This window comes from Anoplopoma fimbria, chromosome 22 (assembly GCF_027596085.1).
Source record: "Anoplopoma fimbria isolate UVic2021 breed Golden Eagle Sablefish chromosome 22, Afim_UVic_2022, whole genome shotgun sequence".
Classification (NCBI taxonomy): domain Eukaryota; kingdom Metazoa; phylum Chordata; class Actinopteri; order Perciformes; family Anoplopomatidae; genus Anoplopoma; species Anoplopoma fimbria.
Window position 1 is genome coordinate 8,748,707 of NC_072470.1, and position 144,179 is coordinate 8,892,885.

A 144,179-nucleotide genomic window follows, 5' to 3' on the forward strand; every position below is an offset into this window, starting at 1 on the left:
TCAAAGTACAAAGCCTGACCGTATTTGCTTATTTTCCGAGACACAGCATCAGATTGAATAATGACTTAACCTTTAGCCACACAACGGGAGAAGCCGGTCTCCCATGGCAACCGATTAAAGTTTTCTAATCGCAGTTAGAGCCAATAATGATCTCACAAACACCCAATCTAGACTCGGTTTACTAGAATATATTGTGCACACCTTTGTTTGCCTCTAACATACGATATTTGCTGACATTCAACATCAGACACACAAGATAACGTGTGTTTAGTCTGAGATTAAGGTTCTTTCAGCAGCTCTCCCGTCTACTGGTGAGCGGCACGGAGCAGTGCAGAGAAAGATCAAACATGCCAAGGAAAGAATCCTTTGAATAAATACGGAGCTAATCAATGGTTACTCACTATCGGCTTTTAAAAAATGCACTGCAATGTCCGAGAGTGTTCCTATGCCCAGCGTGCCCTGATTTATGGCCTCTTCAAAGTCACTTTAGTCACATGAGCATTTTTCATGGTGGTTGTAAATTATCCATTAACATAATGGAAGCCTTTATCAGACACGATAAAGGCTTAGCGACTGAAGCTTTTCTTTTTCTTTTTTTTTTTGTAAAATGCACAGATGTCAGTCCGTCCTCCACTTTGGCCCCGACTGACATATCTCGGCCTTCTCATCATGTGAAAAGTTCCCTCTGTCCATTACTTTGATTTATGACCAAATACCAGGAAAATAAACGACACACCCATTAGTGGTTTCACTTTCTGTTTAGTGCCAATCAGCAAATGTTTGAGACATGTTCTCTGTCATATTTCTTATACTTCTCCACTTTAATACATGACTCACTTACTTGGATGATGCGTGATCTTTCGACAGGGTAGTGTCTTCAATTTAGCACGGCTGTTTTGCACTCAACAGAAACGACGATCGAAAGAATTTGAGCGCTTCATCTTTCTTTTTCAATTTTGCCATCATTTGACGCTGGTTTTGTTTGATGTTAGCACCTTTTGAGTGCTGATTTTCTCTAAACGTTTAAAACAAAGCCAAGTCAAAAGAACCAGTCATAGATGAGTCAGGTGATGACAAGAACAAGGTGCATAAAAGAAATATGATGCTGATTAATACTTCAAAATGTTTGAGAGGAGTGCAAAAACATGCCAATGCCTATTGATTCTGATCTAGAAATAATGTGTGAGGAGAACATTTTGAGTAATATCTATAGTGGCGTGGTTTGACTCAATGGTGCCTGGTCCTGGCATCCATAATTCCAGGTTGGCTGGTCCACAGTGACAGTTGGTGGCAGCTTCTGTCAGGAGAACCGCATGGTCAACCACGAAAGTGTCAGAGAGAGAGAGAGTGAGAGAGAGAGAGAGAGAGAGTGAACAACAGACAGACATGATATCCGAAAGGAATCGGTAAAGGTGAACAGGCAATTCATTGCACAATGAAGCAAGAACAGGGGAAGATGAAAGGCTCTGACTTGAGTAAAATTAAGGGTGATGGGTAGAAAGGGAAGAGGAAACACAAAAGTGTGCTCGAGTGGGAGGATGTTGAAAGTTGAAAAGTGAATAATACAGGTTGAGCCTTTGAACCACTCATCTTCAGATCAGAGAAGAGAATGACTTCAGCTCAGACAGACAGGTTTTTTTCGTCTTTCAAGCCTAATGAAAAGATTAACCTCATTACTCTCTTTAAAGGCATTTGACTCATTATTAGTGGATTCATGAATGTAGGACACGATTATTTCATATTAATTTACTATACACGCCATGCCATACATTGTTTTCCATGGCTGCACTTAGCTCCTCTATTCAAAAGCCGCATACCTCATTGTGCAGACACGTCGAATCCTGACTCATTCTTGGTCCGTATTCATTTCCAGCTCAATGTGATCGGGAATTAGAATCCGATCCAATTCATACTTAAATTGAGAGCCCAGCGGTTTCCCCATTCTGCAGCAGAATTCAGAAAATGAGTGCAATTCGGCTTACAATGCAGTGAATTCCATTTAGCAGCTTTAATGGTCTGCAGCGGTTTTGTCGTGGGACGTGCCCTCGCAATTAGGGAGGCTGTTGACCTTAAACCTTTTGAATTTCATTGTAGAGGGGCCGGAAGAAGACGTTTATGCCCTGTCTGAATCCCCCTCGCACAATCCCCAGAGCCTCCTCACTGCGGCCTGGCAGGAGCCGGTGACCTCTCCTTTGTGACCGAATTAATCCGCCGGCCTGAGATAATGGCCTTGTCACAGCCACGGGCAGGATGTGGTGGAGGAATTATCAGCTCACCAAACGTGCCGTTTCAATCCCAGCGGCAAAGATCGCTTCGCCGCAGAGAAAGACAAAACAAACATGTTTCTTCTCATTTGCCAGCATGCATGAAATGAGAATTAAGATTACAGGCGTGACAGGCGTAGCAGACATGCACACCTCAGTGATCAGATCTGATGCATCGCTCTGGGTTTTTTTTTTGGCACAAGAGGGTTTTTTCTGTGAATCTGCAATCCACATAAAGAAATGTTTTAGACGTTTAGTCTGAGTAAATGGTTAAATTGTATGTACATTGCACATATCTAAAAGAGATGTCTCTACAACCTCTCTGTGGTTGTTGGGGAATCTTTTTGTAGTCGAATGTGGTAAATTGTTTTTCAGAGAATGTACAATTGTACTTTTCGGGCGGTCTGACTGGCAGAATTGCATATTGTCAAAGTGAGTCTGACTAGCCAGCTGAGACCAAATAATAGTCTCTGCTCAAAGAACAGGGAGTAGCTCCCAGCTGGGGATGAAACACAAGTGTTTATATCTTGTCCTAGGAGACTGCAGAATTGTAAATCTTTACTTTGTGTGTTGAGGCCTTCTGCTTGAGCTGTTGTTTGAGTGGTGCGAACATTTGAGTCTGAGCTGCAGAAAAACCAAGAGTTTCATGTTAGTGCAAGAGGGAAAGAAATGCTCTTGTGAAACACCACGCTCCGGTCCTCTGCTCCTAACCCTTTGTCCCATAACGATGAGTCTGAATTCAGTAGTCTTCCTCAGCGGGAACCCTTTTAGGTCGCCAGTGCAGATTCACTCGTAGTCTCTGGAGAGGAGGAAGCTTTACATCATAAGAGAAAGTTGGTTTGCCCTCTTTATAAAAAACGCTCAATGGAGCATTGGTACATATTCCACAAACCAAATCTTCTGACGGCAAAAACAGTCGCTATAAATAAGCATGCAAAATGTTGTTTTAAGTGCCGTTTGCCATGTCTTTATCAGCTTTAGTCTGTTATTTGTGGGGTTTTTGGTGAAACTTCAACGCCTCCAACTTGGCCAGGAACCCCGTGTTAAATGGCGTTACATTGCCCTGGCTAAAATAAAGTACAATCGGATATCAAGCACCTTTGTCTAAATTGCAACCAAGACCTCTAATTACGCCACAAGCTGTGTTTGTGGCAGACAGGAAATACTATAGCTTCACTCACTTGATCATAATATCAACACGTTCTGCATGTGATTACTTGTCAGACTTCTAGATCACCCACTAAGCTACTTATTATGCCCCATGTGAATATTCAAATGTTGCGATAATGAGCAGTTGTTAAAGGCTTTGCTCCCAGTCTGCTCGCAACTGGTCCGCCACCCACAGTACTCGCTGTATTATTTTCTACCCAGTCATCTCATCTGCACCCCACACTGCTCCGTTCATGGACAAGCTAACATTAGTTAACTAGAATCCTAATTATTGTGATTTGTTTGCTCTAAAAACGTTCATAAGTGGCATTATTTCCACACAAACAGCTGTCGTAGGAGAACGGCTGTACAAAGACATGGATTACTTCTATTTTTATTTGCTGCCGCTGCTGCTTCTTTCTTGCAGGTTGAAGAGAAGGAGTGTAGAATGGTGGGAGTGAGGCGTCAAAAGCAAACCTTTTTCCTGCTTCATGTTTTAGTAAATCTGACGGCTATAACGCCTACATAGCTTCACTGGAAAGCTCGTCCTGCTGACAGTAGCCCACAGTACTTCTTGGTGTTTCGTCATGACACTCATCCTCTCTTTGCATTTTGCTTAGTTTGATTGTATGGCCTAAAACTGCCATTTATCTTCAAAGATGGCAAAATAACACACATTAGTATCCAGGATTTGACACAATAAGCTCCGTTTCATGTGGAAATAATGATTATTCATGTCTGCGAGTCGACTTCTGTGCACAAACACTTCATTGCTCATCTGTCTGCTGCTTACAAATGTTGGACCTTCATTCTCCCACAACCTACGAGACGTCCCTCAGCACCGCCTGGAAATCAGAAACTGCCTCCAAGGCCTTTAGCTTTTATTACTGAATCACTCTTCGCCCAACTCAATCGAGTCACCTCCTCCCCCATCACTTCTGTGTTTGCCCGTCTCAGTGTGCTTATAGAGGGGCAGTAAAATAATCAGCTGAGCTCAGCCGGCCCTTCCACGAGTTCAATATATTATGCTTGTTTGAAAGGCAGGAAATTTTGAATTTGACTGGGACCATCATCAGCAAACCTCCAGTCCATTCTCTTGTCTAAGAAATCTCCACCTCCGTCTGCTGCAGACTTTTACTTCTGCTGGGACTGATGCATTTCCACGCTATTTGCAGAAAAGAATTCCAGAAACAGCTGATGAGAGCTGAGGCCACGAGAATCTGTGGCAGCCTTTAAACTTTAAAACCAGCTCTCCCCTGCTGCTCGGAACAGCGTGTACCTGTTCATACTGTTAATGACGAGTCGCCTGACAAGATGCTACAGTGACACTGAAGTGAGATCAGCCTTTGAGGACACAAATGTTGATGATATCATTTCAAAATGTCCTTTTTCTGTCGACCTCCAGGACACTGTTTTGAATTTAAAGTCGACAGCGAAGCATTGCTTAGCGACAGTATAGTGGCAGGGGCAGCCTCTCATTAATACATATATATATATATATATATATATATATATAAGTATATATAAATTAAATGAGCTTTTCTGTATTCAGAAAAATGGCCGTCCATTTTAATTGGCTTTATTACCATAATCATTTGACGGGAACCTTTTCGTCTTGATGGATGACCTTATTAAGACGTAGAAGAATCTGACACATTGCTTGGAAAACGGAGCAGCTCAGGCGACTCATTAACACCGTCAGCGCTGCTCCATTTGTTCTATTCTACTCATGTTACAAGCTTACACCTGGTCAACACATCATTAGCATTCAAGGCCGACATATAGGCTGGCGTGTTGATGGAAAGACACCTTGATTTTGATCGCCTCGGCATTGTTCTGCAGTGTTGTAAACGTAGTTCTGTGTAAGTATTTGAAGATTAACGTGGAATAACTGCAACTCAAGTTGATGGAGGCAGATTCTGTTCTACTTAGTCCACATTGGTAAGGTTTGAGTATGATGCCCAGTCTTAAGAGAGAAAAGGCTGATGGGGAAGAATTGAAGTAAAATGTGGGGCGTTGGGAAGCAAATCATCCCGTCTGACTGACAGACCTGGATTTATTGTCGCCCCAGAGTTCTCTCAGCTGCTTGCTGATGTTGGCGTATGCAGAAAAGCACACTCGCTGATGTTGCCATATGCAGAAACAGGTTGGAGCCCGAGGACAGGGGGGGGAGAGGAGGGATAAAAAGGGAGGGAATCCAGACACAGTGTAAGAGATAAGAAAAAATAAAGATTAATAGATTAGACACAGGACTCAGAAGTGCACAGAGAAAAGGAAAGAATGGAAAAATAGCAAAGCAATGGTGAAAGTTTCTGCATAGGGCATCATCTATTTTGTATAAAGGAATAAGAATGAGTACATTATATTGCGCCTATGTTTACAGGCCCCATTTTTCTTATGTTTCCATAAATATGAACACGATATCCGAGCAAATGGGATTTATTCTATCACATTGTGAAGCTCCAGTTTGTGCGCAATCTTGGAAAGAAATCATCTCTGCGAAGGAGAATATGGAAGAAAGGGATTATGAGACAATACCCAGGTCATACTGGAGTCTATGTTTGTCTGAGTGGTGCTGTGCTCTATGAATATTTTTGACATATTGTACTCTACACATGTGAATTTGCATTTGTCAAGTCTGTTTGTGTGACACCTCAGTGTGCACAAGGAGCACACACACTTTTTGACATCAAGCAGCTCTGATTGCGATGTAGCAATTGAAAACCCAGAATTGGAACGCTGGCTATTAACCGTCCTTATTTCGATCATGGCTCATGATTGCTTTGCCACTTTTGAGCTCTGCTTTTTTCTCTTCGAGCAACTCTTGTAACCTCTGACACAGCCTCCATTATCTGACCTGCTTTCAACAGGTTCACTGTTCAATCTGCTGACAGATTGGTCCTCTAGGAATATTACAGTCATTGTCCTACAGCTTCTCAGATGGACTTGAATTGATCGGATTGATTGTAGAACAGACCTGACGATTTCACCTCGTAACTAACCTTGATATGTCGCAATGACGAATATTGAGGAATCACAACAAATGCATCAATGATCCCCATAGTTAATCTTAAAAATATATACTGTATGCGGGTTAACTTGAACAATCACACTACAGTTAAATGATATCCCCACAGTTGTGGTCTTTGACCGATCCTGAAATACAAGAGCCAAGGACAAGACTGGGAAAAATACAGTTGATTTCCAAGACGAGACCAAGACCTTCAAATAGTGGTCTCGAAATCAATACCGATGTCTATTATTACAAAACTGTAAATACAACAAAATGTGCATTTTAATTTTCAGTAGTACATAAAGAATAAAAGATTTTCTTCTTCAAACACCACATTTGGTTTTTTTTTTAATTAGGAGCTAATAACAGACCTTTAAAAGCATTTTGTTGAAGAATTTTCTTCTCGTACAATAACAAGGACTACCTCTACTAGTAATGATAACTTTGGTCTAAAATATGTGTTGGTCCAATAAAATGCAAGTAGCACAAAAAGTTCAGGAAGTCATGTGAAAGACATGTAGTGACCTTTTCAGAAAGATCCGATGGGACTTTGATGAACTTTCGTTCAGTCATAATTAGAAATGTGCCTTTCCCTACAGCTAATTTTATTAATCTACTGAGTGGCCCAAGGGCTGCCTGCATAATTTTTCCAATCTCCTGATATGATGAGCCACAAATGACAAAAAAAAATCCATATCAAGCCTGCAAAATTGCAACGAAGCCTGCAAAGTTTGTGTGCATATTTTGTTTCCTGTACTACTACTCGTCTTTTTAATCATTTTTTCTCTCTGTGCAAAGGGAGTGTGAGCAAAACATTGTCATTTTAGCCACCTGCTAGATAAGATCAAGATGCCTTTTCTTATTAATTAGCAAACAATTTCACTTCTGTGTGAAACCAAACATCTGGGTGTTGCCGTGTGTGTGTGTGTGTGTGTGTGTGTGTGTGTGTGTGTGTGTGCGTGTGCGTGTGCGTGCATGACTGGAGTTTTATGGTATGGGTATATTCGTAGAGAGAGGTCCATCACGACCACCGCAGCCTGAAGCACAAGAGAGGCTTAAGGAAGGAGACATAAATCGCAAAGCAGTTGGTGAGCGAAAAGCAGAGATACAGAGAAGGTTTGCGGGAGAGAGAGAGAGAGAGAGAGAGAGAGAGAGAGAGGGAAGATAATAGGTAGCTGTGGGTTGTGCCTGAGACTCTAACACGTGGTCTGATGCTGTATGTCTGCACGATTGGATATGGTTGGCTGAGTAAAGCCAGCACTCTCCTCTTCCCTCTTCTCCTCCCCGGCATGGAAACAGGCTGGTTCTGCAGACAGATATAGAGGACTCACAGGTAGGCTTTGACTGAAGCGTAGGAAAAGTTGGCCGTAACTGATTCACAAGAGCTTCCTTTACTATGCAAAGTCAATCATCCTGATACTGTAAGCACTGGCCTTCTACTCACAGCTCTCTGCCTGCACCGGAGAAATAAATATGTAAAGAACTTTTCAATATCATGTCAGATGTACTCCTCACTTCACTAAGAAAACATATCACTGATTAAGTTTGTTGCCTCACAGGCTTGGGTCATCTCTGGAGATGCCTCACCGAACATACTATCTCTTCTTCTCTTTCTGGTTTAAAAACACAATGCACTACATTTCCCAGCCTTCAATGCTCCCTGCAAAAGCCTGATGTGTTATTATGTTACTTTGGAGGGACACTGGCTGTTTTTTTTTTTTAATCTTGTTTATTTCAAGAAAAATGGAACTGGGATTTACATTAGTAATCTAATAAACGTATCATTTATATAAATGTGTATTCGACATTTGTACTGTAAATGAAGGATGTCAGTGTAAATGATGGCGTGTCCTGTAAAAATTCAAAACACATTTCAGGAGGTGAGAAATAGCAACTAACATAAAAAGAAACATCTAATGTCATGGGTATTAATTCAGGTAGTAATGATTTTGGACTACAGAAATTGAAAAAAAACTTAATTGGACTTAAGTGTAATGTTATCATAAGCAAGAGAAATAATAACCATAACGACGAAACTAAAACCCAGCTTTGTGTAAATTTCCTTTAACAAAGAAAATCCCTGACATCTGCACTTTTCCCTCCGTCCCTTGTGCCACTGCTCACCTGAGCAGCTTCAAAGATTGTTTAGTGTTTTTGAAGCTGATTTCTTACTGGAAATCATCTTTCTCTCTACCTTCACTAACACCTTTGAAGAAAGCACAAGACCCAGAGGTTCGGGTGAATACAAAACGTAGTAATTAGTATTTTATCTCCTTGCTCCTTTTGCTCCTGCTCTACCCACTCCTTTACTCTTCGCCTTTGTCTCACTCTCCCTCTGTCTCTGTGGTTCAAGGGAAGAATTCCCTTCAACTCCTCCACAGAATCACAGACAATTAAAGCAGAGCATTGTACGCCTGAGGGCCTATCTGCTCTGTGTGCTTAATACATTTACACACATACACACATACACACAGACCCCCACCCCCCCCCACACACACACACACACACACTTATACATGTACAAACATCTATACAAACACTCAAAGGCACGTTCTCTGTGGTGCATTTTATTTAGCCATGGCTTTTTATGGAGTACAGGATTATAGAATCTCTCTGCCAGCTGATTGGACACTCTACCCTCCGTCATTCAAACACTGGATTCATCCTGCTGCTAAATTCAAACGCTACGTTTAGCCCGCTTTAGTCTGCTTTAGTCTGCTTTAGATTTAGTCACACTGACTTACACACTCTGTCGCACTGGGTCCAGATGTCGCCGAGTCATGTCATGAGGTCGGCTCCGTCAGAACATCCTCCGCTATTGACCTTGATGACCTCTATTTGAGGAAAAGAATGATTTGGCATCATGACAAGATATTTCAAACTGGTGGTAACGTAAAAATGTTTGTTATCCAAAAGTGATGGGAGTAAATTGCACCTTGCGGTTCCTTTCCTCACCTCCTCTCCTCACGTCTTCGTCCCTCCCACCTGAGATGCAAGCGTAGGAGGTGATGGAAGCGACGCTAGGACAGAGGAGCCGTGGCGACAGGCGTTTAACAAAATAAGACATCCTCGCTTTGCAGCTCCGCTTTTTAAAGTGACTACAATGAAATATGACGTGTGGCACAGCTGCATCATCTGTCCGTTGTTTTTGGTTTATGATCGCTGTCAGATGGGCATAACAGTGTTCATGACAACTTCTATTCACAAGGTTCCAAAATATGAGAGGAATGTGTCACTTTTACACGTCAAGGTATCCTTTCTGGGCAAAGAGAGATAATAATTGATGCTGGAATTATTATTTTTATTACGTTAGTCTCATGGTTAGGCGAGCTGGTGAGTCATGTATGGCATCGACCATCTCGGACACATAACAAATGGAAATCAATGGTTTTAGTCTGTTGTCTTATTTTTCTTTTCTCCATCCCTTCTCAGTGGAGCTAATAATTGGAGCTGATAATTGCTACCAGGCTCATAACGTATTGACCCAGGCTCTGTAATAAGCAGGTGAACGCAGCTGAACACATTCCATTTCTGAAAATGGATGTAATTAGTATGTCTCTTTGTGTCCCTGCCAGGCGAGACAGTGTTGAATAAACAAATTCTCCAATTTCTAATCCAGTCAGCATTCTCATTAAAATGCCAATGTATATATTCGCTGGAGGGACAGTCGTGTATTTCATCTTAAAAAAGGCAAAAGAACTGTTCTATTTTCTAGGTTGAACTTAATTACACTATGTGATTCACAACAATGACTCAGGCAGCAGAGAAATACAAAAAAAAAAATGTTTTTCTTTTGCCTGCTGGGTTTTGTGAGGAACTTATTACGTGATCAATCACATACAGCATGGTCAGACCGGGATCAATTAATAATTGAAAACCGTTAAACTACTTGAAGCGCTGATAGGAATCTGCCTTAAGTCAGAGGCAAGGCTGTGTGGAAGGGCAGCGGGTTAAATAGACATGATTAATCAACCCCAGAGCAGTATTTGCATTCATCTGAAGCACTACATGTGTATGTAGACAGCAGCTGTATCTCAGTGCCATACTACAAACCAACTCTAAGCAGCTTCGGAGTGTATAGTGTGTTTACTCTCCCACAATGCAATGCACAAAGAGCTGCCCACTGATTACAGATGGTGGCGAAGAGGTTCAAAGAAGTGTAACTTGTGTATTTTTCCATTTTTTCTTTTGCATCTAAATGACTAATGTTGACAACCGTTTTTGAAATTGGTCCAGTATTGAGGGAAAACGCTGCAGACTACAGTCACTAAACGGGCTGTAATGTAATTGTAATATACGTCCACTAGGAGTGCTTGTTTTCTATATGTTATTATATACGTCTTGTCAGTCTGTCTGTTCGCTCTAATCAGCTACATGTTCAGCCACGACCCTGGAAATCGTTTGCTTTCTGTTCTCCAACACAACAAACTCTGACAACATCTGCAATCCTCTCTCCAACTGTCACGCACGTTTCCACCGTAGTATTCTGCCTACATGTCACATGGCACAAACAGAAAATGAAAGGGGAAGAAAGACGTTTTATTTCTCCGTCGGGTTCTTTCCATAATGTTTTCAGACACTTAATAATAAAAAGCTGAGCCTGTCATGGCAACAACACGTACATTGACGGTGAGGAGTTTCCCCAAGAGATTACACCGCAGACCATTTAGCGGCTGCCGTCTGCAGCATTTTCCCCGCAATACTGGACTGAAAAGTCACTGTCCCCATTAGTCATGGCAAAATATTTGGGAAAAGAGTATAAAAAAAACATTTAAATTATTCCCAAATAGCAGTGCTTTTCCAAATTCACATTTTAATTGATGCAGAGGCTTTTCTCGTATCATTTCCTGTTAACACAAGATGGAAAAGTACACTTATTTCAAGCATAAAAACGTCATACCGTGAAACTTGGTGTGCAACACTGTGTACAATTAGTACAGCAGCTGTGTGCTTCCATGCCGTTTGTAATAAGGAAACGTTTGTGGCTATAAGTGTCTCGACCTCTGCTCTTTAGGGCAAGAAGAGTGGAGTCACACAGCAGAAATGATCGAATACATTGATAAGGCAGCTCCTCAACCTCATCATGTCGCCTCCTCAGGCGACGGCGGCAGTGCCCCTCTACTGCCCCCTATGGGCAGCCTACAGTCACGACAGGTGGCTCTTATTGAGAACAGCTGGAGAGCAGCTTCAGTGTGAGGACGCTGCAGCCACCTTCGCCTCGAGAAGCCGCGGATAATCATTTAATCATTTCCTCCATTATTGACAGGCGCCCTGAGCTCTGCCATCGAGTTCCCAGCGTTGTAGATAGAATTAACATCCATTAGCGTGTGTGTGTGTGTGTGTGTGTGTGTGTGTGGGGGGGGTTACAGTTTGATCCTAACTAGACTTGCAGCTTTTGAGGGCAACGAATGAGGAGCACAGATATGGCAGGCTCATCAAATATCTCTCTTCACTCAGCGCCGGGGCGAGACTACCGCTGCGTCGAGAGGCTCCGGCCTAAAAATGACCCTCTCCCCGCTGAGTTGCCAATCATTGCTCATCACATTAGACATCTAGACACACTCTCTGCTCGACACACTCTCTGCTCCAGCTTGCTGGGCTGCCAGTGAAGCACTCCCTCTCTTTGTCTGATTCTCATCTTTGGTACAATCCTCTTTCTCCCTTTTGAGAAATTCATGTCAGCTAAGATCGAGCCAGCTTACTTCCTTTTTCAGCCCCTATTGTGTGGCTTTATACAGTAGTAGCCCACAAGAGCATATACATACAACCTTTGATTGTAGCTTGCACATTTTTGTGGCAATGCAGCCGTTTGCAAGTATGTTTTTTTTCATTTTTAGTGTCATTAAGGTGGATTTCTTCCAGTGACATTTCCAGTTCTCAGACTCTGTTATTGAGGATGTGAAAAAAAAAAAAATACAAGCAGTTATTCACTGATATCTGCCATTTCTCAGCCTCTTAAAAGCCCGACCCCACTGTTGTTCACTGCATACACCCATTGTCAAGAGCAACAGCTGCAAATAGCATTACCTCCAGCTGAAAGGATCCCCATTCATTGTGAAACGAACTGACAAGCTTGTCACAAACAGCCATGTGCCTAATAGAAGGTATCAAGCAAATCTGTCTCTTTGTGAGGAGAACAGGAACTTTGAAAAGCATTTCAAGTTTGGATAAAATGTAGAAATTGTTCTTTTCGTCAGGGACAATCTTGTCCTCGCAACAGCTGTAATTGTGGGTTATTTCTAAGAGGCTTCTTATTTATATAGGGGGGGTATTTGCATGTAAACTGCACACTGCTTTTCACGTAAATGCAGTATATCGTGACTTTGAAAGGGAAAAACGGCCTCAGATAGTTTGAAAATCTGGCACAAAGATGGAAATGAGCCACAATGCTGTAAAGAAGCTGACACTTTTTGAAAGTGATTTTGTGTTATGTCTCTTCAGCAGACTTCAACAGCTAATCCATTTCCCCCCCCCCCGTTCTCTCTCTGTCCTTCTCTGTCCCTCTTTCTTTATCTATTACAGCTGCACTGCAGGTGTCCATATCCTTGAACAAAGTGGAGTTAAGTGTCGGAGAATCCAAGTTCTTCATCTGCACAGGTACGACAGCCACACACACTGTTTTTTATGTGCATGTACTGTGTGTGTGTGTGTGTGTGTGTGTGTGTGTGTGTGTGTGTGTGTGTGTGTGTGTGTGTGTGTGTGTGTGTGTGTGTGTGTGTGTGTGTGTGTGTGTGTGTGTGTGTTTGGAGGCAGGTCAGGGGAGCAGCAGGGGGTTTTACATCGCCGCCTCTGAAGTCTGTTTGTGGTATGTATGACAGTGAACGCAACACAATCCATGCTGTCCATATGGTGAGTGACTCTTTGACTCGATGGGCACTGGACCCGCACCTCGCCCCTCCTCTTCATTGTCCTCTCAGAACGGTATAGCAACACTCGGCTATAACAGAGAACCTGAGGCCGGTGCCAGTGGCTCTGTAGGGTGGCAACACACTCTGGCAGGCCCAGCCCGCCTCCTGCTGGCTGCCTCTTCTCTCCTGCCAGCCCACTCAGCGTGGAGCTAACAGCCAAGGGAGCAGAGACACACACCGGGAGGAGCATCGAGGGGGTGTGGAGGTCCAACGTGTGCTGGGAAGGACAGAATGGAGGGGTGTGTGAATGGAGTTGAATGGAACCAAACTGGCAGGAATTGAAAGGCAAAGGTAGACGCTTTTATTGTGAAAGAGCTAAAGCGACAGAACTGAGAAGAATGGAAAAGGCTTTGAAGCAAAAGAGTGTTGGAGGTGGGAGATAAATAGTCACCTTCCAATGGCAAAAGTGCATGAGAGGAAGTGTCTATGTCACGGTTTCTTTTGCCCTTTTCAGCCTGTTTTTAAATATTTTTTTTACCACATTCACATGCAGTCCTGCCAACTGGAGTGGAGCTGAAAAAGCAGGGCAGAACAGTCAGAGGCAAAAAGCTAAATCCCAGTGAAACCAGAGTGAACCTGCAAACCAACGGAGAATTTAAAAGTGACTTTTTAGTTTTAAGTCGGTGAGTCCCTCTGTATGAATTAGGCCCACATGAATATGGATTGGAGAAAAGAAAGGAGCAGACGGCACAGAAAGGCAATTATGTTGTATGTTGATTCACGGGTTCGGGCAATTTGTGAAGAAAGGCAGAACGGAGAGGTGAATGTGTTGCTCTTGAGAGAAAAGAACCTGGGTGAAATCAATTCACTTGTTCGATACAAATCTGTCTTGTTTCAGAAATTGCCAGAAGAATTGGCAGCAGTGTTAAAATGATTGAACACCTCATTTCACACACTTTTTTTTTTGAAAATTCTTCAAACATGCTGTTTCAGGTCAAAACGTACGTCAATGTCTTGCCTTGGACTAAGTTACTTTTTTCTTGTATCATCCGTACTCCCATCGTTCTACTTTAAACTTTTCAACTGAAAAGGCCCTTTCACTTTTATTTAAAGCCCCACAGTTTTCTTCTATACCCATCCATGATTAAATATAAAACATCTCAGTTGAAGTTTTGGGGGAACAAAGCTCATTTGATCAGACAAAAACACAAATACAGAAATCTCTCATTTGAAATAACAAAACGTTGGTTTTCATGTAGGATCACATTAAGAATCGCACAATAAGAAGCTGATCGAGAAAATATGTTTTCTAAGTCAGAACAAGTTTTTATTAGTTAACGATTAATAGATAATAACTGATTTGGTCATGAATAATTAAAGTTTCCAAACAAAGTTTCTCTCTGCTTTAAAATGAACAGAGTAGGGATTTCTGGCTATCACATAGAGCTTCAATGCAGGTATCTATCATTTCATTTGAATGGTTTGATATTCAATGTCCAGATGTGAACATTTGATGAACAGACGAACACAAAAGCGTACAATTTTTGCTGTAGACTACAAATAAAATGAATTGATAAATGTCAATCGAATAACCTCTATTCTCCTCGGTATTCATTTTAGAAACCCTTTTATCTTCCGTCCTCAGAGCGACTGATGTGGCTTCTATTCATGAGTTCTTGCTTTTAGGAGAAAACACGACACACGTCTCTACAGCAGAATTAGTTTTTATTCATTACCTCGCTCTACAGAATGTCTTTTTTTTCCATCCAAACGCTCTAAAAAATATGTTTTGCTGCGCCGATTCTGAATTGAGGCTATGGCATGGTATGAGAGAAAGAAACAGCAGAAGGTATATGGGGTCAGAAAGAGAAAAAGGAAAACAGTGAGTGAGAGGCGGAGAGAAAAAAACAGGTGAGCTGAGCTGCAGAGCGGACGGCTGCAGAGATTGTCTTTAGAAAACCGTCGTCTCTAAGTGGGCTGCGAGAGAGGAAGAGGAACACTGCATTTGTGCTGGTGTCACCGTGCACCTGGAGTGAATTTATTCCTGGTTTGTTTGTTTCCATCATAGTTGAGGGAAAGGCCAGAGGTGTCTCTATGGTAAATGCATGAAATGAGAGATATGAGCACTTCACAATGTACCAGTCCAAACATCATTATGGCACATCTTGTACAATCCGACATTGTTATTTTATGAAGCTACATTTAGCTGTTTTTCGTGGATGCATTTGAAGCAGTTGACAGTTTTTAAATGTACTGATATGTTTTAATGTACGAGTCAGCCTTGTCATAATACTACAATATATAACCACGTACAGATACAGAATACAACATTTTCTTGTGGTGATGGACCTGCAGCTCTCTGGATAAACACCATTATTCTAAAAACATTCCCTGTCCATTGGATCTTGGTTGCAAAAGGTCAAGGTCACTACGACCTTATGTCTGTCCCATTCTCGTGCACAACGTCCACTTGGACTAAAGGATGAACTAATTGGATTTCGGTGGTCAAAACTCACTGTGACCTCACATAAAATGTTTTTTAACATTATGTAGTGCTAATATTTTTGACGGACATGAATCGAAACTGCAACTTGACCCTTGATAATGATGAAAAGCCCTCAAACCTACAGATGTTTTACACAAACTGGAATTCCTGGATGGTTTCTGACACAATATATATCTCCACCAACACAGACCCTTGGATTTTGACATGAACCCAATAACACATTTGTCTTAAGTCTCCAATTGGCGCTCACCTGGGTTGAGATTCAACATTATTTTGCACTAATCAAACCATTTGCTCACTGTGTAGAAGCCGCTCCTTTCTTAGGTTTCTCCACTAATTCTAAGTGTGTTGCTGTCTGTATATTACTGTATATTACTGAATAAACATAATGCAGTATATAGAAATCTAAAGTCATAACGGTAGATTAATGGAATTGTATTTCCTTCAAGACTTATGGAAATACTCAATACCTAGAGATAGAGATAGAACCACTCTAGGTGTTAGCAATAGAACAAATGAGACCGACCACTGAAAACCTGTGCATTGTTACAAAAGTAGTTATGTAAGTACTCATTTTTGCATTCAGTTTTAAATGCTCTGTTAGACCTTTGTGAGGAAACAAACAAACCACGGAGAGAATGGGTCTCCTGTCAGGGTTAAATGAAGCTGAGCTCCTGGCGTGACAAATAAGGAGCCGGATAAACTGGTGTTTAGGTGTGTGTTTAACCTCCCCTATGACTGCAGTGGCAGGAAGCCAGAACAAGTGTTGGCTGCGAAATAAAACAAAAGGCAGCTACAAAGGCAGCCTCACTGGTCAAATGAGAACCAACAGTTCTTATGTTTCCATGTGGTTTCCTTCAGATGCGTCTAACTAGAGCAGGGGAGGTCACACCCCTCAGACATTACAGCGCAGACGGAGATGGAGAGGCAGAGATGAATATGTAACCGATAATTCTGACATCATGTCAAGCTGCACCCGTGTACATGCTGACCAGCGTGATTCCTCCCCTGCTCGGCTCTTGTTTCCGCCCTGCTATCTGCCTCCCCGGAGACCTGAATCAATTACGACCGCGGCTCCAATGCCAGCCACCGCGGGGACGTGGGAGTGTTTCGGCTTGCGCGCGGCTAATTCTGGCGCCAAGGGGCACGTCTAGTCAATAATCTGCCCTGTGCAGGAGGCTTAGATCGCTTCAATATTTCAGTTTCTTTATATTGCTCCCTCACTGCCACGGAGGATCATAAACATTTTTTTGAAAACACCTTGCTTTTTTAAAGTTTTATTACCATGTGCGGTTCAAAATTCAACCCGAAACAGAGTGGAGCTGTCGCTTTTCACGAGCGGTTAACAGAAGCCGGCGATCAATCAGCCTGCTGCTGTTTAGACATTTTGCAAGCACCTAAAAAAGAATAAATTCATTGTCTTTCCACTCTACCTTCAGAGGAGTCCGTCATTGCGCGTTCCCTCTTGTCAAGAATCCTTAATAATGCCAGAGCTTATGCAGATTTTAAGAGCGGTTTGACAAAATATCCAGCAGCCATTCATTCAGTTGTGAGAACACACACAGGGAGGCAGGACCGAGCGTGAAAAGCAGGGCATCGTGCTACACACTCCTGTCTTCTGTGAAGCAAATGGCCTGTCGCCGCGCCGGCTACATCAACTTCTAACATATTACGCTGTCTCTGCTGTCAACAGACTGTGAAATGGTGAAGGGGTGATAACGCTGTAATGCTAACAGGTATAAAGAGACGCCTGTAGCGATGCTAGACGCTTATCTGTTCCCCACAAGTACCCGCATGCGGCACACGGCTCCAGTGGGAAGCCACGTGTGAAGGAAAGCAGAATGGCTCCTACTGTAATATGGTTTCGGTCATGCTTCGTGTTTTGATTGCCTCATCGGATTTGTTGGCGTTGAAACTAACGAGCAGCAGACATGCGTGCCAAAGACGTGACGCTGATGGTTGGTGAAAACATTTACGATGGGTGATAGCATGCTGGGTTGAGAGTGGGAGACTGTTTATCTGTGATGCAAAGTGTAGGCATCAAGAGGCAAATCAGCTCATCCCGGTTCGCTATCAAACTGAGAGATTATTATTGATGTTATACCCGACTTATATAACCATGCATGCTGGACAAATATGTTTCCAGCTTAATCCGACCCCTACAACAAGACTTCTCCTCACAGTAACACCTGGGAGCTCTTGAGATGAACCGGCACACAGCATCACTCCAGCTGAGAAGCTGGAGGTTAAAAGCTTTGCTCAAGGGCATCTTGCTGATAGTTACTGAAGGGAATAGAGAGCATTCAATCCGCCTGCTTCCTGCTCTCTCGCTCTCTTGCTCTGGGGTTATCTCTTTGCCACTGGCTTTTCCCATTTCACCCATTCACGAACTTGTATTACGTCTATTATCTGCTCTTGTTTCTCTTGATTCCTCATTTAAATCCAGCGACATGTCTCTGAGAGACTGGACAAGCATCAGTCCATCTCCTCTTCAAGGCTCTGGCTGATTGATGGGCCGGGTGAAGGCCCTCCACACTGTCACTTTTATCTGCAGAATTTACAGGCAAAGGGCACCAGCTGCTTGCCGATGGCCACATCACCTCCTGCAGTAGCCCGCAGATGAGTCCATGTTCCACAGCGCCATTTTTAATCAGGGATGAAGTTAGCGTTTATCAGGCCTGCCGTTTGTTTCTGTGTTTAGTGTCAGTGTTTGTGTGAAATCTTGGAAACGAGAATACGATTTACAGCCTACATATGTCGCTGTTCCTTTACAGATTTATAAACTATGTAAATCCAAAGATTATGACATAATCATATAATTTCAGGCCATCTGTTCACTCGACAAGTTCCAACAACAACAACAACGTTGGATGGTCTTCAGCTGTTCAGCGGACCAAAGCCAGCAGCAATGCTATTTTAGTGACATATAAAACCTTAACAGCACTGTATGAAAACAAAACCTAAACAATACGTTACTTGTGATTTATGACTTTCATCAAATCAAACAATTAACATAATTATATAAGATGTTCCACAATGTAAATCAGATTAAATCGTAAATAGTCAATTAAACTATAGTGAAATCAGTCCCAATTGGGCAACTAAATGATTTGCCTCCGTTCTCTTTCAGTCCTTGTTGTCTCTGTAGTTTGATCAGTTTGAAAAGGACACAAATGCCAAAACATTTAGATTAAAACTAGACGTGCATCCTCTGCAACCAGCTTTTCTCAAACTGTGTAGTCTTTCCAGAACTACTGCAGGCGGACTCACTTTCCTGCACAGAGATGCCAAGTTAATGTCACTCATGGGCAATTCAATATTCTCACAAATAATCTTGGGACTTAATGGTCACAGGTTCAATTTATTAAAAAATGAATGGAAGTCAAAAAAAGGCAAGTTGCTGCAAATAAAATGATAAAGGCCTTTAGGCATTTAAATGTTGTGAATAGATCTCAGGGGTGAGTGGGAGTTATCATAGGCAGTGAATGTAAACATGAAAGGAAAACTGAATATCGATATGATCCTTGGCTGCTAAAAAAATAAAAAGAGTAAAATGTTCTTATCATAATCACTGTATTTTCCCTCTTTCTCTGACTTTGCTCCTAGCTATTGGCGAGCCAGTGAGGCTGGAGTGGTACAACCCCCAGGGAGAGCGCATCCTGCCCTCCAAGCGGATGGCGCTCCACACAGAGACGTCCCGATCCAGGCTCATCATCTACAACGCCATCATCGAGGACGCCGGTATCTACCGCTGCCAGGCCACCGACGGCAGCGGCCACACCGAGGAGGCCTCGGTGGTGCTGGAGATCTACCGTAAGCCTGACAGATAATGTGCACTCACATACACGTTCACCTGCAGATGCTCTCTGTTTGCCTCCTGAGGAGATTCAGAAATGAAGACATGAAGAGAATAAAACTCTCACATTAGTGTTTGATCACAGAGGTAGGAGGCCTATTCATATTCTCAGCCTCAGCACAGCCACAAGCTGGCAGAAATGTCAGCTCTATCTGTGTGCATGTGCATTTTAGGTCCTCTTGTAACTTTGTGTGTGAGAGCATGTGTTGCACTCATTCTTGTGATTAAAGTGTAATGACAGCTCGTAATGCCATGGGACTCGGATCCTGCCAGGCATAATGAGAGATGTGGCGTGAGGCTAACCGGCCTTGCTGACCCATCACTATTTCCTCGAAAAAACGTAATGTTACGAGGCGGGGGGTGTCTCTGTGGTTACATCCCGGTCCCATCGCAGGTTCCATCCTCACGGCGAGCAGAGAATGAATTGCCATTTGTCCTGTTGAAGCGTCCTTGAGCAAGACATCCAACTTAACCCCTAACAGCTCATTTGCTACGGATAAAAATCAGATCTAGGACCAGATTTAATGCCACTATTGGGGACACTGACATCTAATTTTTTGGGTGGGGGGAATGTACGGCTGTTAGCAACATAGGGGGAGTTAGACAACACAAGTAAATTAACTAACTATTTTTAAAGGATGATTTATTCTATGGAGAACATTTTTATCAGGTGAAAAGACGTCTAGCTGCACAAAATGTTGCTGGAAAGTTTAAGTTTATAAAATCCTAAAATCCTTGGTAGGGCCCCATTTCGATACAAATGATACATTTCCCCAAACTTACAAAACCTTCTGTTCACAGGAAGCACAGTGACAGGAAATGTATTAATGTTACAATGCATGCAGAAGGCACAAACGCAAAAAAGATGACATAAAGAACCGTGTGAGAAGTGAATAACCTAAATACCCAGATACACCGGGACTTTGATCAGGAGTTTTCCTCGACTTTAATTGGAGAAAACGTCAAGGTTCTGGGATTTGATTCTTGCAGACGCACACACACACACACACACATGCAAACAGACACATACCTGTACATGCGCACACTCTTGGAGTCATCCCCTGCTGTGTGGTTTCCTTTCCACATCCTCTCTCAGCGAACCATTAGGGGAGACATCGCAGCCTCACTCACACCTGCCACCGCTCAGCCCTCGCCTGATTCCCCACATAACCAGTTCCGCTAAAACCATTGTTTCCATGGTAACAGGGCGTCACTCGCTCTGGAACCCCCCTCGGTATAGATTGCATGAGCATCATGCGGATGAAAAACCTGCCTGAAGCTCCAGCCCGCCATTCTGCCAGCGCACAGCCGGAGCAGGCGAGGACTCCTCAGGCGGTGCGCGAGGCCAGCGGAGCTACAACATGTTGTACACGAAAACCATGACCTGTGGGGGAGAAAGTGTCGACATCCTCTCAGTAGTTGATCACATCTCCATGATGACCTGTTATAATCACGTGTCATGGAGTGGGAGATCAGTTTGGAATCCAAAACAAGATTCAAAACTGTTTGTTATTGCTCATACAAACATATAAAAGCCTTTTTCTGGCGTTCTTGGTGCAGAGTCGTGCACCGACATTGATGATCTCAAGAGGATGAATCCTACTGACTTGTAGTGAAAATATCTCGAGAACTACTTGATGGATTTCCATGAAATTTTAATTAGGAAATGTATGGTCACCAGAGGCTTAGGCCTTAAGACTTAGGATATCCACTGACTGTTGCTGTTGTGCCACCATTTGGCCCACATTTCTGGTTTTCTGAGTAAAATGTCTCCGTAACCAATGGATGAATTTGCATGAAATTCTGCACAGACATTCATGTTCCCCTCAGGATGATTTGTAATAAGTTTGGTGGCATTTAACTCTTCATCTAGCTCCATTATCCAGTCACTTTGTCTGATACTTTTGTTATTGTTTTAATACTTTCAAAACTAATGACATCAGCCTCGACTGCACTTTGTGTTTAGTGATATTTAGCAAATGTTGGCCTGCCAACATCATTATCATTATTGATTTAACTCAAGTCACTGCTGTGCCTCAGAGCAGCCTCACAGAGCCGCTAGCATGGATGCCGACTCTTGTTCGAAGATAAACTCTCGCTGAAAATTTAAATAGTTTCCCCTGAAAGTTCACTGATAGCGGAATTCTGAAATTGCTTTGAAGTAACTGCAGCAGTTTGGTGCCTTTGCGGCCGTACAAGGTGACAGGAAACTCATAATAAAGTAAGCCAGTACGGTGCCGGAGCCAGCTCCTTTCATTTCCTCTTAGTTTATTAATGGACGAAGCAATAATGCTCCACAGCTCATTCTCCTCAACCAGCAAAATTGGCCAGTAAAGACAGGAACAAACCTGCCTCCCAGTTGAAAAAGGTCCAGGGAAATTGGCTCGTCAACATGTTAGACACTTATCCTCGCAATGATGTGTAGGCGAACGGTGAAAGAGAACCCCCGAGTACTGAGTATATTTTCAATTCGCCAGTGTCAAGTGTGCAGTAGAGTGTTACTCTGGAGAGGATGTTTCCCTTACTGATTCTCTTGTAGAGCAGCGTGACAACAAAAAGGAAAGGAAATGGATACAAGTGACATCAGAAGTGTTCAAACCTGAGAGAGAGAGAGAGAGAGAGACGGAGGGAGTGAGAGAGCGGTTAGATTTGGGAAATGAAAGGGACACAAGGGGGAAATTGGTAAGAAACCAACAGAGTGAATGACAAAAACATGCGATGGCATCCTTGAAGTTAATGAAGACACTGAGATGCCACGCACGTTCGCAGGCGGAGGGTGCAGTCGAGGAGAGAAAGCTCATTTTGGGGAGCAGCCTGGCATAAATCACACGGCAAAATGCTAATGCTGAAGCCTCGCTAACGGAAGGGACTGATAGGGGAGCTGTCGTTGATTTATTCACACCTTCACAATACAGCACCGCAGATGATGGCAAGTGGTTGCAACGCTAACGGCATCAAAGCAGACTACCCGAACGAGAGCGGGGTTCGAGGGAGGATCAGGTGCTGTTTGTGGAGAAGTGCTGGTCCAAGAACAGTGTCCCCCATAAAAGCAATTTGTCAAAACACCAAATGTTTGTCAAGAGGGAGGACACAGCTTCAAACCGCCACAGAGAGGAATGTATTATTGAAGCGTTCCTGAAACCAAGAAAGAGTGAATCAAAGGCCGCCTGTGTTCTTGTCTAATTATGCAAACACAGAGGCTGCAGAATAGCTCAGCTCATTGATTTTTCTTCTTTTTTTTTTTTTTTTTTTTTGTTGCCGTTGTTGTGATTGGCAGCGAGTATAACAGCCACCCTTCTGTCTCCTGTTCTGTTTCATCTGAATCGACTTATCTGCGTCCCAGAAAACAGTCAAAGCCGGATTTTCATTTTGTTTTATTTGATTTTTGTGAGTGAATCCATCCGTCCGTTTCCAAGGCACACATTGTTTCCCATGTGCCCGTTTCCAAATACTTTACCAGTGGATTGCGAGGCATTAAGTCACATGACAGCTGAGCTCATGTACTTTTTGGCGACTCTACCTGCACGCTTCTATGGAAGGCGAGTTGGATCCAGACAGAAATTTCTTAAAACTTTTGCATGCATTACTATAAAATCTGGTAAAGACAATAATGTCCCTGAATTACTTTAACTTACTTTCAATGCCATCATCAGGCCAACATTTAAATCTGTTTACTTTGGTTGACCGCAGTGCAGCCTCATAGAGCTGCTAACATGGCTGACATGATAATTCACAGACAAGCTAAAACCAATAAAAAAACAGTAAATACCGAGAATTATCACAGTAAAGTTTTATTTTTAGGTGGAAAAATATATATTTATATAGCACAAAACATAAAAGCCTTTAAGAAAAGGGAGATTTAAAAAGTCTGAGGGCAAAAAATGTGATATCTTTCTTAGTATCTTTTCTTTTGCAGCCACTATTCTTTGGCTTTTCAGGACAGCCATGCAGGCGTTTGAATAGAGGCCATCCCAACACTTACACCTGCATCTTCAATAAAAAAATACCCAAAAAAGCCAGACATTCAACTTAGAGGACTCAACCCAGACAGAAAATTGGAAGGACATATCTTTTAAAGTAACTTTTCCAAACCCCTAACCCCAAATTTTGTCTCACAACCATCATAGTTAACAGGACGGCAAAAGCACAGCAGTCTTTATCTTATTTTACCTTTTGATGTTCAGACCTAAAATAAATTGCTCTGAATGGGAAAAAAAAAAGACATCTCCATCTTCTTTGATCCCTCAGAGAGGCTGACGTTTCGGGATGTTCAGTCACCGCAGGAGTTCCGCCACGGTGAGACGGCGGAAGTGGTCTGTGATGTCATTAGCTCCCCGGTGCCCGTGGTGGTGTGGTACTACCAGGACCGAGAGATCACAGAGGAGCACCACAGTAAGTTTAAGTGACCTTCTTTCATTGCACTGCTATTATTTTTCTTCTTCTCACTTTATATAAAAGGGATCACTTGTTCACCCTGAAGTGGTTTCGTGGTTAAGAAACATGTTTTTAATAGCCTGTATTGTGCATATCTCGTGCACGAAGACGCACTACATGTCTGTGTGCACGCATGTGACATGAAACGCAGTCCTGCAGAAGGTTTTGTGTTGTGGTAACATGCCAGGAAATCTCGTGAAGAAGAAGACTGTTCGTAAGCAAACATGAATATAAAATATGTAGGTTTCAAAGACTTCTAAAAACCGGCTGTGTAAATGTTTTATGAGGAAGGAAATGCATTCAGCTTGTCTATGGGGCCCTTAAGGATACAAAGAATGCGTTTTTAACATAATATTGTTTGTTTACTCCGCGTGGTACCTTTAAAGCAAAAGGCCTGAATGGGAACAATAGTTTACAGAATGGATGGAAAGATGGAGTTTGGGGGAATTGGATTTTTTAATTAGTTTATTTTAATGAAGTCATTGAAAACATAATTTTTATGGCTTCTTATTCAACAAACTAGTTTGCCAAAGTTCAAGTAGTTTCGTTTATTTCACATCAGAGATTTGTTCTGTTTTTTGTCCTTAGCCGATGAATCAGATTAGCTTCGTGTTTAGTGCTTGAATCTAAATAAATAATAAGGTACAATGTTGTTTATTTAGTAATACATATTCATGTTGTAGAAAAAAAGTTAATGCTTTAAAGAGTCCCTTTTGTGATAGAATAAGTCAGGTAAGTATCAAGTATTGCAATATCAGACTGTGTTACTTATTATTCCAATAGGAGATTATGAAGTAAGCAGCAATCTCAACAGAATTACATTTGAATGTAAACCTGCCAAATCCATGATTATTAAGAGGAGAAATGCTAACCAGTCCCGCTGTGCCCGTTTGTGTCTCTCAATGAAAAGACGAGCTAACGTGCCAAAAATACTGTTCTCTAGGAAATGCTATTTCCTTCTTTTGTGTGGCTTCATAATAAGACAAGGATATCAAATTCTATAAATAGAAATCCCATCAGCCCTGGAGGAGGCGTATAACTTGGACAGAAACCATGTTAACAAGCTACTGAGAGAATGGATTATAGAGCGGTTGGACGGTGACATTCCACGATGCGGCTTCCCGTGAGACGCAAAGCAAACCAGCAGCCTGCATGGTTTTGAAAAGAGCTATTTCTAGCAAAAGGGCGAATTTGAACTCAATCCACAATAATTCACAATCGTCCTGTCAATCATGTTGTGCCCCATTTGATCCAGAGCTATATCATTGTTAAAGCCCTACCCCTTTAATCCCACACTGGCTAAAAAAAGACGGATAGAAGTAGAGAATTACTCTGAGGACAGATTAACTGTCGGCTGTATTATTTTCTGATAGAGGCAGGTGCAATAAAAAGGAACCAGTCGACTAGGATTCTTTATGTCCTCGTCTCCTCCGCCCTGATTTACAACTCTCTCCACCTCTTCCCCACCCTCCATCTAGACAAAATGCACGCCTGAACACTGATTAGAAAGAGTGACCCCTTGAATCTGTCACGTTTTTTTAATTGAAAATCAAATCTTCAGTGCCACAGTGATGATGAAACATGCAGAAGAAGTTTTTATTTTTTTATTTGATCATTTCACTCTAATTACGATGCATGGTTATAAATATCTTTGCTTGAGAGGGATGAGATAGAAGCGTCATCACTCCTGAGCAATCTCACAGTGGCCACAATGGGAGGGAGTGGAGACTGTAATTGCGTGAGTGTTTATCTGTGTGGACTTTATCAGGTAAATGTGCTCGAGTGAAGATTGACAGTCTACTGGAGAGAGGAGATGGCAATTTTCTCTGCTGTTTTCCTAACTTTCTTATCTCCCCTCTCTCTCTCTCTCTCTCTCTTGATCATACGCTGTTGTTCCTCTGTCTTTTCCTCCTCCCGCTCTCTCTCTCTCCTCCTGTCCGACCTCCTCCTCCTCCTCCTCCTCTTCGCCCCGTGCTGTGAAGGCAGGTTCCAGGTGCTGACAAACAACAACCTACAGATCCATCAGGTGACCAAGGCTGACGAGGGCGTGTACCGCTGCGAGGCCAGCGTGGAGGCCCGTGGCGAGATCGACTTTGTGGACATCGCTGTGGTCGTCAACGGTGAGCTGCATTTTGACTCGTTGACTGCACTTAAAGATTTGTAATGAAACCAGTAAAACCAGCCAATGTCTGAAAGGTAGACTCCCAACCATTAAGGAGTGTAGAGGTCCCTGCGGCCGATCCACCCGGTCACAGCTTTTTTCTGTCCTGGCCCCTCAGTGGTGGAATGAACTCCCCACCGACGTCAGGACAGCAGAGTCGCTGCCCATCTTTAAACTCACCTCTTCAAGAAGCACTACCCCGAGCCTTCCTCGTAGCACTTATTGCATTCGTATTAATTGTTGCACTTATTGTATTCATATTAGTTGTTGCACTTACTGTATTCGTATCAGTTCGCTGCACTTGTTGAATTCGTATTCGTTTACTGCACTTATCCTATTCGTAGTAGTTTGTAGCACTTATTGTATTCGTATTAGTCTGTTGCAATTATTGTTTTCGTAGTAATTTGCCTCTGCACTATACTTTTGCTCTGGTTTATGCTTTAAGATGCTTGTTTAAGAAAGGAGATGCACTTATGACTTCTGGTGACTAGTAGTTCTCTTGAATACCTATGTTGAATACACTTCCTGTAAGTCGCTTTGGATAAAAGCGTCTGCTAAATGACTGTAATGTAATGTAATGTGTATGTCCTCGAAAGCAGATTTTTAAAAAGAGATAGATTAAAGCAAATTCAAGTTTAAGTTCATCCGGTTGGACTTTGAGTCTCCCAGCCCTTCATAAACTATAAATATCCAGGAAGATTGCAGGAACACAGAAGATAAATGCAAAAATACCAAATCAATCTCAATTTGGAAACTTGTGTACTTCCCCTTAAGAGGCCAGTAATTAACTGTTTGCAAGAAAATGTGTACTTTGCCTGCGACCATTAGAGCACCAAAATCCTAAAGTCAATGTGTTCCGACAAGAAACATTTACAGTCTCAGCCTAAGCCCTTTCTCAAACTTTTGCTTTTCTGGCTACAAATCTGATGTTCACAAAGATGCATCCTTGCATCTCTACAGTCTTAGTTCATCTTGTAGGTCTGATAATGTGCAGGACTGATGTTCCAAAGAGTCTTGAACTGCTTCAAATCGTAAAACCAGCTGTAGGATAGTTTTAGTTGTAAAGCATAATCCTCTTAGAGTGACAATCTTGTTTCTCTTATTGAATGCAAACCTAAACCTCTGAACCTATAGCTGAGAGTTGAAGCTCCTCAGTACGGAGCTTTAACCCTCTGAAGTTGTATTCAGTTGTTCTGGAACGCAATGTGAAATTTAGTACAAATATTTTCTCAGGAATTACAGCCGCTCATCTGTGCAGAACACAGACACATGCTCGTCTTCACAGTGTCAACAGATTAGCATGCACTAGGGATGGAGTTTCCTCTGCAGACGCAAGTTTTCTTCTCGCTGTGCTTATTATTAACACAGCGAGAAAATGCTTTTCATTCTGAAGCCTACAAGGCATTCAAGTCTGCAGATGCTCAAGGTTAAGAGTATAATAACAGAGCTTGGATAGATCACACAGGAGCAGAAATCATTGTGAAGATTTTCTTAAGAAGTGATAATTTGTTATGGAATGTATATTTTCTTGGAACCACTATTTCTGTTGTTACTAAATATGAAGGCGTGTGATGTTAGAAGTTTGTTGAGTGACTACTACAACATGAAGATGACTCATTTCATGGCTTGTTTACAGTGTTTTGTTCGTTTGCAGAGTAAAGCCAATGACTCTGACTTGCAGGAACTGATCCGTAAACGCAGGGTTAATGTGTTGCCCCTCCGCCGTCGTATCAGAACAGAGTTGTCAGCTCTGACAGATTCAGCCGCACTCATTCCGATATCTTTTAAATCCTCTATATTCTTTAGTGTGATTTAAAAAATTAAATTGGTGCTGTCTTTGGGGCTCGGTGGGCCAAAAATCGAAGGATGTCATTTTAATTTTCTCATTTGTCCTCATTTACAGCGAGTCACCTGAGACCGCCGAGGTGATTGAAATGTGATTTCACTCAGGCCACGAGCGTCGCGTAACGGTTGAACAGCTGCAATATTGTCTCTGCCTATGTAATTCTCTCCCACCTAATGTAATAGCAGAGCGGCCCTCCGCCCAAAAACTATGAATTGCATTCAATTTAGCACACCACTTACCTCACTTCTGAGGAAGATCCAATAAGCCTGCTCAATGAGGCACGACCTATTATTGCAGCGGCACGACACTCGCCATGTGGAGCTCAGACGGGACAGTCTGCAGAGCGCTGTGCTGAGCGTCCAGAGGAAAGCACAGTCTCTGAGGGAGACACGTTGAAGTGGACTTCCCTCTGCCTCAAGGAGCCTCAATCAGCTGATCCCTAAAGACTCTCACGTTTAGTGGGTTGAGCCTGAAGTCGAAATCTGATTTGTAGGAGCGCCATTTGGTCTGGATTAACTAAATTAAGTGTTTAGAGAAAACTTAATGTAACTAATGAGTTTGTCCAATATGTTACCACCAGGCTAAGGCTCATCTGTTACAGCAGTTCATCTTAAAGATGTACCAGTATTTATTTTTCCTTTTATTATCGATTTAAACTTTGAGCTAGCTAGAGCTGGACTGAAGGTGACAGAGATGGAAAGGATGCTTCCTTAAATGCTTAATATTATGAGCTTGCATCCAGGTTTGTGCTTGTTGTACAACAGCAGCCCCAAGGAGTTATTTTCAATACACCGAGGCTTGTGCGTGATGTTCAATCCTGTTTCCTTCCCTGGAGCTGGACGTTTAAATCTCTTCCTTACTCTGAAGAACTATTTTTGTGGGTCTAGAAACAGAGAAGAATCTTGTTCTCTCTCTATACCACTGCCTTTATATTTATGGGGCATGTCACTCGGAGAATTCACTGGGGTTATTCCCTTTCTGTGGGTTGGAGTCGTGAACGAAAGGTGGAGCAAGAATATCTGTCTTAGTAGAGGATTTCCAAAGGAGCAGGAGGCCAGCAGGTTTACCAGAGAATATACTTTATCGACAACAACCTGGACTGGTCGAACAACACAGAGGCCCTGAACACAAGCAGATAGAGTAGATTGCTAGGAGGCTCAGTTATATCAATGAGTGCTGCAGACTGCACTACATGTTTTATCAATCAGCTGCGGATGGTGAACTGTTATTCTGTTGTGGTGCCTGGGGATGTACCAGTGAGGTAGGATAAACACACTGATAAAAAATAAACAGGTCCATGTCTGAAGACCCCCGGAGGAAGATGAAAGGGTGAGGTCAGGCTGCACCTCATCTCCGGAGGTCCAACATCGAGCACTTACAGCGCTCTTTTGAGCCAAAGTCAGGATGGACATTGGTTCTGGTCCATACGGAAACAGGGATAGCCAACGGAGAGGGAGCTGAATGTGCACAAATCCACCTGGACTGCTTTTGGAACTGGCACAATCCAACCACAGAGTATGCATCCTCTCGTTGATCGTTAAGAAAACAGAAATCAGATCAGATGTGCCAGATCCGAACTCTGTAAAACAGTGGACAAACACGTTTCATTTCCTATAAATGAGTCCTCTTTCTCCTTGCAGTAGCAGTAGACATGTTTTATTAAAGAAAAGCCGCTAGTAAAGCTCTTTAAGATTGCCACTTGAATAATTTGTCAAACAGCAGTCAATCCATATTTTTCCAAAATCCCTGCATTTATTTGTGAATTGTCGTTGTCACTTTGTCACTGCACAGCTAACTACCAGCTGAGTTGATTGTCCGATTGAATGCTGCAGGGCCTCCGTGGTTCATTGTTATTGTTAACTACGATTGAACTTGATCGCCACCTCCGAGTCGTGTGTCACACAGAGTTATGTTCAGCTCGTAGCAGCGATATGTCCTGCTGTTCTTCAGACACGGCATGAAGAACGTCAGCTCCGACTACCTCAGCAATGTGTTAACAGACGTTGCTTTAACCGGTCATGCAGAACAATATATTGCCTGAAAGCAGGGCTGGAATGGTAAACTTTTGTTGCCCTCCCCCCCATGTGATGTCGTAAATATTCATGGGTCAGTTGATGAAAGCGAGGTTTTCTTGCCTGTAAGCATGCAGCGAATGAAGCCCGGCTGACCGGCTGCTGCTCCCAGCCTCCAGTGTATCATCAAAGAGGACCGCAGATGAGGATGATGGTGTATCGAGGATGAGGGCCACCCACTGAATGGCTAATCAACCAGAGGCCAAAACAGGCTCAGTGTCTGGAGGCATGCAGAATATTTCAGGAAGTGACCTCAGAGGTTGTCTAAGAGGAGTTGTGTAGACCATTTGACCACAGTACATGAACACAATGTAGAGATATAAGTGTATTAATTGCTTCTAATTATTCTAACTAATAAAACGTTGACATAATTAGGAAATTCACACAGGTAATTTTGCTCTCTATATGCAATATTATTTTTAAAATGACAGGGCAGTATCACAGCAGCCAGGTTCCCTGCTCTCCCTCTCTGTGACAGTTTGCTCAGTTTATCATGGACATATTTGTCCTTCCTTTCTTGACATGCAGCCATTTTTCATCCCTGGACGTTGAGCGGAATCTCATGAAATGAGACATATTATCGGGAGACAAACACATTTTTCATTCCCTGTGTGGTATCCACATCAGATAGAGTTATACATGGCCCACTGGCAAACATAAATGCCATAATCTGGCTTTTTTATGAACAAACTTGCCTGTTTATTCACTTGAATTTACATTTTTGGAAATAAGAGCACTTTCTTTCTTGTCAAGAGTATCAGTTTGCCCTTGTATCAAAACCTAAATAAAAACTGACTTTAAAACTTAATGTGAAAACAACAAGTTGTGTTTCTAAAGGAGGTTAAGTGCCGGACTACTTCTGGACCGGGACCAAGAAACAGTTGGCTCATTAGCCGCCAAAAATTATGCCGTGTTAATTGACTTTTGACAGAGTCAGGACTGCTGTGGTCCCCCGTTAATAGTCTTTATGCTAAGCTAAGCTAAACGGCTTCTGGCACCACCTACATAGTTGCAGTACAGACATAGGAGTGGTATTGATCTCATCTAACTCTCTGCAAGAAAAACAAGTAAGCAATTTAAAAAAAAAATCAAAAACTGCTGCTGTAATGCAAATCAGTTTGGATTGATTATTAAACAAGCCAAGATTGTAACTCATATCTGAGGCCAGCATCTGCCAACAGCTCCCTTCAATAGAGCCAAATGTTTTCCCATAATCAGCATCAAACATCTCTCCACACTCGATTCTGATGACCCCGATAGCCCACAGTAGTTGCAGTTCGTTTCTATGGCAACTGATGGTGATCCAAGATGCAAATAACTTCCTGATTTCCCCTTGTACCCTTCCAAGACACTCTCACTTAATTGTGGGTTCACTTAATTACACACTAGACCGGCTATTTTCCCCTTTTCCAGCCGTCAGTTGAAACTACCGTCTGTGTCCTTCAAGATCATTTTGCGGTGACATCACTCATAACCGCTGGGTGTTCAGGAGGAGAATAAGAGTTATGTTCCTTTCTGAATTATGAATCAGAGCTGGTTTGACTCCAGCCTGTGTGCTAATGTAGAAGGCAAAACAAATCCCTGATAAGCACTCCAGCAAAGGTCTTGGCTCCAAACATTCGCTTGCTGAATTTCTAGCAGGTGCAATACGGTTATGACATTTACCCTGAACATTTCACAACTTCTAAACATGCCTGATCCTCAGTTCACTGAATCCCGTTAGCGCCTCACAGAAAACAAGTCCTCTAGCTCCTCGCAAATGCATTTTAATCGCTCCTAGGCCGAGTTTGAATCTAGAAATGTGTTTTCCGTGTACGCTCATGCTGGTGGAGATGTCTGTGAACCTCACATTCCTCTCCACCGTGCCTCTGAAGTTTAAGAATATGACTAATACATGAAGAATGTGTAAAGCTCGCCCAGATTCTTTTTTGGACGCTTAAACCCTGTTGCTGATTTGCTCTTTTGAAGTCTTTCTGCCTGGCAGAGTGTCTCATTAACGGGGCTGTTTCAACAAGCCTCACTGATGTGGGAGTGTGTTGCATAGGAAGAGAGAGACACTGGAGAATGGAGATCTATTGGCGGGGAAATCAATGGTTATCATGTCAGGCAGATGCTTGCTCCTCTCACTCGCCGAGTCAGGACTATTGGAAAGGACTCATGGTGTTTGATTATTGCTTAGGCCATTTTTATCCCTAAAAAGCTTCCTGCACCTTGATGTGTGTCTCTGTGCGTGTGTGTGTGTGTGTGTGTGTATGTGTGCGCTTGCTCAGGCATGTACTTCCTGTTGTGTGTAGATTTGAGACACAAAAATGGGAACAATGACTTTTTTTAGTACATGGGAATAAGTAAACGATAAATAGACACCGTGAGACAGCAGATAGATCAGACACTGTGGAATTTAGATGTACCGTGAAGAGTTTTTCATTTGCACAGTAATACACTCCGGTGTCGTTAGTGTAATTGATCTTTTAAGAAAGACCACAGTACACTGCAGTGTTTGGTTCATTAGGTATCTCGGATGATGGTTTGTTTTGATTAGAATTCCCCATTCATTATCCAAAGTATGTAAAAAATGTTTTATTTTTTCTTTCACCAACTTCACAACTGTGCTTCATGTGTTTTCATCATTTTAATGAGATTTGAAGCCATATTTTTCGCCGTTCTCAGATCTACTTGGAATTAAGTGTCCTCCAGATGACATCACTTGTCAAATGAAATCAAATGCAGTTCATTAACCTTCACTAACTCCCACATCAAATCACAGTATGGGAATATAAAACAATTCAGCTTTGTTTTCCCACAAAGTGACATCTTTAATGTCTTTTTCAACCCCTTTTTTTTTTTGATCAGAGGAAAACAAATGGTGCTGAAATGCTATCGCTGTGCAGATGCCAGTTACAATAACACATATTTAACACAAGTGCAAACATCTGTTAAGTAGGTTTTTATTTGTAGAATGAGAACAGTCACAGACTCAAGAATTCAAGATGTTTTTAGGAAATGATTACCCTTCTTTTTCACGGTAAGGACAGGTGCATGTGGTGTTGTTTTTCTAGTTGTTTTACAAAAAACAAGACAGAGATTTGATTGCACCAACAGGTCTTTGGTTAAACCAACAGTACAGTACTTTGCTTTTGGTTACCTGCTTTCTTGTGACATTAGATGAAATGAGCAAAATGTAATTGCACTATCCCTTAGTTTAGAACTCATTTACTCTTGGTGTGATCTGTATCTAGATATATTATCTGGATAATAACATCTGATCACAGGCTCTTGCAGTTATGCCTGGCATTAATAATCGTTGTCATTATCTGGATTCTGCTCTCATAGTAATCAGATCCCAACATGCAAATGATCCAGATCTATGCGCTTACTTATTTTTCAGTGCCATGGCGGTGGTCTTCTCTCGCTTTTTGCAGGACTTTTGCAGCCCAACAGTACAGATTGCATTTACACATCCAGTCCAGATGTGGTGTGCTCCATCCATTAGCATTCCAGTTGCAAAGTATTCAGTGTACATTTACATGTGCTTTTATCTTATCCAGAAAAGATGTCCAGATACAGGATTTAACTTTTATACATTTTTTAATAGAGATTTTGATAAGTGAGATGACAGGAAATGAGAGGAGCAAGATGGGGAATGACATAATCCATGGTCCAGAACCAGGGACCTTGAACTTCATGGTCCTTGCATTAAACCCCATGCCTGTGGGCACCCTTATGTAGATAACATTGCAATTTTTTTCATTGGACTTTTGCATCATTGAGATTAATATCACAATATATTTTCATGCAGCTCAATTTAAAATGGGTAATACCTTCTTAGAGGATTTTAAGCATCTGTTTTCTTCACCCCTGCATACGAATTGTAGCTCGATGAGCTTTATTTTTGTTGCATTTTGTGTCACTGTCTTAACATGAGTTGTTGCTGGCACGCATGTTCAGTCACCTCAGCTGTTCAGGTGGTGCATTCATTTGAGGGTCATTGCTCTCACCTGCCCAACGGAAGCAAACCGAGCGAACACGCCGCTTCCAACGTGCTTAATCGAGCCCTGAGATTGGACGGAGCCGCAGTCGTAGTGGGAGTAGAAGTACAGCATAAGTGCAGGCTTGAGAAATGGACTGAGATGCCTGATAAAAAATGCTTTTGCCGTAAAGCTGTCATTCCCTTGTCACTGAAAAGGCAACCGGAATAAAAGGCCTGGCCTGCTCTCCTTTCACTGAATGACAAGATGACAGCCCTCAACTGATTGGATGGCAGGGACACGCTGCGTTCTCCTGCCAGCGCTCAACATATACTGTTGATAAAGACCTCTGCTGTATATCAATACTGCTGTTTTTAAGCCATCACCAAGACACTCTGTATTTATACGTGTACACTGGATGTGTGCTGAATGGAAATGTTAAGACCATCTCCTCTAAGCACAAAAATACATCATAACTAAAAAAATTCAAGGCTCAAAAACATGATATGTGACAAAATATTGTGTCCTGGAACAAATATGGAGAAAGATTTGTTTTGAAGGTGCAGGTTTTTTTAATCACATTATTTGTAGTCATAACAAAAGAGACCATTTAGACATCACATGCCCGAGCCAGCACAAGCTTTTCCAGTTTGTATTCCCATGTATCTCAAACCAGCAACCTTAAACACCACAGCCATGAAGCACTTCTAATTTTGACTCAGAAGAAATTTGCCCGACAAGACAAACAATAGCTTGAGCTCGAGCACTTGACGGGGACTGAATAGTTTATTCACAAAAAGGAAAATCGCTGTTATTCAGTTGTACAGTTGTTATTGATGTCGGAACACATTTTCTGTCTTGCCATTGTTTATATGGATTTAGCCAAGCATTTCTGAATCAGACAATATGTATTATGGTTTCACATCGCTGTGTTCAGCTGCTTTGTGTTTTTACCAAAGCTGGGTCAAAATGTTATTTGAAATCCCCGTGGGATTACCAACAAGAGTAGCGTTTTCACTGAGTGCTTACAGGCCACTCGCAAAGGCCAATTTAATCCGTTTGAAAATGTTAGCCTTCATCGTCTGGCGCAATATATACACTGGAGGTTATATTCAAATAAAGTCAGATGTTGTGTTTTAAATGATTTATCCTATTAGCTGTCAGGCTCTAATGCACCTCTCTGTTTTTGTGTCTGCAGTCCCTCCGGTGTTGTCAGTGTTCCAGCAGTCCTTCAATGCCACAGCGGACTACCAGGAGTCTGTCACCTTTACCTGCATGACCTCCGGATCTCCTGACCCTGTGGTCACATGGCACAGGTACCTTCATCTTTCTTAACATCTAGCCTTGGTCTCTGAAAAAGGAAAAATGTCTGGCCCTTTACACCCATATAAACGATTCCGTTCCAAAAAGAAAATGAGCATGAACCGGGTCCTTTAACAGCCTTTTTTCTCCTCTGGGAATATTTTGGAACCTGGCTGCAGGGATTTGCTCCCATTCAGCCACAAGAGCATTAGATGAGGTTGGGTGCTGATGTCGGCCGATAAGCTCTGCCTCGCATTAGGCCTCCCATTCATCCCTCCCATTCATCCCTAAAGAGTCGGTTCAGGTCTGAGCTCAGGCCGGTCAAGTTCTTTCCACAATAAAGGAAAAGCCATTCCTTTATTGACCTGGCTCTGTGCACAGGGGGGACTGTTGTGATGAAACAATAGAAGGCCTTTCAAAGCCACCACAACATTGAAAGCATACTAATCCATGGGTCCAACCCAAACCACGTGAAACAGCTCCATACAATGTCCACATACTATTGTCATTTATAGTCTTATCCATTTAATTCAAGCTAACCTAGCCTCCTCCAGATAACCTATGTGCTACTACACATCTGTATCTGTGCCAATGTTTGTGTTAATATTAATGGAACCTACACATACACAGCCTTTTGGTTTCAGAATAATATTCTTTCACAACGGAGGGATTTATAGTCCGCCCTCGCACATTGCCCTAAGCATCCACACAATAGTATCACACGCCGCGCGAGCATTTGACTCCTCACTATCCACTCCAGAGCTCGACATCCAGTAATTAGCTTGCACCCACTCAGCATGCTATCGTGACGAGCCTTTTGCACCTTTATTGTCATTCCAGTGAAGGTCATACGTTTTTTTTCCCCCATAAATGAACTTGTTTTTTTCTTCTCGTTAATTCATTTTAATGGACCATAGCTGTGTTGCTGTATGTTTGAGCCCATTTAGTACAAATCAATTATGCCTTGCATGGTTGCTGACATAGTGTAGTGTTGTCGATTTTTTGATTGTGCACTTCCTTCCTTCTAGGCAGCTATTCATTTTACGACAGCGCAAAAATGCATGGAACGTTCTTTTCGTAATCCATCACAGTAAAGATCAGAGTTTTTTTCAAAGTTACATTATCATTGCATAAAAATACAGGAGGGACATTTCAAATACTTTTGAAATGATGTGACATTGACAAGAAACATCCAACATCATTTAAACTGTGATGTATTAGCGGCCTCAGGCAGGTGTCTGTAAGTTGTTTTTCATGCTGTACTGAATTGAATGGAAATCAATGGCTGCCCTGTAGGAACCATAGGAACAAATATTCAAAAAGCTACTTTGAAAAATGTTTGTAGGTAAATGGGATTTGCCCTGATGGGGCTAAGGCATCCAAAATAAATGGCATAATTGTCCTTAAAATATCAATATTTTCAACTTCATTCTGTAGAAGGAGTACAAGTGTGTTTTTCTATAACTTCAGCTCCAATAATGACGGAGGCAAGAGAAAGTAAAAATGGTGGCTGGTAAAAATAACACTTACACTTGAATCGAACATAATGACGCGCAACAACATTTAAGTGGGAAGTCTTAAACACCCACACTTAGCTTTCATTCTTAGCAATTTGAAGTGATTATGTTCTGTCTTTAATTACCATGCTCTGTAGGCTTTATTGCAGAGAAGAGGAGTTTGATTGTGCCGTGGCTGATTTGTGGAGGTTGAAGTGTAAAGCCTGTGACCAGCAGGTATAAAAAAGTGACATAACTGAAAAAAATGGAAGGAGGCAGCTGAATTACTGTCATTTCCATTGAAAAAGTTGTTTAATTTCTCTCAGTCTTTTGTTACTCGAATACTTCTTTCCTCGTTGAAACATCATTAGCATGCAAACTATTGTCAATGCTACAAATATAGCAGTTTATTTTGGGCACACAAGGAAAGAATAATCAGTGATGTTGAAGGAGTCAGATGTTCATCACGAGGTAAACAAGCAGATATCTTCTTAACATAGTCATCAACTTAACCATGAGGTCACATGTTCCATCATCAGTGACTAAAATATCCTGTTAAATCCATCCTGTAATCCGTCCCGTACATTTGAACCAATACTGGGACCAAAACCTGGAATTCTGTATCCAACCGTAGATTTGTTCTGTTGTAAGCAATTTATATACTATTGGTTTTGGACATATAAAGAAATCGTGTATGCAGTTTAAGATCACTAAATAACATGTTGGTAAGGAATTGAGTGTTGAATTAAGTAAAAATGCAAAGCTAATGTCAACCAAGGCTTATTCTCAACAACAACTCATCCAACTAAATATTTAATTTCCTGAAGATGAAGTTGTCGATGCTTCACTTAAAGTTTCATCCCACATGTTCAGCTCCTGTGGCTCTGGCTGCAAGTGTGCTAAGGTCTTGGCTTTCATGCTTTCAAATACAAAACACTCTTCAACTTTTAGATATATTTTGTTTTTGACCAGGCATTGCATTTTGCATTACACATATTACTGTCTACTCTCAGGTACTGAAATATGGCACCGATTGATTTAACGTGACTTGGTACTCTGTAGTACCGACATAATTTGGTCATTACCCTGAAAAGTACAGAATTCTGGTACCGAACCCTATTTTTTATGTGACATTATCTCCAGGACTGATACAATCAGTAATGAGAGCTGAAGTCTCTTGTGCATCGTTCTGAAAGAGAAGTTAATCATTGCAGAAAAAAAACGAGGCACGTGCATCACTTTGCGAAGTACAAACAAAATTTGAAGACGGCACACAGCTGGGAACGACCTCAGCTTTGTAAGTCTCATTCATCTTGCTCTCTGGTTATCAGCCCCAACAGCAGATATACTAGGTCTACTAGTAACAGAGCAAACCAGGGTAATGTGATATTAATGATATAACAGCTTGCATAATACAACGCTGAAAATTCCACAGTGATGACGGGTGAGAGGTGATGTATTGATTCATTGTTACTTTCATATTGAGACTAAATCTATGTGGCAGTTTTGTGAATACATAATTATTCCATTCACTGTCACATTTTTTTTATCAGGGATATATTTTTGTGATGTTTTGAGAGGTGATTGCAAAAAAATGAAGACCCTGTCTACCTGAAGGAGATGACTTTATTCTTATTTTTAGTAAAATCTCATTTTTTTTATATTAATGGTATTAATGTATACCATTCCTCAAGCTTTAAGGCTTATGAAATATAAAGTACTCGTCAAGGGCAGACTGCCGCCTCTCACTTTAGAGACGACTTCACCACTGATGTTAAATTCTGCAGCGTCCACTGGCTGTCAAACATTTCATTGTGTGCTCCTTCATTTCCCAGGTCAGTAAGTCCTGCGTGTCAATCCGAGGCTACCGAATTAAAATGTGCACATCACAACAAAGGAATCGAGCTAAGGCGTGAACAACAATCACAACCCAATTTGATTTTGCTTTTGATGTCCCCCCCCCCTCCACCAGCGTCCTCCAGCCTCCCAGTTGCATTTCCTGTCAGTGCGAGGTTTTTTTCACCTCGTCCTCTGTGCGTCTTGGGTAATGGACTACCTGTCAGCAGTCAGTCAGTATAATGACATTCAGGGCTGCAGCCCGTCCTGCACTGTCCGTTCCAAAGATGAGGCTTCTCTTCATTTCCTCTTTGGCTCGCCAGAGTTATTATTACTTGGCTTTGGTGTTTCCTCCGTCGACTTTCAATTATCCTCCCTCTCGCTTAACCCTACAGTACACTGAGGCAGGGGCCCCGTCCTCCCTACACTGCATCACTGAGAGGCTAGAAATCTGCACAGCCAAAATAATAAGATTGTTTTTATTTTTTATTCACAGAGTAGACTATACGGGCTGAAACCCTATAGAGGAGTCTATAAATATATTTAGAGTTATTCGTTGTTCTAAGCTCTGTGCTTCTAAGCTTTGGAATTCAATTTACACACTAGCTTATGAGGTTAAAAAACAGGGTGCCAGATTCAGATTGAGGGCATTATGATCCATATTGAATGAACAGGTAAAAATACGAATGTGTTTTCATACCTATTCTTTATGCTTGTCGGTTGAAATAGCTTTTGGGTGGATTAGGAATAAAGTGCAACTGATGATATTGTAAGCTGATTTCTTGGTGTTCTTTTATCCTGCGCCATAATGATTTTAATCTCCCTCATGCAGCAAAGCACTGCTTCAAATTCACACAGCTACGCACACGCAGCTGGGAGCTGGCCAGTACAACCGGCACTGGTCATTGAAGCAGCTGGAGGTTAAGTGCCTTGCTCAAGGACACATAGATTATAGTTGTTAAGGGAGAGGGGAACATTACTTATTCATTTTGCCTTTTGGATTTTCTGATTTGATCCGTGGGTTCAAGCCACTTATCTTCCAGACACAACACACGTCTGAATGTCTGACCTCCAGACTATCAACTTTCTGTTTCCACTGGATCACATTCTTCTCTAACCTCTTATTCTGTCTTAAAAGGATTGTTTACTTTGTTTTGTACCTTTTTTCTTCTTATACAGATGAGACTAACTCATTAACAATTATTTTGAGCCACTGAATCTCAATATAAATACAATATTCACATGTCTTTTTGCTTTCTCTTTGGAGATCTGTCATTTGGTGCTTGGCACGGTGTGCACAGTGGATTTATCTGAGCTATTTCGCTAAAACAAGCTGCCAACATGGTTGATGAGAGCAGAGAGACTGAACCAAGTTGCGGGCCATGAAACCAAAACATATAGAAAGATGCTAAAGGTGAGACGAACTGTGGAGTCAGGGGATGATTCTCTGCTGATGTGGCACTCTTGCACATTTGACACATTGTTAATATAAAAATATCGATCCGTGCAGCTTTAAGAAATTAAATCAATAGGATTTGTTCCACATGACGTCGCTGCAGGTAATGATACTTTAATGAAATGAGTGACTTTGCTTATTTGTTAATAACCAACCATGAATCTTTTGAGGATGTTTCGTTTTTTGGAGCCTTTGCTGATCCCATAGACATCCAGTCATTGAGCTAATCTCATACTTTTATAGCTTGCATGCAAATGGCATTAAAAAGCACCCATGAGTTTGTTTAAATCTGTGTTCAAAAAGGTGGAAAAAAAGTCACATTCCCCCCCAACTGGCGATCCGTTTAACATTGGCGATTACACGGCTGGTTAAGCCGCGGTAAATAAAGAAGCGGGGGAGGCTCCAAACCTGCTTCACAACATTATGGTTCTGCTATGAAGCTTAAATATAGACATGGATCAATTTAGCTGTGGATTTTTTCTTCTGACTAATTTCCCAACAGAGTCCAATAAGAAAAGACATTTAGTCAGCACTGTGTTCCACACAACACCGGAGTCATTAAGCGAGCGCTGCAGTCCTGAACTGAATGTACACAACAACACAAGTGAGACTGAGAATACGAAGATGGTTTGAGAAGTCGTAAAGTGTGAAGTATTCTGAGGACATACTACAAATGATTCATTGAACTATTGTATTTCAATTATAGTACAAAATGTCCACTCAAAACATAGCTTTTTATCACTCTTGAAAAGGTTTCTATAAAAAGTGCTGTCATGTTTTCGCCTGTTTATGTGCTATAGAGATAGAAATAGCTTCAAAGTCAATCTGTCTGCACTTAGCCTCTCTTTTATGGCATCGGTTGACACCCAAAGTGCTAAGATTATACATCTGTAACATCAAACATGTGCTGCAGAGTGAATTTTGCTGAGGTCACTGTCAGGTTGGAGTTGGCTGCCATATTTTCTTGTCGTCGTTGCTCATCTGCGGAGGGTGCTTCTGCCTTTTTGTCTGTGCAGGAAAGGGCAGCTGCTGGAGCCATCAGAGCAGTACATTATCATGAGGATGGAAGGAGGCCGGAGCATGTTAACCATCCGGAACATCCGACAGGGCGACGGGGGCTCCTACACCTGCAAGGCCACCAACAAGGCCGGGTCTCAGGAGAGGGAGATCTTCCTCAAAGTGTTTGGTAAGCATGTTAAAGATGATTATTCCTCGTTCATCAGTATTTTGGGAGTTTCGGTTTCGAAACAAAGTGTGTTTTGTCATCTGATAAACCTTTAAACACATTACTCTGATCCTCAGTTTTAACGCAGGAGCGTCTTTCCCGGGGATTTTAAACCTTTTAAAATACTGTCGTTTTTTTCTTTTTTCTTTTTATGATCATAACCAGCCCAGTCTCATCCTAGTGCGTCCATTAATGACGTTTTGTCATGCCGTTTGTAGTCTTACACCATCTGTAGGAGATGCACCAGGCTTTCAAATAACTCTTATGTAAACCTATCCACAGCAATATTAGACATCAGGTGACGTAGTAGAAAGAGCGACAAAGGACAGATGAGCAGATTAAACAAACACAGGACTTTCACTAGTGAGACCTCTGTCTGTGTCCTGTGTGAAACCAAAAGTCAATGTTGACTTAGTTTACCTTACATGAGTACATCAGGTAAAGTATTTAAAGTAGACTTTCTAACTGAAGGGACGTGACAAACACTGATATAAACTCAAACCACCCTCTTTTACTAAACACAATTTTTTGTTGCCCCAACCTGTATGACTGACCCATAGCGAAGGCTACGTTGCTATGCTATTATTGAAACTATAAATCCCCCTTAAGACTGTTGACCTAAAGGTTGGTTCACTGAAATGTAATATTAAAATAAATAAATCTCTCTCTGGTAGAATTCTAGCCATGAAAATAGTTTTAGAAGTACATTTAAAAAATTGAACAGACATCTCTTTGCAGAAATATATTCCCTTTAATGGAAGATAATCCAAAAACAGCTGTTAACCATTCATAGGGACTATTTCTTTTATATGAAGTAGTTGGACAGATTAAACCAAAACTATCTTCAAGGAAAGATATTTCTCAATGTAAGTGGAAAACATTCATTTTTTCTTGTTTGGCTGAACTGACCTCAAACTACACAAAGTAACATAAATGCCTCCTATCATTTTAATAAGTTTGTTTTCATTTTACATTATCTGTCATGCAGTGCTCCTCCAAAGCTTTAAAGTATAATAGCACTGTCCATGACAGTGAACAGTGTTTTATGTTGATCCGTAAAGCTATATTGTAAGGACCTCCACACATTCCAGTTCATAAAATAAAAAAAATGATTTTTTTTTTCCAAAGCACATATGTCCAAATGGCCCTCAGCCCACAACAATAACAACTGCATCAATATGAAATATCTCTGCTGAAAGAAAATATCTCATCTATTGCTTCATATTTCATTTACGGCTATCCTATTAAAAAAAAAGAATTCCATTTATATTCTCATAAACCTGCTGGCTATTTCCTCACAGATCACTCTGATAGTGCATATTCGGCTCATGGAAATGTATGGAGATTTGTGCTCTTGTCATCAACATCCTCTCGAGATGTGAGAAGCGCTTGTTCTTTAAAATGCACATTTAAATGAAGAAGTTAAGAGGCGGGGAGGAGTTGTAAGTTAGTTTTATTACCCTTGACAGCACAGGCGGGTATTGAAGGGTATTAAAGTTGAGAAAAGGTGTGTGTGCAGATGTGTTCTTCACTCAGGGCTTCATATTTGATGTCAGCCACATTTTTATTAGCCTTTTTTTAATATATATATATATATATTATATATATATCCCCAAAATGATAATAAAATGTGATAAAATGAGCAAAGGCATTATGATGAGATGAAAGACACGACAAAATTGTGGCAACTAATAGTCAATGTTGAGTAGTTCTCCGTTTCCATAGAGATCTACACAACATTGAACAACGCAGTTTGAGAGCACATAACTTCTCGGCAATCTGAAGCATCAGAGGTAAATGTCAGGTTTTGGTGAAAGAGCAAGGTGCTTCTTTTCTAAACTCTCCGTTTGTCAGCAGCCATATTGGGAGGAATGCGTCATATAAAGGAGCAGAGATACACATCTCTCTGCAGACAGAAGCCTTAGCCTCCTCTGCAGTCGGCCTCAGATGCATCTTCCCGACCTGTTGTCTGTGAAATACAGCATCCTGTTTAAAGGCTGTTCAGTTATTTAAGTCGGTTGAACACCTCATGACATCGTTTTTTCTTTCTGTTGATGAGGAACACATAATACGCTGCTCAGAACGAGAAAGAAACTGAAAATAAACTGCAAAGCATGGGCTGACATACAGTTTCTAATCGAGGAGTCTGAAGGTGGATTTTTCTGTTAAACCCACTAAGCTTTGAGGAGTTAAAAGAGGCATCAGGGATGACAGGAGAGAATCTATGCTGACATTTACTGTGTTTATCCGTGCAGCTGAAACAACAAAAACACCCATGGTTTCATTATCAGATACAGTCAGCACCATATTGCATTTTCTAATACTTTAAAGCTTTATGTAAAGTCAAATATCGCTTTAGGGGGGATGGAACTGCATTAATGGTCCACAAACAGCCAGAAAAGTTAAAATAAGCATCACTAATTATTTTCTTTATCCAGTCATATGCCAACAATAAGTCAAACTATCCACAACAGTATTTATGAATATAATTCCAGTGTCAAAAAGCTCCATCAGTTGTCACTTGTCCTTTCTGCTCAACACTGACAACATTAATGGCCTTGTTACAGGGTGAGGGCATGACTGAGAAGTTGTCAGTACTGATAACATTTGCGGTTTAATTATTATAATTAATATAATAAAGTGTAATTATAGTTGTTAACAAATGCTGGAATAAAATACTCTTGTTTTTAATAAGACTGGGTTTTACAGAAAACTCATTTAAATGTATGCATCAAGCTGAAAAGAATAAACTCAGTAAAATACCTCAAACCTGGAAGGTCAAATTAATTCTGGATTTTTATCTTCTCAGCACACGAATGCTGCTCAGTTCTTCCCCATTTAGAGTTGAAATGTTTTTAGATAATGCGTTATTAATAATGTTCCCTGCAGAGTGGTTTTGCACCATGCTTGATAAATGAGACGTTTTCCATTTAATATTTGCATGATGAAGGGCATCTGGGGCAAAACGGCTGCAGATAAGGCGCTGATGAAGAACTGGTTCAGACCGCTCTCCGAAATATTTAGAGTTTCATCCGTGCACGTGTGTGTGGGTCGGCTTTAAATGCGCTTTACGAGGGAAAGTGCCTACATGGGTGTTTATTTCTAATATAAAAAGCTCTGAAAGGTTTAATAGATGTAGACGATCAACTTAAGTGCTCCTCACGTCTTCCTCTCTGCAGAAATCATCTTAACAAGTCGTTTAATCTCATTAGGAAGCTTTAAAGCTTCTTTTTCTTACAACAAGCAACACTTCTGCTTCAGATAAGTTCAGGCGTTCTCACTGCAGCTTCCTTTTCTCTCCACACAAAACAGAATCAGGCAGATTGCTGCACGATACGTCTCCAGATTTTTTAATTGGGCTGATTTGTTTTATAAACAAGTGAAATTATCCATTTGTACTGGCAAATCTGTTTGACTTGCTTTTGGAAAACCAGATTTAACAACTCAGTTATAGACAAAGGAACTTTTAAGGGTCATTGTTTTTGTTGGAGACACTATTTTTGTAATAATTCATATTTATTTTCATGTATTCAGTCATCATTCCTATTGGGTATGAAAACATTTTAGATCTCAGAATGCAATTGCGGCTAAAACACTGTCTAACTATGTAAAACGATTAGAGTAGGGAATAGGTTTATTTAATTAACACAGCTGTGTATATAGTGGAAAGGTAAGGCTGTATTCTGACTACATTGATCTATTCACTGAAGGTCCCTGCAGGTATAGTCATATGTGTGTGTGTTTGTGTGACCCTATGTCTATACAAGCTCCCAAACCCCCCCAGAGACGGCTCGTCCACCTTCAGCTTGAAGCTATGTGAAATTGCCAAACATTCTGCAGATCCCTCCGGGGTGGTGTTAAAAGCCTCCACTACAGTAGTCACTATTTTCCATTCACTACTCTTTTCCTTTCCGATTTTATGCCATGCTACTTTGCAAGCACCCTGTTAAGGATTTAAGTGCAGTGTGTGTGTGTGTGTATTTGTGTGTGTGTGTGGGGAAAAAGTAGCAATCCATGATTCATGTGACATGCTCTGTGGCCTTGCCATGCATGGGGGTTTCAGGGCTGGCTTTATCAGGAGGCGGCGTGCAGGGAGCGGCCCCCGGCGGCACGCTTTGCAGCACTTATCGTGGTGCTCGCTCTGCGGCAAATTCACGCAGTGCCGGAGAGGCATCCTTCCAGACAAAAATCTATAACTATTTAAAACAAAAAAAGGTGGAATGCACACAGAAGGAGAGGGGATTTTTATGGGGTTTTTTTCGCTTAAAAACTTTCGCAAAGTCAGTTTTTGTGTTGTCATCTAGGCCAGGGAATGTGCACAGAGTAGGCCAGAGGGCATGCTACCCCGCTACGACAAACGGTGGAGTGCGACTGCAGTGTATAAATGATCTTGGCCTAGACTGTCAGCACCAAAGTCATGCATCAGCTCTGTGTTTAAACCCCCGTGGTACAGCCTTCATCTCCCCTCCCTTATGAGTTAGATCTTTGACAGTTTTTCTACCGCTCGCCCTTTTACTTACAGTCCTCCCTCCTCCCTCACACCTCCTCCCCTCTGCCTTTCAATCTATTCTTCTTCACTTATCTCGTTTTTATTTCTCTTATTCACTTCCTTCTCCCCCTTTCGTCCTCTTGCGGCCTCCAGTGCAGCCCCATATCACCCAGCTGAAAAACGTGACAGCCGTAGAGGGCAGCGCCGCCATGATCTCCTGCGTGGCTGAGGGCGAGCCTCTGCCCGACATTTCCTGGAGGAGAGCCAGCGACGGCCAGACCTTCGTGGACGGAGACAAGGTAGAGACTGCCAGAAAGTCCATCTGGTTCTGTGTGGGGGTGGGCTTTAACTTTACATGCACACACATAATTATATATATGGGGCATATTCACCAAAGAAAAACAAATATATATATATATATAAATATTCTCCAACATGCATGTGCACATGTAGATGGCATCTTCTTGACATCACTCAGTACCAATCCAGTGCATCACTGAGAGAGAAGTGACCATAGAGTTGAGAAAACATCTCCCTGACATGGTGATTGTGTCAAGTTTTTTTATTTAGATGGATCCATTAAAAACATAAATACAATGCATAGAATGTTAAAGTAAGAACACTTGTTTCCAACAAGCTGTTTAAAAGTGCTGTGTGTAAGATCTGGGCAAAATATGAGTCTAAAACATAAAAAAATGTGTGTAAATATGTGAAGAGGTCACAGTGTTGACTTATTTCTGTATGTATTGAGTTTTAGAGATTTCTACTGAAATGAGCATGCTAACCAGCTAGCCGGTCACTGTAGCGCCCAGTTAGTCCTCAAAGTTTGTGTATTTGATTTAATCCAAACTGGGAGAAACAAAGAAAAAGGTTGCTCATCCTCCCTGCGACATCTACATGCTGTGATTACAATGTTTTTACATAGTTTAAAATGTGTCTTTGAATATTCCATTACTCTCTTGTGGAATCCTTGAATTTTTCCAAATGTCGACTTCAAATGACTTTGAAATGCAGCCCTATCTTCAGCCATCGTCACTAATGGGGTTTTGAAAGGTTTTGATGAAACAAAGGTGTCCTAAAACAACCTTAGAAGTTACAGGTTAATTAAAGAATAAAACAAAAGTTACAAAGTGTTCATGCAGCAAAAACAATATACAGCAGTACACGTGAGATGTTTTTCTTCTGTTTTCGTTCCCATGGTGACCATGATGAGTGCTAAAAGAAATAGCCGACATTAACAGTTAATTACTTGTATATATCATCATAAAAAACTAAAAGCAGATATAATCATTTCCATGTGCCATACATGAAATGTTACAAGAGCAGTCATTTGTTACTATCCGTTTTTCTCAAGGCTTGTCTAAAGGGAGATGTTTACATTCAAGACTAGTACAGTGCTTTTCTTTTTCCATAGCATTCAGTCCTTCAAAGCCTCTTTTAATATCAAAGCTTCACTCAAATAATACAGTCACCTTGGTCCGTGTTTTTTACAGGGCGTGTTTGAATCTCCCGTCTTTGCTGAGATTATTATCTCAAGGGAAATCAGCACATACATTTATTTTGATTAGCTCAGAGCACAAAGAAGCAGCAAGAACCTTGAAGTTTTCAGGGCAAACGTTAATACTTTCAATTTACTCTTTGGTTTCTACCTTGACGACATCCATGTAGTCCAACTAAAGAAATTGAAAAGACACTAAGCTGCTGTTGTGTATTTCTCTCTCAGAGGCCATCATTCACTTTATCCACGAGAACCGCCTCACAAATCAGGACTTGAATGAGCTGCAGCCACATTTTCTGGGAAACGTAATTATTCCTGAACGACCTGCCATCAATGTCAAAACCATATGCACCCCCGTCACAGCCTCCCTGGCAAAGGGACTGAAGCTTTCACAGAAGAAGAAAAAAAAGCAAAGATGGCAGCCGCTCTTTTTGCTCAGGAAAAAAGGTCACCGCCGAGATAAATGAATGTGTGCATTGGCTCGAATCGCTCGGGTTGATAAATCACAGCCGAAAATGAGAGTAAGTGCTTCTCTTCCCACAGCAAATGCAATTATGGAAATGCGTAGTGCAAACCAACACACCTAAACATAAGCAAAGACAAACACGGCTCGAGCAGCACGAGGCATGATGGATGGCCGCAGTCATTTAGGTTTAAGGCGGGATGTTCCTCTCTCAATTTGCTCTCCAATCTGCATATCCAGTCTGCACACACTCCCCTCTTGTTGAGAGACATTAAGCTTCAAAGAGCTTAGTTTTACTCACTGCATAATGTTGCTTCCATTCTTCTCATTCCTTGCCATCTAACACCTTGACCCCTCGGTAAGAGAACATAATGGGATGCCGTTCGCGGAATTTAATTATGAGCCGAGGAAGGGTTTGAGTCGGGGTATTGTTTTACTCCTCTGGTATTGTTTTGCTTATGAAAAAAGTTAGCAAACAACACTGTAGCCTCTGTTCATTTCATTCATAACATCAAAGCTGAAGAGCTACTTACATTAGACGTCTGTACTTTAGCTTATGCATGGACACAGTAAATGACATCAGTGGGAGAGTGCTCACTTCGACATCTGCTGAAGTTCAATGTTTGCTTAACATCTGGGGCAAAGAGAACATCCAGAATAATCAAAATAAAGTCAACGAAAATAACAACGTGTACAAAGATATTTGAGATAAACTGGAGAAGGGATCGATGCACAAAGTGGATCAGTGACGAGGCAAAGTGAAAAAACTTCAGCAGCAATATCTCAAAGTCTGAAATTCCCTGCATAGAGGTGGCAGCTCTCGAGACAAAAAAACATATATTTGCTCCTTTGCTTTAGAACATTTTTCATTTGCTCCTTTTCAGAAGTCAAGCTTAGAGTTGCATTTGTGTGGATTTGAGCTCCTCTGAAAAGACATTTTGATATAAAACCTTGAAAAAAGATGACTCATTCACCCGCTGAGATTATTGTTTTTTCTATTTGACACCTGGTCACAAAATCAGCAAACTGAAACCGCAGAGTCCAGTCAAAAATGGATAATAGTAATGTTTAGGAGAGGACTTGCTGTCTCTGCCCCTTGTTGGCCTCCATTTCCTTGAACCAGAAAGCTGTTATTAAATGTCATTCTGTTGTTGTCACGAGGATGAGGTGATGCCGTAATCACTGTCGTGCAAATATGAACACCCCGTGTTCAGCGCCGACGCAAAACTGTTTGAATAAGCAGTGCTCGCCAGAATTAGACTACAGTGTGTTTCCATCCTCGCTGACATTTATAGCTGACATTTTTAATATCTGAAAATTCTCCAGCATTTGGACTGAAATAACACAGGAGCAGTCTCCAGAATCCCACATTGCATTTGAGATTCAGCTTCACATGTTCATTGCACACACAGCTGCTCGTTTGTTGGGCTGGATCAGATAAGGACATGCTTTCATATCATAGCACTCTTTTTATGTTTCTGCCCTCCTTCTGCTCACCTTCTTCTCCTTTCATCTCCTCCAGTTCCTCTTCTCCCCTCAACTTCCACGTTTCTTTGCCTTTCATGACTTACTGTTTACAGTATGTGTGAGCGAGCACGCAGTTGCAGATACATGCATGTGGCTGTGTGTGTGTGTGTGTGTGTGTATGTGTGTGTGTGTCAACGGGTGTGCGTGTGACTCGCTGTTGTGTTCACGTCTGGCCGCCTGCCTTGTCGTTCGACTGAGCTGCATATCAAACAGGCTGTGCTTTAGGGGCTGAGTTTGTCTCTAGACAGACCCTGTCAGTAGGCAGAGGTGTGGGGGGGGGGGGGGGTTAGCGAGTAATTTCCTGACTCAGAAGCTCCCTCCTGGAAGATTTCCTCTCTCTCCTCCTCCCTCATCCCCCCATCCCTCAGCACATTCCTATTCAACACACACGCTCCCAATCCCATTGACCTCAGCTGGCGAGGCAAACAAGCAAGTGTGCAGTGGCAGCACAAAGAGACCAGAACCGAGCCTCTAAAAAGCTGCTTCACCTCATTGGTTGATAGTATTGCAGTGATAAGAGCAAAGATAAGCCATTCTGAACAGGATAATGCTGGAGCAGTCTACGAGCGACAACATAAAGAGAGCGTGATTCAGAAGAGGGCGCCTCACGGCCAAGGCTCATGAGGCTTAGACACATAATGAGTATTAGCAGAGGCAGGAGGGGCATTAGAAGGGTCTGATAGTACATTGATTTACTGTGGAAATCTATGGCAGAGGTCTGCAGAATGTGCACACACATTTATACCTTGCTTATAAATATGCAAATGCACATAAGTTGATGGGAGTACAGACACATATAAACATGCAAATGTGCAGACACAAAGCTCTGGAGGTCAGAAAGTAGCAGAAGGGCAACAACTTAGTCCTGGACAGAGCGTTGCTAGCGGTTTCCCCCCCGAGTATTTATGCTAAGCTAAGCTAACTGGCTCCTGCAAACATATTCAGCATGCAGGCATGGGTATCAAACCTTCTTGCTCACTCTCTTTCCGGGAGGGAGACAAGAAGGTTGATAGAGCAGGTGGAAACTGTAAATTACAGTATCTCCTGGAGGACATGAACGCAGCTTTACCCATCCTTCCTGGGGAGAAATAATAATTAGGAAGTTATATTACAGATTTTCTGCAGAAACTTGTCAAATATCCGTCGCGTACAGTACGATGCCACAAATCTTTCACCCCCCAAAGCATTGTGGGGGATCCCTTTGCTTAATAAGCCTACTGGGAGCCTAATTTGACTCTCAGCTCAGGCTTTTCTTTTATTTTCTTTTAGTTCTTATTTCATTATTAAGAACAAACAATACTAATTGTGATTGCAATCCCACATTAACTCCAAGGCCTTGAGCTAAATAACTTCCATTCTATTTTTACTCCATTTAAGCTGTTTATCCAAGTTGACTTAATTGACTAATTAGAAGACAACTTTGTGGGAAAAGCGGATGTTTTTAGTCACCAGTCGTCATCACGATAAACAAGTGTTCACACGCCTTCGTATGTACATTGTTTAATAGTCACAAAGACTCTGAGCAGTGTGTGTCCACTCCTTAAGTCATGTATACAAGACATGTCCATGTCAGCAGTAATAGGACCTGTATCTCAGATTATACAAACCGGTCCATTTCAGCGTCATTTAGCAGTGCAATCATGATATGTTGCTGCCAGCACTGATACCCATGATTTTTTTTGCTACAAAGGCTTCAAGAGCTCAGGATAGATTGCCGCCCTAATGTATGCCATGTCCCGTTTGGTCGGTACTTACATTGAAAATACCCCACGGCACTCTCAGACTCTATGAATAATAAGAAGAACTCAACTAAAACTGTGTTTCCTATTCATAGCGGTGCCTCGTCTGCAAAAAAAAGAATGTCAAGACAACTTCTTCATTACACACATATATTGAAGCAAAAACAGTGTCGCAAACAAAAGCCTTTGTGTTCATTATGCTCATCATCTGATTCACTGAAATAACACTGATGCAGGACTTTTGGGTTTGCAAAAGATACTCTTCATGAATATGAATTAAATGTAGATTTTTTTTTTAAAAAGTGGCATTGTTTGGAAGTAGTTTACCCAGTGAATCCAATCACAACTAAAACCATGCTGCAGCATTTAAATGCACCGTGGGCAGGACCTCTGAAAATCGGTTTCTTGGGGTGACAAAGGTTATCTGTTAGGTAACAGTCTGGGGGCTGCAGCCGAATAGTGTCTGCAACACGGATGCTCCTGGGCTGTTTTTTTTTTTTCTCATTAGAGTGAATGTCGATTACTGGAATGATAGCCTCGTCTGCTGTAATTGACCCGTTGCTTCAAATTGATACCATCTGTCTTCATACAGATGTAATGACCTTGTAATAAATCGACAGTTTATTGCATTAACCCCCGACTCTGTGTGACAAGTGAGGGTTTGCCTGCAAGGGGGGTCAGAATGGGTCAAGGCGCTGACATTCAGTCGCACAAAGTTGGACGGGGAACTTTCTGCAAATGACTTGGCGTCAGGGTCGGCCTTTCTGAAGTATTGGTGTGATGTTTGCTTTGTGTTCCCGCTTCATATCTCAATCCAGCTTTACACAATCACAAGTAGATATGTGGCAAATATATTATTGCAAATAAATTGCATTATTATACATAAGAACTATAATGGTTCTCTCCTGTTTCAGCACCCCAGGTATGTCTGATTAGCTTCTCTCCCTTCTGCTAGAAATGCTGTGTTTGGGTTATTATTCATCAACTAAACCACTTATTAAGGGCAATAACTGTGTGGAAATTATAGGGACGTAAATGCCAAATCTTTGTCACTCAAGATTTTCCAGCAATATACGACACAGCTAGAATTTCTGACCTTCTCTTGCTTGATAGCTTAACGGAGGAACATAACAATGAGTTGTAAATGGTTCTGTTTGTATCCGCAGAGTCAAGACGGACGTTTCGAAGTCCGTGGTCGTCACGGCAAATCGGTGTTGACCATCGGCGGCGTGAGACTTACTGACCTGGGTCGATTTGACTGCGAGGCACTGAGCAGGATCGGAGGTCATCAGAAGAGCATGTTCCTGGACATTGAGTGTGAGTATGTTTAACGGGAAACGTCAGTGTTTGGAGGTCCTGCACACTCGCACAGGTGTTTCCAATTATTCCCGCTCGTTAGCTGGTACACTCTCCTGAGCAGAGGTCTAATCAGGGAACTGAAGTGAAAACACCTGTGAGGCTGCTCATTACACAATCTGATGTTCCTGATATGAATTATCAGGAAACTGCAATTTTTCGGTAAAAGGTAAATAACTGAATTTGTAATGAACAACTTAAATACTTAGGTCGTAATGTGGCCTAATTATTTGAAAAAAGAAGAGGTAAGTCATTTTTTTCTTGTTAAAGAACCAAAAAAAATAAAATGTTTTGTTCATACATTTATTCTGGTAAATTTTCGACTTCAATCTTGGATATCCTTGATTTTTCAAGGATTATTACCCCTCTTCCCAGGCTTCATAATTGTATTTTATTATTTTACCTGCATTGGCAGTGTGCTACTGTAGGCATCCATATAGTTTACATAAATAAATAAAAAGGTTCACCTTCGATTACTCCTTAAGTGATTAAAATCTTAACATAACAGCATTGATTTACAGCACAGGAAACAACATTTCTGACTTCAGTGAGCAGATGTCAGTGCTTATTATTCATTGCAAGGTGAAATGTTCAAGCAATTAGATATGTAACATTGGCTTTGGGCAAAATAAATAAGACAGTTACTTATTGGGGCCCCGGTGGTCTGCCATAACCCCACCAACTCCTCCACACTCTGCATTTCCATTAGTGCTATCAGATCCCTAATGTGAAAATGAAACACGTACATGCATTTAAGCAGTCAAATCAGCAACCTGGAAAGAAACACGTGCACCCCTGCAGTCTTGTTGGGGGTTCAAAAGTTCAGCCGTGCTTAGTCCTAATAAATCTTTTCACGCTGTGGCTGTTTTTCTTTCTGAAGATCATTATATTATTATAAACAACTCACCCCCTCACCACACACAGCCTTCGGAAGGGGTTAATTAGTGAGAGGATATCATGCGTCGCCTTCCCCCCCCCCACCCGACAGCTCCCCTACTTCCCCGCGAGCGCACCCATTCCTCAGCGCTGGTTGTTTTGGGGTTATTTGGGGCCGGTTATCCCCCTGCCTAATGAGCTCTGAAGTAAAGATCTCCATTTTGGCCTCGGAATTATTAGGTTCATTATGAGAGCCGCTCTGTTGCCTGAAGGAGACCAATGGAAAGTGTTTTGTTTTTTTTTCCACCTTGAGGCTCAGAGGAACAACAATAGAGAGGGCAGACAAATAGATTCGGAGAGACCATGAGGTTAAAAAATAATACTGCATCTTTGTTGTCGTGTGGAAAACAATTTTCTCCTCCTCTGGCTGAGATGAGTTTTAAGTTCATGGATTCATCGTTTTGCATAGTTGTTGAAAAGTTGACATTTTCGAAAGAAAAGTTTAATGAAATCGTTGTGGAAAAAAACAAAATCTCGCATTCATGCACACCACGAAGCGAAGATGCTGTCATAGCTGACAACTTGCTCGCAGACTCGACTCCGTCTCTGCAGAAAGACAGGCTGTGTGTGTGAGCCAGCCGTTGCCACCGAACTAATGAACTCATTTACTAAGTCACTGCAGGCTGCAGGGGGATAACGTGTCCTCGGCTGTGACAGAGAGCCAGGCATCAATCTCTTTAATGGAATCCTGCAAGCGAGCATACAACAACCATAATGCCTCTCCGGCTGAGCTGGGCTGACTGGGCCCAAAGAAATCTGTACGATAGCCCGCCACCGCATCAGTCCATTACTGCCCTTCCTATTTGCTTGGGCAAATGAGCTTCTGTATGCATCCTTTATTTTTATTCTCTGGGAGATGATCATAACGGAGATGCACCGCTCCAGCATGCGGTGGCTTCTGTTAGGTTTAAGTCTTTCCTTTGACCATTGCAGAGGGAGTTTGGGAAGCGTACATGAAATGCTTTTTGTGGAATTTCTGGGTTAAGCCTCAGCAAGTCATTTTATTTCTTTGATCATGCAGCACAGCTTCACCTTTGATTTCAGTTTTTAATTGGCTGCCACAAATTCCTAGCACACCAGCAATTACTCTTGAAAGCAATTTATGTCTTGTTTTAGCACAAATAAAGCTGATTTACCGGATACATAAGACAAGTGTGAGAGATAATATCTTTGTGTTTTGGACAGATATACCAAAGTTCCTGACCAACCACACCATCTTCTACTCGTGGGAGGGGAACCCAGTGAACATAAGCTGTGATGTGATGTCCAACCCTCCTGCCACCATGCTGTGGAGGAGAGAGCGCTTCACCATCTCTCCTGAGGGAACGGCCAACATGCGGGTTCACAGCGCCGACGGCAAGTCTGTGCTGGAGGTGGGTACGAGTCCAGAACTGTATAAAACCTTTTAGTGCCGAGGTCGGGATTCTGTCATGGTGTTAGTTGGAGGAAAAACAAAGGAAAGACTGGAGACAAACTGTGATTTGAAGCTCTAGCGAGCTCCAGTATATGTGAAGCATTTCAGAGATGGAGAGAAAATGTCGATATTGTAGGACTTTCTTTTTGATATGTTCGCCTTCCCTTTTGTGGTTGACATGCACTGTAGGCAGACGTTACCAATGCTAGAGTAGCAACTTCTGCACGATAACGTCTGAAGATTTATACGCTCTCTTTACAATGCACGCCTCTAACTAGGCTCTGCCCACAAAAATATGTTATCTTGTTTACTAACAGAAAAGAGACCCATTTGTCACTTTACTAGCGATTACAGATAATGAGAAAGTTCACACACTGCTAACCATATGGAGCAACAGTAACATTCATTCCAAGTGTAATATACTCATGACTTTTCTCTCTGTTTTGGTCTCTACCAACTTTTTTTGGTGAAATATCCGGCTGCTCCACCGTGTTCACCTGCTAGCCGTTAGCTGTGTCTGTCTTGGTGCTCGACAGGAAGTCAACAGTGGGTTTATCAGAACTGATTTGCTAAAAAAACAAGTTGCTTGAGAGTGGTGGCAGTGAAGCAACAAAGTTACGTTGCAGCTGTAAAAAAGTGAAACAATGATCTCAAAGATGCTTTAACTTTATAGGTGATGTTTATCTCTGAGTTTGGCATTAACAAGCAAAACTTTACAGAATGCGTACAGTCATTTGATCCATCGCTATTGTGAAATATTGATATGTGCAGCTTTAAACGTGATTTTTCACTTCTGTGAGCGTCACAAAAGAAATCAATTCCCCTCCATTGTACAGGGATGGAAACAAATATATCAAAACCTGGACAATATATATACAAACAGTTTGCATGGCTAGATATTATCAATAGAGATGTGTAAGAGTAATGTTTTTTTCCCCTCTAGGTGACACCTATGTCCGACAGGGACTTTGGCCGCTACAACTGCACAGCCAGGAACAACATCGGAGTTCGATACCAGGAGTTCATTCTGGCCCAGGCAGGTGAGTGAGCAGGATTTCCACTATTGTGTGGCCCCTTTACCTGATCTAATGAGATTAGTGGCTTTATTTAAAGTCTGGTATGTGTGTGTGTGGCCAGGGATCCCACACCTTTTGAATCTCTGCTCTCACAATACCTCTAACTGTTCCACCGCTTTGTAACCCTCTACCTCTCTACTGATGGTAACAGCTTTATTTGCAATTCTCAGGAAGATAAATTCCAGGACTACTCTCAACCCCTATTCAGCCTAGCTTATCTCAAATAGTGCCAGCTGATTTACCATACCCCTCGCTATTTGCTGAAGTACCCCCTAATTTACGGTAGCGCAGGCTAATACACAGTAGTGCAGTCCAATTATCTTTAGTGCAGATTGAATTGCTCTAGCCAAGGAGAAAAGTAGTGAGCAAAAAGGCTGACCTAATATGTAGTCTTGCAGAAACCGATGTGTTTTGGAAGTTTTTCTGACACAATTTTGCAGAAATACGCACACACAGGGAAACACACACACTAAGGGAAACATTCACACATTAATTTAATTGTAAAAGTTTGAATTTGTCACCTCCAGTTGGAACTGCAAGGTCTCATCATTTCTTTTCAGTTAAACCTTGAGTAAAGAAACACAAAATAGCATGTTTTTAGTTTTGCTGCTAAAACAAGTCCTACAATTTCCCCTCACCTCAAACTGAAGTAAATTGTGTTCAAATGTTTTCATAGTTTACAGTTATTATATCAATAATGTCTATATAAAGTTGCAGCATCAAAAATGCCTTCATCTTCAGTTAGAAAATGAATTTATTGTTATTACTGTGCAAATGTCAAAGCGTGTGTACGGTTTGAAAATAAATCTCTCAAAGTATCAAAATATTTCAAAAGTGATATCTGAGATAATTCAAATCCTGTGATCCCATGCCATTATTTTTCCTTTTCAGATGTTCCATCAAATCCATACTCAGTGCGTCTCTCAGCCGTCTCCCAGCGCCTGGCCACCGTCACCTTCATGAAGCCGGACTCGCATGGCGGCGTACCGATCAGCTACTACCTGGTCCAGTACAAGGAGGTTGGCTCACAGGAATGGAGGGACGTCAAGTCCCACAGCATCCAGAGTGAGTGGGGATTATATTTGTTTTATGGCCTCAGGACCTTTGCACGTGAATATTTCTTATTCTCAGTGCACTTTCAACACAAACTTATTTTATCATAAGAGTTTGTACATGTTTTAAACTATTTAATAGAAGAGTCCATGCAAATGTTACATTACTACTATTTAGCCCCTGATGAAATGGAAGATTCTTGACACGAGCTTAAACTGTGCATTTTTTGCCAAAGTTACAAAATTGTTGAAAGGTAACAAAGTTCAGACTTTCCAAATCAATCTGCATGCACATTTACACTGTTATATAACAATATTTTTTATTTGAAAAATATTTCAATTTACTCATAATAATTTGCAAACCTTACTGTGGATAGTTTTCATTGTAACTACTTTCTTCTGAAGAAATAGTCCCTGTGAAATTATTATTCAAATATTGGTTAAAATGTTAAAATTATACCTGCTTTTGGACAGTTCAAAACTTCCACGTATACTTCCACTTCGCCTCCACCTACCAGCAAGGACTTCAGCTTGCCTCGACATTCCAGATCGAACGACAACCAATCACACACGAGTAGACGCCGTATCACATGATCTGCCATGCGACCCTTCAAAGCTTCAGCCATGAGATGTTGTTGGGTTCTGACGGACCTCGAACACCTTCGTGGGGAGAGTGCAAGAACCCAACGTAGCTGAAAGAGCAGGCGCCTCCTCTTCTTATGCTTTGCGACTCCAAATTGATTCCCGCGCCTGCTGGTGGAGAAAGCACCATGAGGTGACGGATGGAGGGATGGCTGGAAAATGGAAGCCAGAGGACTAACGGTCGGGTGATAAGCAGTACAGACAAGCCTGAAGGGCTTATCACTAATATTCCTCATTTCAGAGTCAATTACAATATGTTGATGCAGTGAGGCGAATACTAATCCACAGGTAGTGCTTTCACAGTGAAGAGGAAAAGAGGGATGAGACATCAGGAGCAGAACTGGATGAATAAAGTTGTTAATTTACTGCTTGTTTATTTAAATCTGGCTCTTTATTCACGATCTTATATGGAATATTAAAATTGTGACTAATTACAAAGCAGTAAGTGGCATCATATAATCACAGAAGCCACTTCAGATGTCCTCAGCAGAAGATCATTACACAATATAATGAGATGCCTGGACTTGTTTCATTTGAATGCTTTTGTCCAAATTGAAATGTCTGCTTATAGCCTGGTAAGTAACCTAGCACCGCTGGAAATCGCAGAATTTGTTTTCAGTTCCAGGACTAAAGAACTGCAAAAGCACCTATTACCGTTCAAGTATTTAATTTGTGCCGACTGACAAAAACAACAACTTTTACTCAAGCTCATTACACTGCCGGCTCTCTGCTGCTGTTCTGTGCAGTGAAGGTTATGTAAATAGACACTAGTGACTCCAGAAGTTAATATAAAACTGTAATGTGGTGCGATAATGAGAATTCCTGTTTTTTTTTCAATAATCAATGAGTCTCAGTATACGCTGACTAGAATACGCTATTTCACTGTCGCTATAGTTATATATAGTCTTTATGATAATGTGATGTCTAGCCATCCATCTATTATTTTAATACATTCTCTATTAGAACGTATTGTTAATATTACCACAGGTAATTCTTTTATTACCAATACCACTAAATGGAGTGTTTAGACTGTAAATGCTGTCTTGTAATGAAATATTGATAATAAACTCATCCTATTTATTACTAGACTTGTAATAAACACTTACTGGAGTGCAGCATCTTCTCTATTTCAGTTATATTTTAAGAACACAGCTGAAGTATATGAGAGACTTGCACCAGATTGGTAAATAACAAATGTTTTTTGTTTTTTTTTAACTCAAGACTAGATTAAATACTCCAATATGCATTTCTTGAAAAAAAAAAAGAAAAAAAGGACCTGTATGGATATACATTGAGCGTACTTTTGAAAGACAAAACTTGGTCAAAACTAAATGAGTAGCCCTTTAAAATGTGTTTTTCCACATGTAAGCCAATAAACAAATAAATAAATGAATAGACAGTAGCATATGACACATATTTAATAAAACACTGTTTATCGATCTCCTTCGCTCTGATTCAGCACCATGGACAGCGCCGTGCTGACATGGATGATGTGGGTTTACGTTTCCTTATTCCATGGGCTTTTGTATTTTGGGGGGTTTATATATATGTAGTTTTGGACGTCGATTATCATGGCAACGGTATGGGGATACTCAAACATTACATTCATGTGTGATGGTTGAACCTCTCATTCAAAAAAAAAGAGAATTTAGTTGTCAGTATCAGACAGAAGTTTTTGTCTAATGGTGGAACAACATTCCAGTTCATCCCATTGTGTTGGAGGTGGTTGAGGCTGGACCAGTTAAGTTCCTCCACTTTAAACTGAGAAACAATTTCTTTATCGACCTTCCTTTGTGGTGCATTGTGGGACATATTGGAGGTGCTAGTCCACACAAACTGCAGTGATAGATCATCATCTAACCTCTTCATTCTGGCTTTATATTCACGTTCATTTATTTTACTATCTACATGATTGATGGTCGCCACATTTCCAGGTGACATGAACTCTGGTCCTGTCTCTCTCCAGCGACCGTGGTGCTGACGGGCCTGGAGCCCAACACGACGTACGAGGTTCGAGTGGCAGCTGTCAACGGAAAGGGTCAGGGAGAGTTCAGCCACACGGAGAGCTTCCAGACGATTCCCATCCGTAAGTCCGCTTCCCCCGTCCTCTGTTGTTCCCCCACGCGCAGCTCATTTCCTGTCACATTCTTCATAATAAGAGCTTCTAAACTCACCCAAAAGGGATCCTCAGAACAATTCCCACAGACACTTACATGTTTTTCCAGTCGTAATCACTTTAAATCATCTCTACAATGGCTTTATAGCAATCAGACTGGGTCCATTGTTAATTATTAGCACATCCCAGCATTTCACAAATGCTGATGATCAGCAGGATGTCATGTGTTTTATGAAAAGGGGCAGTTTATGCCTCTTAAACGGCTATGAAAATTGATTTTGACTAATATTAGAAAGATATTTGTGTCCTGATTTCATAAAATGAAATACAGAATGTGGAAGAAATGCAAACACGCTGCGAAATATATTCAAAGTATCAGCACCTTAGTGAAATGAGTCCTATTTGCCATCTTGTGAAAGCTTATATTTGAAATGGTTACAACCGCCTCATATTTCATTGATATGAATCCAGATTATTGGAGGTCGGGAAAGATCCTGTCAAATTTGTGTCTTGATGTAAAAGTGCTGCCTTAAAAATTATATACTGCAGGGGTTTTATGATAAGCATTTTATTTATTCTGGCATTCTGGCACAGCGGGATGGCAGTAAATCTAGGCGAGGCCATAGGAAAAGATTTCCACCGTTAATATTATACAGCAACTACTGAGAATGAATGTTAGAAAGAAGACCCAATTAGCAAAATACAGTGAATAATAAGAACCTCCAGTCAACATTAATTATAGCCAGGCAGTGGGAGTTGCCTCGTAATATGAATTTAATTTAGCTTTAAACCTTCCCTCTCCTTGTACTGCATCCTTATCTCATATCTCACATTGCCACCTGCTTCTTGGAAACACACACACACACACACACACACCCACCCTCCCACAGAATAAACACACAAAGACATATTGTTTAGCATCTCCTCCTCGTGTCTCCCGCAGGAGAGCCGAGTCCGCCGGCGGTCCACGGGCAGAGAGGAATGGGCAAGGCCTACAGGCTCGGGCTGGTCAAGCAGGACGACGGAGGGATGCCCATCGTGGAGTATATAGTCAAGTACAAGACTGTGAGTATTTTGAACATGGCTACTACAACCTGGCCTGTTACCAGAATCCATCGAGTCTACATAACTCCCAAGATCAGTTTGAGTCGAAATGTCCGAGAAGTTCATATCTTTCTTCTCATTTTAATTATTCCCAACATTTACCATCGAGCTAAATGTTCCCCGACACAGTCTATAATGGCTGCCATTTACTTCATTATCAAAATGAGGACCATCAAACCTAGAGGAGGGTTTTTCATTAATTTCCAAATATGTCAAAACAGCTCCAAATTAGCCTTTTCTTTAGGTTTGACACAATAGCGACACAGACTATGACACTGGGAATGCACTGAGTTGAGCAGGTGCTTTGGTGGCAAAATGAAGAATGATTAAAATGAGAATTTTCAACATTCTGTCCTTGTGTCACTTTTAATCCATGTTTTAAAAGACTACACACAGGCTGTCAGGTTCACTCATCCGTTTCAGTATTTTGTGTGTAAAATGACAAAAAGCAGCTTAAACATGCAAGATAAGGCGAGCAGGCTGCAGGAAGCAGAAAAGATGGCACCCGCACAAAAACTCTCCACAGGACTAAGTGGATTTGATGTGTCCAAGCAGGCATTTGTCCGTCTCAGTGAGAAAGTGACAGCGAGTTAAAACAGTGCTGCTGCAGATGAAAACACGCCGTGGAAAAGAGGGCCAGGAGGTCTCAGCGAGACTTTTTGAGGGCCGAGCAGGAAGCCAGAACTTCACAACCCAGTAATCATACGCCGTTGTCTGGCACCAGGAAACACACAACCGCTTCATCATGGAGGGGCACGCATGAAGGAGGGAAGGAGATTAGACACACACACACACACACACACACAGACAGACCAATCATAGTCACCTGACAATCCAGTCAAATGTTAAATACATTCATGCCTTCTCTGTCCTCTTAACATCGAGAGCAAGCGGTGCCAAGGAGCAAAGAATGGTAAGCCCACAGTAGACCTGGCACATAAAGCTTTTGGCCGCAATCTCAATCCTTTGTTTGCAATCGATGTCATTACGAAATCAGAGGAGGGAAGGAAGGAAGGAAAGGAAGAATGACATGAGGAAGGGGAGAAAGAGAAAAAAGGCTAAAGCCACAAAGGAGCAGAAAGGTATCCGAGAACTTGTGTGAACTTGATAAAAAAAAAAAAGAATACCTTTTCTTATAAGCTATGCACGTGCATCCGTGTGGGCGTTCTGACTGCCATAACTCTCCGAATCCCCAGATTAAAAGCACACAAAGGTTAAGCTGATGTTTATCGAATAACACAACACTTCCTCTGCTCTCCTTTGATGCTTGCAGACAAAAAATGAAACGAAGAGCATCGATTAAAGTTGTAATTTATTCAACGGTATGAAGCATTTCTTTTACATTTCCCTCCTCTTTCCTCCCCTTTTCTGTCCTTCCAGGATAAAGAGGAACAGTGGATGACCAAGCTGGTGCCAGGAGCCAATGATTTTGCGATGCTGCAGCCGCTGCAGTGGAACACAAGATATGAAGTGGAAATCACAGCGCGCAACGTCAAGGGCCTGTCGGAGCCCACCTTCTATCAGTTCTTCATGCCACAGAAACCTGACATTACAGGTAAAAGCGTGATAAAGGCAAACTTTGAGTTGTAATATGCCTTTTTTAATACAGCCACTTTTCCTTTACTTGCCTACTTCTGGCTGGTATTGGATGCCTTTTTGAAAACCCCCCGGAGAACATTTCTAAACTCGTTGTGTTAAGCGGTGTGTTGTTCGGAGCCGCTGGAAAGAGCGATAGCATTTGGCGATAACAAAAGCAAAAGAGCAAGATATAGCAGTCAAGATAAACCCAGCTTCAGAGCGCAGCAGGCCTCATCACCGCGCTGCTTTCTGGGCAAATTGAAGCTGCTGTCGGGGGAGAGATCGATGCCTGTGCCTCTACCGCAATGGTTTTCTCCCTGTATGATTGTTGAAGGCCGTCTGAATCCGAGACACCACAATGAGGCGTTTTTCTCAAAAGTTGTTTAAAAAGCAGAACTTTTTTATGCTGCAAGACGTCATTGTAGCCGCACTAAAATCCACCAGTTATCTGCAAGGTCAAGTCAAAGTGAACAAACCTCGAAAAAAGATGAGAGCGCTCGCTGTCTGAAAGCAAGTAAACTGAACTTCATGTGTAAAATCAGTGGAATGCCTTTTTAATAATGTTGCAGGACATGTTTACACAAAGCCTGAAAAGGTAAGCCAATGGGGAAGTTTAACTTGTGGAAAAACCTGCAGAAGCAGAAATTGACACCTTGTAAGAATACAGTTGTGGTTAAAGGTCCACACTACCACGTCAAGCTTTTCATATTTGAGGATTTCCTGCGTTTTTATGTTGTTGTAATCTGTTGGTCGGGCAAAAGATGATTCTCAAGGTTTCACTTTGGGCTCCAGAAACTGGTCTGCTTTAAACTATTTAATGACATTTAATAGAGTTAACAAGTACTTCATTCACTGAGAAAATCATCCTGCGTTATAGCATATCATTTTGTGGTTGGTCCATGTAGCATTTCCACCACATAGCCTTGGCCTGGAAGTGGATCTGGATTCCCCGATTAAGGCGTTTTTAGTGTAAACGTCCAACCTTGGGATTCATTCACACCTGTTCAAATAAACAGCACAAATGGTGCAATCACACCGGGTTCCCTCCAAAGAAAAGCAAACAGACGGAGAATGAAAACACCCTCTGGCTGTAGCTTCTTTTCTTCAACATATCATTCTCTTCTCTCGTCTTTACATCGAGCTTCTCCAGTGCTGCACCAGAACGCTCCTTCATGGCGGGTCCAGCTCATTCCTCATTTGACAGACCGACATGCAGACGGCCGTATAAGTCAGTACACAAACACGGACATCTCCTTCAGCTCTCGCTCTGTGTCGTCCGTATGTTGCGGTTATGCTTCTGCCTCATGAGAAGCGTGTTTGTGTTTGTGGAGTCTTGTGCTTAATGTTCCGGCAAAAGAAATTGCCTTTATGTGCAGGAAGCTTCTCATTTCCCCGTCCTCTCCAGGCCATTTGGGCTAACATGCATACTTGTGTGCAGGGATGCAAACAGAGGCTTTGAAATGTGCATCATGTAACACCGTTAGCTAGAATACACATGGTTAAAGACACTCATGCACCGCTGGAATATAAATGTTATGCACGCCTCCCCCTGCAGCCCTAAGGTTCATGTGTGAACAAACAACAAAGCAAAGGAAGGCTGGCTCCTCTCCGAGCCTGTTAGCACATCCATTTGTGCAGCTGAGGATCCAGCAAGTGTTTGCTTCTATCATTACAGCAATGGCCAAATGGCCTGTGAGAGCGTGTGCTGATTTTCAAATAGGAAACAAGAGCGGGGAAAAATGGCGAGCTTAAGGCGGGTCACTTCGACTGGCTGTCCCCTCTCGTTAGCCGACAGCCGTGCATTGCGGGGAAAAAAGAGAGTCGGGTCGGAGACGGGATGGAAATAGTTTTTCCTCTTAATGTGTGTTATTGAAGAGGAGTTACACAGCAGAGCTTTTCGGCATAAAGTCGACGGAGAGAGAGGAAATCTGTCGGAGCAGGATTTTCAGAATCACTAGCTCGTTTCCTCAAACTTTCTCCAAACTTTTCTATTTGGTTCTCCAAACAGTCCCACGCCAGTTAACACTTTAATAATGGCAGTTTATGTTTACAGCATTTTCATTCAGCAAAAGGCGTCAATCTAAATATTTTTCTGCCAAAACGACGTCCGTTAATTCACATAATCTTGGAAAAATCAAGCAGGTTGAACCGAGAAAAACACAACGTGCATTTTCTGCTCCACTGAATCAAATTGGATATTGAGGAAGTCTAGTGAGCTCAATCAACAATATAAGATGTGAGTTACGTGCCAATCCCAATCGTGGGCTGTCTTTCCAGTTCGGCGCCTGGCTTTTCTTTACCCTCTCATACGCTGTAAACACACTCAATAAAAGAAACCTGTCCTTGGTTTTTTTTCCTGACACAGAAAATACATACAGGTGCCTTCTATCTCTCACCAACCAATTTCTCTCTTCAATTCTCTCTCTATGTATTATGCATCTGCAAGGTATTGAATTGGCACTTTTCTTTTTTTTCTGTCCTATTTTAGTTTGCAACAGGCTGGATAACCTTCCTCCCCTCCTGCTCACAGAGAATTATTTAAGAAGAAATGCCATTGACTGCAACACTGCCCTTGGTTCCTTTTCAATTTACTCTTCTTCCTTTGTGCCTTTTTTTCTCCTTTTCAAATCAAAGTTTTCTCTACAACTCCTAAATCACTGCTCCGCCCCTCTGCTCTTTCCCAATTACAACACTGCCTCTCTAACGGCAGATTGTATGACGTGTCAACCCTTTTGCATCGTTCTGATTCGTTGATGAAGAGACTTTTTGTCTTATTTCCTTCCAACATTTTTACCATGACAACATTATGACCGGACAGGAGCTTTGCCATTTAGCAACGTAGTCAACTGCCCTAATAGCTATTAAAACTTATGGCCATAACATAAACTTTTATTGTTAAATAACCAAGGAAGCTCCGGTGTTTTTGTATGAAGGAATATTGAGGATATCACCAAAAGAAAACCTTGAAAATGTACAGTATAAAAAAAACCAGGTAGATTTCCAAATGTTTTGCTACTACTGGGTAGTTCAAACTATAATAATCCATAATTTATAATTTTGTATCCGTTATATGTTTTGTATCTTGAATCTTAATCTGAAAATGTAGAGGAGTAAAAGTATAAAGTAGCATAAGATGTTACTGAAGCAGAGAAAAAAACAGGTGGATGAGTGTATCCATGGCAACCACTAACCCTCATTTCAGTCATGAGGTACTTGTACTTTCTCCGTCTAATCCTCAGTCCTTTTCTATTTTATTTATCTTGTCACTGGTTCCTTTGCCATTTCACAACACAAATTATTAAATAAAATATAGTGCATTAATGAAGATTAAACTATCCAGCAAAGGAACCCTCTAATGATAATCACTTATATCTGTTTTCTTTTTCTTTATTTTTCATATAGATTTCCATCTAATCTATAATCAATTCAATGAAAAAAAGGAATTGAAACGGAAAGCTTCAATTTTTACAGAGTTGGATTGTCTGTTTCAAGCTTTGTTTTAAAGATACAGTACATAATACTCATAATACTTCTTGCATTGACAATTTTACTTATTCTACCACAACCTGAGACCTGGTCTGTTGTGGCCGCTGTACGTTTCTTGGCTCCCTCCTCTCCTCCCAGTCAAGTGCAGTAAATACTCTTGATTTAAACAGGCTCCATAGATTTTGTTTCATCAAAGCACTTGAAGAAATAATTTAAAAGAGTGGAACTTTTCCTGGAAGTGATGTCAGCAAATCAAATGGGAATTGAATACTTTCATTGCTGTCCATTACATTAATCATTTCTTGTCATTTTTTAGAATGGAGTCATTATTTTTAAAGCAGTGTGATGAAAACGATCCATGACAATCACCTCTGTTGTTCAGAGTACAAAGACTCATCTTTGTACATTGTACTATGAAGCCTGTTTAAAGACTCATCTTTGTACTCTTATCCGTGTACAACACTCATCCACTGAGGCTATCTGAAGTGGAACCTTTTGATTTTATTATTATGATACTGAATACCTTTTATGGATTTCCCAGTAGCTGAATAAATTATCTGTAACCTTAGGCAGGCAGATGCATTTCTATCAATTATCTGATATTCACAGTTTAAGAAAGGCCAATTTATTTTGAGGTTATAAAATACCATAAAGCATCAGTTAAATGATGTTTACTGAGTCCAGAAAACGCTCTTTGCTCTTCATGAATCTGCTTTGTTCCAGATGAAAAAAACATTGCTTTGTTGAATATAATCAGTTGAAGTATCATTGCTGCTCACAAACTGACACACCACAAAACTGAAATACATCCGCTGCTCAAGTGTATCTGAAAATATTCTCAGATTAATGCAGAAAATAAGGACTGAAGATGACATAACTGTCAACCACAGGGATATGACAGCATTTTAATCGAAGACCTACATTTGTTTGACTTATGTAAAGTAAACACTTATCGTATAACTTACCAGAGTAAAGGCGACAGTGTGATACAACATCAGTGGGGATGTTTACATGTTTGCTCACTCATTTATTCATTGAACAAAGGATTGTGTTTCCGAGGGAGCGTATTTTACACCAGCTAGTATCATCCTCAGCGATGTAAATATTTGATCATAAGCAAGACAAGCAGGCGGAGGGCTTCCTGCTGAGACGGAGACGGAGACGGAGCAGGAACGATGGCACACTTATTAATGTACAGCGGTTTAAGTTTTCTACACAGTCCTGAGCTTCACTCTGGTGACTAGTGGCCATAATGAGAAGCATTGAAATCCAATAACCCGTCACTTCTGTCACTAAACTCTAAAAATACCTCATGCTGTTTAAGTGATAATATTGTTGCTGACAATTAATCTTATACCAGAGATATGTGCCTTAAATATTAAAAGGAAGTGATTAAATCAATTGATTTTGCATTAATTGCAATTTTCACAAGACAAATAGTACTTATTTTTTATTTAAGGCTGTTCAAAATACATATCTATACTTGTGTTGCAATTTGTGATAACACTTTCTATGACGCTTGTGTCTAGAAATGTCTAATGCATTATAAACATACTAATAATGTGGGTTTTCAAGTCATGTTCAAAATGACATAAGTCCTTGGTGCACAAAATAAAAAGAATTTGTAGAAATTAATCCAGATTTAATTTCTGTCCTTTTTGCAGAGTTAATAACTGTGCAGAAAGTAGTTTTGAGAAAGACTACTTTAGTATGCAGACTTTCTCCACTCTGAGAAGACTTTGTGAAAACTCTGCAGAGGCCAAGTAGTGACACCTGGTTGAACATGTACTTCTTGTCAGGGCATTGTTAGGAATCAACACTGTGCTGATTGAGTATTATCTCACTGAAAGCACAGCCTGAAGGATGAAGTGAAGTGAGGAGAAACAATGAAAAATAAATTCAAAAGACACTAAATAAATGAAGAACTTTTTAAATGGCTTCTGGCTCTTCTATTTAATACATTATGAATCAAGTTAGGTGACAAAGAACAGAAAGTTTCTTTTAAATAGTCTGTTTGGCTTGAGACAAATTTTGGAGGCTTTTAGCAGCACTAAAATCTGTTGATTATGTAGAACATTTGATGTGTTTTAATAGTTCAAATTAAGGTCATGTAGCACTGTGATAAACTTTTTAGTTAAGTGCTGTTCATGTATTTAAATCTGTGACCTTAAACTTGAATTTCAAACGACAAAGATCAAGGTAGAGACGCTTTTATTCCTCCTGAAATAAGGTGTAACCTCAGCAATTAAAGAAGAGTGCTCCGAATTTCTTTGAAGTCTTTTTTGTGGTCGATTGTTTAGGATGTGCATATTCGTCTGTTTGGAGTAATTTGCCATGTTTTTCCATTTCCTCTTCACTGGCTCTTGAGTGCACTTGAGTCACATCAAGGCGTCCTTCGTGGAAATGGACACAAGGAAGGACTCTCCTTCAAACCAGCTAGGATTTAATGATTATGTTTAACTCTCTGAGGGGCTCCTCAAACAAACTTTCCCTTCCACACCTAGGAAGAATCCTCGCCCGCATCCGCAAATGATTATGTTTATCCCCCAACAGATTAGCACCCGCCACCTTCCCAATCAATGAACGCCCATGGGGTCGTCATTAATCGAGGCGCCTCCTCTCGGATCCAATGGAGGGACAGTCAATCACCGCTCACGCCTAATGAGTTTGTATTGTCAAAGTGAGATGTGTATGAATGGCTTCAGGTGCCACACACGCAGTCGGATCTCTTGCAATTGAGTAAAACCGGCTAATGGGCCTATATATCAACAAGTAATCAGAAGAAGTCAGTAAAAGGGTTAATAGAGCAGGGAAATAAGAATTAATGGCCACAGAGTTGGAGAGTTTGTGAAAAGTCAAGTCGCACAGAATAAATTGGTTCATCGGCTTTGAGGAAAACACTGAGGTGATAAGAGAGAGTAGATACCGCATTGTTGTCATCCAAGGGGATTTATAAACAGGTAAACACATCCTCAGTCGAACAATATTAAGATACTTCATCACACTGAAATGGAAGTTTAGGAGGAACACTTCTGGAGGAGCATTGCTCACCTTCTTTGGCCACAACATACCGGATGAATCGAGTCCAATATTGTGCTCTTTGAATTAATCTTTAATCAATCCCTTCACTCCCAGGCAGTTAGCACACCCGAATACAGACTCTCTGCACTCAGTTATTCCCTTTAAAACAACAGCAGGTAGCATCAAACAACACCCTCGGGCAAGGGGAACTGAAACAATAACCACAGTTATGGTGCTGTAAATGCCAATTAAATATTAACAATTGGGCTAATAATGATGTAATAAAGTGGGGAAAGGTAACTAAGGCTGCACTACCATGCAGAAATAATTGCATTGAGCATATTGTGTGCATCTGGACAGCTGCGATAAAAGCGAATGAAAATTCATACTCATTAAAAAAACAAAACCTGAAAATGATTTTAACCAGGTTGAATTAGAGACTATGTAGCATGTAGGTTAGCTGATTTAGAAGGTGGCCTTTAAAAAAAATATTTTGTTTCATTCAATAAAAAAGTATATGCTGCATATCAGTAAATACTGGAAACGATCAATTGTATTTTACCTTCTGCATGAGTTTATAATGCATGTTTCTTTCTTATGATTCCTCTTGTTTTCCTCTCATCTTCATGCCTTTCTTCCCTAACAGTGCCAGTTGTTGGAAGGCACCTTGGCTGCTGACTTAAAAACAGTTTGACTCGTGGCCACACACTTGTTTGGCTGCGTTTCATCCCTGTTTATTAAATTAAAAAAGTTAAGCCGCTTGTCGTGCCTTAAGTCCTTAAACAGAGATCTGAGCTGCTTCATGAAGGAATCATCTTTTTTTTTACACAAAGAAATCTCAGGCTTCATTACCGAAGGGAGCCAAGACAATATTGGAGCATTTACTCTAAATACTTTAAAGTCCTTTCCCTTTAAATTCTGAATATCCATTCACAAAGTCATAAAGACACCACAGGCCCCCGACAGGCAACTTTGGATTCTTCGACATCAGAAGCAGAAGCACATTATTATTTTTATTTTTTTATTAAGAAATGCTGTTCCTGCCTAATTCTGCAACATTTTCAGTCTGACTTTAAAGAGATCTAAAGTAAAAATAATATATAATAACATTTCCGCTAATGAACACCATTTCCCATCAGCCCCAGATCATGGCCCGTGTCTGTAATGCATTGTCTACTATACTGAGTATAATAGTCGATATGTCCATGTTGCTTTAAACTGTTGAGGTGATCCTGCAGCCTCCCTTTGTACTTTAATGGATTTCAGTATTAATCTGTTCTTCCTTAAATGATTTCTAAACTTGGGTGTGGTGTAATGAAACGGCTAACAAGCGTATAACGTATCAATCCAACCTCAAACTGTCAAGCTGCTGCTAAGCCCTTTGGAGTAATACTCCTTATCGGATGAAAGTCTGATGTTTATGGATTTCACTCTTTCAGGCTGAAGGAGTTTTTGCTGCAGAAAAAAAAATGACACTTTAATAAAAGTCTTTATCCGGGCTCGCCTTAATACGTTGGACATTCCTTCCAGTTTTCAATTTAGGAGTAAACGCACTTTCTCTTTTTATGTTCACATTAATAACTTTAGTATTGCAGGATCCACTGTATTTTTGAATGTTGTTTTTTGATAATAATACAAGAATTCTGACTAATAATATTATAAGTTCTCCATTATTAAAACAAGGGATTTTATGAGATGTAAAAATGTAAACAGCGATATGAAAGCTTAAGGGCACTGCATTCATCTGATGAAGACGAGGGAAGTGTGGCTGAACGGTTGGATTAGTATTCTCTCTGTCTGCTGGAATATGAGAATGCTTCGGGGGAGCTGGAGAGGTGTTGTTTACCGCCTCTGAATCTGTGGCTTCAGCAGCCAAATTAACTCAGATAAACTTTCAAGAGGTGAGATACAGAACTAGCCTGTGGCGCTGGGGGAAATATTGATCCAGCCTGCAAGTTTCAAATCCCATATCCACGTCTTCACCAAAACGCAAAGTGTTTTAATTAGAGTTCCTTTTGCCACAAGGTTCCCTCGCTCTCTGGCTTTGTTTGTCTCTCTGTGCTTTGACTCGCTGCCAGTCTCTGTCGTCTGCAGTCTCAGCTCTAAGTCAAGAACAAAGTCACTGACATGAGACTCATTTGGGTTGTGACACGCAGTGACAACTCTCAATGTGGAGCACAGAGTTTTTGGAAAATGTGTTGTTTTGGCTCAGTACCCCCTGCACGCTGGATTTGAAATGAAACTGTAGCTGCGAGCTTTAATTTGAGGATTTATCATTTTCTATTGTTTCATTTTAAGTCCAATGTGCTGGATCAGACAGCATAAACGGAAGAAAAACACTGAAATACTTCTGCCACTGCTAATGCATGTTTGTAGATTATAATGTTAAAGGGCCCGTACACTGATTCTACACGTGAAGGTCAGCTTGTGAAAACACTTGTAATATTTAATGTGATGTCTTTTTTTTCACAAAGCTGTAATTGATAAACTGGGGAAAAAACATGGACATTTCCTAGGCAGATGCTCTCAAATGAAAGACTATTGAGCTGCATTATGGGAAATGTAGGACCTCACGTTTGTGTAGCTTGATCCATGCAAGTGGCTAAGAGTCTATTATCTTTGCTTCTGCTGCAGACATTTTGACCCGTTTTGTTTTAATCCGTCTCTGGTAGCTCTTCAAATTTAATGGAAGAGTAATAAAGGAATTCTTCACCATCAAAATGACCATCGGTATATATCAATAACTCATCCTGTGTTACCTTGAATTCTCGAGGAAGACTTCTCTCATGCCTCCAAGGTGAACGAAGAATCAAAAAACTCTTGATGAGGTCTTGATGAATTGAAGTAAATCATACATGTGGGAATGTAAAAAAAAAAAAGATTCTGTGTTCAGCTCACTGTTCTTGCCACACATTAGGGGTCTTTTTTAACTTGGAGGTGCTAAACTTCACCTCACATCTTCATATCAATGTCTGATCCAACTCTCGGTCTACTGATAACCATATGAGAGCCTCCTTAAGTAGGAGAGTTCATTCACACTCACTCCTGCGTCGCTGATTACTCCTGGCAAGGTCTGACCTCCAGCTGTCAACGGCGATGCTACAGTGGATGCTCAGTTTGCTCGACCCCAGGCTCACTTAAGGGCACAGGTCCATTCGGCTGCTCCCACTGGGAGCCTCTCTCTGCTGCACTGCCTTCATTTTCTCATTACTTTCAATTGAATGCGGGCCCTGCTGCCTGTTCCCGACCGAGCTGAGAGCTCCGTGTGTTTTTGAGCGCTGACCCCTCTGAGAGAACGCATTTCAACTTCTGGCTGGAAATACTTACTCTGCTTCCCACGTGGATCTGTTTAGTGCTGCAAGCTACAGAATAAGAGGCGCACAGTGGACACAGAGCTGAAGCATCAGTATGGAAATGCTGACGCTTGCGACTTTGAGCTGCAGTGTGGTACAATATAGCTCAATAGTGCACACAGCGTCTGCACCTGTGGAAACCAGAGGTGTTTGCTCGTGATGGAGAAGGAAAAAGCAGGGCTGGAGGGCAAAGACCGAAGGAAAGTTTGGTTGCTTTGTTTTGTAGTTTCAGGCCTAGAAAATGCACATAGGTTGGTCTTGTCAAAAGATTAAAGTTCTTAAACAGAAATGAAGCTGCAAAGCTTCTGATAATGCAAATAAAGCACCCAGTAAAGCCTTTTCCACCTGTTTCAGTGCGCTGTAGATCTCCTTTAATCATTTATTTAAGTCTTGGATACTTGTATTCCATTGACTGCATATTATAGAAGACCTTAAGGCCAAAATGTATTTGTTTTGGAGAGGATTTGGTGGATTCACGCTAATAATCAAGATCGTCCACTGAGGATTGCGTTGTGGATCAGAACTTATCTAGATGTTGGAAACCATCCAACTGGCTGCGGAGGAATTCATTGACCTTCGAGTGGTTCTGAAAGTAACAACAGTAAAAGTTTTTGGGGGTGAGTGAGCTCTCCCCCTCCATGTATGGATGTAGGGGGAGGCGTAGCGAGGAGGCTCGCCTTCAGCTGGAGGGTCAGGTCTCAGCTGACACGTCCTTGAGCGAGACGTTGGATATCCACCAATTGCTAACAGTGTCTTCCCTTGTTGTGTGTTGTGTGTCTGCGTGTGTGTTTCACTGCCTTAGCAGAATCCCTGTTCAGCGGCCTGGGGCTGGGGACGGTGGTGGGCCTGGGCCTCGGAGCGCTGCTGCTGCTCCTGGTGCTGGTGGACGTCAGCTGCTTCTTCCTGCGTCACTGCGGCCTGCTGATGTGCATCACGCGCACGCTGTGCAGCAAGAAAACCACTACCAGCGGCAAGGGCAAAGAAATGGAAGAGGGCAAGGCCGCCTACCTGTGAGTTTTGTCTTTCTTATATTGTGTTTTTTTTATTGAACTTTAACTCCTTCAGTCAAAGGTTGTGATTTCTACTGTAACAATTGGGATCTATCAGTGTTTGTCAGTCGCCAGGTCATTCATTCTTGCAGAGGGAGCATCTGCTGTGGGTGTATCTGTATGCTTGTTGGTCAAACTACTGTTTTTACTTTCATTTTGTGCAACAATCCATAGAAATACGTTTAGATCTAAATGTAATCAGCAAAAAAAGAAAAGTTCTCAATTTGTAAGGATTTTTACATGATTTTTACATGATTTGGTATTAGTTTTTCTTTTTCTGTGCTCTCAATTAGTCTGCAAGATTAAGTCGCACCTTTAAAGTCGATATGAATAGCCCAGTGGATCATGTACAGTCTAGGATCCTCTTAAACATATTCACTGTGAATGAGAAAAGGAGACTCATTTGTACTATTTACTGTAGGTACACCTACAACAGCCGCCCAACCACCTTTTCAACCACAGTATGTCTCTGATTATGTCTTATTCACTAACATCAGTGCGTCTCATACATGTCTGTGCAGTGAGTTCCCTTTGGGCGTGTCACGTTTTGCATGCATTGTGTGAACATTCATGACGTGCATGCATATAATACCAACTCTGTGTGCTACCATGTTTCCTGTTTTGATCTCTGTATATTTATATAGATTTATGCATGTAATAGTCTGTAAGTGACCCACAAACGTCTCATATTACTGCATGTATGTCCAAAACAAGCAAACACATACTTTGCCTTTTTTCCCTGTCGTCAGGCAGCGTGCAATTTAAAAGCCTACCCCCATGAAATCCATAGTACAATAGATTTTTCAGATTTAGTCTCAGTGTTATTTAATGCAGGGTGCACGGCGAACCAAGGTTTCCTCAGATTGCGCCCACAGAGTCTGATGCATTGGCCTCAGGCGGTGCCATTTTTGTGTTAACATTGTCAGTGTGCCAGCCCAGTGTCTGGGATGCAGAGAGAGGGCACAGAGGAAGAGAAGAAGAGGAGAGGGAGGGGGGGAGGTGTTGACTTTTTGCTGAGTCACTAAGCTCTCAGTGCTGGAGGGCTGTGTGGCTGCCTGCCTGCCCAGACAGCATGCAGAATGTTCCTCAGCTTTATGTTGGAGCGGGCACTGTAGCGGCAACTCACACAGGCATTTAAAGGCTGTACGTTGGTGCTACAGCGTCTTTATGGCTGTTTTAGAGTTGGTAGTTCAGTACAGTCACATCACAAATACGAAGCAGACTCGCAGACATACATCACGGCGCTGACCGCCACGTAGATTGAAGCAGAAGGTTGCAAAATGGACGTGACAGACAGAGGTGTCTCTGTATTTCCTCTACAATCTGGGTCTATTTATCAGAGTTTTGTCCATCATTCCCTGCTGCAGGACTAATAAAGGATTATCTTATCTTATCTTATCATTCATTATGTGTTTCTCCAGCAGAGTTGTTGCTGAGATGCAGGTACATGCTGACTCATGCTTTAAAATGCAGTTCACCGGACATTTGGATGACAATTTTTGTAATAACATTGTGTTTACCAAATTAAGGCAAGGCAAGTTTATTGTTGTATTAAAAATGTAATTGTTCTTTGAGTTGGTGCAGGGGTAATGAAGTAAAGCTGTAGCCATCTAAACATCGTAGCAATGAGATGAAGTGTATAATAAAATGACGCTGGAGTTGATATAAAGCTCAGATCCTCCTACTAAGTTTGCAAGATGCCAAACAGTGCCAGTCTGAAGACGCTTAGTGGTAATTAGTTGCAAACGCTGTGCAGAAATATCAATGATATCAATACGAGTGTTCACAGTGATGAATAGCATGAGGCTGATAAGTGGAACAGATTAGAGGCTGTTTGTGTTGGTGTGTGTGTGTGTGTGTGTGTGTGTAAGTGTGTGGGCTGGACACCTGGAGGTGACAGGTGGTGCAGCTCTGACAAACTTTTAAGACACGGGTTTCTGAGTCCATTAGGTCACAGGCGGTCTTCCTCCGCCCGTTTTCTCACCTCCATGCGGTGCTGAGGCCTGGCAGGGAGCGGCCAGCGGCCAAGTGCCCTCACAGCAGTCGGGTTTTAACTTTGAGCCAGAGCTGACCAGCGGACCAACAGTTGACGGAGGATGTGAGGCCGTCTCTCCATTATGAATCTGTCGAATTGCGCAAAGATCAACCGGGACACGCTGGGCTTTGTAATTGCCTCAGAAAAAAAAGTTGAAAGGTGTTTGCGGTGGCCCCGTTGACTTCAAAAGTCAATCCTCAGTTCCAATTTTTCGAGAGTTAAGTGTAAGTTCCTGGCTGCGTGCTGTGAAGTCAGCGGGCCCAGTGGGCAGAGGAAAAAGAGCAGCAGTCTGTGCAGCGGATCGGACTCCAGGTCTGCTGCTCCCTCTCAGACCTACACCTACAAGTGCCTGACTTTGACAAAGAAATCTAGTGTTTTACTTTCAAGTCTCTGGGAGTCTCATTGTCTATTATTCTGGTCCTGCACCCACTTTCTATCAGCTCTGTCTTGAGGCAAACTTTTGTCATATTCACTGCTGGTGATAGTCTCAGTGGCAAATCCAGTCCCATCCTGCCAGTCAGTGATCCAGGAATAGATTTCAGCACCAGTCTGGCCCTTCACTCACCTCTCAAGCACCTGAGGGCCAGCGTCATACAGAAGTTCAGTCTAGACTCACAATACAGAACTACATTTAATAGTTCTGTGCTGATATTCAACTATCAGGTTACAAAAAGCTGTCGAAAGCTTCCCTTATTGCTGCACCTTGCATTTCTAGCCCAAACATATGTCCATAAATTGACACTATATGATACTGTATCATGGCACAATGACAGCGTTCATGTTCTGGGGATGAAGGAGAGGTGTGTGCTGACGTCAGTGAACCCTTTGCCATTTACTCAGACAACTCAGGCTCACTGACAGACTCTGGAGTGTCCTCATGCACTGATGACTCATGGCAGGAAAGAACAGGATGATAGATTAAAGTTAAGGCTACTGTATCCTACAGCGATAGACATGAAAAAAATAAAGAACATTTCAGTGGCGAAAAAAACACTGCACACAAATACATAATTTGAGTTGCAATAGTAATACAGTGCTGGATTTCTTTTTGTCCACTAACAAGATGCATTATTAAACAAAGAAAGAGAGGAACTCAGTGTTGAAACAACTGTTTACTCAAACGCAATGGATTCATGTTTGCTGACATGAATCCTGAAAAGACGTTATCCCCTTTAGTGTAACGATCTGGAATCTTGATCTTTAATAAAGTTCTTGCAAAAAAATCAGCATATATACATATTTTGTCAAAGTTCTAATTACCATTGTTTCTTTAACTTCATAATTGAAATAACAGGGTCTCAGCTGATGCTAGTTGGACCCTTCCTTTGTATAATGAGGCACAAACACAGCAGTGAGTGTGCAGGAGCTGCTTTTTATTTATTTATCCGCACTTTATCATGCTAGTTAATAAATAAAAATACACACCATTATTGCACTACAGAGACTCTTGATTATGCAAACTTTTTTTAGCATACTAGACAGTTTGTGGTTGTCACATGTGGAGAGCTCTTCCATTTCTAACTCTGGAGTGGCAGGCTCAGATATCTGACATTTAATTAAGTGTGATTTAGCAGCACTCATCCTAACTCCAGAGCAAACAAGAAGCTGGTTGTCTGGAGAAGCTGAAAGGCAAACCTGACTTGGCAAATGATAATAAAACAAAAGAGACAGATCTGTTTGGCCTTGGAGAAGAGTTTCCATATATTCTTCACACACAATCATGCTTATTCCCGCACCAGCTCAGGTTACAAGGTCTCTGATCCCCGTGTGAACAGCAGCTCTGTCAAAGTGTCCTTGAGCAAGGCCTCCACCTCTACGCTCCCTCTAAGATCCTGGATGTCAGCTCGGATAAAATATGTTTGCTTAAAAAAATGAATGTTTATTTGGTGTAAACAAACACCCCTGTTATATCGTGTGTGCTTTAGCCTCCGGGCCATCTAATCTATCTCTGTGAAAAGCAGTGATGGTATTGAGCCTTTCGCCGTAGACGGCCTTGTGCTGATAATTAACGTCGGCAGGGGGAAGAACAAGTCGCCCCTGCTGCGCTTTAGTTTCGCTTAAAAGCTCACAGATTTCAGGCACATATCTGCATTCACACTCTGATATCTCCCCGGCCCAACATGAGGTGCACACAGCTGCTGGCTCTTGCAGCGTTATCAAAGAGAGGCTTGTCAGGACCCAGTAGCCTTTTCTGTTTGCTTTGTGTCCCAAACAATATTTTAAATTGAACTTCTGAGGGAGTGTGAGCGTGCCTGGAGTTTAAAAATGAGGGTCCATTACAGTATTTCCCTCAGCTTTTGAGGGGAAAGTCCACAACCTGATTACCTTTGACTTTGTCCCGAATAAGTTATCACAGTTGTATAATATTGGTAAGACCATACAAACAAAAGAAAGACCTTTGTGTAAAAACAAACCTTTTTTGATGCCACTGGGAAATCTCATCACATGTGAGACATCAGCACACCTGGAGTGTCTGTCTGTTCAAGCCACACCACCTGCAACGTGATGCCTAGGTCCTCACAGCAGGGGTGACAAACTGCCTGAGGAACATCATATTTACTTTACCAAGGAGTAGTAAAGTAAATATGATTGTTGTGTTTTACAGGCGAGACTAGCATGTGGGGATTTCAGTAGCCGAAGAAAACACATTTCCAGATGTTTGACATGTAAAATCCTTTCTGATCCACTCTATTCGGGTGTTGATCCGAACAACAGTTGCTGCAGCGTGATGAAAACACATTATTTAATCGTCAAAGAGGAGCGAGACACTAGTGAAGATGAGTACTGACAGTGACGCTATCATTTAAGACTTTGCTACAGTAGCTCCTCTGGTGCTCCCCACTCTTAGCGGTGCTGTTGGCGATGTTAGCAGGCCGGTGACCAGCTTTAACAAAATATGCACCCACTTAAATCCCACAACTAAACCAAATGTGTGTCATTTTGATGGCGTTTCTTGCGGTCTCTGTTCTGCTTGTCGTGATATGAGCTGTGTAGTTGACTTTTCTTCCGTCTGCCCCTCTCTATGAATAGCTTTTTTTCATTACTTTTTGAATCAACAGATGTGTTGAAGGAGGCATATGATGTGGGGAATCACTTTCAAATACCACATGTATTCATCAGTTTATTATAGGCAAGGAAAATCTCTGACATCACTCTCTTCATTCTCCATAGCTCTATATGCCCAGAGAGAAACTTTGATCAATAATTGCAGATATAGTTAATAAGTTAACAACTTGTGGGAGATTTGTGTGATTTGATAGCTGCCTGTGGAGATAACACTTCTCTTAACAAACCAGGATGTAAAAAATGCAGGAGATCGTAGATCAAATCTCTTGGAGTCGATATTGAGTGTTACTTTTGATGAGATGGAAGTGTATCTGTTCAGTGAAACAAGTGTGTGCAAAGTATAGAGTGTGTTGCATTTCGATCGCTGATGCGTCAGCAGTTACTTCCTCCAGTGTATCAACTTTTTTAATGACAAACTGTGTTGGTTCACTGAATGCATTAGTGGTGTCCTTGATTTGGCATCCACACTCAAGAGAGAGGAAACATCAGGTGGCAAGACCTTCCCATATGTTGAGAAAAACCTACGTCCAATCTGGGTTTGCATGAAGCTAATGGGACATGAAATTGGTTCCTCTGTGCAGGAACTTTAGAATTCACCAATCAGCCAAAGGGGAACTCCCTCTGGCCAGCTGCAATATTTGGGCTTATTACAGTTCAGTATCACGCAGGGCTGCTGTTTTACATTCATGATCTCAGTGGAAAACTACTTGGCGTTGGTAAACATCTAGTACGACTATTTGGGGATGAGTTTATGCCTTTACAAATTGACTATTCACTGTCTGAGTCATAAAAAATCCAATACTGTGAAATCACTGACTCAGGCAACATTGGGGCTTTAAATAGAGATATATATATATACATATTTTATTAAAAGAATAAAACTCCATCACATCAATAATGTGCATTACTTACTAATTCCTATCTAATATTTGATTAAATAATATTTAAGATAAATATTTTATTGCTCAAGTCAAACCTCAAATGAGGGAAGTTTAAAATTCCACTCATGGATTTATACACGAAACATCCAAAGACATTTGATCTCACATATTCTGCTACCCAGTTAAATATTTTCCGTTTGTTCTCGGTCAGAGCACATGAAACCTTGAAAATGCAAATTGTTTCCTGTTTTATGGCGGAGAGAGGAGATAGAGCAGAACCTCGAGTCAAGCGGCTGCGATGGACGGATGGTTTATGCTTCTTCGTGCAAGGTGACGAACAAGTCCTGAATGATTAACATGAGTTAGAATAAGAAGCAGGACGACCCTGTGAACTCAGGAAATGAGTAGCCCTCAGCTAAAGTGTGCTAAAAGCAGTCTGCTGGTCGCCTGTTACAGATCTCCTTAAGTCTCCATCGGCTTTCTCTGCTCGTGAGCCAATCCCTTGTTCCAAATCTCTTTACAGAATCTGAAAAACACACAAAAACGAAGGGCAGTGATGAGGTGACGCCAGTTCCTTATTGATTCCCCTTATTAAACCTATACCAATCCCAAAAGATGCTCCGTAGAAGAAAGGATTTTCTGAAGCTTTGATGTGCAGAAAGGGCTGCAACTCAATATCTTCATATTATGCACTTCCAGTGTTTATTGTCGCCTGTGTCTTTGTTGTTAAGGCGTAGGAGCCAGCGTACTGCTGGGGGACATATTGCCTCACAACGTCCCTAGCTGGAAATTCAGCACAGGGCTTTATTTCCGAAATGAAACGACAAAAGATAGACAACCTTTCATTTCACGCTGGTACGTGCACTGTTCATATTTTCACCAAGAAGTTGTCCCTGTTGGTTTGTCAAAAAGTGGCTTCAGTATTATAGTGGCTGCAGCAAATAAAATTGACTCTTTGCTGATAAATTATTTTTAAATGCGTGTCCTTCGGATGTATAAATGCATTCAATATCACAACTATGTGGATACAGCATTCAAACAACAATGAGCCGCCTGCGATAGCACAGAAGGAGGATTTTAATAGCTTTTTAAATATCTGCTGTCTAATTATGGGCCTTTTTAAATGTCCAAATACAGTATAAGTGTAGGTAGAATTAGAATATCAATGTTGGTCATAAAAAGAAAGCATTTACCTCATACCAAGCTCTAATAAATGTTAGAAAATGTCCACTACTTAAATCACATTATGCCACTGTATTATTCCATCCCGACTTTTTCCCACTCTCTGTATTAACTGCCATAGGATAAATTAGATTTTTGTGCCGAATGCAGATAAAAGCTCTCATACATCATATAACTGGAAATTCATCCTGGTTAGATTTTCATCTTGTGGCCACATTATCATTAAGATAAAGCTGTGATGTCCTCCTGCTGAATTACTGGAAGCTAGATGAGAGGAACACGCGTTCCTGCGAAGAGGCAGCCAGCCAATCAAATGGCTCGTGCTTAATAACACACCAATGTATATTTTATCTCCTTTTTTTCTTCCTTCGAAATGAATCAAAAGCAAATGGGAGATGTGCCAGCTCTGAGGTGATGTTACTCAGGTCGAGAAAGGCAGAAAAATGAAAGTGCAGCACTCAAAAGGCACACAGCAACCGGGCAAACTGAGAGAACAGTGAGCAACATGGACTAACAGGACAAAGGAAACCCAGTGGTGATGTTCTGAATGTGACACTTTGATCAAATGTTGAGCTTCTCTGGTAATAATCACACTAAAAGCCTCAAATCTGATGTTTTAGATCCATATATAGGATCTGTTAAGTCCTAGTGCAGCTCACTTCTAATAAATCCTCTTTTAGAAATTGCATTTCTTCACGGCTAAATGTGTTTGCAAAATAAGTTTTGAACGACCAATTCCCATTGAGGTGTACTCTGGTGATTTAATAATGCACTTCCATAAAGTCGGGGGCCAAATTTTCAAAAAAACTTTTGAAATTGAAGCAGCAATTGCAGAGATATCCAGACTTTTAGTCCCTAGTGTTGGTCAAGCTCCAAAAAACGCTGGATCCTACATATCCCATAATGCAGCTTAACAGCATATTTTCATGCCTGATAAATTCTCTTGTCTTTCAAGCTACACACCAACGGTTTAAGATGCAGACTTTCTGTTATACATGTGTCATCTCCAAGCTAAAGCTGAGACAACACTAATGACATCACTATGACATCATCGGGGATGTTTTTCTTAGACATGACAGAGCTCTATAGAAGTCATTATAAAGATGTTTCAACAGGCTGAGCAGTAAACTGTGTAAAATGCGGTTTAGGTTAGGAAAAGATTAGAGATGTGTTTAAAGGTCGACTTGTCCTTTCCCAACTTTTTCAAATGGATACAGATATATATATAAACCTCCAAAATAATGGAGCTGCCCTTTAAAAATATTGAGAAGTAAACCCCATTTAGTGCTTGAAGTCAGCATTGACTTTTTCAGTATTTAACCAAGACCATGATCTTTCCCCACGATCTATCATTGCCCAGAGAATCCAGCAAAGTGCCTGCCAAGTCATGTTTGGTCGTGACTATTCATGCACATCGTCGTCCTCAGCCAACAGATATCCGTGTATCGACGTGGTGTCCAACCGCCCAGGTCAAAGTGAAGCTTGAGTATGAATAATCTGTTTCTCTAGGTCTGTGTGCCACCCTGTAGAGGCTTTTATTTTTAATATCCCTGCTGCCTTTTCACTTCAATTAAATTCAGCTTTATTAATCCCAATGGGTGCAACTCATTCAAGCACCAAAAGGTCTAAAAGGTGATTGCTGGTGGGCTCTAATGCAGGAAGTACACTTCGTGTGGAGAAAACCATTAAGCCCACACACTCTCATGACAGTAATTCAGTTGTAATTTAGCCAGCTTTTATTGTATGTGCCTGCTTCATACAACAACATCCTCTAGGTGGTCACTCACAAGTCTGTGCCTGTTCACATTAACTGTATTTGTGCTTTAAGTTGCTGTAATTGCCCAGCAGTGATGTCTTCACGCTGAAAATCACAAATCATTGTCTGCTCTTCCTCTTTCTGTGCTTTTCTTTTCACCACAGGAAGCTACCGCTGAAGGAAGAAAATGGAAAAGAGTCTCTCAAGCCGGATACGATTGAAATCAAAGTGCACAGTGACAACAGCATCCACACAAAGCCCGACGACAGCAAAGCGTAAAGTGGGTCGCCTCGCCACCAAAAGAACATTCGGATCATGAGACCAAAACCCAGAGAAACTACAGCACTGGAAAATAGTGGAGTAAAATACCATATCTGTTTATAACAATGCCCCAGTGACAGGCATGTGTAAATACAAATAATAGGGAGAAAATAGAGAGAAAGGGTCAACCTTTTAGACGCCCTGAGTGATAAATGTATCATGTTCTTAAAAAACATGGCATCAGTGGAAGGCTCTTGTTGATCAATGATTGTATTTTCTTTTTGTCCCACTTTGGTTCATTACTTGACGCTTAAGTTTTACCATCTACATAAGACTTTCATGCAGTTAAACAATGATACATCAGCTCCCACTTTGACTGTTCACACAAAGCCCGGCAATGCAAGTATATATATATATATATCACAATGCTGAGGTATTGCACTTCAAGCTAGCTGACTTCAGTTTTGTTGCTTCAGGAAAACCTGAGGCATTCGCTCCTGCTAACATTTCAAGGGTGAAAAATTCTATCAATCAGGATTTGGTGATTAATTCGAGAGAAGAATTTGATATTTAATGAATAATGCTTTCTGAAGGGCTACTGTGGATCATAGTTTGTGTTGCAGGAAGTATACAGCATAATAAAACATGTGCATTGATACCATTGTTAGCGTAGCGTTTTACATCGACTCTCTTGACACTCTAACAATGTGTGCATAAGTATGTTTTATTCATCTGTGGTCAAACTGCATTCGCTGTTGTGCGCTGTGGTGTGCAGCTTGAGTAATGAAAAAAATGACGTGTTGAAAGGCCACAAATGACCTGAGTGGTGTCATGTAATTGTTGCGACGTGAATGGTAGGACTCAAGGCATGGGAACAACCGAGTAAAGGTCTGCTGAAGAGAAATAAATCAATATGTGTGTCATGTATGTTTTTATTGTTACATTTCTTTATTCATCCTGGTCTCCGATCTGCATCTGATGCATTTTTTTAAAAACCCTTTTTGTTTCCTGGTCTGATTGCTATTCTCTCTGATGTTGTCATGTGTTGTACATAGGTGAAAAAAAAAGAATATTTTACAGAGCTTTTATGTAAATATACCCTAAAGGATGTGTCTTTTTTCAAAATGCAACAGGCTTGGCTTTTTTTGTGAACGCTCCTCGGATGAAAAGCTGTTTTCTTTTGTTTAGTTTTTTTCTTCTTCTGTTGTGTTTTAGTCCAAAGTTCAGTGATGGTGTACTTCTGCTTTTTTGAGTCATTTGCTTTCCCTCAAGGAAATCCATGCCCTAAGGCTATTTCACGGTGTTTCAATGGAGACGGTAATTACGGCATTAGTGTGCCTTCTCTTTTTTTTCCTCCCCCCCTTGTGGCCCAATGCCGCTGCAGCAGTGGAGACCTTAAAATGATTTTTGATGACGCTGCTTTTTGCCACAGAATGTGTCAGAAGATTGAATTTTTATTGTGGTGCTGTGAATTCTGGGAAATGTAGTCTTAGGATTGTGGATTGTAGTCGACAACACTGGACAGAAACAGACGTGTGTGTATCTACCTGGTTTGACAAGATGTCAGGTTGAAGCTGTTACTCTGGAGTGACAGGCTGCAGAAATCTGGTTTTAATGCAGTGTGTGTGTGTGTGTGTGTGTGTGTGTGTGTGTGTGTGTGTGTGTGTGTGTGTGTGTGTGTGTGTGTGTGTGTGTGTGTGTGTGTGTGTGTGTGTGTGTGTGTGTGTGTGTGTGGGGTGCGGTGCGTGCATACATGTATGAATGAGTGAATATTATTGTCTTCATGAATCAGGTTGCATGTATGTCTGTTGAATGTATCTGCACGTACTGTAGGTCAAACTGCTTCTGTATGTGAATGTGTGCCCATTAAGAGATTTCACAATAAGAGTCTCCCAATTTCAAATAATACCTGAAATTATAGATTCAATATTATGCTATTCTGCCATTTATTTTGTCATAATTTATTTGTTGGCTTAATTATCTATTTATATTAGATAAAAGGTGTAATATTGAGTACACTTTTTTCAGTTCCATGATGCAGCGCTGCGAGTCTCATTCAGTAGGTTTATGATGACCACGTGCCAAGTATGAATGTCCGAGTGCTGTGAGCGTGTTCCTCTTTGAGTTGGCGGGAGCTCTCACCCTGAGTTTCAGAGTGCACTCTGATAGGTAAAAACTGATTATGTAGTTCTCGACAGTGATTAATTCCCTCGGCTGCAGCACTCCACGCATGTGTCTGCGAGCCCCCCCCCCTGCAGCAGCCGCCACCGCCACCCCCTCACCACTGTTCTCCCTCTCATTGGTTTTTATCTCAGACCTCATAGCACTGGCTTTGTTTTCTCCCAGTGAGTCCTTGTACCTGCATATCTCAAATGGATGGTCCTGCCATGGAGTGGTTCCGCTGCCTGTTACGATGACTGTAAATATGGGAGCACAGTGCCTGGAGGCTATACGATTTGTACATGTTCTTTTGTATTTGAATATGAGTATAAATACCCAAACCCATACCCTTCTTATCCTCTCTTTCCCACCCTTCTCGTCCTCTCTGTCTCCTCCTCCGCCATGCCTCTGTCCTTTTTCTGTAGGGGGCTAAACAGGTGTGTTTGAGCTCAGTGTACAGTGTGTGTCCTCTTTGTCCCCATGCTCCCGTGTCCCCTTGGACTGTCCCTGCTGAATGTGCTTTGTGCAGGAGGTGGGAACTATTGATGTCTCTCTGTACGTACCTGTGGAAAACACTTGTGACTCCTGTCATTTGCCGCTGTAAATAAACATGTCCTGGTAGAAGAGAGTGAGATGTTGCCATTCATTGTTTCATTTCTGCCTTTTTCAGTGGCTCTCCAGCTTTTATGTGGGTGTGCAGAAGGATCATACAAGTATTTATGAGCTTTTATTCAAAAGTACCTCAAGATGATGCTTTATCATTTTAATAGTGGTATGTTTGATTAAATAAAACATTTTGGAAATACAAATATTAGTAACATCAGTAAATTAGACACTAAAGCTAGCAGACATTGAGCTTAGCTTAGCTTTGAGAAATAATGAGGCCTGTATCTCCCATAAGTATTCATGAAGGACTGTTTATCTGCATCCACACACAATCAAAACCATTTTTGAGGTATGAACTTTTAGAAAAAGAAAAAAATGTCATGTTAAATATTGGTATTGCCCTTTAAAACTCAGATTCCACAGTCTGGAATTGTATGATTGTATGATATGTTTTTGTTTTAAATAACCTAAAAACCCTCAGCAACAAGTCTACCAATAAGTCCAGAGCTCATTTAATAATGTGATAGTTAAGAGAGAAACTGAGTGAGTCATTAAATAAATATAAAATGAGAAGTGGGAGCATTAACTAAATCACTAAAAATCACTATGAGGTAATGTAACACTCACCACCGCAGGGAGAAAAGATGATGTCGTCGATACCGATACTGGGTGAACATTTCATTGTACTCCTCTGCATTGTAACGGGCCGTGCTGTAGTCTGGTGCAACAGTGAGATAAAGGAGACATCACCACTTTAATAGCTCCTAATTTTTTTCCGCCGTTGAAGTCGGCAGAGCTCATTTTTCCAGAGGACAGGGTGCTATTTTCATCAAGGTCATTCCTAAACCTCCATTACTCCCGTTTTAACTGGTAACTGTGTTGCATCTGAATCTGGCCTCCCTTCCTTGAAACAGTAGAAGTGCTTTAATGATTAAAAAAATAAAAAAAAAACAGAGCGACTGAGAAGCCCCGCTCAAAGGGGGAATTAAAACAATTCTGAATAGCACGGAGGAGCCACAGTGTTCCATGACAAAGCTGCCCCCTCTTCAGAACTCATTTGAAGTCAGCAGATAACGTTTCTCAGACGTCTCCCTCCCACGAGAGGGAGGGAGGGAAGCAGCGGGCTGCCTGTTGGATCCTGGCTGCAAGGGCCTCTGTTAACAAGGGGAACAAACTTCAACTTCGTCTCCCACAGGGGCTCAAAGGAAGTCTGCACATCAAACAGTCTCATTTGGATGAAGAGATGCAGAGAGGAGCGATATTGGCCGCTCTAGGATTGGGTGGGGGGGGGGGACGCTGGCTGTGGATGAGTTAAAGGCACAGAAGTCATCTCCTCAGTTTGTCACGTGTTAGCAGTTAGACCGGTGATTACTTTCTCCCCCACATAGAAAGCCAGACAAACAACAGAAGTGTCGGACCACACACAAACACACACAAATAAGCAAACAGTGAGTGTATTGAGCGCCGCTGGGAAGTCACACACCACACTAAAAAGATAGCGCAGTAAGCCTTCAGGTAATATTTCTCCCCTAATCTTTCCGTTTGCAGAGACTCCCATGATACTGTACCCTGACAGCACCTTAATCCCAACTAGAAGAGAAGTTTGGGAAGTGTGGGAGGAAATCTCCCCGCCATTGTTGAAGTTTTCTCTCTCGTACGCTCACAAGCATGCATGCACTTAAATGCCTCCTCGCAGATGCTTGCACACAGAATTCCACTCTTAAATTAAAACTTTGCAGGCATGGTAGGAAGTGGAGTGTCCCCAAACTGTTAGCCTCATGTGCAAATCCTGCAGGGAGCTTTTTTGGCAGGTACAAACCCTTTGCTTCCTTAATCTGCTTGATTTCAGACTCTCCCAGCAGAGGGCCGACTCCTCTGATTTGACAGGAGAGAGGATGGGAGGCGGCAGGTATGTGTACTGACTAATCCTCATTCAAAAAGTAGGAAACAATAAATCTGTCATGGCAGAAAAGTATTTTTGCACCTTTGTTGCACTTCTGAAAAGGCACAGCAGTGATGGACACTAAGTTTGATATTGCGTTCTTCACAGAGCAGCCAAAGCAAGATGTCCTGACTTTCAGTAAGATGAACAGAGGTCTCACTCGCAAAATCCAGAAGCGATACTAGTCGTCAAATCCTCCACATGGCACCTTTAAAATTAAGGATTATGAGATTTCATTCACCATTTTGCTTCAATATTTGCAAAAGTATTAACTTTAACAAGGCAGTTTGACGGTACATACCCTTCTAAAATCATATATCCTTGCTGAAAATGTTCCCTGAAGGAATTGAAATGTCATCAGAAGAAGGAAAATAATTAAGGGTATAAACATTCTGCATCACTAACTGGTGGTGGGGAGCAGTAAAGAAACATTACTTATACATACTGCAGGCTATGCTTGAAGATGGATATTGTTCTGACGAGTTGCTCACATTGCAGGTAAAGCTGCTTGATGAAGGATTGGATGCAAATATTAAATTACTATGGATGCTGAGAGCAGAACAGCTCCATCAAGATCTGCAAGAACAGTTGAAAAGGTGAGCGCACTTGGCAGCGTGCCTCGTTTCGGTGCGTTTGACTGTTCAGCAGATTCCTGAAGCCCTCAGTACTTCTATCATAAGCAGTTCTATCAGTAAGTTCAGCAAAGAAGCATCACTTAGCATTTCTATGAAAGCTATTACGCGCTCACGTCCTCATTCATTTGGAGCTACAGCTGAATGTGCCATAACACGACTTCTCCTGCATTCACATCTGTCAAACCTAATATGACCCTATTAACTGGCACAAAGAGGAGTGACTGGGCAGAGATTTCCTAATATCTTCAAGAACTTGCTGACTTATGTTTTATGAATTCAAGATGAGGTCATGTCACCCGCTGGAGCGTCTTAAATTGGCTTTTGGAGCAGCTCATACTGTGCTCTAACAACAGGGAGAAGACGTGGAAACATAAATAGCTGAGGAATTCAAAGAAAGCTGCATCACCTCTATTTTTCTTATTAAAAGCAACTAAACATCAAGCGATAAAGCAGTCCTCCTGCTGTCCCAACAAGCAAGCTCTGGAGGGGACTAAGACACAATCCAGATGACAAATGAGAGCTTTATGGCTGTTCGCACTGCAGGCTCAGCGTTCAAGGACACACCGGGAGGATTTTCCAAGGGAATAGGCCTAAATTACTTCAGGTTGTAACTCTTTCAAAGTGATGCAGTGCCTTTAAAGAGAAACACATGAGGTGTGTTGAGGCCTTTTGATAGTCGGTGCAGACACAGATAAATACATTAGGATGGAAATCTCGAAGCTAACGTTGGTCACTTCATCTCTCTGTGCTGTGATTCGGGGCTCTTTCATTATAAAGCTCAGAGCTACAGGAGACGTAATTGAGTATGCGCATATGCAGCTGAGCTGTGAAATACCTTTTTGTGCTGGATGAAAGGACACTTCCTCATGCAATAGAGACGTTTCAGAGCACCAGGTGAATTTCTTTGGCTCGCTGGATTCGAATCACAATGAATGGATTTTATACCAGCAGTTGACTAATAAGCAGTTATGTCCCGTAAAAATTAAATGCTGCGCTATTATTTTTTTGGCATTTGAATGAAGCCTGTGAGAAATGTTCAAATCAATTTGCGCAGCAGGTATGATTTGTCAGAAATCAAGATAACCTCCCCTTCCAACTTAAATATGGGATTCATCTCTTGCCTACGGTTGAAATAAAGTTAAAATTCACTCACGGCACATTTAGACATAGACATTTGGACATTAATTAGTGATGCTTAGTGCATTATCTTCCAATCAAATGTTGAAATGACTTGAAAAAAATAATAATAATAATAATAATAATCAATCCTTTATTAGTCCCACAATGGGGAAATTATTTCTCTGCATTTAACCCATCCCGGAGGAGCAGTGGGCTGCAATGAAGCGCCCGGGGAGCAACTTGGGGTTAGGTGTCTCGCTCAAGGACACCTCGGCATGTTGCCGGTAGAGGGGTTTGAACCACCAACCTTGTGGTTACGGGACAAGCGCTCTACCTCATGTGCCACAGTGATGAGACTTGTATCTACATTTAAACATACAACAGAACCAGGAGTTTACATTGATGCATGTTTTAGGGTGGATTCATTCAAGTGGAGCATATTGTGTCCATTTGAATCCAAAACAGGCGTGTGACATCAAAGCTCCATCATAACATCCTTTTTCAACAGGAAGTACTTCAACTTCCAGGAAGCAAGCCTCTGCTGACACCCTGTTGCAGTGTGACTCCAAAAACCAGCCTTGTGAGGTCAATTAAATTCATGCATTCTTATATATTTTATCAGCTCAATGTATGTTGTTAGCTCTGCTTGTAGCTTGTGAGCTAACAGAGAGCTAACAGTTGATAAAGCAGCAGTAAACTAACAGCATTGCTGCAGGCTGTTCACTTCACTACAAATTCACATAAAAAGAAAAGGAGCTCAGTTGGACACTTAGTCGTCCTGGATTTGAAAGTCAGCCAGGTTTGCTCAGCTCTGAATTCCCAAAGTCCTTTCAGAGCTGTTTGAAAGTGAATTAACCACAAAGCATGATTAAAGACAGCTAATATCAGCTAATCATGCTAATTCACTGCTTTTAGGATTAATGAGCACGTTGCTCTCCAGTGGAAACCATGTGTATCAAAAATGTCCTTTTTGGGACAAAAAAAAAAAAAAACCCAGCCTTGATAATTAATGATTAAGCTTAGTGACAGTGTTTTTGAGATAATCCCCTGTGCTCAGATTTGATAAAAGGAAAGACATTATTAATATTTTGATGATTTCTTCCAGGAGAAGCCAGAACCAGAGCCAGATCCAACCCTGAAAGCAGAGCTGAGACCATCTCATCCCGTTGAGCCAGAACATGTTGCCCTCAGGGACCCGAAGGTATGACTAACACACACTCTGTATTACAGTATGACTTGCATCAGGTACAAACCGACGTCCCATGTGGGAGTGGGAGAGGTGTTGATTATGTTTTCACTGTTAATTAGTCCATTTTTGACCTTAATAAACTTGAGAAAATACAACGCAATTAAATCTGATAGAACAGTGTCCCTCTAATTATGTAATTATGTAAATTTTGGCTGGGTCTTTCAGTCAAACATTTTTGTCTAATCTAAAAATATATTGGATTTACTGGCAATATTGCCCTTTTTACATTTATGCTAATTAAGCACATTGAATTTAATTATTGACACAAATATCAGCTATGCTTGAAACCCAAAAGGTGAATATGAAATCAGACTTTTCCTGTGGCGCGTTTGTGGTTTTGAGTGAAATGTGGCAACAACTAAGGGTTGACTGGATTGCAATTATTATTTTTACAATAAGGTCCCCTTCATAATGTGAGTTATTTTATAATCAGTATCCTCACCATGTCAACATTTTGATTAGTCCATTACTTTGGTTTATGACCAATAACCTGCATAACTAAAGACAATCCTGTCAGCTGTACTTTGTGTTTGGTTTGGTGTTTGGTATGCTAACACAGCTCAAACCGTTGGCATTGCTGTAGAAGTTCTACTTACCTGAGGGCTTTGCTTCAATTTTTCAATAATACTCTCTTTTCATTCAGCGATAAATAACTGAAGATAATATTGCTATCTTTCTATATATCTAAAAATGTATATTCCACAGTTTTTTTTTATTCCCCCTGCTGTGTCTGATATCAGAAGCCAAACCTCCCAATCACGTTCAAACGTTTCCCAGCTAGAGAACCAGTGAATGCAATTTTTTTTTTTCTCAATCTGCTGGAGGATTGTAGTTTAATGTAACGGGCCCAACTGCGAGTGATTCAAATCAGAAGCCGTGGGCACACAAAAGAAGCCCTCTTCTCACGTTGTTCAATTTACATTAATGTTTTATACATTTTGCGGATGTTCCTATTTGAAGTGACAGTGTGCGAGAAGCGGTTTAGTGTTTTGCTCAAGAACACTTCACACCCGGCCGATGTTTGGGGATTTGACATGTGAGCTTCCAATTACGATGCTATCTCTTTTAGCGTTAAGCCATCCTGCTAAGCACACATTTTGGCCACATATCAAGAGAGCATGTGCTGCAGTGTCCCTTAAAGCCTATATAGATTATTACATTTGCGGAAAGCACCATGCATAACTGAGCAGAACCTAAGGATAAAATTCTCACCAATAATTGAGTGCATGGTAGGGTAAATGTCAAGCTATTTGCAAGCCATTCGTGAGCTGTGGTATTCTTCTCTATTAGCCTAATTTGCCAGAGTTACTCATCTCGGCTTTGTGCAAATTCATATTGGATTTTTATTAAAACTCAAACCAACGGTAATAGTTGTGCCTCTGGGGTAGCTTTAAAAATCAATTCGCTAAACAGCACAGAATTACCCCCATAATTGTCTCCTTGGACCGCATTACCCATCGAAGGTGATTCTCATCCGAGTGTGAGTAAACTTTGCCTCGTTGTCCAAGGCGTTCCCTCACTTTTGACTCTGCAGCCGCGTGTTCCCTCATTACTGCAACGACCCAAAACAGACGAACGGGATCCAACGCGCTCCGATGACGGGGAAATCACAACGCGGATCCTGCCCGTCAAATGGCCCTGCGGCGATTCCTGCTGCTAATGAAGTGAAATATTTTGGCATATGAATCCAAAATAGAGCTGTATATTTGGACACATGAATACAATCAGCTAGACTTGGCTCATTAATGAGGCAGGGAGAGCAACCAGCAGACAGGATTAATTAATTACAGAGTGACATTTATGGATAATAACCTTCTGGTGGATATCACGGCTAATGAATATGCATAAGACTATCAAAGGGGAAGCATCCAGCCAAGATGAAATATCTATATTCAGATCCATGGTGGGGTTACTGCCGCGTCGTCTGAATCAGCAGCACATCATGATTTCAGAGCGTGAGATGTTTTGAATGATTTTTCACAACTTGCCATGTGATGAAACAACGTAACTGCCCTCAAGTAGGAAAGCGCTGTAACTTCGGTGTCGGAGAAATGTTGACATTCCATGAGACGGCTACAGAGTTGAGCCTTTGCAAACAGAGTATAGCTTGTGGTGAATATCCAGGTGTTATAGCTGCAGCTGTACAAAGAGCACATTTTAAAATGAATGTAAACTGAAGCAGTGTGTATGTGCTGGGTATGTTTTTTTTTTTTTTTTTTTGTAGAGGAGCAGTTTTTGGATCATGCATCAACATCTCGTATCAAACATCCCTTCTGTAGCATAACTCGGTTCAGTGCATGTCTGCTATCGGAATTCTTTCACTCGGCTTTACCTCTTCTTTTGTGGGTGAGAATAGCCAGAAAAGCATGCTGGCTTGAATGCTGCAAAATGCAACAGGATGTAGTTCGACAATATACTGTGTGAAGTGGACGTAGACACTGTTGCGTCATCTATTGGTTTGTGGACTACTGTTTTGAAGCCTGAAGTTTGGCATTTTGGCCGTCAACAACTTAGTTTTTTTCCGTTTGAATAAGACACCCCGCCCTAAAGCATACTCTGCTTTATGTTATAGTTGACTCTTAATTGACCATAATTTACCAAATGAACATCATGCAGTATTGAAGAAAACTTGAAACTAGACATTGAGACCATAAACTCACGTCCACAATGTTTACTGAGGTAATAATTCAAGTGAGAAGTAGAGTCATTTTCTCATAGTTTTTGGTACAATCAGACTTCTTCTGGCAACCAGAGGAGTCGCCACCTGCTGGCCATCAGAGATACTGCAAGTTAAAGGCACTTAAGCATTGGCTTCCCTTTAGAAAAGCAGCCTGAGTAAGACATCCTTGTATTTCTGGCAAAATGCCTTTGACATAATATTTATTTTGTAATACTGAATCTTCAAAATAAAAGTCTCCCTCCTTGCTTCTAGGCAACAATAGGTTAAACTTGTTTAATGTTGGATGAAGTAAAAGGTTCATAATAGGAGAAGAAGTACAACAACTTTTACTAACTTTTGAGCAAAGGTTCAATTAGTTTAACAACATTAAAGGCTGAGTTCATCACATGAACCAGAGAACAGCACTTCCACTAATGCATTTCTGCCAGTGTACAGCACATAATTAACCATCACAAAGAGGCACCACCTTGTCGGTGCAGTAGATGGGAGATAAGAGCATAAAAGTATTAGTTAGAAACATGGGGCTACTCTGGTTTTCATTGCTTGTCAGACACTTCATCTAGCACTGGTCTTAATTTAACTCCCTGGCTGAGCATTACAGTGATAGCCCAGTAGGTCAAACTAATCAAATAGTCATAATCAATATGATTATACAATATGACTGTTAAAGAACATATAAAGATCCCTGTATAAGAATAATCATTGTTCTGAAGGTCAAGTTAATTAATGTCCCTGCCTTATCATTGTTGGATCTTTTACTTTAACATCCAGACTCTTAAATCCACCTGGACGTTAAATTTAAAACCAAAGTGAAGGGACAGAACCCTCTCAGTGTCCACACCAATGACCTTCTGCAAATGATGATTGATTCTGCTCCCCTTATCTCATTGTCTCTTTCCTCTGCTGTATCAATCACTTACAAGAAATAATATGAAAAGATGTTCCTTTGAGTCGGATAGAGGTTAAACGTAGGAATATGCATCAAAGTGTCTTAAAACCGAAAAACATATTTCTTACTTCTCATGACATAATGTGCATTTACTGGTTAGCTGCAGAAAAAGGAGAATGTCCATGTGATTTAACGTCACGATGGTTCAACTGGCATTGTAGATTAACTGTACGTTTCACAATAAAACATTCTAGGCAAGTGTGCGGGAATACATTATAGTGCGGGTTCACAAATAAACCACCACAGCCAGCAAATTCCCTCAAAGTTTCTGGAAATTGTAATGTACAAGGCAGTTCCTAACTATCTATGAATACTACTTGTGAAAGAATAGGGTCAGCTTCTTCCTTTTTGGATCAGCTCCAGTCCTCCGCAGCCGCGTGCACTGGGAGATTGGATCATTTCTTCAAAGGGAAAAGGCTTCCAGTTCTTTGAGAGATGAAGGAATTGGAAATCTGCTCTACACCGTGTGCTCCACAACATCCTGTGAAGGTTCAGTGATATTTTCATGTGAGGATCAGGGAGGATGTGGACGGCTTTTTTCGCTTCATCCTGCTATTCGTGAAAGCTTGTTTCTTTCTATTCCTACAAATGTCCCGATGTAGAGGGAAATAAGAGAAATGACTATATGACCAGGTTATGCGTTCTTGTATATTGTTTAGAGATGCATGAGGCTGGAGGGCTGCCCTGTCTAGTTTTGAAAAGATCATATCTGAAAGTACATTGATAGTATGCAGATTTTAGTATGTGCACTGTTCATCTTTAAAGGTCAGGTTTGAAGACAACTGTATTGTTATTTCATTAGGCTCACTAGAGTAATACTAAGTTCTAACAAGAGAAAGTTTACAGTGTAAACATAGATAAGAGAAGGATACAATTTTCTTATTTAGAATAAACTTGCACATATAGGATAAAATTGCACTTATGGAATACAAACTGGAGAAGTGTTCATTAGAAGAAAATGATCAAAACTAATCCCATATTACTCAGTGCCTCGCCGTTCCTTTTTTAAATGACCCAATCCCAAATACCCAAAGGGATGTTCTTCCAACAATATGACAGACCTGAAGCAGGAATAGAAGAGAATGGCATCTGGCATTAGAAAAGGTAAAAAACAATTTCATGATTTTGAAATACGTTTTTATCACAGTCAAAGGAGCTAGAATGAATAGGAAAGCAGAAACGGTTGAATTTGTCTTTGGCTCTGAGATAAATGATTATAACTGACTTTTTTGGAGTGCAGGTACTTTCAGTTTAATTTCAGTGGTTTAGTTAATAAGAACTGGAGGTCTGTGTGTCTGTGGTGGCCTATCTCCAGTTGGCAGTGTGATCAGTGGGAAGGTTGACCAAAACTAGAAATAAAACAGAAAAATACAATTTAACAACCCAGACTTGACGGTTTTATTTACCCCGACTTTTAAGTTGAGCGTTAAATGTTTTATGTTACTGATGCACCTGCAATTAGAGCACCAACTGTTTGCCTTTGTTTTAACTTTGTCACTTTTCTTCTTGTGTTGCTTGTAGTTGACGTACAAAAGTTAATTAGCATCTACGACGTGGTGATCCTCTGAAGCAGCTCTGTAACTCTGATTATGTTTCTTCAAAGTGAAAATCCCTTTTCATGTGGCGCTGCACTCACATCCGCCTTTCTTATTCTGCAACACACATTTTACTTTGTTGCTTATGAAATTACGCTAATCACAAATAGCATTCTAACTAGATGCAGATGATACTTGACCTGTTATTGGACGTGTTATTGCTATTGATTCAGCTCCATTTATCCCATCAGCATAACAAATTGCCCCCAAATATTATCTCATTACACAGTGCACATGTGCGCATCAAGCATTTATTTTGTATCATCAACATATCCGTCCCTTTTCGGGGTCTGTCAGTGAGGGCGCGGCGTCGTGTTTGGCTATACGTATCGGTTTCTGTTGGGCTACACCTGCAGCCGACCCGTCCGCCTGGCGAGAAGGATGAAGCCCGTCACCTTTTAGTGTGCGCCGAAGGTGAAATGACATTTGAGCGCTGTGCCAAAATGTGAGTGCAGTCTCCACTCATGTGCTGCTGTCAGGAGTGATCACTGTTATTTCAGCTGCCCGTCCAAAGAGGGGTTCCGATGGCTCGCCCCCTTCAGCTGCGTCGACGTAGTCAAGCCAGGAGCCAGGCATTTGGCCCTCGCTCTGCAAATCTGATTAGAGGGGGCTGTAATAGCAGGTTGTGTGGGAGAAAGCACTATAGTGTATGAGGAGAGGACACAGCAAAACACAGCAGCCATCTCTCCTCTGTCTCCCCCCTTTCACCCGCTCCCTTCACAACAACATGAAAGTGTATTATAGAGTATCAGGCTGTCACCTTGGGCTGTGATGGGGAATAGAATGGACTACTCAATAGACCGCTAAATTAACTTACTTTAATTTCAGAGGCCGTGCAACGCACAAAGACACACACACACACACACACACACACACACACACACACACACACACACACACACACACACACACACACACACACACACACACACACACACACACACACACACACACACACACACACACATCCATTACTTAATATGTTTTATGGATCGGATGGACAGAATGAGATGTCCACCCTCTGAAGAGGTGACATGGGCTATTTAAGAATCCTCCCTGTTGCACTAGATATGGCTGTTAGTCTCTAAATACACATGCATCATGCAGGGGCAGCTAACTCAGTAGAGATGATGCCTGTCATTGTTTGGTCTATTGTTCTTCAATTTCATGTCTTCCCTCAGACAAAATACATGTTTATGTGTTTATTTTACTATTTTGTCTATTTGCGTGTGTCAATTTCTCCTTAATTCACCAAACTTTAGCACCAAATAACGCCTGATTTGCATATTTAATCATAAAATAATATAAACTTGTAATACAAAAAAGGATTGGCTTCACCTAAGTTCTGTTGTTTTTGTCATTATTGCAAAATAACATTTGAAGGTTGCAAATTGCATTAGAATTGAAAGAAAATAATAATCAGTTTTGACTGTAATCTTTTGTTTGTTATTCCTCAACAGTCAAAGCAAGATGGGACTGAGGGTGGTTTTATTATCAAGTAAATGTCTTTCTGCTATTAACTTTCATGTCGTTTTAGTTCGTGTTTCTTAATTATATTGCTCCTATCTGATCAATAATTATAATTGTTTTGAATGACACAATGTCCCCATAACTTTTGCGGCAAAGTGGCTCACATATGGTGAGAAATAGTCCGGTGTTAGAGCGGTGTGCTTTCCAGAGCTGCTGCATGTGAGCAGTAATGTCTGTGGAACATCTGTTCTACCTTCACCAATTTATTTCAGAGAGACTCTTGAGGTAATTACGCTGATGGTATTTCTAACACATCTTTAACGCCATGCATATGACAGAGAATCCATTTGAAATAATGGTAGATGAGTCACGGACTGACACAAGGAGGGATATTGAAGATCGCAGTATAGTTCCTTTTTATAAAGTAGATGATTGAATCCACCCTCTTAACTTTACAGTTTAGGCTCCTCATCCTCCTTACTGAATCTATGTAAGTCATCTTTAAGTCGTGCTGCGTGGAAATCTGAGGCTTTATTCACTCTGCAGGTGGACGAGCTCAGCTCCAAACTCCTGCTCCTTTTTATAGATATTCATGCCTCTTTGAGGACGTGCTCTATTTCTGATATCGTTTTTGAAGCGACAGTAACGCTGGATGTTCACCTTCCTCCACCTCCTCATTGTTTTGAATATATTCCTGTTAAAGTACACCTGCAGCTGCTTCACAGTCAAAGCCATGAAGTATCTTTTAGGTCTTTGTGAAGCCCCACAAAGACCCTTAAGACTAGTCATTTTCTAAACACACTTATTTGTTTGCTTGCGGTTATATGAGAAGATTTATATTACTTTTTAGTCTCTATGGTAAATGTTCAGCATAAAATATTCCACAATAACTACAATAAAGTTATGAGATTCATTTCTGATAGCCGACTCCATCGCCCACTCTTTTGCTTACTTTGTCGCTTGATTTCTATTTTCAATTTCATTATTATGTTTATTTCTATGTCCTTTTTACACATTTAGGCGTAGCTTGATTAACTCTGGAGTGAGAAAAGTTTCATTTTGGATGAAAACATCCTTAAAGGGAGGAGGAAATAATTTAGAAACACCACAATGTCCACTCCTCTTCCCAGCGCAGTCTTTATCTCTTTGTTCCACATTACTCTCTCTCTCTGTTTGTTACTCTGGCTCTCTCTCTCCTTCCTCCTCTCCTCTCTGTCCACCTCCTGTCCTTTCACATCCTCTGCCTCTCCTTCCTCCTCTCCTCTCTGTCCACCTCCTGTCCTTTCACATCCTCTGCCTCTCCGTCCTTCCTCTCAGCAGGGAGTCGAGCCTCAGGCTTTTACTTCGATTTGATCTTCACTTTCATCACAAGTACATTTTTCAAGCCTCAGTTCCTCGTCCTATAAATATTACAAACCAGTTTAGCTGACATGTTAAATCGTGTTCTCTGCTCTTTGCGTGTGTGTTTTTTAATTTTTTTTATATAAAGTATTTGTAGTCTCTGGGCCAACTGTGTTGTTGTTGTTGTTGGAGGGAAAGGCTCTGAAACAGCCTTAATACAGTATAAAAGTTTAATTATATTGCCTTCCAGCTGATTCTTTTAGTAGCATGTCTTTAGTTGAAATTACCGTCATGACACTATGGCTTTGTCTGAATGAAGGGCTTGCAGGATTCCCATAAAAGTTTATTCTAATGCCTTAGCTGTGGAAAGCAGCAGCACTGACTTCCAGATCCAAAAGGTCCATTTTGGATTATGTTTTACTTCTTATTTTACATCATTGTGCCATGTGGAAGCTTTACACCACACAACCTCTATCGACATCAACACTGCCGCAGGGGAAGCGTATCAAGCTACATTTCCAATTCTGTAAACAAACACTTATTCTACCTGCCGAGCACATTGCTGAAATCACATTTGACCATGAGACCTTTTTAGAAATAAAACCCCCGGAGTGTCCGAGTCACCAAATCAGCATTTAACATCTGCTTCTGTTGGCTGCAGACCAGCATTATCTGAGGCGATGCACGCTTTTCTTGTTGTCCGCTAGTGTCCTGTCGTCGACGGCGTCCTCTCCGGCTCATTTCCCCTCACCAAACCCCAAACCAAGTCTCCTCTCAGGCCTCTCGGTAAGCCAGCAGCCTGCCAAGCCACCCTGGGGGTCACACACAGTCACGGCTAATGTGACAAAGCCAGCTGCTCATCATCGCCCAACCAGCCTCGCACCAGCTGTGATTGGATGTAAGGGGTCGCCCAGCATGGCCCACAGGGGCCCCGGGGCGGCGCAGCCAGCTCAGACATGTCCTCTACACCGATAAGTGAGCTGAACTGGGCTGCTAACTCTGAAGCTGTACTGAAACCGTTGGTTTTATTAGTCTGGGTACAGAACAGTTTATTCTTGTGTCTTTGGCACATGAAAATAGATCAGAGGAGAGATCTTACAAGATGATTGGTGGAGACGAAAAGGAAAGGTCAGATCGCTGCAGAAAAACCGCAAGAAAATGAATGTACAGTGGAACAAGTAATCTTTCACAGCAGACTGTCTTATTATTTCAGGTGTCATTTTTGAGCCCGCTATCCTTAATCTCTTTTTGACATATGCACTCAATAGTACAATGTCTCATCGTTTCTGTCACTTCTTATTTTGTGTTTTCTGTCTAACTTAAATTAACACTATTAGTCTACCCTCTTTAGTGGTAAATTACACTTAAGACAAGTCAGTTTCTAAACACTTTGCTCAACTAGAGACTGAAGATGATCTCCCTGTCATCCCAAATCATAGAAGAACCTGCCTTTTAAGAACCAATCCAAAGTCGGTAGGACTGCCCTTCATATCGGAGCAGTGACATGCAGTAGTAAAATCGAGGTATCCCATACAATGTGACTAATGTCACTCTTTAGATTGCATTGACAACTGTTGATTCTCACAACTTCCTAACCAGCCTAATGTGTTTATATCTCTGTATGTCTTTAAGTGTTGCAAAAATTCACATTCAGAGATTATGACACACATTATTCTCTCTTATTTCTACACTTTTAAAATGGTCCTAACATGCCAAAATAATTGAAATGTTATACTTAAGGTTTCATGGTTAAATACAAGTGCAGTGACATTTACTGTAATTAGCGTCCTTTAGAGTAAAAACACACACTTATTTTTTAAAGGTCTCTGTGCTTCACATTCCCGTCTGGTAAGGAGTGAACCAAAAGACTAAATAAACTGAGGAGACACATATACAAAATTATATCTAAAAATTGACTATGTCCTTGTTTTGCTAGTGATGACTTAACCTTGTGACCTCATAGTTTGTCTCCTGTAAAATTTGCAGACCCAGAAATGATATTTTATCATGGTTCCCCTTTGGGCGGTGACAATCAGTATTGAAGACAATAGTCAGACAAACAACCCCAGCTGCCTAGGACGCCACTCTCCAAACAATCAGCCACAACAAAAGCAAGAGAAAGCCCCCTCACCAGCTTTAATTGTTAATAAGGGGTTTTGGCATAATTGATTTTTCTTTCATTCAGTTCCCAATTTGCTCCTGTTGCGATGGTGTTTGTGTCCCTCTGGTCTAATCTAACGTTTCTGTTTCAACCCGCAAATGCTTTTGCAACAAACAGCCCGGAGGAGGAGGAGGAGGAGGAGGAGGAGGAGGAGGAGGAGGAGGAGGAGGAGGAGGAGGACTTTGAGCTGAAAGTTGCTCGGCAGCCTCGACAAACCAGATGTATTTCATATGGAAATGTCAGAGTTCCTCAGAGACTTTTTGCACATGGTGGGGATGAAAATGTCGACTGCAGTGTTGTGTTGTCTCCGGTGTACATCTGCATGGATTCAGCTGTCATCCTGCAGCTTCCTACTTTCTGCAATAAATTAAATGATGCCACAGGTAGTTCATTTAAATTAGGTTGGGGTTAATTGACAATAGTATAAGATATCAGCCGCCATAGGGTTTTTGCAACCTTGAAAAGCTCATGATATGCATGATACTTGTTTATCAGCTGCTTGTATTTATATATTTTATCTTAATGGTGTGCAGAGGAAGCATTGCAGTCATCATTTTGAATTAATTGAACACAAGAGCCTGTAAGAGAAAGTAAAAAAACAACAACAACGATGATGATGCCTCTAAGAAGTGAGACTTCTCGTGTGTGTGTATAGCAGACACTGTACAATACATGGTAGCTTCATCTGCTTTAGATGAAAGAGTTCACACCCTTTGAGTTTTATTAATGTCAAATTTGAGACCACAAATCAGGTTCAGGTCTTTTTATTCCTCCATTGGACCGGAGTGGTTTGGATGAAAGAACAGATGTCCTCCTATTTTATGCTATTTTCCTTCTTTAAAAAGCGTCTGATGGAGGGTTTTCCTGAGGGCCGGGTCTAACAGGGAGCCAGATGCTCCTCTAAATCTGTGTTGAATTGTGCTTGAGTTCTTTGATTGCGCACCAGGAGATAAGGCAGTGCAACCTATCTTGGAGCTGCCACATATAAACAAGCATGGCTGTACATGTGCATTGATAAATTGATGGTGTAGTGGAGAGCAAGGTAGTTCTCCGTTCAGAGGATCGGTGGTTCGATACCCGGCTTCGGCAGTCGATGTGTCCTTGGGCAAGACACTTAACCCCAAGTTGCTCCTGAAGGCTTGCCATCGGTGTGGACTGGATGTGAATGAATGTTAGTTAGAGTCTGATGGTGGCACCTTGCATGGTAGCCTGTCATCAGTGTGTGAATGGGTGAATGATATGTAATATACTACTGATTGAAAGTCGCTTTGGATAAAAGCGTCTGCTAAATGACTGTAATGTAATGTAGTACTCTCTACCACTGCTGTGGTTTCTCTCCGTATCGGACCAGTGTGTTGCTTTAAAATATACGTCTAAAACTGGTTATTTTTCCCATTTTTTTGCCATAGTTATCCCTCTAGACTAGTTTTTCCTGACATCTACTAATTGAGATTAACATTAGAGGGTTATACTGTGTGTGGTGGAGGAGAAAGTGAGGTTGTCTGAGTTGCTACATACACTTTCCCCTCAGCTGCAGGAGGTCACTTCCCTTCAGACTTCCTTTTTTGCTGAGCTGCCCACTTAATTCACGCTCCATGTAGGAAGCAGTGTACAGGGCAGCATGAGGCTTTGAAATGTATAATTAACCTATAGATAGATTTGATTTGCGCAGTTGGATAGTCTGAATCATTTGGTGAGATATCCGTCTGAATCCCGCCCTGTAATTACAATAAACGCTAATGCGTTTATCACACTATCGGATCATTTAATTGGGTCCTGGCATAAATAGAAATGTTCACGGTGTCGTAAATTAAGTGAGTGTTTTATATTTCTATACCACTTTTGATCCCTTCGGTAATAATTATGCGATGGAATTTTTGGATAATAGAGTAGATTAAATACACTCCAATCACTACAGGAGCTGTTCAGTGACTTGCCAAGGAGAAGGAGGACTACTACCCACACAGACTGGCATTGATTTACACAAGCTTCACTTCAGCTGCAAACCAATAAATTATGAGACTGTCCTTCTGAGACAAACAAAGTTTATATGTTATGGGATGTGCCTACAGGAATTTTGAGCTTGTCGTAATGTGTCAAGGACCAGATTTAGTGAGATGTAGTGGTGAACAAAACAACTGTTCACCACTACATCTCACTGAATGTGGTTTGACACATTTTTATATCTTTTTCTTCTCTGTTTTATAGAGACAGATCTCAACACTGTCAGAGTAAATACTTCTGTGCTTAGAAATGAGGCATTCTGGGATGCCCCCCAGGACGTTTGAATGTATGCCTCCAGCAACTACAAGTAGCTTTTTTTTTTTTTTTTTTTTTTTTTAAAAGAGTCATTGACTCTCTGTTTTGACAGAAATGGGCAAAGTTCATTCTTCCTGAGCAGAGAGACCTTAAATAGTGCTTCAGAAAACACACAGGGGAACACGCAATGTTTGCAATAATGAATGTACTTTGGGAAATCAAAGACGGGTCTAAGTGCAGCTGATTTCTCTTTTAAAGCCGAGCACCATTGCAAATGAATGAATAGTGTAAACAAAAGGTGCAGAATCCTCCCTTCCTTCTTCCTCTGAAGATAAAAGACTCACATTAAACAAAAGCATTTCCACGTGCTCTTCTCCTGGGAGCTTGTTACTCACTCGCACCCTGTAAGATGGAGGTCAACAACCAGTTTTGGAAATCAGAGCACCCTGTGGCGAGCTCATTTTGCCAAAGCTCCGAACACGACTTCCTCCCTCCTGGCTCGTCTTTCTTTACCTTCCTATTCCAATAAACACAGGAAAGCCTCAGATCCCTGTTACTAGTCAGTCATTTGTGTTTAATTAGATGGTTAATTCAAAGGATTCAACCAAAAAGCACATAATTAGAAGAAGAAACTGACACAGCGTCTGATTCACTTATCATAGCGTCACTGAGGCAGCCTAAGAGAGTACTGCATGTGAATGAGGGAAAATACTTTAATGAAGTCTGTTAAATCCCCTGGGAGACCCAAGAATTTGATTGACAGATGGTTCATCCAATCACCTGTCAATGTTTTGTTTTTTAAACAGTTTCCAATGACAGCTTCTCAGATGGTTCGGTGTAACAAACCATCTGGTGCGTCAGCTTTCTGCAGAGGAGAAAGCATACAAATTGTAATGTCTTTATATCAAACACCCATTTTATTTATGGCAGCATTTGAATGTATTTGCATCCGATAATTGCCTCTCTATATAGTAAGTTTTATTCACACTAGGGGAAATCAACTTTCCTGCACAGGATTAGAATGAACCTGATGGTTCTTGACCTTTGGAAAAAACTGTTTGACATATCACAAGGTCATATATGAATCAGAAATGACCACCTGCTCCATACTTTTCTTGTAAGAAAGAATTTTATTGCTTATCCACCTGCAAGACAGGAAACAATGCATGAACGGACTGATGAGAAAGACAAACTAGCATTGGTCGGCGTGTTTACTCGGTTCGATTAATACACTGTACAGAAGGCTGATGTGAAATATATTGTAGTTTGGGCTGCAATGGAAGTGATCTTTTAGGCGAATACATTAATGCAAGATTTGGTAACCACGGTAACGTGCGCATAGCTCCACTTAAATCCGGATGGATTAGCTTTTCCCCAATCAATCAGAAAGTCAAGACAGAGCTTGGCAGTTTCTCATTAAAAACAGTAACATAGCAACCAAACAAAGCTTATACATGCATGCGTTTCATGTAGCAGAGAGGGCAAGATCATGGGCTCAGTGGTCAGACATCATTATTGAATATCTTACTTGGTCTATAAACGATAACATGTCACACTGACAGAAGCTGTAGACACACTGCTCCAAAGTACAGAGTGGTTTGTTTTAATATCCAGTTATTTCCCAATTGAGTATGCTTCAACAAAAAAACACAAGTGAGATATTTTACTCCATAACAACCTTGTTTAATACTCTGTTTTCACCTTGCATTAACATCTGCATGGGCGATTGGATAACACATGGAAAGCTGTAAATATAAAAGTGTAATTGATCAACAAGACTCACTGTGATCCAATAACTTGCACCATAATTTCTAAAAAAAAGCCCATAAAGATTCATTCTGGGTGCGTCAAACATCATGGGCGAAGTGGTTTGGATTTCTTCTTCTGTTTTTATTTTCTATCAGACTAGTCACGGAAAGTGCATTAATGCCTCCTGCTGGTTTAAAAAAAACAGATGATGTATGTTTTTATTGTAAATAGTGAGATCTGATCACAAGTGGTCGCCCTAGAAGCATGTTAATGCCCGTTGTAAACAGAGCCTAAAAGTTAGACTCCTCTTATGTTAATATATGCAGCCACACAGTCTGACAATCACTGACAGTGGTTCCTCTTTTAATTACAGAGGCCATTTGTCTCGGTGCAAAGGCTAGACAGAGCTTGGCCTGAGTGGTCAACCTGTCGAACACTGAAGAGTCCCTGCTTGACTCAGAGTGGGAGATCCAATTTTCTGATGCATTATGCACGACTTTAGACTCTCTGTTATTCTCTACTATATTCAGAATAATTCACGCTTTACTTTTTGCTCCACTGCAGCTGTTGATGTTATTTTTGAAATGTATCTGCATGCATTTTGCTGTTTGGAGTACATGATGTCACAGTCAGAGTTATCCATAAGAGGGCCATAAAAATAACACAAAAAAAACATCAAGACTTGACGAAAAAGCTTCAGCTGACTGTGCCACTAATCAAGGCATCCTTCAGAGATCTCGCAGATAAACACACATCAGAGCTTCGCTTTCAAAGAACTTCCCTCCTCTTTCTAAGAGCTTGTCTTTCGCCAGCCCCAGTCTGCAGCCTGTATTCATTACCTCTCCTCTGGCGTCCCCCGCGGTCGTTCTCCCCCTCCAGAAGTGGGGCATCAAATAGCTTTAGCAGCAGGAAACACTGCAGGACGCAGGTGCATTGTTTATTCTTTCCGTTGTTTGAAATAATGGGAATTGAAAGGATTAGCTTTGGCTAATGTAGCTGTCAACTTTCTATATTTTTTTTCCTGCACCCTCATTAACACCTCCCGACCATAGCACCACGGTGGCAGATAGTTGTGTCTGAGCGTTCATTAAGGAGTTGTCAGAACAGATGGTTACTATCCCAGGCCTGCGGGTAGGGAACAGATGACGGTGTTGATCTGTTCTGATAACTGAATTGCCGAATTGAAGCCTTGACTTTCTTTTCCGGCCACATTCATATTGAATCTTTTTGTCCTCTGGTGACGCCTCGGGAGGCTCTGAGAATTTGACTCCCTTAACTTCTTTGCATCTTGTTTGAGGGAATGAAATGCAGTTGCTATAGCAACCCAGACGGCGGGTGACAGTTGGCCGAAGTCGGATTAACCTGGAGTTGCCTAAGAGAAGAGAGGAGAGGAGAGGAGAGGAGAGGAGAGGGGTAGCAGGACTTTCAGATTCTCACAATACGGTGGATTCTTTTTACTTCTGAGAGCAACCTTTTTAGCAGGATGATCAATAAATCTGTTCAGATGGAATTGCCTCTGATAAACATTCCCCTGCTGAAACAAAACATCTATTGACAATACAAACTAAGAGCCTTTGAAGGCTTTTCTCACATATACTCAGGGGAGCAACTCTGAATAGAAATTGCTTGCTGAGGACGCCACAAGAGACCAAAAAAAGGATTTTGCCTCTCAACATTAGACCTACAAGCATGGCATTATCAAAAGCATGAATCCTAGTAATGTTTCATGCAAAATAACACGAAAAAGCATTGATTCTCACAATGTCAGACATACCAGTCTGATTGGGAGTGTAACGTTTGAGTTGTCAGTAAAAAGGAAACATCACTTGTGGCATTTCACTGGGTGCAGTTGTGTCATGCATTTCAATACAGACACTCCATTATCTCTGAATGTGTATCATCAGTTTGCAAATGAGCCAATTAAACAACATGAAATGGACTATGCCGTTGTACAAACAAGTCCAGCCAAAGCTCTCGCTATCGCAGTCTATTCACTTCTCGTTACGGCTCAGCGGGGATTTTTGTGCCTCGGAAGCGTCGCCCTATTTTGCAGCGCAAAGCAACCGCCGCTGTGTATTTTTGCTCATGTCTAAAGGCAGCTAAGCTTCCTTTCCTCTAAGCAAGGAGAGACAGGTTTTTTCTTCTTTTTTTTTTGCCTTGGTGGTGATCTGGTGTGTGAGTAAGACCCAAGCCAGGGCTTAGCCTTTCTGTGCTCTATTACAGAAAATGGACGATCCTATTACATCGCTCGTAATCTCACCGGGGCCAGACGGGACACAGGGGATATCCCATCCGCCCCTTCGTCCCCTCCAGCACCATCATTGCCCACTGACCTTCTGGAGTCCATTTCCCAACAGCAGATCCAGTCCAATAGTCATTTCTTTGAGCCGACGTGGTGCACTGTGCAGAACACACGGTGGATATGATGGGGGAAAAGTCGGATACTCTCGAGTTCACGTGCTGTGAATAAGAAATTGAAGATCAGTTACCTGCGATGATATGACACATGTATAGAACCAGTGGTGGAGAAGTTACTTAGTAGATTTGCTCACGTGCAATTCAAGTACAAATCTGAGCAGTTTTTACTTTAACACACATGATGCATTCATACTGTTTTCTTAACTGTGTGAAATATTCAACATTTTTGCTGGTGTATTCTTCTTGTTGTCAGTTTCTTTTTTATCCCCATTGCACAAATTGACAGTTTTTTTCCAGCTGGAGACAGCCAAATTTCCCTTCTCCATGAAAAGCTCTGAGCCGAGTAGATTTCACTACTCAGTCTAATCTTAGTTCTTTTAGGCGCCTTGAACTGTTGAGCACTTCAGACACATCAGCATTTACACTGACAAATGTTTCCATTACTTCTCTAGCAGTCATTATTTCTGACTGCTCTACCAATGGAAAATGTATTTGCTTGAAAAGCTGCGGCATAATTGCATATTTAACAGCTTTTTTAATATGGTAATTTGAATGGTTATTGTTCTATTTTGAGAGCATTTAAACATAACGGGGAATTATAGTTACGGTAATGTGAAATCGTGGAAAAAGATCTTGCGGAGCCCTTTGCCCGTCATCATGGCACCCCCTTTTGGAAGCCTCTGGATTACAGATAAATCCCCCAAAAACAAAAGCAGTTTTCTCCTGTGACCCTTTGAGGGGGCTCGACCTCCAGGTTGGGAATCTCTTGCATATTTGGCTGGAAATACTTAGATACTCTTGCTTGTACTTGCATTTTTACACAAGTAAAGACTCTTGGAACTTCCTCCCCCACTGAGCAGAACACATTGTAGCACTGTGGGTAGCGATTGTCATCAATATCGCCTGCCTTAAGTGTTAAGCATCTTAACTGTCTTCATATAGTATATTCTGAAACGTGACAGAGTTCCCAGTGATTCCCTGGATCGCCCTCCTTGCAGCACCAGATGGCATGCTAAATAACATGTGAAGCAGGAAAACAAAGTGTAAAGTTAATGATATCAATTTTGGCAGCTTCAGAACACAAACTGGGCCATGAGACCTGATAAGGATTAAATTAATTCTGCTTGCAATCAAATTAATATATTGGTTTTAAAAAAGAGCTGTGATTGTACTCTAATGCAAGCACAAAAAAACCCATTACATTTTCTAATCAGACGCTCTGGTGTGTTTTGCACTTTGATTTGATCCAGTTTGAGAGTGCTTAGTTTTTGAGGAACCATCTTTATAGCTGGAATGAAAAGGCTTAGAAAATCTTTAATCAAAGATAATAGCTCAGAATCTTTCTCATGGGGGAACTGATTCTTGTTGATTCAGTCCCAGGCTCCTCAGGCACATGTAAATTATAGATAGAAGGTGCTTTTGCGTCGTGATTTAATTGTTAGTATTTTCATAATCACGCCAACGTGCTAAAATCCTAAAGCAAACTTGTAAGAAATAGACGTGGTATTTATTTCAGCCAGCTCTTCGGCTCGTCTTTTCTTATTACTTCTGTAATTCCTCATCGCCCTATCAGGCTGCCAGGCTCTGTTCATTCTGTTGGATTTCTTCTGCATTTATTATCTCACACACTGTTTGTGTTGCATGTGGAGACTGGATTGTTGTGATGGCGATCAAGCTTGACTGTCACCGTTCTCGCTCTGTTACCCAATATCAAAGTCCCGAATCAGTCCATGCATTGTAGATGTGAATCATGCTATACTGTATAAACCTTTTGAGTGTTACCTTTTTTTGTTTGCTTTCCGCAAATGTTTATTGTTCAATCTGACAGTGCAGAAAGCGAAGCTCGTGCCACCTCATAATCTCTGATGTCATGCCAGTGTTTGGCACAACCCCACAGGGAATCAATTAGAAAAAAGTGAGAGAAAAGACTTTGATACTAAGCAGGATGACGTTTTTGGGGATGTGAGAGCATTTCCTGGCTCAGCCTCGGTGGTGTTAATGTAGAATCAAAAGCTGCAGCGTTAAGCCTGCAAATTCCTCCGACTGTCGGAGGAGCAGCACAGAAAGAAGTTTGTTGGTTTTTTTGGCAAAGATTGTTGCTGTTTTCAAATCACCCAGTCAAAGGATATAGGTTTAATTTGAATAATTCTGTAAATGGAGTTTCACATCCTATATGCTCATTTCTCCTCGATTTACATCTAGCTGCATGCCAATCATCAACGTGTCGCCTTTCTGGAATGAAATCCAATGAGTTTTCTTTTGATGAGAAAAACTCATTTGTGCTGCAAATGTTACCTATACCCCAGGTCTGCTTTAGGGAGAAATGACAGCGGCGAACAACTCGCACTGTGAAATTGATGGCAACGGAAAAGCTAACTGGCACCCAATGGTTTGGCCTCCCTCATGTAAGTCATATTATTAGCCAGTTCAATGGACTGGTTAATGACATAGTGGTCTATTACACTCATGTCTGTAAACAGAGGCGCATGTTGCTGCTGCCAAAAATCTGCCCATCACAAGTTTGGCTTTATGGCGGGAGTCTCCTTTAAAGAGCAACGAGCTTGTTTCCACAAATAAAAACTAAAAAAAGCCTCTTACATGAACGTCAAATCACTTCATGAATCCAAAACAAGTGCTTCACAGATTGTAGGTTATGGTGTCATCCATGTAAATGTGCATAATAATACAGTAGTCCTGCTCCGTTCATGCTGCAGACGTGGGAACAGCATGCGTGGCAGCTAAACTGATTTATTTTCCATTAAATGCTGTGTAGTTTAGGTTATTTGAAAACTGTTGAGAAAAAGGATGGTTATCAGTTCTCATTTGGAGATTCATTTTATTATGTGCTGGCTTTTTTTATCCAGGCTGCATAAAGATTGAACACAAGGGCCAACACTTTTAGGATTCCAAGTAGATAAATTGCATAATACATTTTCATTTATACCTGTAATTTATAGTTGGGAGATTAGACTCGGTGAGTGAACAAGCATATTGCATTAATTCCTACAACCTTCTGTGCCAAAAATTCAGCAGAAAGTATTTTTTAAAAAGCAGATTTTCACAAGTTCTCCCAAAGGGAACATCATCCCTCCACCCCCGGAGCATTTCAGTGTAAATGACTCTGTAAAGACTATTTTCATGGCACTTTTGCTTCATTAGACAGTTCACAGTAAAAAAGAAGCTGAAAAGAGGAAAAAGTACCAAGCAGTAAAGGTCCAGGATGGTTTTAAAGTCGGCAAACTGCTTTTACATGCTAGTTGACAGGGCTCTCCAGCGTTACCCTTTTAGAAAAATGTCTCCATATTTCCTTGTCTGCCTACGTCTTTGTAAAACTATGATATAGCCTCAAGTAATATACCATAAGTCAAATTAATAAATTTTCAAACAACTGTTTCATAAAGCTGCCCTAACGTTAAATCTCTTCAGCTGCTTTCAATATCCAGCACATTTTATTGTGGTATGCTTGCCATATACAATATGTAGGGCCATTTAAAAACCTGTATCCTTCACAATGGAGGCGATCTATCACCTCTGCCTCGTTTTTAATCCCAGGTGACTGAAACATCTGTCAGGATGACTGAATGTCGATAGAGCGGTACAGCAGGGGGAGAGGAAGAGGAGGGAGGGGAGGAAGGGAGGAAGGGAGGAAGGGGGATGCAGATCCGTCCAGGAGTGATGACTTTGAGACGGCCAGAGTCTCATCTAGATGTGATGAGTATCAGTCAACAGCGAGCGTATGTGTGCACAAGATATAGGACACACAGAAACTTCATAAAATACATAAATAGATGCCCATTTTTCCATCTGATGGATGCTTTTTTCCATAACAATATCGGGGCTGCATGTATTAAGGCGGCACCAACAATCCTGAGAGAGATAGTGTCATACTTTATCCCCTGATGGTAAATGGGACCGGCAGATGGTCTACTAGAAGATGTGTAACGCATGACAACAGCCCCCCTGCGGTGCATTCGAGGTTAGCAGTACAACAGACGCACAGGAAAGTCCATCTTTAATAGACAAGGTTATCAGATATTCATAGAGCCTAATTAACTAAGTAGAGCCTGTGTTCAGTCCCACAGCACATTTCTTAGTGATGGCATATCGACCTCATTCATTTTTGGTTCATTGGAATATGATTTCAGCTCTGAGATTTAAACTGTGTGGGTTTTACGGAGCTAACTTTACTTTTACACCACTGCTACATCACCATGTAGATCCACAGGCCTGTCCAGCCCTGCATCCATAAGAATTACACTCATAAACAGGAAGCTGGGTGACCTGCACAGTGCATAGTGAGGCAGGAAGTGTGTCGAGGTCCCAGTGGTGGGTCGATGTGGAGCACATACAACATTCATGACTGTAACCGAGACCCTTCCGTAACTTTAATTCTGTCCTTTGGGGGTTTGTAAACAAACAAAAGTTATGTCACTCAACCTCATGGTGTACATCCTCGAGGTCTAATAAAAATGCATCTCCTTCCTCGTAAAACATCTTTATTGCAGATTGTTCATATCCTGAATTGTTAACATCCAATGCAAAGCTTGTTGCACGTGCGTCCTCCTGCATGTGTACAACACAAACAAATCAGAGACCAACTCACAGAAACATTTTGTGCGTAAGAATTCCTTTAAAGAGCAATTAAACCCCATTTTATCTTGAACATATCTTCATTATGAAGTCCAAAAAATGCATTCAAACCCATACTGAACAAGTCCTCCAATATAACTGACAAAATGTGTAACTATTTATTAAGGCAAAGGGACCTTCGTCTTCATTTGTTATGGTTAAGGAATGATCGTGATACCTTTTTAGTTTGACGTGATTAATTTGTTTTCTGTGTCTTTAAAGTTGAAAAATGACTTTATAACATTAATTTAATATGACAACATGAGAAACAAGCTTAGAAAGCTAATAAACCAAATAACAAATGGCTGCCCATTAGAATCATTGCAATGATAAATCATATTTGTTACTCTGTGCTGTTAAAGCCTGTAGACCTGAGGTATGGTCCTCCCATCTGCTCTAACACAAACTGCCAAAGGTTTCTACATTTGTCACCAATTAACAGCCACATACCTGTGGTGTATCTGACTTCTTTGTCTTCCCGCTGTAAATTCCTCCGGTCAAACTGTCCAATGTAAATGTCATGAAACCAATTTGCTTGTCCGTTCGAAGAAATGCCCAGAGAGAGAATGTTAAAATTCCAATTACACTCGTCGACGTCGCCACAACCTGCTGTCCCTCGCCATATCTCCCACTGCCTGCATAATTGATTCATAACAGTAATTGCTAATACATAATGGATAATAATGGTAAAATGATAATTAGCAATGAGAAGGCCTATAGCAATTTCGCCCATTCAACTGTCAATGAAAAGGATTCAACAGGATGTGGAGACAAACAATTTAACGCACCTGTCATGTCACAGTTTAATAAGGCAACGTTTATTTTAAAAGCAGATTGTCTGGTCAATATTTTGACCTTTTCCAACAATCACTTTATAATTTGAATGATAAATATTGCATGAAATAGAAAATAGTATTGATAAATAACGCACAGGTCTGTGTAGAGGTATCTACAAACTGATTAAAAAAAAACTGGAAGGCATTTATTAAACATTCTCATTCATTTAAGAGAAGAACATCAATATCTTAAACATTTACAAAAACTACATGAACCCTCAATGTTGTGCATTTGTTGCAAAAATAAGCCCATCTATCAATACTTTGTGTAGACAAAGTATTTTATAGATGAGCTTGTTTGTGAAACAAATGCAAAATGCAAAACAATCTGATTTAAACCACTTCCATACAACATGCATTTTACATGCAGTCTGCTCCAGCATTTTGTCAGATCTTACAAGGCATATTTCACTGGGGGACTGGAATCCGGATCATGTGGTTTAGGTCAAGAGTTAAAAGACTGCAGGGTGTTCAGGGTTAAAGTAGCACACAAAAACAGAATACTCTGCTGTTTTGCTTCCCTTCCCTTCCTGTGAAAAGCGCTACCATACTGGAGCAGCGGGATCATCCAAGCCTTATTAGCAATCCAAACAGACTGCTGCTCGCTGCCCCGTGTACCTTTTTATAAAAGATAATAAAATCCCAATAAAGGTGAGAGGAAACGCTGCCTGGATGCTTAAGTAGCCAGCCTGGACAACCACCTGCATCTACTCCTGTCTTCTTTTGCTTAATTAAGATACAGATGTCGGTTAATGAGAGCGGACGCCGCTAATGAGTGATGCTAAATCCAAAGGGGCACAGTTGGCAGGGCCACATGTGCTGCTTTTGATCGTGCTGACTAGTGTCTCTCTGCCTCTGGAATTATGCAGAAATTACCTCGATATCAGGCTATTTACATTTAATTATTCATGTTTTGTCATGTTTTATTTTCCTCCCATTTTGTCAGATTCTGTCATATTTCTGGCAGTTGTGGCTTTAAATCCCAACTTTTTACCATTTTTCAGAGTTTAAGACCATTCAAAATCTGTATTTTGTCACCAGAACTCGTCTCCTGCGCATACACAGTCGAGCAGCTTCATTTGACAGGATAGAAAAACTCATTTTACCTCTTGCACAGAGCATCGGAATTAAATGACTTTTTCCTTTTAAAGTCCAGCACAGCACTTTTTCTTTGGACTGTATATTACTTTTACTTTTATGGAAAACAGTAAAGTTGATGTAAGTATTACATTAAATTGCCTGTAAATGTACGCGTGAATGCTTCCAGCCGAGATCTCTGTCGACTCCCAAGGTGGATAAATGAGGAATTCATTTTTAGGGAAGCGGAGAACGAGCCGTTAAGCCCGTGTTTGCACACTTTTCTGTATTCCAGACACTTCCACTAAACTAGACTGTGAGATGGCATCACGATTCACATGGCGTCTGCTGAAGCACGCACACAACTCCCACTATGCCACAGAGTTCTGGCTAATCCAAGACCTTCATAAAGCATGTGTTGGGCCTTAGCGACACATCTGTCATTCTGACGTCCACTAGCATGGTCTGGACTGTCGGTTTCTAATCCATCTGTGCTCTGCAGAGACAGTCTGCTGCCAACTGGATCTTTACTAAGCCTTTGGAGAAGCTGACTGAACAGCAGCTCCTGCCAACTTGCTGGAAGTTTTTATTTATATTTTCCCGTTTATTTCACCTATTCCAGATTTCTTTTTCCCCCCCTCGTTTTCGTTTTTTTTTTTAACATTTGCCTGGTTAAGTGAGTATGTTGACAAATGTTTTCTGATGCTTGTGCTATTTGCTTTGATGTTGCCAAGCGATCAGGAGTCCATGGAAAGAGGGTAACTTTAATCCTGAGCACCAAAGGCAGAATAAGGCCAATGACTTTGATCTCCCTCATGCAAAAAACCCAGTAATTTTCCACTGCAATGCCACCATGCTGGTAATATTGGATTAAAAACTCTGTCTTTTCTTCTGCTGTCCACTCATGTATGGCCTAAGGTGTGGATGAGGTCTGTCGGGGACTCTTCGGCATACTGCACAATAGAGATAGAGAGAGAGAGAGAGAGAGAGAGAGAGAGGGAAAGAGAAAAAGAGGCAAGCAATTTTGACATATCTTTTTTGGGTCCACGGAGAGGCAATTCAGCACAGCAGAACAACATTTCCATTAGGGCATAAAGATTCAAACGGGCACCATTTGTTGATGGACAACCTGTTGGTGATCTTGTGTCTCTTTCAGCCTCAACCTGCATCAAGCCAAGTGGTAGATAAGTAATGTAATAGCAAGCTAGATGTAAGGATGTGTGTGTGTGTGTGCCTGTGCTTCAGGCCAAGCATGCCAGGTTTTTTTTCCAGTGCTGGTGTTTTGTCAGAGTAATCAGAGGTCAGCGAGCTCATTCGCAGCCACTCGGATTCCTGTGAAATTATACAGCTGGGGAGTCAAAGGGCCATAGCAGTGTGAAGTTCAGATAATGACTCATTACTGAAAATTAACAGCCGTGCTGATGGCCCATCTAATAGCAGATGATGGATCCGGTAATAGGTTTTCAACAAGTGCTCATATTGTCATAACCAGTTTCATTACCAAAAGCATCTCCTGCACTACTCAACCTCGAAACTGGTCTTGTGCTAATTACAAAAGACAAACGACACAATTTTGCAGTTCTTTGCTACTTGTGAGGATACTGACCACTCAGTTGGAGGCTACTGCTGAAGAGAAACATCCTCGTCCTCTGAGACAACAGCTTGAAGCTGCACTAATGAATAGTTATGTATTCTTGATGGATGAAATGCAATAAATACTGGTGCTCGTAGTCATGAACCCTCTACGGGTCTTCGTTAACTGTCACCGCTCTCATTAACCTCATTTCCACCAAGTTCAATTTAGACACCCAAGTAGTTACAAAAAAATGGTGGGAACCAGAACCAGCAAATGGTTCTGGTTAGAACCTCAGCCTTTCAGGAAGAACCCTTTGGCGCTTTGCGTTGTTTCGTTGTCTTTTTGAAGGAGGGCCCTGAACGCCTCAAGTTTCAGAAATATTAAACTCAGAGTGGAAAAGCGCCTGGCGTCAGTAGCATTTTCTGTCATTGTGGTGACTTTTGTTGGAAACCTGGAGCTAAAGGACTTAACAAAGTGTAGTAAAAAGTATCTGAACCGAAACAATAAGACATGGAAGCAAATTGGTGCAGTTCTTAAGATTTTTGGGTAGGTTGTTTTTGTGAATATTAGTTAGCGGCAGTTTAAGGTTTGTGCTGCTAACCTTAGCACTCATTTGGTGGTGGCTTTACAACTATAATTTCGAAAAGACACAGCAAACTGCAAAGCGCTGTCTGTCTGATAAGAGTGAACAGAACTATGGGCATTTGAGCTGTTCAGTTTATGAGAAAATCAGGCTACTTCAACCCTCTACGACAAGGCACAAAATCTTCATTTTTCCCAGCATATGATTGGCCTCTGCATGTTTTTGAACATTCACTCTCCGTCAACAAATTCGCTCACACATTTCTTCAAAGACTTGCAGCCTCAGCGCAGATTTCACTTATCGTTTAAATATGGCTTTTATGTGACAGGTCTGGATGCCAGAATCTGATTTTAATATCAGACCTTCAAAACAAGATGTGTACTCTGTCATGGTCGCTTATTGATCACAGGTCTATATGTCTGCTGCAATGTTGCTCCACAGCAATGTGAGCAGATGGTGACATAGCAGGAGAAGCAACATTGATGCACTGTCTTCTTTAAGTAAAGATGCAGATATTTTGTGGACATATTGTGTGATCTGGTGACAGAAGATTACCTCTCTGTATTACCTAAATACCAAACGTATGGCTGTGAAGGTCTAGTATGGATTGTGTCGCTGCATGAGTTGCTTTTCAGAGATCCACACAGGATGACAGATTGCATTTCAGAGAGGAAGAGACTGAGAGGCTTAGCCTCTGACACGGCAGAGGTACAGAGAGCTGAGAAATCTCTCTTCAGGGTGAGCGGCTTTCCTTGTTTGGGGTGGAATAAGAGATTCTCGGTCAACACGAGTGTGAAGGAAGGAGGGGGAAAAGTCAGAAGATGTGGAGGTATGACACAGGAAGGGAATTGGAGTGGCAGGGTTTGAGACAGTGAGGTGAGAGAGGTGTGACAGAGAGTGCAGCAGAGACACAGAACAGGTCATATTTCATCACTGTATGGACAGTGGAGAGGAGGGGGGAGTGTTGAGAGGCCATCAGAGAGGCCATGAAGAAGCGTCACTCAAAAGCTGAAAAGAGAGTGTCAACACTCGGTGTGTTATGCTGCCGGTATGCTGTGCTGACCCGTTCACAGAGAGGGAGGACTCGTCAAACAAGCAAATTTTAGCTGAGACACCCTCAGACCACAGTGTGTGTGTGTGTGGTTATCTGTGTGTATATGTCCGTGTGTAACAAATTAGTGGCTCACGTGTACAGGAGTGTGAGATCAAAAGTGTTTACTGCTTTCAAATCTCAAAGGAAGAGAGTCCCAGCGTGGGATTAATTATAAAAAGAGAAGTGGAGTTAATGAACGTGGAAATGCTTCAGAAATTGCTCACATGTTGTGATCGGATTACAACCAGATCAATAAATCTTAACGCAGCTGCAAAATAATTATTTTTAATCATCAACCAGAATTAGTATTTTATTTTAACCCTATTTTTATGGATCCAAATAAACTCACTCTCTCAAACTCACGAACGGCATGTTGTTGTAATATGCCAAAATCAGTTATGAACACGATTATTCTAATAATGGGCAAATATAAGTTATAGAAATTGTACGGCACACTGTTTTAAAGCTTCCTTTATCATTATCTTTCTCTGTGGACGTTTGAGTTAAAGACTCAAAGAGTGTCCATGACTTTAAATTCAATAGCGACCGATTTTTCAGTGTTGGCCCCTCCAACACCATATCTGCCCTCATCCATCACACTGGATGGTTTGGTCCAGATCCTCCTCCTAAGATGGATGAATGCGCTCTCCTCGGGACCCTTTGAGATATGGTTCATTCCATACCACATGTAATAAACGATCGATTGGCCGTGCACACACACGTATTGTACACACACACTCTATTTCTCACTCCTTAAAATGAATCCATGCTGCAACTTCCAACATGTGTATCCTGTAAAAGCGAGTGTTTTTTGAGCAGAGTCTTGATGTTTTGACCGGGCTTCCTCTCCGTCTTCAGTGGAGCCGGATTGGCAATGACGAGAGGCAATTTGTTGGCGAGCAGCAGGTGGTTGGGTTAATTGCCCACAGTGCCGATTGGAGAGAAAGTGTCTCGCTGAGTGTGGAGTGCCTTCTGCACTGGCAGAGCTTGAGTCCGGATAAAGAACACCAGTAAGCGTATTGTCATCTCCCACCTCGCCACCCTAATCAGCAGCGCTATGCACTCCCATTGTTCAACTGAACTGGCTCGCTTCCCGGAGGAATTCTCTCTCTTTCTCTCGTCTCCCAGTGCCACCCACATCCTCCTCTTTCCAATCCCTTTCATCCCCAAATTCACTTCCTTTTTTCTATCTCTGTTGCTAATGCTGCTCAATCTCCCATTTCTCCGGATCAATCCTCCCATTTCCCTCTCTGCTTGTTTATAACCTTTCCTCCTTCATCCTATCTCCCAATGCACCTTTCCTCTTACTTCCTGTTATGTATACCCCATATTGCTCCTGCCTTTTCTCCCTCTATGTCCACCACTTTCCCTTCTCTCTGCCCATTCTTTTCTTTTTCTTCCCGGAGGAGCGGGATATTGATGTAAACACACACAGAGCCCTGAGTGCTTCTTAAGCTGCTCTGACCGATCCACAGGCTTCCCTTCCATTGTCCCCGCAACCGTAGGAAGAGACTTGGTTTCCAACAGGCTTATCCCACCAGTCCTCCCAGTGCCGTGTCCGTAAAAAAATGGCGAGAGGTTTTGACTAGATGTCTGTGGGGCTTGGCTGGACTGAGCATGCCTGGCTGTCAGTGTCACGGCTCCAGCGTGGTAATGGATCAAAGAGATGTGGGCGGCGGGTGAGAGGCAGCGCTGTAATTAAGTATTGGAGACCACGCTGGCAAAAATAGAAGTGGAACTAAAAGGATGGTTATGGCGATGACGGCTGAGGAAAGCGACACAGCCCTCGCAAAAAAATTGATGAAATCAAGTCAAACTCTGAATGCAGATTATTCATGCGGACACGAATAATGTGCAGATTGTGGTCCTCCAGCAGGAAATGTTTCTGTGACAGTGGAGTGGAGATCTGAAAAACAGATTTCCTCACCACAAAAACAACAACATTACAACTTGTTTTCACGCTTTTTCGGTGGTGAGAGTAATCCTCCCTTTGTGGCAAAGGTGGAAGTAGCATGACGTTCACAAGACGTCGAAGGCCCGAGGTCCTGGTGCACGTTTGGGTCAACAGAGTGATTGAATTTGACACGAGTGGTTCACGTTCAGCAGTCTATGCAGTGTTTTTCTAACCTCAACCATGACTCCAATCTTCTCCTACTTCCCTTCTGATTTTCTAACCACTCTTTCTCCCAATACGTTGGCTTTTGGAATCAAGCTTTTTTCACAAACCCTCTACCCTCTTGAGTGTCGTTCTCTCTCCTTTTTTTATGTTTATTTAATTGATTTGGGATGTTTTCTGATTTGTTAAGATATCTTTCAGGAAAATGTGGCTAGCCATCTTCACAAACAATTAAATTCACTACATTTTTTTAAGGGTGGATTGTTTATATTTAATTTTATGCATCGACATTTTCCTAATTATTGATAGGAACTATATCATTTGGTATAACGTAAAGGCAAAGTAGGAAGTTGTATTAAGTCATATGTATTAAGTCATATGGCCCTTAGAAATCATTTGAGAAATGTTTGGTAAATAACAGTTTAAGAAAATATAACATCAGCTAAGGCAAAAATCTCCCCAAGAGGAATAGCAGTTCATGTATAGCAATGAGATGTGGTATACAGCATAAACAAGAGTTATACATGAAGTAAGTTTGAACAAGTTTAAGGACTGTTTATACAACTGCACCAGTGTATGAATTACAGCTTTGGCTGCTTTATCATTTAAATTTATTTTGAGAGGCTCCCACTATGAGTGCCAACCCATTTGCTGCTGACCTGGTGGCAAGCATTTTGAAATATTCCATAGCAATAGCTTGTCCTCTTGCCAATTTAAATGCCGCTCTTTCCCATGGTGGTGATATAGAAACCGAGGCATTATATTTACAGAGCACTGGTTCCAAACCAAATCCTATTAGTCATTGCTTTAAAGGTACATGAATGTTTGGAGAGCAGACTGTAGATGATGATTGGATTTTCACTTCCTCATAACTTTCTATCTGTGGATGATTTAATATTGTCGGCAATGCTAGTTACGAGGCATCTGATCATGCCAAGTATCCCAGTGTCCAATAATTGAAGCAAACTAATCGTGTTTTCATAGCATTTTTAGAAAAATATTCTTATGCCATTTCGTGCATCATTTCAGATACATTCCCCTGTAATTCAACCAGACATGTTTGGTATCTGGAGAACCTTTGCGATCTTGACCTGAATCTAAAATGTAGTTCTGTGCAGAATCAAATAATTGTGGGTATACAGCATGCATTTGTGATGTGGCTCTAAGCAGAGGGGTGAGAGGAGGTGAGAGTTAGGGTGAGGACAGGTACACCCCAATATGTGTAGAAACATTTGCACCTGTTTGTCTGTCTTCTTGAAATACCGCAGTACCAGAAAATATGCTGCAAACACTTCATAATCTTGCCTCTGGATGTTCACTTTTTGTCTATATATATATATATATATATATATATATAATAATAATAATAATAATGGATTTTATTTATATAGCACACTTTAAAATACAAAGAAATCTCAAGGTGCTGCACAGGGTAGAACAATCACAATAATCAAATATAATAATAAAACGCTAAAAACAAACAAAAAATAAAATAAGAATTTAAATTAATTAATTAATTTAATCATAATGAAATCTAAGAATATCTATTAAAACTGAACAACCACCCAAACACAAGCAATCTAAATTACCAAGACCTTAGGGGAAGGCAGAGAGGAACAGGTGAGTTTTAAGATTTGATATATAACTAACACTGCATTCTGCTTGCTGTCTATATATAGCATAGACTGCAAATGTTTTTCATGGCATGTCTGCACAGTGACATTTCTTCTCACAGAAGATGGGTTTGCGTTTGTTTTGATGTTTATGGGTTTTTTTTTTTTTGTGTTTTTTTTTTTAACTTAACACTCAGGCACTGTGTCTGTATTTCTCTCCCAAACCTTTCTCTTCAAAGTGCCATAAAAGGCAGCCGTCATACCTGACGATCAAAGTGCAACAACCAAAGCGCGGTCTCTCTGTTGTGCCGCTGTCATTTTTGCTCCTTTAAACAACAAAACAACAGAGAACTTCAAAACTCCCGGCCACTCTTGATGAACACGCAGTAACTTCACACGGTTCCACTCGGGAGATCTCGGCCTCGGCTCAAGTTTGTTTTTATTCAAACGTGTCACGAAGTTTGAATTGACATAATTGATCCTGTTACAAAGATCACAGTCATTCAAAGGAACCTGAGCTCATTGTGTCAAACAAACAGAAGTACAATTTGTTCACTAATGCCCTAAACAGTAGCTGAACAATATTTTGGTTAAATGTTAATCATTAAAATAGGACAGAGCTGTTTATAGGTATAAGAATTGTACCCTAAAATGTTACATAATTTCGCTTCAGACACCGTAGAGAGATGACAGGAAATGAGGGAGAGGGATGCAACAAAAGTCCCAATTCGGATATGAATCAAAACATGTTTACTCCTTTATTTACCCACGTAAAATAATTCCTATTTTCTGTATTAACTGAAAGAAAAAATATTTATATTTCGGGGGCTTTGGTCCTCCAGATGCTACAAAATGTCTGTGTGTTAAACTCTATCGGATGGATGATGCACCATTAATAAGCAGAAAATGTCCTCATTCTGTGTTTTGCTAGTGACAGTAATGTTTACAAGGTTGAGATCATAATCTGTGAATAATAATAATAATAATAATAATAGAAGTTTCTGAATTGATTCTTGATTCTCTATTTTTGAGAAGATGTTTTCTCAGTTGAGTACAGAGATTTGTAATGGAGCATTTTTAGAGGAGTTGCAGCTTTCCATTTTTTCCGCACTATTCAAACGTATTTGATCCCGTTTGGTTGAGAAAAAATAACTGGTTGTGTGGTTTTACATTTTTTGCATTGCCATTAAACCACTGGTTGCTCATATGTTGGGAATGAGAATAAGCTTGTGAAAAATTTGAGAAAACTTCCTCAAATGCACAAAAAAGTTTTACCCCTGCTTGACTTGATACGCTATAGGGATTTTGGAAAAGCCTTTGACGAATAAGTTCCAACGTAGAGAACATTAAACTGAAATGATCAGCTGTTTCTGCTGTCGGAATCTTTCCCACTTAATTCCATAATGTGTCAATGTTTGTCTTTGTCGTAAGACGTATCTCTTTTTTGCAGCAATTCAAAAGGGTTGCTTAAAATTCACGACAATTTGATGGAAACATGGCTGGTGTCATCACTTTGTTATGTCACCCACTGTGAAGGTCTTCATAGTTTAATATACAGTATACTGTAACAAGTCTGATAGAATTTCAGAGGTCCGTTTCTTTACCTGCAGTACATTTGATCTTCAAGGTTGAGTGATATAAATCCTGTATATCGTAGTTGTGGGACCAGAATAATTAATCGGGTAAACTCACAGGTAAGGATGAACACGTGTCGTGGATTTCACGGCATCAGTGAGGCTGTCACCGTCGCTGTCAGAGAGGATGTGAAGTCGGTGAGCATGAATCGTCCATACAGCCGGCAGCTGGACTGTCAGAGATGCATCAGAGAGGGATTGTGTAGCTCTGACGGGGACACAGAGGATAGAGACATGCTTGAAAGGTTGAGGTATTGAATTTTACTTCCTGACAGCTGAGTGACCTTTCGGCTCTCAAGGGGGACGAGACAGAGATGGATTTCACCGTCGTCCGCCTCGCTCCCGGCCGCTCCTCCCACAGGGTTAAGAATTAATGCTCCTTTCTACCTCTCTGCTGAGCAAGGAGGCTTGAGCTGAACTGCATCACCAAGCACTCATGTGCAACGTGGCGGTACACAAGGAAAAAAAAAAACCTTACAAGCAGAAGTGGTTATTCTCATGAGAACTTGAGAGGAGAATTGTATGAATTAGCTCGACATGAGAGCGAGTCGGCTTGTTCATTTGCGTTGCAAAAAGCCGGGCTTGGCACAGAGTTGAACCTGGCAGCGTCGGGACAGTTCAAGACGGAGGGCACAGCGCCCACACAGTTAATTGCACCCTGTTCTCACCCGTGCCCAGTTCTCCTCTTCACACCTCACAAGAACTGCTATTCATAAATATATGCAGCATGACTGGGCCAGGTCCCATGCTAATGCACTGAATACCAATGAGACCCCCGTCTTGAATCTCAGTCTGCGAGGCAGTTCTCTTCTTCTTTGGTGCCTCCGGCCAGAATTTACAATCTCACATCCCCCTTTTCTGTGGCTCTGAGGTGAAAGTTACAAATCACATTCTCATCAGACGGCCTCGCTAACTCTCCACAGGATCACCTGGTGTCTTTAGGAGATACGAGATAAGAATACACCTCAATGAGCTGACTTGTTTTATCTCGGCTTTAATGCATCTCTTCCTTTCACGGACAGAATGAGCTCCAAGCTGTATTGTTTTGTTTTTTTCCACCCTTAAAGTTCACTGACTCTTGGCTTTGCTTGTGCCGTCCTGCTTTGTTCCAGCGGTGTGTGTACAGGGAAGCTTTAGAGCTGCTTATGTGGTGTAGGCACGTACCGCTGGTCTTCCTGGCAAAGTGACCAAGTGCTGAGAATGATAGAGTAGAAATGACAGCGACTGATTTCATTCTCAATCTATCTTTTCAAGGCATCACACGCGGCGGCCAATGGCATGGCGGCTGTCTACGCTCCATTACTCCAACTGGCCAATGAGCCATCTGCATGAAGGGCCTCATTGATTCCTCTTTAGTCATTCTTTGGGAAAATATACAGAGTCGGGGCGAGTTAAATACTGATACATCAAGAGGCAGCTCACGGGACAAAGACAAAAACCAGCTAGTGGAACGTCAGAATGCTGAAAACACTGTTCATAATGTCTTTGTACATTTTCATTTAGGATTTAATGGACAGAGCATTGAGGTCAATGGTAAAAGACTGAGTGTCTTACTCAGGGACACTTCAGCAGGACATGTGGGGGACTGAGCAAACAGATCATTTCTCACTGAGCTACCTCACTGCTGCAGTATTTACTGCTCACAGTATTCAGAGCATTCACTATAAATTCTTCATGAGCATGTCAAAATATTGTTCTGGAGAAGCACTTCTTTATGCCAGACCTCGAAGATCCTGTCTGCTAGAATATCCGTAATGCATAAAATAGAGTTGCACACTCACAATATGCTTGGAAACAACATCTTATCTTCATGTTGTTATAGACGTGGACTGCAGACATTCAATTTAGCATGTTCAACACCATGGCAACCAAACGAAGATCAAATGTATGTGTGGAACAACAATTAATATATGGTTTGAATGGTAGTTTACAGGCAGCTGATTTTTAAATTTTTTTTTCCTCTTCATCTGAGCCCTTAATCTCTGCCATGTGTCAATGTCGAGTGTGAGGAGGCGGGCGATCGGATACGACAGCTGGTGTCTCGACTATCGCTGCCGTCACGTAAAATGCCACCTCAATCTGCCGTCATGCCCTCAAAATAACCTGCCAGCCCCTCTGCGACCTGCTCACCCCCGCAGCTCTGACGGACACTTTTACTCGCACCATGAAACATGTCCGATGAAAGGTTAAAAAGAGACGCTAGGAAGATTGACGGACTGTCTTAGTGGGGAAGAGTGGAATTCCTTAGATTTTTCTGGTTTTGTGTGGGCGCCGTTGGTTTGATGCCCACAGGAGTGTCAGGGTCATGACCCGCGCTTTCTTCTCCCCCTTCAGTCGGGCCTCCGTTCTGTCCATCTGAGATTCAGGCTCCGTCATATTTCACATTTCTCAGAGGCAGCCTTTATGCTTATGCAGCAGCTTTCTGTGTAGCTGCGTAATGTGATGAATAAGTCATGTGCTATATATTGTGATACGTTTGATCTCCCACTCTATAGGGCTGTATAGTGCGATGTATCTACAGTTCTATAAAATTCAACCACTACGGGGGCAATTTGGGATATTTTCATTCTTAGATCCTTCTTTTGTCTTACCTACCAGACTTTTCATAGCGCATCACCAAAAGGCATAAATCAATAGAAGAAAAGAGCTTTAAATATTAAATATGTAAGAGAGTCTACAGAGTAGGGCTACAATACCAATCAGGAAAACCAAGGTTATGTTCTCAATATATTCTCTGTAACTGTTGTGATCTACAAAATACATTCAACATGTTAAACATTACAGTTTGTCAGGCTGATTCTGGTTTTTTTAAGACTTTCTTATTGCAAAGATAACGTTTTTTAAACCTGCCTCAATGCACATCTTGATTTTCTGTATCCTATTTTAATTTATTGATGCTGTAAATTAGGGTTTAACAAACATCCCTTAGTGTTCGTCCATAACTATATGCTGTTTATGTGAGTGTAAATGTAATTTAAATGCATGGAATAGCTTTGTTGTTTTTTAGAAGTGTTCATATTTCATAGGTGAGTAAATGTTTGTTATACTTGTACACCTCAGATAAACCCTGGAAGCAGAGTAAAAGTACATAATCTGATCCCCTGGTCCTCTATCTGATCAGAGCCGACACTACAAAGTTTAATAAAATCTATTTCAAGCTTTAGCTCGCACTCCCTCATCAAAGCAAAAAACAGCATAATCGCCGTCTTGTTTTCAGGCAACTTTAATGGTTGTTTCATTATTTTCCCAAAAATCAAACTAAGCATAACAACAAAGGCTTCTACAAAACTTCGTTACGTAACTCCCTTCAACAAAATGACAAAATGCTATTCAGTTGTGCTGGTGGTGAAACACAATTTTAAGAAAAAGTAGTTTATGTAAAAGTCCCTTGATTTAATTTTTTTGTGACTATTGTCTCACATGACGAATGGCGCTGTCTTTGTTTCTTGAACTCTCCTGTCTGACAAGTTTTTTTCTTTTTCTCCCCGAAGCCCTGAAACATCCGTAATTACATTTCCCCATCTGTCTCCTCACACAATCCCCCATACATCACCATCACAACAATTAAGTCCCACTGCGTTAAATAAAGAGGAGAAAGGAAAGTGGGGTGCATTCATAAACATAAGAGATGATGCCATTGATGAGGTTAATCCCTCAAAGCCGTTTGTTTGGAGATATTCTGGAAGCGATGCTATCGTAGAAAGGAAAGGATCAGCGGGCCGTTTCAACCCCTGCTCCTCCACCCTCCTCCGTCTCCGTCTCTATGCCCTTGGCACCGCCGAATTCCCCCACAAGATGCTGAAGTGTAAAGCGGCGACCACACGGGAAGTAATTACGGCGAGCTTAAAGCACGGAAGTGTTCAAATGAAGAGGAAAGAATAAGTTGATTGAACAACAGAGTCAATAATGAAAATTATTTAGACACTAATGGGAATCTCTTGACAAATTACTGTCAAGGTTTTTAATCGGGCACCAACACAAACGCACAAATATACACATGCGTACCGCGTGCGTGCACACAGTTCCCAGTGGTTTTGCACATGAAAAGTTTCCTTAATGTTCACTCATTCTCTTTGTTGAGATTTAAGTATTCCCTGTGAAACATACACCTGGTATATCAACTTAAATCCCAAAGTGGGGCTTCAGTGGAAACGAGCATCCCTCCGCTGTAGAGACACTGGATTGTTAGAGCAGAATAATTATTCAGGTAAAAAAGATCTCAAAACATCAGTAGAATTAGCCAATTAATAATTATTTTGCAATTTTTTTTATTTTATCATGTAATCACAAAATTGATAAGAATATATCTTTTTTTAATTGCTATTCCTTGAATATTAATTTGTCTCCTACTTTAAGGAAATGGTTTGATATTTTGGGAAGTACACTTATTCGCTTTCTTGCAAGAGTTAGACAAGAAGATTGATACCACTCTCATGTTAAGGCGGCTGTGGCTCAGTGGAGAGCAGGGTCGTCCTCCAATCAGAGGATCGGCGGTTCGATCCCTGGCTCCGGCAGTCCATGTCGATGTGTCCTTGGGCAAGACACTTAACCCCAAATTGCTCCCGCAGGCTGTTCCTGCGGTGTATGAATGTTAGTTAGGGTCCTGATGGGCAGGTGGCACCTTGCATGGTAGCTCCTGTCATGTAATAGTAGTGTATGAATGGGTGTGAATGGGTGAATGATTAGTAATATAAAAGCGCTTTGAGTGGTCGGAAGACTAGAAAAGCGCTATACAAGTACAGTCCATTTACCATTTAAGTATGGAGCTAGGGCCAGGAGGAGAATAGCTTAATTTAGTTTAGTTTAGCATAAAGACTGAAAACAGGGGGAAAAAACTAGCCAGGCAATCTCACAAATGAACCCGTTGTATGCTGTATGTTTAATCTTTACAGTGTATTTACTGAATTTGAGAATTTCTGGTTGGTTTTCTATTGAGCTTTGCTAAATAGCTCCAGGTGTTGGCTCAACACTTAACATACAGATGTGGGAGTGGTATCCTCTCATCTTATTTTCAGCAAGAAGGCAAATAAATGCCTATTCCTTTATTGTCTACAGCGTCCATTTCCATTGCTCTAAATTAGAGCGGCCATCTTTAATGTTAAGATATGAAAGCAATGCACCACTTAAATTAAATAGAAAAGCCCTTTTTCATAGCAGACATTTTGACATTTCAGAGTAGGAAAAGAACAGGAGTTCTTAACAACATTAACGAGCGTCTTGCTAAGTCATGAGTGTGTGACAGCATGCACCATACCAGCACCCAAGCTGCTAAATTCAGCCATTATTTGTTGTTTTTTACACCTGTGCTTTTCCTACTGTGACATGTCAACATGTCTGCTGTGAAAAAAGGGCCTTTTTGTCCCATCGTGGCAGATGCAACAAAGCTAACTGGCATGTGAGAGTGATTTCACACCCACGCAGTCCTCAGAAAAGGTCTAATCAGCCGAAATAATTGGAATTACCCGTGTAGGTGGCCGCTAATTAAAAGTGAAACAAGTGACCAAGTTATTATTTACAATTGCAGGGCAGATAATTAACTTGGTGGCCTGTTTATAGAAGTAGCCCAATGGTTCTCTTAATTATGCTTTTATTTAGTCCATTATCCACGATGCCGTTGAATATGAAAGATTCCCAACCTTAAACAGATGTGTGTTTTGCTGCCGCCAGTAGACGTTTCCCTTGTGGTTAACACGGACTCAGAGAGCAAAGAAGTGAACTTTGGTTCTGTGTAAAATGTTGTTTTTTTGGGGATATAAACTGAGATGTTAACTGCCCAAAGGTCACTTTTAGAATGTATAGTGAGAGTAGGGCCTAAACTGACAGTGCTTTCTCCTCTGAGTAGAATATTATATGTACTTTCACAGCAGAGTCTTTAGTTGAGTCAGAAAGCTGGACAGGAAACGTTTTGTGAGTAAGCATTTTATGTTCACTCTCTAAATCTTCCCAGTTAGTCCATGAATTATAACTGACAAGCATCCAGTTGATAAAGTATTCTGGCAAAGTGTCAACTACTAACGGGAGTAATGGACAGATAGAAAGAAGTCTGTAGCCCGTTGTGCCGTAGAAAACAAAGATTTAAAGCATTTTAGAGTGTTTTATGGATGTAAATATGTGTTTTCTTGCTTTACAACCTGCTGTGTTTTACAACTATTTTAAATCTCATGATTATAACCAACCCTGAATCATAAAAAACGAGCATATTTTAAGCATAACATTAACCCAAAGTTTAAACAAATCCTAAATAATATCTGTTTAATCAGAGATCTTTACCTACTGGAGTATTAAGGCTGAAACGGGTAAAAAAACATCTCACCCACTCAGCCACCCACACACACACACTCACACTTATAAATTCCCGCACATGCACAGACGGTGAGCAAGGCCTGGAGATGGATAGTTGGCTTTATATAGTGCGCTTCAGACAAAGAGGGATGGGGTACAAATTGGAGACGGATGTACAGTCTGAGCCCAAATCAATAATAAAGACTTTCATTTCCAAACAAGATGAGGCGCTGGGAGTTGATGCATAGACGTGGAGCTGATGTACGGACTTGGCCCCTGCACGTCCATCAGAGAGACAGGAAACCAGACCTGCGACCATCATATGACAAATGACTGACACATCCAATGCTGCATTAGCTCCGTATTGGTAATCAGATCAGAGTCGAGGGAGAGGAGGGGAGTAAACAAAAGATGTGAAAGAGACTAGTTCAGCTTGTTTACTTTGCTCAGACTGTCACTCAGGCAAAAAAAATAAAAAAAAGATTATAAAAGCTCTCTTTGGTGCGATAGAAGCTCGAGCATACTTGCAATATCTGCAGTGACTAATCATGTATTTTTATAGTTCACACAAAATGATCACAGTACATGTTATTTTCCTGCAGAGCTGAGATTGTTTTGATCAGGTGCCAAAGGTAACCAGGATTACACTTACAAAGGGCCGCACCAATAGAAGGAATCCAAAAGGGAGCTTCTGCATTATTTGATTGGTGTTGTTTTCTTAGAGCAGGATTAAGACAAAAACTTCATGAGGTAGATGAGTTGCAGAACTCTTTAGATCATGTCATTACAGGTGGTGGTAAAATGCCAAGATGTGCTGCAGTTAGGGCTCACACTTATGATTTATGTTCGATTGCTGAATCTATTGTCTATTTCACTGATTAGTCGATAAATCCAAACGATTCATTTTCCTCCAAAAAATAGTTTGAGGCCCGTTTGTTGGACCTCAAGGATACAAACAAAACTTGTGTTTGTTTACAAGAAAAAATCCACAGGGTCTCTTTAAGTACGTTACACAAATTCAGAGATGCAAAAATGTAACTTTTGCGTCATTCTTCTCTACAGTAGAGTTGTTGCTAGCTCTTGCCAATGTCACACTTTTATATAAGCTTTGTTAGGGTGAATCCAACAACATAAAGCCTGAGCAATGCTTTGCTGTGGCACCGTCATTATCAATTCCTCCGACTCTAATTGTCTGCGTCTCTCTCTCTCTCTCTCCCTCCCTCTCTCTCTTTATTTTTCTCTCTCTCTTTCTCTCTCTCTCTCTCTCTCTCTCTCTCTCTCTGTGACTCAGTAGACATGACGTTTCTCCCAGCCTTTTCAAAGCTCTCCAGTCTGGCACAACTTTTATTTGATTATTTCTTATAATGACTGCAGCAATAAGTGTCTCATAAATGTTTTGGACAATGGCTGCATCCATTATTGGAGTTAATAAAAAGCTTTCAAGATTTTCCATTGACTTTTTTTCCAGTTCATTTTTGGGTGTGGAGTTAATGCAAGTAGTCCGTGCAGTACCTCCCTATATTAAGTGCTACATTAAAAACACATTAAGATATGAAAGTCAGTAACAAGTCGGCAGCTATACACATTTTGTTTACTGTTTTGTTTACGCTTATTGTTCTTATTGTAAGTCACTTTGGACAAAAGCTTCAGAAAAATGTAATATACTTACAGGTAGATGCCTCTGACCTCGCAGCAGTGATTGTGTTCAAACCATTTGCTTCAAAAAAAAAATGATGTTGTCACACAAAAGCAGAAATAGTAATAATAGTCATTTGACAGACTATGAATTTGGAAATCAAAACACTCTCCAATCCTCTGTGCTCATTTATGTCTTTGTGAAACTGCACAATGGTGGATATTTTAACATGTAGCCTGTCATTTTGAGGGTGTGGTGGAGTAATTACAGCCCCACAGACAGTTTTGTCCATGTTTAATAGAGATTAATAAGATAATTTCTGCATGCGGGGGAAATTAATTAACGTACAATGTTCTGACCTCGATGTCTGCAACCTCTAACATCCCTGAACACACCAGGCCCTTGAATTATACTTTTAGAGGCTCTTTTCATTCAGTGTATTTAATAACGGCTAATTAGATTCCAATCTGTGCACACATTTACACAATTTAACTGCTACTTTTACGGCTTTTCACATTAGTACAGTTTCTCCTTGTTATACTGTTGTGTTGATTTATTGTTGTGCTCTTCGTTCTTCCTTGTGTTGACTTAACGGTTCATAGTGCTGAATCAAAAAATGAGGTTAACAAAGCCTCATTGAAAGCAAATAATAACAGAGAGTTCAGTGCAGATGTAGTCATATTCTCGTGAACCTCTTTTTACCAAGAGGTGGATGAGAAGATTGAAACCTCTGTCATGTCTGAAAGGTGAGCCAGCAGCCAATTAGCTTAGCTTAGCATAAAGAATAGAACCAGGGGGGAACACTGAGCGCAACTCTTTCTAAAAATAACAGTGTGAAAGTGTAAAAAACTATTCACCATTTTACAGGTGCTGAAATATTTCTGTTTTTGAAGGCCCTGCCATTTTTCTCGCCCCACCCCAGATCCCAAATAATGAAAATAGACAGGATTAGATCATTAAATGTTCCAACCTATATATGTATAAGGGTAACTGGAACATCATATATAAATATGGAATGGGAAAAAGTTAAAAGATCCTCTTTTACTCTCCCCTGCAGTGAAACATCTTAAGTGTGTTCTTCTGTAATTACATGTACTGATTGGCAAGTGTAGCAGCATATAAGTACATATAATCATGGTTGGACTAAGGTCACGAATGATGCAGCATGTGGGCTTGAAATGTGCATATGTGGCTAAAACGCAGAACGAGAAGTAAAAATGTTGCAGAATGATTTACAACAAAGTGAAAACAAATCTCAATACTTTTTAACAGTATTATTTCTTAATGAGACGACTGGCTACTCAATAATTCTGAGATATTGAATCATTATCTGTATCCAATTATATTGTTTCCATTTGAGAAATGTACTTATCGCGTGTTCATTCTGGTTCAACGGTGGATCCGGGTAAAAAAAAACTAATTTCTTTGACAAGGATCGTGTGATAAAAATGTAAAGTTGGAAATGAAAAGTACCTGGGGGGAATGATAGTAATGTGATTAAAGTACGGCAATTAAGTAGTTCCCCTTTATTATCCACCGCACAAATGTGAGCCCTGTTCACCCTCTGCAGAACGAATGAGGTGTTTCACTGTTGGAAGTCTCCTTATTTGCAGACTGTGTTGGTATTTGATAATCTGCTCTCCACAAAAACACCCTGAACAGGACAAAGGCCTGTATACTAGCATGTGTGTTTGTGTGTGTGTGTGTTTGTGCAGCCCTCACCCCAGTCCCTTCATACACTCATATAGACACCATATCACTTCCATAATGCTCCCTATCATGTTAAGCCTCTCATCCCCATTCAAACCCAGCCTCCTTGCTCCTTTCCCATTTCAATCTGCACTCACTGTAATAGAGTTCGCTATCACCTTCTCCCAATGGGGCAACTTTGCCTCCAAGCCAATCTCTTTAGCGCTATGTTTTATACTGTCCCTCGGTGTGAGTCATGGGTCAACAACGAAACTGCGAGTACACCCCCCGCCCTACTCATCCTCGCTCGGAGACCCCGGCGCCTCGCAGAGCGTGGGCTGCCCCATGTTGGATCGTTGGAGCGCCGTAGTGTCAACAACCTCTTCATGCTTTGTGCAGGGGTGACTAACTCGGGGCATCCCAGCTGAGATGTGTTTTACTTGGAGCCGCGCTGTGGCACTCCACCCCGGACTAATCTGCTCTGATGGAGCTGTTGTGCCGTATACAAAAGACCTCCAAAGGTGCTTTTTATTCTAACATTCATGTGGAACTGTGGCGGTAGAGAGAGTCAAACAAAACAAAACAAATACTAGCTTAATACTGTATTTACTCTGTTGGGATACAAAGATTTGCCAGAGGAGTAAGAATGAACTCAACTGTGATAATCTATTTATCACTTGAGTCATATTTTTAGCAAAACACGCCCAGGTTCAAGTTTCTGTACTATGGAGATTTGCTGTTTTATAATTTAAAACTGAATTTTGATCTGACGAAACCAGAGATTTGAAAACGTCTGTAAAAATGTGATTTTAAAATATTGTGGATCAAACGTTTAATGGAGAAAATAATCAGTTGCAGCCCTAAACTCCTCTAAATAATACTGTTTTTTGTCAAACAGACCTTCTCACTTCCTGTGTATTATTAAGGGGAATAGACTAAATGAGGAATTCCCTTTAAGTGTGGTTTGCTGCAGAAGAGTTGTTTTTGTAGTTTTGATGGACTTGCATTGAAGTTTTCACTGCAGCTATTTGTTGAAAGTATGAGAATGTCAGAGCTTGTTCTGTTGTTCTAAAGACAGTGATGTGCCTGAAATGGTACCTCTTGATTGCAAAACTTCCTCACGTTGGGAAGAGTCACGGCAGTCTGTGAATCTGTTACCGTCATCTCGCAAAAACAATCCCCAATTTCGAAATCATGTAAAACTGATTGGAGTCTTTCCAGAGGGCGTGTCAGGGCGAAAGCAGCGAAGCGGGCTGATTGGAAAGATTTATTGTTGTTTGGCAAGGCGTGCTGATCAGAACCAAAGGCCATGCTGTGATGCGTTAATCAAACCATGTGTGTGGAAAGGCCTGTCGCTGATGAAAAGCGGACTGATAGGTGTGCTCAAATTCTATAAACCCCCCCCCAAAAAAAGGAATAAATGCTGAATTGAGTGTCTTCATCAAGCTCTTTGATCTAAAATCTCCATCATTGCTGGAACATCTGTGCCGCTCGTTAATGGCCGCTTTAAGGAGCGATGTTTCAGTGTGAAATGCTGATTTAATCCCATTAGAGTCCATATAACGAACAGCAATTCCCACTGCTATTTTCAGGATTACATTATAATACTGCATTCACTGTGTAATGTGTAGCTTATTCTGCAGCAAAAAGGCTCTCTCTACACAAACTGTCTTTTAACATCTCATTCTTCTCATCTTTGTGCCAAATACGAGTTGGACCTTGTGTTGGCTTCTCAACCGATCGCAAAAAAAATTGCTAGTTTAATAAAGGAAAAGTCATTAGCTGTAACAGTGATACTTTTTAAAGGAATACAGATAGAGATTTTGGCTTTCTTTCTGCAAATATTGTACTTTTTACTCCACTACATTTATCTGAGAAGTTTGTTTACTAGTTGCTTTGCAAACTATGATGAACAATACAAAATAAAATCAATAAATCCTATAATAAGAGGAAATTCACAAGCTACCCAGCAGTATGTAGAGTAATATATAAAATATATATATAGATAAATCCAATTAGCTTCACATTTACCAGCTGCAACATTAAAGTGATGAACAAATTAATTAATCAAGAATTATATTCCAATAAGAATAATATATATTCATCAAAACAAGTTGTTTTCTTGCTGCATTTTAATAAGAAAATGCTCAAAAAGGCTTAATTGGTGTTTTTAAAATCACAAAAAAATGATTTCCGAGGGTAATTTCCCAGTAGTCTGTTTTTTGTACGGATTAAATAAAAAATATATAACATGTTAATTAGGTGGCGGAAGGATTTTGTAACTGCTGTTCCCCCTATATATTACATATTTAAATCTAAGTCCCAGCATAAAAGCCAAGAAATGGGTTTGGAACAAAACCCCTCAAATATCCCACAGTATTTCCTCACCTCAGTGCTCGCGGTGATGAAGCCCTGTTCTTCTCCGTCTCAGGAAGCCTCTCCACGTATAAAACACAGCCTAGTCTCTTGGCAACTGCCACATTATTCTATTCTATTAGAGGTTTCAAGATTAATAATTGTGGTGTTTATTCTGAAGCATGGCTGGTGTCCAGCCCGGCTCTCACTGAGCCGTTGTGCTGCAGTGCATTTAGGTCTGGAGCAGGCGAAGGGTCGCTCAGTCTCCAGTGAAGCGTTCTTTTTTTTCAGGAAATCAACAGCTGGAGAATAAAAGAAAAAAGCATTTAGGAAAGAGCTGGTTCTTGCTGAGACTCCAAATAAAACAATTTACACACAACTAGGGACCTTGACTCAAATCCTCTCGAGCTGGGAGCTAATTAAAAATGTGACCTCGCACAAAGGGAGGCATAAACAATTTTTATCCCCTTTGCTTTGCTCCGATGCCATTTATTTCTCTTTCCCCTCTGTGCACATACACACCCTTAACTGTACGAGTCTCAGGGGAGTCCGACTGAGAGAAATGAATTAGTGATTTCACTCTGACATCTTGGCTAAGTAGCTTACAGGAGCAACAGCAGCTCTCTTTAGGCTGCAGAGTTTCAGCACAGGGTTCTCACTGATCATTTACGTGTCATAATTAATGTCATATACTTTAAATTTTATTCTATTTTTGTGGATAAAAACACACTCTGCACAAAGAATGATATTGTATATAAAAACTCTTATATTTATGGCCCTCTGAAGTCATTTCCGACTGTGGCTTTCCCATCTTGAAGTAAATGAATCACTACAGCCGCCGTGTAAAAATGGGTCAGTTGATTCTGCATCGACCAACAGCTTTGGCAGAAATATTGGAATTTGTCTTCCTACATAATTCACAACGGGGATCATTGTAAAGAGAGGCTGACATTTGATGAATGCCTCCATCAAACCAGTCGATTGAACTGGATTCTGGTGCATGCAAGAGTGCTTTGATGTGTCCAACACACTGAGTGCACATGTGCTGTGGACTGATTTGCTGATGTTGTAATGCCTTTGTGAATGTGGATCCTTAACCCTTTAGTGTCCTGCTCAATGGTTTGGTAGAGCACATTTTGAGTCACTGTCGTATTGAGAAATGTGAACTAAACTCAACCTGATTTATCCATCTCTAGTTTAATACGTGCTAAAACATCTTTATATGTCATGCCTTTCATGGCAAAGAAAAAGTCACTCCAGACATGAGGGGTGAATTATTATTATTATTACGTTTTCAACAGTCAGAGTTTCAGAAGTCTCACTGAACAGAATTATAGACCTTGATACAACAGCAAAAATAGTTTGAGGGTCAAATCATCGCTCGACATAACGGTTAAATTGTCACTTGGTGATAAACTATGTGCCCGAAGGAAATAAAAAAGCAAAGTGAGGACATTAGATGAATATAGAATAATCACCGCATGAGCCGGCACAGATGTCAATACTGATAAGTGTTATTTAGATAAAAATACTGTCTATGCCAGTATCCTGCTAGCTCCAGTGTTTAAATGTTTTTACCTTTTAAGATATGTAGCTGTCTGTCGGAGTGACAGTGGGTGAGCAGCAAGCAGTTCAGTGTCTTGCTGAAGGACATTTTGGAGGATAAACGGCTTTTGATGATACACACTGGCTGTCGGCTGGGATAGAACCTGTGACCTTTCCGATAAAGGAAGGTCTCTGTGCCCACTAGGCCAACCGGCCACCTCATTTCGTTTTTATAGAGAAGAACCAAGGTCAAGAACATGTGAGAGCTACATTTGCAGTGCACATGTAGGACTTTAACACTTATCTCGGCACAAACATCAGGGATGACGTTCTGCAAAATGACAGTCTGCCCAGGTTTGATAGGAAAGATGTTCATTACCTGCAGAGGAGAATAATTAAATTAAAGAGAGTACTTGGAATTAGTTAATTGCTTGTTTCATGCACTTGTGTTTTTGGAGTACACAACTACTTCTACGTAAGTAAATTGACCTTTTTTACTATGACTGTATGCAACTAGTTTACTTTTAAGCCCCATTCAAATCATAATTCCAGTTCATTACAGGTTTAATTTTTGCAGGTCTGGCAATAATTACATTTATTTATATATTCTCAGATGTGGAATAAACTATGGATATTTTTAGGAAAGATTGTGGTTTCAGTCAAAAAGAAAAAAAAGAGGCAAACAGGTCTCACTGCAGGTCTGTGACACAACATGAACTTCAGTTTCCTGCTTGAAAATCTGTCCATCCACCACCTCAAAACCATTACTTTCCACCTTGGGCACTCTAGATGTAAATCTTAGGACACTGGGCATCACAAGATGTTACTACAACCAATGGAAATGATGGACAAAACCATAAAAATACGACCCAATCTGTAATAAACCACTACTTTGAGGAGGATAATTTAGTACTCTTTCCACCCGGGATAATCATTAAAGACAACTTTGACCTTGAGGACTTACTTTTTTAACGGTCTCCCTGGGGGAAAATAGTCCCCTATCTTTGGATATTCTGACTAAAGACATTTGAGCTACACATGCATAATTTGCACGGTGATGAATCGCTACCTTACCTGTGTGTGTTTATTATTTAGAAGCCCTATGATGCAATGTCCAGGTCAAGATAGAGGCTAATAAAAGTCAGAGATTATTAATTAATTGATTGTCCATAGGTTGGTATTCCAACAGACTCATCCCTCACCTGCTCCTGCACCGCCGTAATGAGACACCCGGTGAGTAGAAAGGGAGGCAGCAGGGAGAGACGGCGCAGAGCAATCTTCCACTGAGCCAAAGATCTCAGCAGCAACCCGAGAGGCTTCACTCTCATGATGCTTATTAATCCTGAGAATGAAATGAGGCTAACAGCGCTGAGTGGTTCAGAAACAGCCATCAGCGGTGATGGTGTGATTTTGATCCGCCGATAGAAGAGAGGTTTTTTGAGATTGTGACAAAATTTGAGGGGACTTTTGGAGCAAGATATGTCCATGATTTGTAAAAGAAAAAGTGAAAATGACTGACGGCACAAGATAAAAAGTTTTTAAAAGGAATTGGGAGTCCTCGGTTGACACAACAGTTTTAATGGATTCTCTTGTGTTCAAGAGATAGTTTCATGTCTAGTCTAAAATACAATCTCACCCGGGGCTTTCAATCATATCACATGATCTTCATTAGCACATGGAGCGTGTCAAGTTGTCTTTGGACTTTTTTTAATTTTTTTTAATATCCACTCTTTTCTCATTGTAGCAAACAATTTGAGCTTTAAGGCGAAACAATGCAGGCCAAACCGTTTGTGATGAATGTTGTGATTTTTGGCTATTTAGCCTGCATATCATGTCTTCTTTCAGATTAGTGGAACAAAAAATACACTTTTAAGTATTTTTTTTAAATTATTTTACTATTTTGTCTGTTCGCGTTTTATCCTAAACTCAACAAAAGATAGCAATAGATTATGCCTGAGAAAAACTTGTAATACAATATATCTGAAAGTAAGTGATCAACAATGGAAGTAATGGGGATATCTATTAGTTTAAAGCAGTTGACTCAAAACTATTTGCTCCATTGTTAAATATAGTTTGTTGAATGAGTCACCCTTTAATGTGCTTCTCATCCGTCTCTCTATAACTGTCTCCGTTTAATCCAATCTACCTTTCATGGACAAGTCAGGGTTTTTCTGTGAAATTCATATTCAAAGTGTCAGTTTGTTTCATGCTTTATTCTTATGCTCTAAAGCTCTTTGTTTATTTGTCATATGCATCTTAATGCATGGCATTAAGTGAAAATGTGCTCATCCAGGCGTGCACAAATGATTACTTTTCTCCTTCTCTGATCTTTATCAGCGAGGTGGAAATGAAGGCTAATAATTTATTACTCATACATATGACGTGTGCTTGGTGTGATTGTATGAATCATATTCAAGATGAAATCTGTTGTATGTTTGTTTTTATTTTAATGACAGCTTTGATGCAGTAATGATGCTTTACTGCAGCAATTCTGTAATGAAATTACCTGTCAGTCAAAACAAATGTTGAGATGATGTTTTCTTACTTGGGTATGAATCTTACTCAATATCTTTACACAACAACCTATCAAACTTTATGTGTACTTGTTCAGCTCATTGTTTTGTTTTATTCTTTTTACTGTTTCCAGATTTAATTAGAGAAGAAAGAACCACCTTTACACTACTTGTTTAGCACCAAAGAGAGAAACAGCAATTAGCAGCTAATTGAGAATTGGTGGAGACCAATAAAAGCTAAAAGAATGTGAGTCAAATATCCAGAAACATGACTCCAAATGGATGCTTTTTTTTTTTGCTAAAACTTTTGAAATATCAACCTCATTAGGTTTTAAATATCATGTGTTAACAGCTTTATGGGCTAAATATTCACATCCCTTTTCTGTTTTCCTCAGTATTTTACTAAGTAAGTGCTTCGATCAGCAAATGGGGGGAAAAAAAAAATGTCTTATAACCATCAGCATTAGAGGGAAGCGAAGCCAACATTTGTTAAAATAATAATGCTGCTGATTATGACTTTAATTTCCTCTATTGGGAGAGCCGTTTCAAGAGTGGTAATAAAAACACTGGAGCTGTGGATGAAGTTATTAAACATTATTATGGATCCTGTCGTCTATATGGACGAAGACGTAGTTCAGCAGCAGGACAAGAATATGTTTCATGCTGGAGAATGTTCAAGGGCCACTCCGAAGTCTTTTATGGGCTGCAAGTGGCCCCTGGACAGGCCTTTGAGTAGCACTGATCTACAGTACCATGTGTCAGCGAGACCATCTGAGCACATAATTAACTGGAGGAATTGTCTCCTCTCACTCGCCACGATGGCAAGAGTACAAAACTTTGTCTTCGGTGCATGTTTGCATAGTGATAAGTAATATCTTATTGAAGGTGTGAGATGATGGAGGTAGCCTCTGCCTGAATCAGAATCACACACAACCATATGCAGGGCAGCGCTTTGCCGGTGCTGCAGGCGAGATAGCTTACGCTCCCTTCAGTGTTTGAGCTAATCCAGGAACACATAAGTGAAATAGGGGTCATCGCACTCCTCTGTAGTCACACAAAGTTCCCTTGTGTGTGTGTGTGTGTGTGTGTGTGTGTGTGTGTGTGTGTGTGTGTGTGTGTGTGTGTGTGTGTGTGTGTGTGTGTGTGTGTGTGTGTGTGTGTGTGTGTGTGTGTGTGTGTGTGTGTGTGGGCATGAGTGTGTGAAGGACGGCGAGTGAATGAAAAATGCGAGGAAGCAAATCTCTGAGCAAATCCTTTGCAGTCTATTTATATATTCTTTTGAAAATCCTGGAGCTCCTCTCGCTTCCGCTTTCATGCCCTGAAATGTATTGCCGCTGCGATTCCGCTCACTCAAATGCTCCATACTATTTTTATGAGCAACAACAACAGCAGCTAACCATCGCGGCCAACAACCATTAACAGCCGCGGCACACATGGTTTTTGTGCCACGTCCCCCGCAGCGCTTGATGAAAGGTGCTGCCCGGTTGAGAAACACTGCAACAAGCAGACGGTGATATTTGTTACCTGAATGATGCTTCGGGGGCTTCAGTGTAGTGGCCAAGAAATATGAGCGCCCGGGTTTCCGCCCCATTGGCTAAGAGGAACATTTCCCCGCAGTCTCACGATTAGTTTGCCGGCCTCTTCCTCCCGCGAGGGCTGATTCTCCCCTACAGCTGTTTGTCACGGCCGTGTGAAGCATTGTCCTGCAGACGCATCGCCGCTGCACTAAAATGCATCACGCGGCGAGTTTGTCTGTTGGGGGGGAAAATGAGCATATGTGGTGCTTTGTGTTACGACACCTTAAGCCTTACCTGCATTGCCCACGCCGAAAAACAATTGTAGCTTCTCAAATCAGGTCGTAGCATTTGCATAGAAATTGGTTCCAGATCAGGAGATGGGCCCTCAAAAAACCCTCTCTCTATCCCTTCCTCTCTGTTTCTGTCACACAAATAAACATATAGAGAGTCTGTCCCTTTTGAGGCCCAATCACTCCGGCACATGGAGCGCTCCTCGATGAAGTCAGGAGGGAGGGCATGATGAGAAATAGATCTAAGGACGACCCTTCATGTTTACCAAAAAGGGTGAGTGGCAACCAGAGAGGATTTAACATGCAGAAATCCTCCGTACCGCATTCTCTTTTAAGATATCTGTAATTTACATGACTTTGGTCCTCCAGTCCCTAGTTGTTTCATATTCATATTGTGATTATATAAGAAGGTCCTTACAGTTTATCAGCCGTTAACAGCAAATATCCTTGACACTGCTGCTTTCTCGGAGAATAAATAAAGGTTTACTGGGCAGAATGCTTTAGCAACAAATCCTCCAAGTCAGTTTGTCATTTCCTCCAAAAATGAGTTTTTTCAGACACCTCAACAGGATCTGGCTCCGTTATGGATGCAGGGATAGTTTTACACTGTAGGAAAGACTTTTATTTGCTTTCTTGCAGAGTTAAATGAGAATATCTTATATCTGTTATATAAATGGCAGCAGCTGGATGGCTTAGCTTAGCACAAAGACTGGAAACAGGGGGAAACAGCTAGCCTGAACTTGCTTTTGCTTCATCAATCTTCTCGCCTTAGGCCGGTAAATACTTGGTAAAGGTTTGGAAACTGAAATGGTTGTTTAACACTTCTTTTAGAATATTTTAGTGTCATCCTCTGCAAAGTTTGCATGTAAACTAGAACTTGTGTGAGAGAGAGTTAGGCTGTACAGTTGATGGAGCACTGTACTCTCTATCTTAGGTGGGTTACAGCTGAGCTGAAAGTCCAGGACTGTTTTTTAGATTGGAGTCTGTTCTGAGATAATTTCCATCTTACAAAAAGGCTTTGCATGTGGACGGAAAAAGATTGAAACAACAACGTTCAATACATAGTTAGAATGGGAGTGCGGGCGTCATAACATCTTCCTCCGTAAAAGGTCTTGCGATGTCGCTTTACTTCTTCTGAAAAGACAAATTATAATTTACACGGCCACTAAAGGACTTAAACACAGGTTGTTTCAGGCATATGACCAATCAGGGCTTTTTTTCTGAGGAAAGCCTTTGGCTGCATTCCCAAATCAGACTTTTTTGCAGCGATTAGGGTAGTGTTGTGCAGTGATCCGGGAGTATCACTTAAATGGCCAATTTGTGTGACATCATGTTGTGACCTTTAGTCCCCACCTTTCCAGTAGGTGGCGGTAATGCACCTAAAAGCAATTTGAAAACCGCCATTAAACAACTAAAGAGAAGAAGAGGAAGAACTTTAACCCCTGACTCTGACCTTTTTCCTCCATTTCCTGTCTTCAAACTCAAATAAATTACGTGATTGGCCGCCTATTTGGTGTGAATGCAGCCGTAGCCTTGGTCTACTGCAGAATAGAGTAAGCAAGAGCCAAAACGTTCCCAATACTCTCAACTTCTGCCCTCATGTGTTGCTCTCTTTGCCAAACTCTCAAAGCCACATAAGATAAACAGAAGACTGCTGCATCGTCCTCCATAAACCTTTCTTGAACTTTTACCAAAAAAATGTTTCGGAGGAAAGCTGATAAATGTCAGAGGTTGATTGCTGAACTGCGGACCGAGCAGAAGGGACGTAGAGAAACGAGGCATGGGGAAAATGGCATTCTGTTGCGGAGACGCTCAGCTGTAGTGACAGCTCCCACAGTGGGCATCATGAGCTAATGCCAGGCTGCCTGATGCAGGTGTCTGAACCTAAAGAGCACCTTTCAGTCACATCTGCCATATCAGTGTGTGAGGGCTTCACATGTCAGAGTTGAAGCGTGGCTGCAAGTTAACAGATGAAAAGTTTTTCTCCTTGCTTTGTGAATGTCATTTGTGTGATTTGGAATGTCAGTACGACTATTTTTTGGGCTGACATCTTCAGAAAAGAACTCATCACCTTTTTGCGTTGTGATGTATGAGCAAGGAGCAGAAATTGTCCCGAAATGTGTCGGAGAAACCTGACGAATGTCCTTTAGAGAGGAAAATCAACCAGCTCCTGCAACTGTATGGAACATTATCTGCCAAGGACAGTTTGTTTTTCCAGTTAGGTGGTGATTTATAGCATTTCACAGCTAGATCAGACGGGTGTTTTCAGGCAAGGTGGGAGCTGGATTTGATCCTGATTTGACGTGGTGATGGGAAATAAAACATTTAAACACCTAAAGAACAGCTTTGTCTCAGCTGCACGAGACGTTCATTGATAATCACCTAACACTGCTTTCATTCACTGACTTTATGTCATACATAAACGTCTCTGACGGTAATAAAACACGTCCTGAAGACATAATTGAAAGCAGCGTACTATTTGATTTGCATTCATGAACTCGTCATGCGGCTGTTACGATCCTTGTTCATGAAGAGTTTTGCCCGGACAGCAGGAGCTTTGAGAAACCATGTTTGCTTTTTTTCATGAATTGAATATAATTATATTATTATAATAGATATTATCCAAAAACTGGACAGGAATTAAGCATTACGGGGGTTTTTTGGGCTTTAAATCCTCTTTTTTGGTCAGAACAACTGCATAAAATTAAGCTGCACTAAATGTCTGAGGGCGTTACCTACCTTGAGTGATTCAATTTGATTTAAAATTTCATTGAAAAGAGGCTGACACGCAGCATGTCGACTCCAGATGCTCCGTCTGACTGAACAGTGTGATAGGATCCTAAATAAAAGAACAGAAAGAGGCAGGAAAGCTTCTCACGGCCGTTGAAAGAACAATATGTGCTGTGCGGTAATCACTTGAGAGAACAGACCATTGATGGGATTTTGAATAAACCATTAAAAAAATCTCAGATCTCAGATCCTGACTGCCACTTAAATGCTTCCTGGAGTGCAAAATTCACTTTATGTGTTTGACAAAAGACAAAAAGAAACGCTGTCCTTGCAGTGACTAAATGTTCTTTCTTATTATTTATGCACTTGTCTTTTGAAATTCAGAGAACCTTTGGGGCAGCAAATGAGGGTGCCTGCTGTCACGGCCTATATAAAGGGTAAGTTAACAGCAGGACATGTTTTACAACCAGCTGAAGTGGAGAATAGAATATCACACACATCGGGACTTTGTATTTAATTCTATGTAGAAAAAGTCTGCAATGGATGTAGCAATTAATATGAAGGTGCAGGTGAATTCAGTCCAAAATGGACGGCTTCCAGCTCTCGGAAGAAATGCATCCCCTGTTCCTCTGCAAACTGAGCCAGCACTATTGACAGTAGCGATGTAGGCGTACGGGAAAGGGACGGCTAAGTGTGTGTGTTGAAGTCACTTCGGCAGTATTCAAGGTTTGTCTCCGTGACCCAGAACTACCTTCTGACAAAATGCTCCCTCATTTCAATGCTAATGTGCTGTTATGGGTATTTTCAAAGCGTTGCTGCTATTTATTATGAATCAGCTTACCTGAGCGGCGCCGGTTAATCCTGTAGATCCCTGCACAGCTGCTGTGTGCCAAGAGGTCACAGAGATAGTGTTTAAATAGACTCTGCCTTCCTTATTATTCCAAGGGGACGACGACAGGCCTGTAACCGGCGACACAATCACTATTTTCTCCCTTTTTTCACGCACATCTGCTAAGTGGCAGAGAGGTAAAGATCACAGGATCAGCGAAGACTCTGTTTTCACACAAGACCTCCTCTTTTGATTGTTTTATTCATGTCATGGAAGCACCATGTATCTTTATGAATAACTCGCAGCAGTTTGTCATAACCCGGAGGCTCGCAAGAAGCTATCACCGACAATGACGCTGTCAGAGCAGGTTTCAATAGAGGACAGCAAAACATAATGAATATGGACCCTGTGTAATGGGAGAGAAAACAATCTCAAACGGCCTCCAGCTGTTTACTTTAATAGACGTTAAGATATTGGAAAATGTGCGTTGCTGAGAACATGCATGCAACAGTCAGTAGAGAACAGTGAATTAAACAATTTTACCAAATGTGCCCTCATATTAAAAAAATAAAAGGAGTTACGTCTTCATCCACCAGGAAGGGTGGAGAAACGGATATACTTTGTGGCCCGTCCATTCATCTTCTTTCTGTGTCTGTATATTTTGTGAATACTGTATAAACTTTTCACAGACTGTGGAGACATAAACAAATAGAAAAGACTACTTTTTATGCATGTAAAGACGAGTGCAAAACAAATTCATCATTAAATATTGATGTCATGATGATTGTCAATAA

At 41.1% G+C, this 144,179-nt stretch overlaps 1 protein-coding gene and 1 long non-coding RNA gene across 2 annotated transcripts in view; both read left to right on the top strand.

The window, feature by feature from the left end:
• Positions 1 to 11,509: 11,509 nt before the first annotated feature.
• On the top strand, positions 11,510 to 82,898 carry LOC129111483 (neural cell adhesion molecule 2-like). The gene is made up of 17 exons (XM_054623453.1): positions 11,510 to 11,618; positions 12,949 to 13,023; positions 19,387 to 19,593; positions 23,885 to 24,028; positions 26,053 to 26,190; positions 35,313 to 35,430; positions 41,221 to 41,390; positions 46,072 to 46,217; positions 52,312 to 52,462; positions 54,623 to 54,810; positions 55,795 to 55,891; positions 56,819 to 56,992; positions 59,588 to 59,707; positions 60,681 to 60,802; positions 62,222 to 62,396; positions 73,082 to 73,289; positions 82,413 to 82,898. The coding sequence occupies exons 1-17, from the start codon at positions 11,510 to 11,512 to the stop codon at positions 82,525 to 82,527; spliced, it is 2,457 nt and encodes an 818-aa protein (XP_054479428.1). The 3' UTR covers positions 82,528 to 82,898.
• A 6,601-nt stretch (positions 82,899 to 89,499) lies between these two features.
• The window catches only part of LOC129111502 (uncharacterized), a 56,000-nt gene continuing 1,320 nt past the window's right edge, over positions 89,500 to 144,179 (top strand). The window contains exons 1-2 of the long non-coding RNA XR_008532321.1: positions 89,500 to 89,556; positions 90,077 to 90,172. This is a non-coding gene — a long non-coding RNA (uncharacterized LOC129111502). The remainder of the gene's footprint in view (positions 89,557 to 90,076; positions 90,173 to 144,179) is intronic.

Coding starts and splice junctions, on each gene's coding strand:
- LOC129111483 (XM_054623453.1), top strand. CDS start 11,510: ATGTCGCCTCCTCAGGCGACGGCGGCAGTGCCCCTCTACTGCCCCCTA. Junction 19,594..23,884: donor GGTGGTGCTGGAGATCTACC/GTAAGCCTGACA, acceptor TTGATCCCTCAG/AGAGGCTGACGTTTCGGGAT. Junction 52,463..54,622: donor CATGTTCCTGGACATTGAGT/GTGAGTATGTTT, acceptor TGTTTTGGACAG/ATATACCAAAGTTCCTGACC.